The 144,179-nt window shown below is 36.7% G+C and overlaps 1 protein-coding gene across 1 annotated transcript; it reads right to left on the bottom strand.

Annotated features, from left to right (window-relative positions):
• Positions 1-97,685: 97,685 nt before the first annotated feature.
• PPDPFL (pancreatic progenitor cell differentiation and proliferation factor like) lies at positions 97,686-100,875 on the bottom strand. The gene is made up of 5 exons (XM_028518924.2): positions 100,716-100,875; positions 100,297-100,409; positions 99,044-99,109; positions 98,841-98,940; positions 97,686-98,015 (listed from the first exon to the last, which is right to left on the bottom strand). The coding sequence occupies exons 2-5, from the start codon at positions 100,349-100,351 to the stop codon at positions 98,003-98,005; spliced, it is 234 nt and encodes a 77-aa protein (XP_028374725.1). The 5' UTR covers positions 100,352-100,409; positions 100,716-100,875; the 3' UTR covers positions 97,686-98,002.
• Positions 100,876-144,179: the final 43,304 nt, after the last annotated feature.

Here is a 144,179-nt window from a genome sequence, read left to right as displayed (position 1 = left end):
CATTCTGTTCTGATTGAATGTTTCTTTCTTTCTTCTGTTCAAAACTGTTGATTTGAGTCCTGGTTTCTTTTCCATCACTGTTGGTTCCCTGTAGATTTTTTTTTATTTCACAAAATGCAAACTTCATTGCCACCTGGGTCTTTTTTATGCTGTTGAAGTATCCAGGAAGTTCCTCAAGCATCCTGATAACCAGTGTTTTGAACTGTGTATCTGATAAGTTGGCTTCATCACTTAGTTGTATTTTTTCTGGAACTTTGATCTGTTCTTTTATTTGGGCTTTTTTTTTTTTTTTGTCTCAGAGCACCTATTACATAGTAAGGGGCAGAGCCTTAAGTGTTCTCCAGTGTGGGACAACTGGCGTAGCTGTGTTGTGATGTGATATGTGGGGGATGGGTTCGAGAGGGAGCAATGTGGCTTACTTCACTCTGCCAGTCTTCAGTCACTTACCCCACAAACTGGGCCCTTCTGATGTTGATTCTCAGGTGGGTGGGCTTGTGTACATTCTAGGACCCTGTGGGTCTCTCCAATGAACCCTCCTGTGAGGCTTGGATTTTCTCTCACTACTGCCTCAACCCCCACAGGTGTTTTCAGTCAGAGGGTTTGAGGCTTTGAGGCTTTATTTCCTCATGCTGGATACCTAGGTTGTGCAGTATGTCTCATTCCCTAGTTGTTCATTCCAGTTTATCTGCACTCAAATGTGAGACTGCCCAGTCTGCAATCCAGCACCTCCTCAAATCTACCAGCTGCTGCCTTCCCTCATGTCCTCTCTGCCCTGAGTGCCCATCTGCACCCCTCCTACCAGTCCAGATGAATGTTTCTTCTTTAACACCTTGGTTGTTGGACATCTGTACAGTTCAATTTTCTGTCAGTTCTGGTTGTTTTTTGTTTTTAAAATTGTTGTTGTCCTTGTTTTGCTTGTGCAAGGGGGCACAGTGTGTCTACCTATGCCTCCATCTTGGCCAGAAGTCCTCTCGATAATGATTTTTAATATGTACCAAAACCTATAAGAGTGCATGGAATAAAGCAGGTACTAACAATAATAGTTGAATGTATAGAAGAGCATATTAAAGACAGATTCAGAAACTTTTATATTGGTAGTACTTTTGAGAAACCAGAGATCTTGTTTGTAGTCTGATCTTTTGTCCAGATATGTTTCAGGAGCCTGAAAACAAAACATGTGTACATGTAAAACACTTTTCAGTTTTCACATAAAGCAATATTAACAAGAACATTCAATGTCAAGAGCCTAATATTTTTTTAGTTATTGATTTATAGTTTGAGTTTTTCTAAAAAATTAAAAAGTGAAATTAAATCTTTTTTAGATTCCACTAAATATGATAGGACTTTTTCACCTTCTTAGGTGATAAATTATATAACTCTCACTTTGTTATTTTTATCCTTATCTCATGCTGCCAATTTATAGAATTAAATAGACACAAGGTGTGGAATCTACCATATCTATGACCCAATAGACACTCAGTCTTTTTCCAGCTGAGTGTTGTTGAATGAAGAACTTTCACTCTCTTCCCCACAGTTTCATCTTATATGGAGAGTACTCACACCCTGATGACCTCATAGCATTGCCAAGAAGAATTAAGACTGCATCTGACACTGGATGGGGGCTCCAAAACTCAGCAGCTACCATTGGCAATGAAAGAATAAACATTTCTGTACAAGCCTCTGTAGGATAGTTGTCAAGTATAGAAACATAAACATTGTGAAAACCTTGGGTATATGAAATCTATGCCTATATTGTCTATATCTATACACACATGTGAACTGAAGTCTATGTTGCATGATTTAAAATACTGGGGTCAATCCTACCAGAACACTGTAAATGAAAAATCCAGCCAAAGAGAACTTTTCTTAAGGAGTATTAATCAGCTTTTTAGATATGCTAAAGTGACCAAGTAGCCTACCAAGAGATAATAGAAAGACAAAATAGCTACTGATTATCTGAGAAATGAAAGTGAAGTAAAATTATTTGTAAAGTGCTTGTGGATGCTTATTAATTTTCTAAGATGAAAGATATACCTCTGATAGCATGAGATAGACTTTGCAAGGGAACTGCATTAGTTTCTAATGCTGCGTAACAAATTACCACAAACTAAGCACTTTTTAGAAAGCCACATGTATTATCTCCCAGTTCCTGTGGATTAGGAACTGGCACCTTACAGGTTGGCCCTGTGTTCAAGATTTCACAAGGCCAAAATCAAGGTGTCAGGTGACTATGTCTTCATTTACAGGTTCAATGGAAAAGAATTTATTTCTGAGATCCCTCCACTTGTTGCATAATTGATTTCTAAGTGCCTATAGGACTAAGGTCCAATTATCTTGTGAGCTATTGGCCAAGATTTTCCTTAATCTCTTAAAGGCCACTCCACACACCCTGTCATATATCGTGTTTCTGACTTCACCAAGAGCTGAAGAGCTTCTAAGAGTTCACCCAGTTAGGTCAGATCCACTTGGATAATCTCCATTTGGTTAACACAAAGTCAACTGGTTAGGAACATAATCATTAGAGTGATATCCCATCACATACACAGTTCTGTTCACATTCAAGAAGTTATGGTATGGAGACTATACCATGGAATCTTCACAATTCCAGAATTCTGCCTATCACAGCAAGAGAAGAAATAAGGAGAACCTTCATGGAAATATGAAGTTCTAGGCATGAAAAACCCTTCTTTTGTATCTTCATGCATGAATTGAATATCCAGACACACAGGGAAAAGATAAGACATCTGAAAGAATGTAACATCTAAAAGAGAAGAATATGTATACTTTGCTTATTATTTTACATAACTGTTTAAACCACTGTACCATGTCAAAAGGATATTCTCTCTTCCACCACCACATGTGAATTTCTGTAGTCTGAATGTTTGTTTCCCCCCACAAACTCATATGTTGAGATCTTGACTTCCAAAGGTAATAGCATTAAAAAGTGGGACCTTTGGGATGTGCTTAAGTCATGAAGGTAGAAACCTCATTAATGGAACTAGTGTTTTATCAAAGAGGATCCAGAGAGATTTCTAGTCCCCTTCTACTATGTGAGCATACACTAAAAGTCTGTGTCCTAAAAAAGAGCCATCACTCAGCCATGCTTGCACCCTGATCTTGGACTTCCAGCCTTCAGAACTGTTAGGAAATAAGTATGCTGTTTTTAAACTACTCCATCTGTGGTATTTTGTTATAGTTGCACAAATGGATTAAGACAAGGGTTATTTCTGAGTGTTTAATAACCATCAAGAATGATATAAGTTAACTTAATATTTTTTGTTGATATACATCATGGATATGAAAAAAGAAGAAAATTTTACCCTTTGCAATATTATGGTTTTACCTGGATGCATTTTAATAAATAACACTTACTTTGAACTTCATATGAGTGAAGTGAATGCACAATGGAAAGCAAAATATGAAAAACAAAAGATTTTATAAACACCAGAGTGCTCAAATATTATTTTCCTAGCAGCAGCAGGGACTCAGTCACTATAGAAAAGAACATGAATGGCTTTGTAGACCAGGGATTGAAAGCTTGCAAGTTAGACAAGGGGAAAAAAAGAAAGAACTAAGATGACTGAATATGAGAGTTTTGGTGAAATTACGAGACCATAGTGTGGCAAACACTGGCTATATATTCATCTAGAACAGTGATTATTCAACTGGTGTGCCATAATAGTTTTTAAAACATATAGTGCCTAACTATTTATTCAGGAGTACTGACTTCTTTCCCTTAGATTATCAAATGAAAAAAAGAATGACAACAGCCAACACAACAACGACCATTTGGTGTCAATGCTTTATCTTGATCCATTAATATATAGGTCATATAACAGAGTTGTATCTTGTTAATCACATTGCATAATAAATTTGCAGCTTATTGATTAATTCTTGGTAACAGAAATACTTGTATACCAGTATAGGCACCTGATTTTTATAAATCTATTATTATTTTATAAAAATTATTGTTTTTATAAATTAATCAAAATTATACCTGTTTTTTGTCAGATTGCCATAAAATATAATGGATTTTTTTCGTGTGCCACCGAGTTTAATACTTAATTTACATGTGCCCTGATGTTTAAAAAAAAAAAGTTTAAAAAGCACAGAATGAGAACTATCTCTTTTTCCTGGCCATACATTTGAATGACATTTCATTCCCAACCTCCCTTTTCAGATAGATGTACCCATGTGACTGCCACCTGGAAAATGATCATGTGTTAGTGATGTGCAGCAGTTCTTCCAGGATTTTCCTGTAATATTTCATCAATGAATCTTATTTTATCTTCTTTTTTTTGATACCTAGCCTAATTAGGAAAATATGAAAGTAGATGCCATGGGTATTCTTTTTCCTTCTTATATTCCAGACTGAGTCTGGGAGAATTTGGGATCCCTGACACACCAAAAGGGGAAATACAAGGAAAAGTACCCACTCCATATCCCTAACCAGAGGATTAGGAAAGGAGGAGCTCTGCAAGATAGAAAACTTTTAGATCAAAACCATTTGGTGTTCTAGCAACAACAAAGAACTGTGGCCCCACTTTCACTTCTTTCTGCAAAAGTCAAATAGAGAGTCAAGATTTCAAACCTTGCCTCTAGCAAGGCACTCCAAACCTTTTGACAAGGTAGTGTCAAAGAAAGCTAAGTATGGGGCCAAGATGGTGGAGAGGTAGGTGGGAGCAGAGCCCAGTTCTCCCTGTGCTCAATTGGAACACCTAGCCGATCTTCTGAGGAACAGAGTGAACAGCCAATGGAATCCCAGCTTATATGATGTTTGGAGGCCAAAAATTATAGAGGACATTGAAAAACAGATGGTGAAGAGATTGCGCTGGAACAGTTAGGTCCTTGGGTTCTGTGCAGGGACCTTGGCCGCTACAGGCCCTGGCCTAGTGCCTGCCACAGGATACAGGGAGGTGAGTTAGATCACCAACTCCCTCCTCTACCAAAGCATGGAGGGCAGCCCACCACCAGGAGGGACCTAGATGCTGGAAGTCATTGGGGAGAATAGAGATGAAGTGAGAGACACACAGAGGCAGTATACATCTGCTGGTACTGTGAACGCTGGCACCAGATAAATAGGGGTGCCAGTGATACTGGGAGAAGGAAAGAGTCGAGCTGTGTGGCACCCTGACTTGGATAGTCTCCAGGCTGGTTAGAACGTTGGGCTGTGTGGAAAGCCTTGCACTTGTTAAGGACGTCAGGCAGCAGCTTTGTGAGGAACTCTCCAGCAGTGGCTGGCTCTCCCCAAGGGTAATTTAAGCTGAATGAGCTCAGAAATTGAGTGGCTGATCAGAACTGCACACCCAAGCTTGACCCACCCTGCATACCCAGAGACAGAATGGCTGATCTGAGCCTGCCAGCTCAGAGAGAACCTGGGCCTCTGGATACACAGAGGCTGGGCAATTGTGAATATTGTGGCCCAGACCTGGTCCCCATCCTCTCAAAACCATAGGAAGGGAGAAAAGTGAAGCCCAGCCTCCCTCTTCCTGTGGCATCCAGGAAGACCAGCAGAACTCACTCAATGGGTTTAAAGTCATCAGGAAGCTTATTTTTCTTCTTTCCTCTCTATTTTTTTTTCCTTTTTATTCTTCCCTCAAGTGAGACAATGAGACATGGAGTTCTAAAAGGTCCAGAGACAAATCCAAATGGGGAACACAAGGCTAACCACCAAAATTGAGAAACTGAGACAAAAGTCACTTTGTTATCCCATAGAGTTGGCATTTCATTGTTTATGTGTATTATTATTTTTTCATTATTTTTACTATGTTTATTGCTATTTTTTAATTTCTATACCTATGTTTAGTGTTCTTCATTTTATTTCTCTGTTCAATGGCATTGTTTGACTGGTGTCCCTTATTCTCTCTTTACCATATCTTAATTTTTCTTCTTTCACTTCAATCATGTTCCAATAACACACTACTCTTGATCCTGTACTTTCTATTCTGGTTATCCAAATCATATGTTTCTTGTCATATTATTGTTGTTCCAGTACTATTGTAAATATTGTGGTTCCATACAATTGTACATACTACACAGCAACCCTCCCTGATCTTAGCCCACTTCATTTTATTCCTGAGCATTATTATTGTTGTGGTTAATTCTATTCTCTCTCACAATATGCCTACTTTGTATCCTTTACTCTCACTATATCTCATCATCTAACCTTGCACAAACACTCTGTTTTTTGGATTCAACTCAGAATAACAAGAGTCTTAACAAGAGTCTTATCTCTTTCACCTTTTATAAAAAGTGGCTAGTTGGGTGAAATATCACAGTTCACACTATACTTACCCAAAGAATCTCCTATCTCTTCTCTACTTGCTTGTACTTTAAATCCCATAAAATACTTTCCCACTGTCTTAATCCATTTTGCCTACCCCCTGCCACTGATCACATACAAGAATAGGTGGGAGATGTGAATATCAGTATACCTTATGGAGGAGAGAAACCATCAACAAAGAAACCACCAAGAGGTAAAAACCCAAGTATAAAAAGAGAGCCCACACAAACAGCAGAAAGGGCAAACCTAGAATATCCAGACAAGGAGATCAAAGAGACCACACAACTGCACCGCACAGAATTCCTACCATAGAAGTTCACCCTACAAAGACAGCTAGCAAAGCAAAATGTCAGGAAGTGCAGAAACAAACAAAAAGAGTCCACTAAAATGGGGAGACAAACAAAAGAACATGCAATCAAAAGGAATGGAAGAGTCCTCACTAAAAGAGCTAAATGAAATGGAGGTTAGCAAACTATCAGATATAGAATTCAAAATAAGGATTATAAGAATGCTCAAGGAACTCACAGACAACTACAAGGAATTGAATAAGAACTACATCACCATGAAAAAGGAAATAGAAACTATAAACAAAAACCAGGAAGAAATGAACAATAACAACTCAGAAATGAAAACCACATTAGAAGGAATTATAAGCAGGCTGGATGAAGCAGAGGATCAAATCAGAGAGCTGGAGGACAAAGTAAAAAAAAAAAAAAAAAAAAAACCACCTAGAAAGCACAAGAAAAGGAAAAGAGACTCAGAAAGAAAAAAGAGGTGGTAAAGGAAATGCAAGACAACATGAAACATAATAGTATTCATATAATAAGGATACCAGAAGGAGGAGAAGAAGAGTAAAGGAGGATAGAAAAACCTACTTGAAAAAGTAATGATGGAAAATTTCCCCAACTTGATGAGAGAAAAACTCACACACATCCAAAAAACACAGGGTCCCAATCAAGAGGATCCCAAAGAGGCCCACTTCAAGACATGTCATAATTAAAATGGCAAAATTCCAAAGGAGAATCTTAAAGGCAGCAAGGGAGAAAGAGGAAATAACATACAAGGGAGCCCTGATAAGGCTAGCACCTGACTTCTCAATGGAAATGCTTCAAGAAGGGAATGGCAAGAAATATTCCAATAATGAGAACCAGAGGCCTCCAACTAAGACTAGTTTATCTAGCATGGCTCTCAATTAAAATGAAAGGCCAAATAAGGAGTTTCCTGGACAAAAGAAGTCACAAAGAATATACTTGCTCCAAAATAGTTCTGCAGGAGATGCTAAAGGAGTTGCTTTAACAACAAGAAGAAAAACAGTGAAAGAGAGAGGAACACAGGTATGAAAAAATGGTAATGAATAAGTACCTATCAATAATAACCTTAAACATAAATGGATTAAATGCTCCAATCAAAAGACATAGAATAGCTGAATGGATAAGAAAACATGACCCACGAATATGCTGCCTACAAGAGAGCCACCTCATAACAAAAGACCTACACAGACTAAAGGGCTGGAAATGAATATTCCAAGCAAATAGGAAAAAAAAGTTGGAGTACCAGTACTCATATCAGACAAAATAGACTTCAAAAAAAGTCATAAAAAGAGACCCAGCAGGTCACTTCAGAATACTCAAGGGAAGAATCCACCAAGAAGACATAAATATTGTAAATATATATATATATATATGCACCCAAATTAGAAGCACCAAATACATAAAAAAAAATCTTGGAAGACTTCTAGAAGGATACTGACAGCAACACAATTATAGGAGGGGATTTTAACACCCCACTGTCAAAAATGAACAGATCTTCCAAACAAAATATCAACAAAGATATTGTGGCATTGAACAATACCCTACATGACACAGACTTAACTGATATATATAGAGAGAGAGCCATTCATCCCCCAAGAGCAAAATACACGTTCTTTTCAAATGCACATGGAACATTTTCAAAGATAGACCACATGATAGGACACAAAATAAGCCTCAACAAATTCAAGAAAATTGAAATCATATCAAGCATTTTCTCCTACCACAAGTAACTGAAACTAGAAACCAACCTCAAGAAAAAAAAAAAACCCAAAACACTCAAACTCATGGAGATTGAATAGCATGCTATTAAACAATGAATGGATCAAGAATGAGATTAGGGAAGAAATCAAAAAGTTTCTGGAAACAAATGAAAATGAACTCACAACAATCCAAAACTTATGGGACACAGCTAAGGCAGTCCTGAGAGGGAAGTTCATAGTGATACAGGCCTACCTAAAAACATTTCAAACAAACAACCTAACGCTACACCTACAAGAACTCAAGGAACAGCAACAAAGACAATCCAGAGCAAGTAGAAGGAAGAAAATACCCAAGATCAGAGCAGAATTAAATGATATAGAAACTAAAAGCACAATTTTAAGAATCAATGGATCCAGGAGCTGGTTCTTTGAGAAGATAAACAAAATCAACAAGCATTCAAGCAGGCTTATCAAGAGAAAAAGAGAGAGAACCCAAATAAACACAATCAGAAAGGAAAGAGGGAAGATTACAACTGATACCAAAGAAATACAAAGGATTGTAAGAAATTGCTACAAAGAACTATATGCCAAGAAATTTGAAAACCTAGGTGAAATGGACAAATTTCTAGAAAAATATAATGTCCCAGAACTCAATGAAGAAAAAGCAGAAAGCCTGAACAGACCAATAACACCTGACGAAGCTGAAGCAGTAATCAAAAAACTCCCAACACACAAAAGCCTTGGATGGAATGATTGTACATGGGAATTCTACAAAGCATTTAAGGAAGAGCTAACCCCTATACTTCACAGACTATTCAAAAAAATTCAAGAAATTGGAAGACTCCCAAACTCTTTTTATGAAGCCAGCATCATCCTAGTCCCAAAAACAGATAAAGACACAACAAAAAAAGGAAACTTCAGACCAATATTGTTGATGAACATAGATGCTAATTTCCTCAACAAAATAATGTAAACCACATCCAGTAATACATTAAAAAGATTATACACCATGACCAAGTGGGATTCACCCCAGAGATGCAAAGATGGTACAATATTCCCAAATCAATAAACATAATACATAAACAAAACAGAAAATGAAAATCACATAATCATATAAGTAGATGCGGAAAAAGCATTTGATGAGGTATAGTACCCATTTATGATAAAAACACTCAACAAAGTGGGAATAAAGGGAACATTCATCAGCATAATAAAGGCCATATATGAGAGACCTACAGCTAACATCATACTCCATGGGCAAAAACTAAACACGTTTCCACTAAGATCAGGAACAAGACAAGGCTGTCCACTTACACCACTCTTATTCAACATAGCACTGGAAGTCCTAACCACAGCAATTAGACAAGAAAAGGAAATAAAAGGCATCTAAATTAGAAAAGAGGTAACAAAACCATCATTGTTCGCAAATGACATGATAATGTACATAGAAAATCCTACAGACTCCACCAAAAAACTGCTTGACCTAATAAATGAATTTGGCAAAACAGCAGGATACAAAGTCAATATTCAGAAATCAAAGGCATTTTTTGTATACCAAAAATGAAATATCAGAAACAGAAATCGGGGAAAAAAATTTCATTTGATATAGCAACAAGAAAAAATAAAATATCTAGAAATACATCTAACCAAACAGGTAAAAGACCTGTACTCAGAAAACTACACAACACTGAAGAAAGAAATTAAGGAAGACACAAATGAGAATATATATTATGTTCATGGATTGGAAGAATTAACATCATCAAAATGTCCATACTACCCAGAGCGACTTACACATTCAATGCAATACCTATTAAAGTACCAATGGCATATTTCACAGACATAGAACAAACACTTCAAAAATTTATATGAAATCATAAATGACCCCAAATAGCTTCAGCAATTTTGAAGAAGAAAAACAAAGTAGGAGGGATTACAATACCTGATACCAAACTGTATTACAAGGCCACTGTAATCAAAAGAGCCTTGTACTGGCATAAGAACAGACACATGGACCAACAGAAAAGAAGAGAGAGCCCAGAAATAAACCCATATTTATGGTCAACTAACACTTGACAAAGGGGGCAGAAGCATAAAATGGAGCAAAACTAGCCTCTTCAACAAGTGATGTTGGGAGAGCTGGACACCTTCAGGCAAAAAAATGAAACTGGATCACCAACTTACACAATACACAAAAATAAATTCAAGGTGGAAAAAAGGCTTAAATATAAGTCTTGACACCATAAAAATCCCTAGGGAGAACAGGCAGGAAAATCTCAGGTATTCCACACAGCAGTATTTTCACTGATATGTCCCCTAGAGCAAGGGACATAAAGGAAAGAATAAACAAATGGGATCTCATAAAAATAAAAAGCTTCTGCATGGCTAAAGAAAACAGCATTAAAATGAAAGGAGAGGCAACAATATGGGAAAACATATTTGCCAATGATACCTCAAACAAGGGTTTGATCTCCAAATTATATAAAGAACTCACCTGAATCCACTCTAAGAAGGCAAGCAACCCAATGAAAAAATGGGGAAAGGACTTGAACAGACACTTCTCCAAGGAGGGCCTACAGATGGTCCAGAGACATACGAAAAGATGCTCAGTATTGCTAGCCATCAGAGTGGTGCAAATTAAAACTACAATGATATACCACTTCACACCAGTCAGAATGGCCATCATAAACAAATCAACAAACAAGAGTTGGAGAGGTTGTGGAGAAAAGGGAACCCTAGTGCACTGTTGGTGGGATTGCAGACTGGTGAACCATTGTGGAAAACAGTTTGGAATTTCCTCAGAAAACTAAAAATGAAACTGCATTTTGACCCAGCAGTTTGCACAGCTAGGATTATATCCTAAGAGCCTTGAAATGCCAATCCAAAAGAACCTATGCACCACAATGTTCGTAGCAGCACAATTTACAATAGCCAAGTGTTGGAAGAAACCTAGGTGCCTATCAGTAAATGACTAGATCACAAAACTATAATACATTTACCCAATGGAATTCTATGCAGCAGAAAGAAAGAAGGAGCTCCCACCCTTCACTATAGCATGAATGGAACTGGAGAACATTATGCTAAGTGAAATAAGCCAGGTGGTGAATGACAAATACCATATGATCTTACCTTTAACTGGAACCTAATCAACAAAACAAACAAGCACGCAAAATATAACAAAAGGCATTGAATTTAAGAACAAACTGACAGTAACCAGAGGGGAGAGAGAAGGGGATAATGAGGGGGAAATGTTGAAGGGTTTATAGGAACAACTGTAAAGGACACATGGACAAAAACAAGGGGGATGGAAAAAGAAGAGGGAGGAGAGGTGGATTGGGTAGTGTGGAGGGGTTGGGGGAAAAGGCAGAAAACTGTACTTGAACAACAATAAAATTCAAAAGTATTTAATAATAAAAAGAAAATGTAAAAAGAGAGAAAGCTAAGTAGAAGTCAGTGTTTTTATTTCCACTGTGTAATAGTGAGCACACTTCCATTTCCACCAGGATGTCTGTGTTATGGCATGTGGATTCCACCATGTGGATGTTATGGCACTAATGAAACTGTCTTCTTAGTCTTAGTAAGCTGGTATCTTCGGAAGCCAGAATGCCCACTTACACACTTTTGTTCCCTAAGTGTCAGAGGATGATACTTAGGGAGTCTTTCTTATCTTATGACTTTTAAAAAATATTTTATTGACTGTGCTATTACTGTTGTCTTGATTTTCTCCTTTTCCCCACTCCACCTAGCACCTCCTACTCCCTCAGGCAATCCCCCCACCATTGTTCATGTCCATGGGTCATGTGTATAATTTCCTTAGCTACTCCATTTCCTATTCTGTAATTACACCCCCATGGTTATTGTGTAACTACCTATTTGTATTGCTTAATCTCCTCAGCCCTTTTCTTATCACTCTTAATTTTATTTATTTATTTATTTATTTATTTTTCATTACAATTTATCCCTCTTATACCCTCTTCCACTTCCATGTGTATGAGTCCTTTTTCTTTTTTGCTCAGCCTCTTCACCCCTAGTCACCACTCCCACAGAGCTGTCAGCCTGCTTTCTATCTATGAGTCTATCTCCATTTTGCTTGTTAGTTGAGTTTCATCCCACAGAAGTAATAAAGCATTGCTCCCCACTTCTTCTACTGAAATATCAAGAGAACCCAACTACAACATAACATTTAAACAACATCCAGAGTCTCATAATATCCAAAAAGTCCAGTACCAACAAGAAAATTAGTTATCAAAATGTAGCATACCACAAGCCACAGAAATCTCAACTTGAATGAAAAAAGAAAATAAGCATCAACACTCAGATGATAGAGAACTTGAAATTATCTGAGAATAATTTAAATCAGTCATTATGACATATTACACAAAAATTAAGAATATGCTTAAAGTAAATGAGAAAAATTAGGTATCACTAAATAAATGGAAAGTCTTATCAAAGTATTACATAGAAGATATAAAGAAAAAACAAGTGTAAATTTTATAACTAAATAATAAAAAATGCAATTAGGAGAAAAAATAATAAATAGATACAAAATGGAAGAAAAAGAGAAAAGATTTCATGTGAGTTTAGAGGCAGAAAAATATAAACTACTCAATCTGAACAACAAAAATATATGTATTTAAAATAATGAGTAAAAGCGTAGAGACATAGGGGTCTAACAGTGAAGCTGAAAATTATTTTAAAAAGATGGCTAAACTTTCTTAAATTCCCCCTCCCAAGTAAAATTACAGATTTAACTAGCTAAGTAAACTACAAAGAGTGTGAGTATATACTTAAAAAAAATCAAAAAGCAAACAACCAAGCAAAATATAACCAGAGACATTCAAATTAAGAACAAACTGACAGTAACCAGAGGGGAGGTGGGAGAGGATAATGGGGGTAGGGAGAGGGAAGGGCTTTCAGGAACAAAACCTTAGAGGGGTAAGCCAAAGAGGGGTAGGGTGGGAAGTGGGGATGGCTGGGGTGGGAGGAGTGGTAGAGGAAAAATGGAGACTACTGTACTTGAACAACAATAAAAAAAAAGGTTAAAAAATTTTAAAACAATACACCAAGTCACATCAAGTTAAATGGAAAACTGAAGGCTCAGAAAAATCTTCAAATCAATGAAAAAAGTAGCACCTTATTTCAAGAGGAAAACAATAAAAAGAGTAGCATATCTGAAAGCAAGAAAGTGAAAAAGGAAAGACAGGACATTTTTTAAAGGACGAAGAAAACTAACCCAAAACCACAAACCATATATTCAAAATAATATCCTTCAGAAATAAAGTGGAAATCAAAACTTTCTCATATCAAGAAACACCAAAAAATTTTTTCACATATAGACCACCCTAAAAGAATGGGTAGAAAATTCTCTAAACAAAAAGTAAATGATACAAGAAGAATTTTCAAAATATCAATGAAAAAGACTTATAGAAAGAGTAAGCATATAAGCACTACAGTGCACTTTTTTCTTCTTATACTAATGATTAAATGTAACATTGACAGTAACAGAAAAATATTGGAGAAACTTAAATGTCTAGAAAAATGATTAAATACATTATATTCATCCAAAACTATAATATATTATAGAATATATATTAGAGCTATCAAAAATAATGGATAGGTTAAAAAAACCCTGATAATAGTGATTTTCAAGATATATTGCAAAGAATACATTTGAAAAATAATGTTACCAACCAATTCTAACATATTACAAGCATGGCACAGGTTAAATAAAGCACATAAATCTATGGCATTCATTCCAGTAGCTGCTGATTTATAAACCTTGTTCCAGCATTTTCTTAGGCCTAGGTTATGAATATCTGTACTTTAATTACATTTAAGCAAACTGTTTTTAACTTTTTTTTGGCATTTTTGGGACTCTCATTCAGTTTATGTGTTCTCTTTTTCTAGAAAAACACACAACTAAAATTTTGGACATAAAATAAAAATCATACATGGCACCCCCAATGGAATTCAGAATGATCAAGAACTCCAGACACTGAAATATCTAAATTATCTTCCTAAAATTAATAATCCAAATCATCACATAGAGTCTTTTTCTAAAAATAATGATTTTATTAAGCCAGCATCCCTATAGTATCACTTTGAACTTTGTGGCTCATGATGGACAGAATAATGATCCCCAAGATGATCACATTCTAATTCCCAAAAGTTATTAATATATTACCTTCCATGGCAAAAGGGACTTTGTAAATGTGATTAACTTAAGGTCATTAGCATGGGAAATTATTCTGAATTATTGTGTAGGCCCAGTGTAATCACAAAGGTTCTTACAACAGAAAGAATGTGACAGAGGAGTCAGAGAAAGAAATGTGCTTACGAGTAGAGAAGTCAGAGTAATGTTACCACCAAATGTAGATGGCCTACAGAAAAAGAAAAAAAAAATGCAGTTCTGCTCACATCTTGATTTTAATCCTATAAGACTCATTTCAGAGATCTATCCTCCAGAACTTTAAAACATTAAATTTGCCCTGGCTGGCGTAGCTCAGTGGATTGAGCTCAGGCTGCGAACCAAAGTGTCGCAGGTTCGATTCCCAGTCAGGGCACATGCCTGGGTTGCAGGCTACGACCCCCAGCAACCGCACATTGATGTTTCTCTCTCTCTCTCTCTCTCTCTCCCTCCCTTCCCTCTCTAAAAATAAATAAATAAAATCCTTTAAAAATTAAAAAAAAAAAAAACATTAAATTTATGGATTTTCTTTAAGCCATGAAGTTTGTGGTAATTTGTTAAAACATCAATAAAAAAACAATACAAAGCACAAAGGAAAAATGCTTCACATGTCTTACAAAGTATTTAGCAATAAGCCTCATTGACTTGCCTCCCATCCCATCTACTGCCATGTCCCTTTTGATCTCTTCAAACTACTCCAATGTTTTCAGTTACTTCAATATCTTTTTTCTTCTTTGTGCCAGCGATTTCCTCATATTTCTGTATCTACCTAAAATGCCTACCTCATTCACTCTTTTCACCAACTAATTTTTCAACCCTCAATTTAGACACCATATAATTTGTTTAAACATTTTATTCACATACTTCTTTCCCTTTTCATCCTTTGTTATGTCCAGATTCATCCAACATTTATATGTTTGTATTGTCAAAATCCATTAATTTGTACATTATAATTCAAGTTTAGAGAGCCCTTTCAAAGACTTTAAAAGAAGAGATGGATAATATGTAACCTAATTGCTTAATATTAGATAATTATTTAGTTTTATCCTCAATATATAAAACAATATGTGGAGCAAGTTAAATAAGTAAGAAACATGAATAGAGGACTCCTGGGCACAGAAAATGGGGGGATCAACTCTGGGATTGTGGGGTGAGGTGGGGTTGAGTGAGCAATGGAGAAAAAGGTGGGACAATTATAACTGAAAAACAATAAATTAAAAAAATGAAGAAATAAATATATTTTGAATAAATAGATGAATGAGAATGATAATCAAAGGTATTATAAATAAATAACAATGAATAGGCTTACCAATGATTTCAGGGTACAATTATAAAGAAAAACAAGGTGATTGTGACTAATATAGATCAGTGGATTGACTGCGGGCCTGCAAACCAAAGGGTCAGTGGTTTGATTCCCAGTCATGGTACATGCTTGGGTTGTGGGCCAGGTCTTCAGTAGGGGTCACACGAGAAGCAAACACACATTAATGTTTCTGTACCTCTCTTTCTCCCTCCCTTCTCCTCTCTTTAAAAGTAAATAAATAAAATCTTAAGAAAAAGAAAAGAAAAATGTCCCCAGATTAATAAATTGTCATTAAATTCTCCTAGTAAAGTTCTAAATTATATATCACTTACAGTATGCAGTATCTAGTTAATGAATAATTGGGTAAAACAAAACAAATAAAAATTCCTGCAGTATTTCAGGAGCTATTTTGCACATTTAAATATGTTCTGGTTATAAAAAGCAAGTTTACACAATAGAATACTATGCAGCAGAAAGAAAGAACTTCTACCTTTTGCAACAGCATGGATGGGATTGGAGAATATTATGCTTTAATAAATTAAGCCAGTCAGTGAAAGACAAATACCATATGACCTCACTTAAAAGAGGAATCTAACGAACTAAATAAACTAACATGCAAAATAGAGCCAGAAACATGGAAACATGGAGCAGACTGACAGCAACCACAGGAGAAGAAGGAGGGAGAAAATGGTGGGAAAAAGGAGAAGGGACAAGTCAAAGAACATGTACATGACTGACCCATGGACATGAACAACAGCGTGAGGATTGGCTGTGGGAGTAGGGGGTGGGCTGGGTGGAGGAGGGCAAAGGTGGAAAAATTGGGGCAACTGTAATAGAATAACAGTAAGATTTAAAGAATATTTTTAAAAAGCAGGTACAGTTACTCACATAGAAGAAAGTCAGTTGGTTGACAACTGGAAACTTGTCTTACCACTTGAAAAGTTATAGGTTATATAATCACCTTTTCTATATTAAGAAAAAAAGAAATACGTCCTTTTAATAAATTTTTAATTATTAGTATTTCTAACTCTCTAATTATGTGCTGGCCTGTGCCCAGCCTGGGCAAGAGGGACACAGTGATGAATGCCATGGGATTCTACCATAGCCGTGAGGTAACTGCTATAAGAAGATACAGACAAAATGTGCTGCGGTCAGAGGGAACAGAGCAAAAAGTTACCTGGGGATTGGAAGTTTTCTCTTTTTTAAACATATTTTATTGACCATGCTATTACAGTTGTCCCACTTTTTCTTCCCCTTTATTCCCCACAGTCCTACTATACCCACCTCTCTTCAGCATTTCCATGCTTACTTCATGTCCATGGGTTGTACATGTAAGTCTTTGGATTCTCCATTTCCTATACTGTTCTTAAGCTCCTCCTGTCTATTTTGTACCTATCATTTATGCTTCTTATTCCCTGTATCTTTTCCCCCATTTTCCCCACTCAACCTCCCCACTGATAACCCTCTATGTGATCTCTATTTCTGTGATTCTGTTCCTGTTCTAGTTGTTTGCTTAGTCCATTTTACTTTCGCTTTTGTTTTTTTTTTTAGGTTCGGTTGTTGATAGTTGTGAATTTGTTGTCATTTCAGCGTTCATATTTTTGACCTTCTTCTTTTGCTTAGATAAGTCCCTTTAACATTTCATATAATAAGGACTTGGTGATGATGAACTCCTTTAACTTGACCTTGTCTAGGAAGCACTTTATCTGCCTTTCCATTCTAAATGATAGCTTTGCTGGATAGAGTAATATTGAATGTAGGCCCTTGCCTTTCATGACTTTGAATACATCTTTCCAGCCCTTCTTGCCTGCCAGGTTTCTTTTGAAAAATCAGCTGATAGTCTTATGGGAACTCCTTTGTAGGTAACTCCTTTTCTATTGCTGCTTTTTAAAATTTGTTTGTATTTTATAGAAGATTTTACTTATTTATTTTTAGAAAGGGGAAATGAGGGAGGAAGAGAAGGAGAGAAACATCAATGTGTGCTTGCCTCCCATACTCCCTCTACTGGGGACCTGGCCCTCAACCCAGGCACATGTCTTGATTGGGAATCGAACCATCAACTCTTTGATTCACTTGCCAGCACTCAATCCACTGAGCCACACCAGCCAGGGGTTCTCTTGCTACTTTTAAGATTCTGTCCTTATCTTTAATCTTGGGTAAAGTAATTATGATATGCTTTGGTGTGTGCTTCCTTGGGCCCAACTTCTTTGGGACTCTCTGAGCTTCCTGGACTGCCTGGAAGTCTATTTCCTTTGCCATATTAGGGAAGTTCTCCTTCACTATGTTTTCAAATAAGTTTTCAACTTCTTGTTCTTCCTCTTCTCTGACACCCGTATGATTCAGATGATGGACATTGGAAGCTCAAGGTTCCTAAGCCTCTCTTCATTTTTTTGAATTCCTGTATCTTCATTTTGTTCTGGTTGAATGTTTATTTCTTCCTTCTGGTCCAAACTGTTGATTTGAGCCCTGGTTTTCTTCCTCTCACCATTGGTTCCTTGTACCTTTTCCTTTATTTCACTTTGCATAGCTTTTACTTTGTCCTCTATTTTGTGACCCTACTTAACCATTTCTATGAGCATCCTGGTTACCAGTGTTTTGAACTCTGCATCTGATAGGTTGTTGGCTATCTCTTCATTGCTTAGTTGTATTTATTTCTGGAGCTTTGATCTTTTCTTTTATATGGGCCACATTTTTTTGTCTCAGATCACCCATTACTTAGTAAGGGGTGGAGTCTTAGGTATTTGCCAGGTTAGGACAACCCACATAATTGCATTATGGTGCTGTTTGGGGAGGAAAGGTATACCAGACTAAAGTAACATCCAGGACCATAGAATACCAGACCCGGAGGTATCAGGCATATGGGACCCTGCATCCTCCAGACCTTGGTCCAACACCTAGGGCTACAGTGACTCATAGGGCAGCCACCAAAATGCTAGCCTTCCAGCAGTACCAACACCAGTATCAGCAGTTGTAACCCTCTCAAGGACCCCAGCCTTATAGCCAGGTATTAGTGATGCTAAAAGGGATAAAACACCTTGTAACATCAAAGGGGGGAATGTGGCAGGAAAAGAAAACCCCATGAAAAAGTTTCTATGCTCTGTAGCTTCTTTGCTAAGCAGTGCTCTCTGTAACACTTGCAAAATGTCACAGTGCCTTTGTTTTTATATGATGAAGAGCTGACTAGCAGCCGTCACCAAGGTAACAGTTATCTCAAGGCCAGAACACTGACCTTCGCTCGCTCCTGCTTCTGTATGCTTACTTTAGTGGATGACTCACCCCCTCCTCCTTTTTGTCTTGTAACAAGTATTTAAAGGAAACTCCAGCTTGGACTCTTTGCTCAGAGGATTTGGATAGTTAACTCCCCTCTGAGCCCCTGGGTAATAAAGTTTGTGCTTCATCATCTCTCCAGAAGTGAGTGATTTTCCACAACAAGGGCAACCCACATAGCTGCATTATGGTGCTGTTGGGGGAGGGGTTCAAAAGGGAGCAATATTGCTTGCTGGGCCCTTGGTGGCTTTCAGTCATGTCCTCTGCTATCCACAAGCAAATTGGGCCCTTCTGGTGCTGATTCCTAGGAGGGCGGTTTTATGTTAGTTCTAGGACCCTGTGGGTCTCTCCAACAAACTCTCCTGTGAGGCTGGGAGTTTCTCCTGCTGCTGCAACTCCCACAGGTTTTTTCAGTCAGAGGCTTTGAGGCCTTATTTCCCCATGCAGAAACCCTGGGTTGTGCAGTCTATTTCACTCCATAGTTTTTCCTCCAGGTTTATTGGCACGGAAATGTGGGGTAACCTGTCCCACCAGCCACCGCCTTGCCATGAGCTCTCTCCTTCCTGGCTGCCTGTCTCCACCCCTCCTACTGGTCTGGGTGAACTTTTTTTTAATTCCTTGGTTGTTGGACTTCCATACAATTCAATTTTCTGGCAGTTCTAGTTATTTTTTGTTTTTAAGTTCATTGTTGTCCTTCTTTTAATTTTTTGAGGAAGGAAAGTGTATTTACCTATGCCTCCATCTTGGCTGGAAGTCGTGGAAGTTTTTCTTTTTCTTTTCTTTTTCTTTTTTTTTTTTTTTGGTGGAGGCAAGGGTGGTTTTAATAGAGAGGTTCCTATTTGTTATGGATCTTGCAGAAAAAGGAGTTTCATAGACCCAGAAAAGAGCAAAAAGGAATTTCAGGAGTAGGATCAGGTAAAGAATTTCAGCAGTCATCAATAATGAATTATTTTTCTGTAATGTCTCCAAGGCAAATATTTGATAATAATGCTGATCTGTTTTTGCAAAAAGAAACTAAATAATTCTTATCTTTTTTCTTTTTTTTAAGATTTTATTTATTTATTTTTGAACAGAGGGGAAGAGAGTGAGAGCATCATCAATATGTGGTTGCCTCCTGTGTGCCCCCTGCTAGGGACCTGGCCTGCTACCCAGGCATGTGCTACCCAGACTGGGAATTGAACCAGTGACCCTTTGGTTCATAGGCCAGTGCTCAGTCCACTGTATCACACCAGCCAGAGCTCAACTGATTTTTTCAAATAAAATTTCAATGATGATTCTTTGGATGCTTTTCTTTTTTGAAAGGTCAGCTATCAAACTGTTTTTAAATCATACTTAAATTTTCTGCTTCCCTATTGAAAGTTTGTTCTGCCTACTAGATATCCATCTCTGCTCAAGAGAGGCATGATATGCCTGGTAAATAGTGAGGAGACCACTTTGGCAGAAGCAAAGTAGGGGGAGAGAGCAGAACACAGCAATATTTGACATCGGGTGGTTTTATAGAGGACATATTGTGAGGAGGGGTTACCATTTAATGAGGAAGAGATTACAATTGATGAAAAGTTATGTTTTGGGTGGAAGATACTAAATTTGGAATTGAATGTGTTAAAAGGTGACTATCATAATATCCCAAAGGAAAAATAAAAAGAAATCATGAGTTGGACATATGTGTGTGCCATATTTATGGATGAAGTCCAAATTTCCCTCCATCAAACACAAAAACCAAAAACAGAGAATGAAAAATTAAACCCAGAGAAGCCTTGTTATGACTCTTCATTTTAATCACACTTCAAAGAATAGTGATGCAGAAACACAACATAATTGAAGTGGATGACATCCACACTTAAGAAGGTGCACAGTCCAGTGATTTTTTAAAAATAATTTAATTAAGAAAATGAAACAAAGCTATGGGTTCTAACAAAATACTCTTAGTTAAGGCTGTGGTTTGCTGTTCTAGAGGCAGAAGCCAGACCAGATGCACTGGGCAAGAATCTCGTAATTACAAGCAGGAGTTAGTAATTACCTTTTTCTTTTGTGAGGGGGGAAAACAAATAAATAGCCAAGTCAAAGCAGATGCTCACAAAGGGCTTCCGATTGTGAAGGAGAGCACTAATTTGTACCTAAAAATATCAGGAAATTATTATTTTCCTACACTATTGAATATTTTGTAAAATAATTGCTTCCAGTTAGAAGCAATTGTATAGGTTCATTTAAAATTAGAGCAACAGATATTATTAAATTACCTCCAGCAACAGGTGTATATTAAGATTTAGTTGATATGATGAAATCCATGTCCTCAAGGTTACAGTCTATTGTAATTATCTGGTGGGAGCCAGTATATAATTTAAAGTGCTTATTTAATTTAAATTTCTCTTTTTACCCTGCAAACCAGAGGAATTTAGGCCACAGGTTTTAGCCACCAGAAAAACTTTAGGTCTTTTTAATGGGGTGATTTAAAGTGGCATCTAATCTGAGAGCTGAGTGAGATGGAGCCAGTTCTGTGACAACACTGAGGAAGCAGTGATGTGTGGGTCACCGGCCAGCAGTGATCACTGAATGCTGCGGATGGCTCGATGAAACGTGAGAAAAAACATGCACAGAGACAGTGTAGTTTCTGTGGAGAAGTAGGGACGGAATGGCCACCCCCTCTAGTGGGGAGTGAGCTGATTTACCATCCAAACCTGCTTTTATTGGGCTCATTTTGCATAATAATTCAGGTAAAGTACAGTACTCATTACGAAGAAGTAAGGAACCATAGAAAACAAGGAAGTCTGAGGGTCTATTTTGAGTCAGGGTCAAAGAGCTATAAGACTTTGAGGAACAAACTACCTTCCTCCTTGGACCCTTCTCATTCAACTGAGAGCATTCTAAACAATGGAGGTTTCACAGTAATTTACATGTTCTTTCTTAGGCCTGATCACCCTGGGAATCCGCCCTTTTCAGCACAGAGCTATACTACCCTGTCATTGTTTCAGGCTTAGGTGGAGCACGGGAACTAAGGCAGCCAAGAGATAAGGAGATTTTCTCCCAGACCATGAGAACTCAGGCTATGTCAAAGCCAAGGAGCGAGGGTCCATCACCCCCTTTTGCTGCAGCCCCCAAAGTCCTTCTTTTGGGGGGCCTCTCACATGATCGTGCCTGTCTCAGATAGTTCCCCCCTTGTGAAATCTTACCCATCTTTGGTTAACTGACCAAGCTTTGGGGTTCAGTTATGAATGAAGCAGCAGAAGCAGCGTTCCTGCCAGGGAGATAAGCTTTTGTCTCCTTGCTGGCTTACGGTTCCAAGGGCGTTCCCTTAGCCTTAGCCTAGGCGGGGGTTTCAGCTTCTGATACCAGTCAGGGTGGTTCCCAACAAAGCAGCATAATCAAAACCATCTAGCTACCAATAAGGTGGGCCTTTCGGAAGACTAGAAATCAGGTCAGTGTGGCTGATGTGAATGAGAAATAGATGACTAGTAGAAGTCAAGTCAACATACACTGCAGGTCAGAGACGTGGCTAGTGTAGTAAACTGTTTGCAAAAATGGAAAAGGTAATTTCCCTCTCATTACCCAGCCGTCTTTGCGTTGTTCCAGCTGCTCTCACCAAGAGATGGAATCTGTTTCTCACACCTTCAGTCTGGTCTGCCTTTGAATGAAGAATACACAGGATGTGCTGTTGTACCTTCAATGCTAAACTCAAAAAACTTTGCACAATTCTACTCTCCCCCATCAAACAAACTGAGCAGTCATGCCAGGGAAGCAATTTTCAACCTTTTTCATCTCATGGCATGCATATGAGAACTAATTAGTAAAGCTTTGTGGCATACCAAAAAATATATTTTTTGCCAATCTGACAAAAACAATAGGTATCATTTTGATTCATTCACACTGAATGGTTATCGTCCAAGGGAAAAATGGTCAGTGCCTCCAACTAAATAGTTCAAGTATTGCATGTTTTAAAATTTTGTGGCATACCAGTGTGCCCCAGCACACCAGTTGAAAATCACTATGCTAAAGGATAAAAACATCCATCCTTTAACATGCATCCTTAACTGAGGCATTTCGGTTAAGAGTCAGCTCATCCCCAATGGACTTGGAAGTTCCCCACAGATGTAGGAGTGAGCCCAGCCCAGATCATCTGAACTTTGTGTCAAAGCCCAGCCCTACTTTTCAAAAAACAAAACTGTAAACCCATAAATGTGATTTTCAGCTGCTAAATTCTGGAATAATTTGTCGTGGATTTGTTGTGGAACAAAACTAGCTGATTGAGATAGGAAGCTGATTATATTGAACATTGTAGGCCATGCTAAATAGTTTAGATATCTATACACTTACAATGCAAAGACATTGGGATGTTTGAAATTAGTTTTATGTTTTAATAAGAACATTCTAAATTGAGAAAGATTGAGAATGGAAACACGAAACATTATTTAGTAAAAAACTGCAGTGAACAAGTAATAATACTGTTATTTAGAGTGGTACAGTGGAAATAGGGTGAAAGGATAGATTTATGTATATTTTGAAAGTATACCAGTCAGGGCTTAATGAATGATGGTGTATTGTTAATAAGGAAAACTCAAAATCAAGGGTTCTTTCAAAAAATTAATTGTACACTTATAAGTTACTGAGAATAATAATGTATTCTCTGAATAAAAGGAGATACATGTTACCATCTTAAAACTATGATATTCTAGATGTTCCAAAAATTCACAAAAATAACCACAAAATTGTTATGATTATAATGTTTTTAGAGGAAAATTGCACATACTGGTGTAGAAGCTGTTTGATACCAGAGTCCATATAGTTCAACATTGTGCAACAGGGATCATGTTTCAAACTACAGATAAGGTGTCAAAATAAATTTATTTTTTCATTAGTTGTGTCTAGAAATATTTTAGAAAATAAAATAGATAACAATAATAAACATGAGGTTACATAGCTTAGGTTAATAATACTTATACTCTTAGAAATCCATGTTTTCATTTATGTAATGCTAGTTTATTACTCTATTGTTAATTGCAAAGCAAAAATGTGGAAACACTGCTATGCTTCTAAAACTTTAACTATATTCTGCATTGATATGATTTAGGTCAAATGCTTATCAACTTCTTGTGAAAACAATCCTCTAATGTTTGGGAGAACAGAGAGGAATACATTCTAAGTTAAAGAACCCAAAATAAAAACATCCCATTTCATTTGACTTAATAATTAGACCGGCATTTGGTTGTCTAGCCCAGAACTAACTGATGTTAAACAACTTCAATAGTTACTATACAATATTATATTAGCTTCAGGTGTGCAACATAGTGCCAACATTTTTATGCCTTACCACATGGGCACTAAGATGTCTCATAACCATCTCTTACCATACAAAGTTATAACATTACCAGCTGTATTCTTTGTGCTCTGCATTAAATCCCTGTGACTTATTCATTTTATAACTGGAAGTTTGTACCTCTTATTCCTTTCACCTTTTTCATGCATTCCCCCAACCCTTTCTCCTCTGGTGATTACTTTATTGTTTATGTCTGTATGTCTGTTTCTGTTTTGTTTGTTAATTTGTTTTGTGTTCTTTTAGATTCCATATGTAAGTGAAACTATATGGCATTTGTGCATTTGTCTTTCTCTGTATCACTTATTTCACTTAGCATAATACTCTCTAGAGCCATCCATATTGCAAATAGCAAGATTTCATTTTCTTAAATTGCTCATTAATATTTCACACATAATATAGAGTATTGTATATACATATATAACATATATGTATATGTGTGTGAGAATATATTTATGTTTGTGTGTATATAATCACATCTTTATCCATTCATTTATTGATGGATACCTGGATTAAATTTACCCATTTTGAACATATTATCCTTCTTAACTCATTGTATTTTGAGAATTAAGAGAGTTGTAAAAGAAATTGCTAGCTTCTGTATTATAGTACATACAATAAATAGAATAGCATTCCCTTCAAAGATATCTGTGTCCTAACCCCAAGAACCTGTAATTTAACATAGCAAAAAAACCTAGCATTAGTGATTATATTGAGCCTCATGATTGAGAATTTTATTGGATTATAAGGATGAGGCCAATGTAATCACAAAGATCCTTAAAAGTGAAAGGGAAGAGATGAGTTAGACTCACAGAAGTAGATGTCACAACACAACCCAACCCAAAGTTAGATTGATGATTGTCCAAGAGACAAAAAATGTATGCAGCTTCAACAAGCTAGAAAGGCAAGAAAATGAATTTGCTCCTACAACCTCCAGAAAATATTCAACCCTGCTCACACCTTGATTTAGCCCATTAAGACCAGTTTTGGACTTATAGAGAAAACAACTATAAAATAACTTTGCATTATTTTAAGTTCAAAAATTTGTGGTAATTTGTTGCAGCAACAATAGGAAACAAAGACAGCATGATGTTCTGTTTGTTAAATCAAACTAATTTTATTCTAGCTAACAATGTAGTTAGCTGAAATAAATGACAATAACCACAGTACCTAGATAATTTAGATATATGTACATATATATAATTTCTAAAATAAATTTCTTTTATAAATATTGAGTAAGTTAAATGTTCTACATAGATAAATAAAGTTTAAGGTATTAAGAATATATATATTACTTTTCACTCTCATATAGGTAATTTAGTTGGCATATCTTTTATATTCATTCATATTTTCTAAATATTTTAAAATAACTAGGTAAAATTTTATTTTTTATTATCATTTACTCCTTAAAAAAATAGTCCCCAAAGCAATCACCACAATGTTGTTCATGTCCATGAATCCATTTCCTTTTTACTCAATCCTTTTTACCTCTCATCTCTCCCCACACTAGCTGTCATCCTGCTCACCATCTATCAGGACAATTTTGTTGTTAGTTCAGTTTGCTCATTAGAGTCCACATATAAGTGACATCACATGGTATTTACCTTTCTCTGACTGGCTTATTCCCATTATCATCGTGTTCTCCAGGTCCATCCATGCTGTCACAAAGAGTAAAATTTTCTTCTTATGGCCAACTGGTATTCCATTGTATTAATGTCCCATAGTTGTTTAAGCCATTTATCTACTAACGAGCACTTGGACTGCTTCTTATATCTTGGCAATTACATATAATGCTGTGATGAACGTCGGGGTGCTTATATTCTTTGAAATTAGTGTTTTGGGTTTCTTCACATAAATTCCCAGTAGTGGGATAGATGGGTCAAAACGCAGACCCACTTTTAATTTTTGAGGTATCTCCATACTGCTTTCCACAGTGACTGCACCATCTGCATTCCCATCAAAAGTTCAAAGGGGTTCACCTTTCTTCACATCCTCACCAGCACATGTTGTTTGTTGACTTATTTTGATAGCTATTCGGACAGGTGTGAGGTGATATTTCATTCTGATTTTAATTTGAGTGTCTATGATGATTAGTGACATGGAGCATCTTTCCTTATGTTTATTGGCTATCTGTATGTCCTCCTTGGAGAAGTGTCTATTCTGGTCCTTTACCCATTTTTTAAGTGGATTGTTTGTTTTTTTGGTATTCAGTTTTCTAAGTTCTTTATACATCTTGGCTATTAACCCCTTATCAGATGTATCAATGAATATGTTCTCCCTTTCTGTGAGTTGTCTTTCTATTTTGTTGATGTTTTCCTTTGCTGTGCAAAACCTTTTTAGTTTGATGTAGCTGTATTTGTTTCTCTTTCCTTTTTTCCCCTTGCCTGGGAAAATATATCTGATAAAATATTGCTATGGGCTATGTCTGAGATGTACCACCTATGTTTTCCCAGTATTTTGTGGTTTGGGGTCTAATATTTAAGTCTTTAATCTATTTTGAATTTTTTTCTTGTGTGTGATGTAAAAAGATGGTCTAGTTTTATTTTTCTGCATATATTGATCCAATTTTCCAAACACCATTTATTGAATAAACTATCTCTAGCCCAATGTATGTACTTCCTTCCTCTGTTGAGTATTAACTGACTATAGATGTGTGGGTTTATGCCTGAGCTTTCTATTCTGTCCCATTGATCCATGTATCTCTTTTTATGCCAGTACCATGCTGTTTTGATTACTATGGCCTTACAGTATAGTTTGATAATAGGTAGCATGATTCTTCCAACTTTGTTCTTCTTCCTCAGGATTGCTGTTGCAGAACCTTTTGTGGATGCATATAAATTTTTGAAACATTTGTTCTAGTTCAGTGAAATATATCATTCGAATCTTGATAGATTGGAATTGCACTGAATCTATCAATTGCTTTGGATAGCATGGACAATTTAATTATGTTAATTCTTCCTATCCATGAACATGATATGTGCTTCCATTTATTAGTATCTTCTTCAATTTCTTTCTTCAATGTCTTAAAATTTTCTGAGAACAGGTCTTTTAAATCCTTGGTTAGATTTATTTCTAGGTATTTTATTGTATTTGAAGCAATTGTGAATGAGATTGTTTTCTCAATTTCCCTTTCTGTTAGTTTGTTCTTGGCATATAAAATGCAACTGATATCTGGATATTAATTTTGCATCCTGCTACTTTGCTGAATTCATCAATTAGTTCTAGTAGTTTCTTGTTGGAAACTTTGGTTTCTCTATGTATAGTATTATATCATCTGCAAATAAAGACAGTTTTACTTCTTCCTCTCCAACTCTGGTGCCTTTCATTTCTTCTTCTTCTTGTCTGATTGTTGTGGTTTTGACTTCCAGTACTATGTTGAGTAAGAGAGGTGAACCTGGATATCCTTTCCTTTTTCCTGAACTTGAAAGAGACACTTGTAGTTTTTTTTCCCATTGAGTATGATGCTGGCAGTGGTTTTGTCATATATGGTTTTTATTATGTTTAGGTATGTGCCCTTGATTCCCAATCTGTTGAGAGTTTTTATCACAAGTGATGTTGGATTTTATCAAATGCTTTTTCTGCATGTGGTTTTATCCTTCGTTTTGTTTATGTGGTGAATCACATGTATTGATTTGGGAATGTTGTGCCAATCTTGAATTCTCAGAGTACATCACACTTGCTCATGTTGTATTATCTTTTTTGATGCATTGCTATATTTGGTTTGCTAATATTTTGTTAAGGATTTTAGAATTTATGTTCATCAGGGATGTTGACCTATAATTTTCTTTTTTTCTAGTGTCTTTATCTGGTTTTGGATTAGGATAGTGCTGGCCTTGTACAATGAGCTTGGAAGCCTTCCCTCCTCTTGAATTTTTGAAATAGTTTGACAAGGAGAGGTGTTAGTTCTTCCCAAAATGTTTGGTAAAATTCACCTGTGATGCCATCTGATCAAGAGCCTTTGTGGGGAGTTTTTTATTACTGATTCAAAGTCACTAGGGGTAATCTGTCTATTTAGAGTTTCTGATTCCTTCTGATTTAGTTTTGAAAGATTGGATGTTTCTAGGAATTTATCCATTTCATCCAGGTTATACAGTTTGTTGGCAGATAGTTGTTAGTATTTTCTTACAGTCCTTTGTATTTCTTTGGTTCAGTTGTCATTTCTCCTTTTTTAATTCTGATTTTATTTATTTGGGCTCTCCTTCCCTCTCTCTCTTCCCACGCTCCCTCTCTCGCTCTCTTTTGGTGAGTCCTGTTAAAGGTTTGTGAAATTTTTTATCTTTTCAAAGAACAAGCCTTTAGATTCATTAATCTTATTTTTTTCAGACTCTATTTTATTCATTTCTGCTCTGGTGTTTATTATTTCCTTTCTTCTACTCATCTTGGGCTTTGCTGTTCTTTTTCAAGATCCTTTAAGTGTAAATTTAGATTGTTTATTTGAACTCTTTCTTGTTTTTTGAGATAGGCCTATAAATGCTATGTATTTCCCTCGTAGAATTGCTTTCCCTGTTTGCTACAAATTTTGGGTTGTTGTGTTCTCATTTTCATTTGCTTCAAGGTATACTTTTATCTTCCCTGAGCTCATTGTTGACCCATTCATTGTTTAATAACATGCTATTTAACTTTCTTTTCTTTGTGTGCTTTTCAATGTTCTTCTTGCAGTAGATTTCTAGCTTCATAGTATTGTGGTCAGAGAAGATGTTTGATATAATTTCAAACTTCTTAAATTTATCAAGACCTCTTTTGTGTCCTATCATGTGATCTATCTTTGAAAATTTTCTGTGTGTACTTGAAAAGTATGTATACTCTGCTGCTTTAGGGTAAAATGCTCTTGTTACAGAACACAACAAGGGGGGCCTGGGATGATATACTATTATTGAAAGAAGGCCCCGGGTCCGTTATGTCCGCCACCAGAGGAAAGACATCTCTCAATGCCAGAGATTTGTGAAAAGGAAAGGAAACATTTATTTAACGCTATACAAACTTAAAGTAGTGACCTAATGTCTTTACCAAAATCCCAAAGTCCCTTAAAACACCCACAGACACACAGTCCTTCCTTCCTTCCCCCTTTGCCCAGTCCAGAGTACCGTATCTCAGGAAAGGAAAGAGAAGTCCATGGCTTAGGTAGTCCTCTGGTTCTTCCCAGTTAGTACTCCCTCTCGACTGGGAGACCTCCCTGGGTTCCCGGCACCCTCGGCTGAGTCACCGGGATCTCTGCTAAAACCAGGTGGTGGTTCCCCCTTCTAAAGCTGTGGGGGTCCCCACTCTGCCAGGCCACGTGATTCTCTTCTCAGGGCTGCAGGAGTCTACACTCCGTCAAGTCCGCGTGCTTCTCCTTCTCCATGGCTGCCGCGTGGTTCCCCTCCTCAAAGCAGCATGGTTCTCCTCTCTAAAGCAGCCTGATTCTCCTCCTTAATGGCCGCCAAATCTGGGTTTTAAATCCCCGCGGCCAATCTTCCTCTGCAGCCTCATTTCCAACTCCTCCCACACTCAGCTTCACATGCCAGAACTCGTATCCTTCCAGCTTTACTGGGCTGCCATCAGGAGTCTGGGCAGGTGTGGCCCCATGTCCTGGAGCCAATCCTCTCTGAGCTCCCACGCAGGCACTGTAACTCAGGGGACCCGCCCCCGCCAGTTACTTCTGGGTGGGGAGGTTACTTCTGTTCCCCTGTCTTAGAGCTGATCACAGCTACTTAACATATCTATGCAACCAGCCAAAGGCTATAGATATGTTAAACGACCACACCAGAGCTTAGCTGCAAGGCTGTTGCTATGCTAAACAGCTCTCAATGGCCCTGCTTCATTTGTCCCTTCCCCCAACCCACACCCTGGGGTGGGGAATGGAGACATCTTAAAATCTCCTGGACACCTTAAGTTCTGGACCGCATTTCAAATGTCCATTTGGGGTCCCCCCCTCTTGGCTGCACCCTGTAACACTCTGAAGATATAAATTAAATCCATTTTATCTAGTGTGTTGTTTAAGGCCGCTATCTGCTTGTTGTTTTCTGTTTGGAATATCTATCCATTGAAGTCAATGGTGTGTTAAAATCCCTGACTATGACTGTATTTCTGTCAATCTCTCCATTTATGTTCATCAACAGTTGCTTTTCATATTTAGGAGCTCCTATATTGTGTGCATAAATGTTTACTAGAGTTATATCCTCTTTTTGGATTGTTCCTGTTTATCATTATGTAGTGTCCTATTTGTATCTTACTATAAACTTGGTTTTAAATTCTATTTTGTAAGTACTGCTACTCCAACTTTTTTTCCTTTCTATTTACATGAAATATCTTTCTTTATCTTTACCTTTACTTTTAATTTGTGTGTATCTTTCAATCTGTGATGGGTCTCTTGGAGACAACAAATATATGGGTCTTGTTTTCTTACCCATACTGCTACCCTATGTCTTTTGGTTGGAGAATTAAAGCCATTTACATTTAAGGTTATTATTGATAAATACATATTTGGTGCCATTTTATTGTTAGACTATTTTCCTCTGTTTTTTTTTTTATTTCTCTTTTTCTTCTTCTTAAAGCAAGCCCTTTACATTTGTTTCAGTACTGGCTTGCTGTTAACAAACTCCTTTAGCTTTTTCATAGCTGGGAAGCTCCTTATTTCTCCTTCAATTTAAAATGATAGCCTTGCTGGGTAAAGTAGGCTTTGTTGTATGTCCTTTTCTTTCATCACTTTGAAAGATGACAGTCTAATTGGTGTGACCTTGAATATAACTACCTGCTTTTCTCTTATGACTTTTAGGATTCTTTCCTTGTCTGTAAGCCTTACTATTTTAATTATGATATTTCTCATTGTTGGGCTTTCACTTCTTTTCTATTGATCCGTGAGCCTATTTTTCTGCCAATACCATGATGTTTTAATTATCATAGTTCTGTAGTATAATTTGTTGTTGGGTAGTGGGTTACTTCTGGCTTCAACTTTTTTTCTCAGAATTGCTTTGGCTATTTGGAGTTTTTGTATTTCCACATGAATCTGATGTTTTTGTTCTTTTTCTTTAAAACACGACATTGGGGTTTTGATGGGGATTACATTAAATCTGTATATTTCTTTTGGTAATTTGACCATTTTAACTATGTTGATTCTTCCAAACCATGAACACAGAATGACTTTTCATTTCATTGTATCTTTTTCCATCTCTTTTAATAATGCTTTGTGTTCTCAGTGTATTGGTCTTTCTTGTACTTTGTCAAGTTTAATCCCTAGGTGTTTTATTCTTTTTGTTGCAATTGCAAGTGGGATGTTAAAATTTCCTTTATCTGAAATTTTGTTGTTATTGTACAGGAAAACAGTGGATTTTTGTACATTAATTTTGCATAGATTTTGGTGAAGCCTTTGGGATGTTCTATGTACAGAATCATGTCATTGCTGCAAAAAAGTGACACTTTTACTTTTTTCTTCCACTTTGGATGACTAATTTCTTTCTCTTGACTTATTGACCTGACTATGAATTTTAGAACTATGTTGAATAGGAACTGTTACAGTGAACATCCTTCTCATTAGTGATTTTGGAGGAAAGTTTTCAGTTTTTCACAATTGAGTATGATATTGCCTGAGGGTTTGTCATATACGCCCTTTATTATGTTGAGGTACTTTCCTTCTATCCTATTTTATGTAGTGTTTTAACCATAAGTGGATGTTGTATTTTATCAAATGCTTTTTCTGCATTTATTAATAAGATCATGTAATTGTTATCCTTTTGTTTGTTGATGTGGTGTATTACATTGATTTCCATATGTTGAGCCATCCCTGTGCTCGTGGAATGAACCCCACTTGATTGTGATGTTATTTTTTAATGTATTGTTATATTTGATTTGCTGGTATTTTGTTTAGGATTTTTGCATCTACCTTCACCAGAGATATTGGTCTCTAGTTTTCTCTTTTTGTTTTATCCTTGCCAGATTTTGGTATCAGGATTATATTGACTTTATGTTGGGAAGTATTGCTTCTTCTTCAATTTTTGAGAAGAGTTTGAGAAAGACGAGTTTTATATCTTTGTATGGTAGAATTCATGATGAAGCTCTCTGGTCCTGGACTTTTAATTTTGAAAAGGTTTTTGATTATTGTTTCAAGGTCCTGCTGCTGATCTATCTATTTAGATTTTCCAATCCTTCATGATATAGTCAAGGACAGTTTTATATTTTTAGAAACATGTCCATATCTTCAAGGTTATTGAATTTGTTGGCATATAGTTTTTCATAGTATTTTAATATGAGCTTTTGTATATCTGTGATGTGTGTGGAATTTCTCTTTCATTTCTTATTTGTTTATGAAGGATGACCCAAAAACTCTGGAATTACCTTCTGGAGGGCAAGCACCTTGTAATTCAGGGTTCCCCCTCTAGATGAGTGCTCTAGGAACCCATCTGTACCAGTGTACCAGCTAGCAGTGTTGTGAGAATCTGTGTTGAGCTTCAGCAATTTTTTTGAACTCTTTCAAGGCATTTGCCCATTTTATGATGGGCAAGTTATGAGTGCACCTGCCCACAGGGCACTGAGTGTTTAGCAGTTTTGTTTTTTTTTTTTACCAAAAAACGGCATGATCCCCTTGCCCCACCCTCCCTACTAACACTATCTCAACCTGAGCAAAACTTTTGTTCCCCTAGTTGAAAAAAAGTCCTCAAATGTAAATACCATATGATTTCACCTATAATTGGAACCTAATCAACAAAACAAACAAGCAAGCAAAATATAACCAGATACATTGAAATAAAGAACAAACTGACAGTAACCAGAGGGGAGAGGGGAGGAGAATAAGGAGAAAAGAAGGAGAAGGGTTATCAGGGAACATGTACAAAGGACCCATGGACAAAGCCAAAGAGGGAGTAGGATTGAGGGTTGGAAGTGGGGATGGGTAGGGCAGGAGAAAGTGGTGGCAAGTAAAAAAAAAAACATTACTTAGATTCCAATAAAATATTTCTTTGGTGGAAAAAAAAATATATATCTTCTTATTGTATTAGCTAGAAACTCCCATACTAAATAGTGTTTCCAGCTCAATTGAAATTTTGTTCACACTAAAGTGATTATTTTATTTAAAAGATACATTTATCAGATTAAAGATCTTCACTTCTATTTTCAGTTTGCTACTTTTTTCATTGTCATTCAGTTACAGTTGTCCCACATTTTTCCTGTACCTCTCCCCTACCCAGCCCTTCATCAGTTGACCTCCCACCCTACTCCCACAGTAAACCCCCATTCCATTGTCCATGCCCATGGGTCCTCTATAAACATTCCTGGACTTGTCCCTTCCCTTCTTTTCCCCAGTGCCCCTCCTCCTTCCCTCTGGTCACTGTCAATTTGTTCTTTATTTCTATATCTCTGAGTCTATTTTGCTCTTTGTTTGTTTTGTTGATTAGGTTGCATTTATATGTGAGATCATAATACCTATAAAGGTATTTGTCTTTCACTTATCTGGCTTATTTCACTTAGCATAATACTCTCCAGTTCTACCCATTGGTGAAGGGTAGGAGCTCCTTCTTTCTCTCTGCTGTGTAGTATTCCATTGTGTAAATGTACCACAGTTTTGTGATCCACTTATTTGCTGATGGGCACTTAGGCTGGTTCCAGCACTTGGCTATTGTAAATAACCTGCTATGAATATTGGGGTGCATGGGTTCCTTTGAATTGGTGTTTCAGGGTTCTTTGGGTGTAATTCCAGTGGTAGGATCACTGGATCAAAGGGCAATTCCATCTTTATTTTGGGGGGAGGCAGAATTCCATACTGTGTTCCCACAGTGGCTGTACACCAGCCTGCATTCCCACCAACAGTGCACTAGGGTTCCTTTTGCTCCATATCATTGCCAATATGTGTTGTTTATTGATTTGTTAGTGATGGTCATTCTGACCAGTATGAAGTGATACCTCATGGTGGTTTTGATTTGATTCTCACAGTTTGCTAAATACTTTTCTATTACAAATTTTTGTTGAATTTTATGAAATATTTCTACATCCACTAAAATTTTTTATCATTAATTGTTCTTGATTTGTAATAGTTTATTACATTGAATAAATATATCAAATTAACTTTTCGTTCTTTTTCACAATTTACAATTTTTATTTATTTATTTACTTTAAATTTTTATTTTCATTGTTGTTCATGAGCAATTTTCTCTTTTACTCCCAGCCCAGCCCACCCCCCAGCCCTCCCCACCTTCCTCCCATTTTCACCCCCCCAAGTTTTTGTCCATGTGTCCTTTATAGTTGTTCCTATAAACCCTTCCCCTTTTCCCCTGAAATTTCTTCCCCTCTCCCCTCTGGTCACTGTCAGTCTGTTCTCTCTTTCAGTGTCTTTGGTTATATTTTGCTTGTTTGTTTGTTTTGTTCTTTAGGTTCTTGTTAAGGTGAGATCATATGGTATTTGTCTTTCACTGCCTGGCTTATTTCACTTAGCATAATGCTTTCCAGTTCCATCCAGGCTTATGCAAAGGATTTTTATATTTGTAATTCTATTCACATTCAGTTAGGAAGTTTTGCATGTATGTTATTGACAGGTAATCTATATAATGCTCTGTTTTTTAATAGTGACTGTAGTTACTTTGAATTTATTTTACTAGGATAACATAAAATTAGAATTACTTTATATTCTATGTGTAACGAGTCATTGATTATTATGAAATTCCACCTTAATCTCTAGTATTTATTTTTTTAAATATTTTCTTGATTATGCTATTACAGTTGTCCCATTCCCCCCTTCATTCCCCTCCACCCTGCGCACCCTCTCCCACCCACCTTCCCCCCCTTAGTTCATGTCCATGTGTCATAAATTCTTTATCTTCTACCTTTCCCATACTATTCTTGCCCTCCCCCTGTCTATTTCCTACCTACCATCTATGCTACTTATTCTCTGTACCTTTTCCTCCTCTCTCCTCCTCCCACTTCCCTGTTCCTACCCTTCCATGTGATCTCCATTTCTGTGGTTGTGTTCCTGTTCTAGTTGTTTGCTTAGTTTGTTTTTGTTTTAGGTGTGGTGGTTAATAATTGTGAGTTTGCTGTCATTTTACTATACATGTTTTTGATCTCCTTTTTCTTAGATAAGTCCCTTTAACATTTCATAAAATGAGGGCTTGGTGATGATGAACTCCTTTAACTTGACATTATCTGAGAAGCACTTTATCTGCCCTTCCATTCTAAATGAAAGCTTTGCTGGATAGAGCAATCTGGGATGTAGCTCCTTGCCTTTCATGACTTGGAATACTTCTTTCCAGACCCTTCTTGCCTGTAAGGTCTCTTGAGAAATCAGCTGACAGTCTGATGGGAACTCCTTTGTAGGTGACTGTCTCCTTATCTCTTGCTGCTTCTAGGATTCCCTCCTTCATTTTTACCTTGGCTAATGTAATTATGATGTGCCTTGGTGTGTTTCTTCTTGGGTCCAACTTCTTTGGGACTCTCTGAGCTTTCTGGACTTCCTGGAAGTCTATATCCTTTGCCAGAATGGGGAAGTCCTCCTTTATTATTTGTTCAAATATGTTTTCAATCTGTTGCTCTTCCTTTTCTCCTTCTGGTACCCCTATAATTTGGATGTTGAAACATTTAAAGGTGTCCTGGAGGTTCCTAAGCCTCTCCTCGTTTTTTTTGAATTCTTATTTCTTCATTCTTTTCTGGTTGTATGTTGTTTTCTTCCTTCTGGTCCACTCCATTGATGTGAGACCCAGCTTTCTTTCCATCACTATTGTTTCCCTGTGCACTTTTCTTCATTTCACTTATTGTAGCTTTCATTGTTTCATCTAATTTGCAACCAAAATCAACCAATTCTGTGAGCATCCTGATCACCAATGTTTTGAACTATGCATCTGATGGATTGGCTAGCTCTGGGTCACTTAAAAGGATCGGCTCTGAGGCTTTCATTTCTTCTTCTGTTTGAGTCATCTTTTTTTTTTTTTTTGGTCTGGTCATGCCTGTTGTATATGATGGGCAGAGCCTTAGGTGTTCACCAGGGAGGGACAACCCAGTTGCTGGGTTGTGATGCTGTATGTGGGGGCAGTGTCTGAGAGAGGACAATGGCTCTTGCTCGTGGACTTCAGTCCCTTCTGCTGCTTTCCCCAAGCAAACTGGACCTCTCTGGTGCTGATTCCCATGTGGATGGGCTTGTGAACCCCATGGGTCTTTCCAACGACCTCTCCTGTGAGGCATAAGTCAAAATCAAATCTCTTTTCAGCCCTTCAGCCCAAAAGTTTCTTTTAATTCAATATTGATAACTAAGGAATGCCTCCTTCTGGTGCCTGTATAGGTACAATAGCTCAAATGTGTATTTTTCTAGTTGAATGTATTTTTCAGTAGAAAAATCTGGAGTGCTTCCAATATAATGAAGAATATATCAGAAACTCTCAGTTGTGCATCTGCTTGTATTTTTTTCTTATGCTGTCCTCAGAATTGTTTTTGATTTTTCACCTAAGGAAAAAAACAGAAAGGGATACATAAAAGAAAATGTATATACAAAGTTTCAGTTACTTCCAAAAAAATTTCTATTGGTATAATATGGCCACAGTGAGAATATTTGAAGTAAAATATCTTTATCAACTGTTGGGGACCGCCCTGCCTGGTCTCATGAAGCTGTAACCCCCCGTGACTTAGGCTGAGTGAAAGGCCTCCAGACCAGAAGCCACTAAGGAGACAAAACTTATTTCCCTGGCACGAATGCCGCCTGTTCTAATGCCTGGCTCCCTGGCATGATCGGCAGTCAAAGATGGGTAACAATTCTCTAAGAAAGAGAATGAATCTAAGACAGACGCGATCATGTGGGAATGCCCTAAGAGAAGAGACTCAGGAAGCTGTAGAAATGATGGGGTGATCGACATCAACCACTGCCCCCAGGCCTTTGCCATAGCCTGAGTCCTTGAGAAATCAAAGTCTCCCAACTGTCTTTGTCTCCTCTGCCTGACTCAGACCTGTGGAAATAACAGGGATGGTTCAGTCCAGACCAGAAACAGTGGACCCCTGGGGTAATCAGGCCTGAGACATAGAATATGAAAGACCCTGTGAGATATGCTTGCTGGAGGATGCTCTTTAATTAAAATATGAAGGCACAGGGAGGAAATGAAACTAAGTTTTTAAGTCCTGTAGTCTTTTTAAATGGTAAAACCCCCAAAACTCTGGCTTAGGTTCCCAGCAGGAGATCTGCCAGCGCCTTTCAAAGTTAACTACTTGTAATTTGCAAAGGGTATTGGTATTCAAGAATAAAAATCTGCTTGGGAATGGATACGGCGTGCCCTCCAGGAGAGAGGGTGGCCATGGCACTCCCCATGAGAGAGAGTGGGCCTTCTGTCCCCATTCCCCCACAGGACCTGGTTTTCTTTGTGTATGTTTTCCTCATGTGTTGACGAGCATCCATCACCAAGATGGATACTGCTGGATGGTATCCGTTATAATCAACATTATAAAAGTATGTTAGAATTATTAGTACATGCATTGAATGCTTGGGAATCATTCTATTCTTTTAAACATATGTGTATTTAATTATTTGAAAAGTATTTTATCATTTATTGTTATAGTAATTGTGTAACATTCCATTCCAAAACTCACTTGCTCCAAACAGCTATTATATTTTTTCCACACAACTCTGTGTTGGCTGAGTATTGACTGATCTACAATTAGGTTAGGCAGAGTTTCAAACTGCAGGTTGTATACAGGGAGCCACCACCTGTCTCTCACTTACCTTAATCAGTGGGCTACTTGATGCAAGTTCTTCTCAAGCTGTTGGGATGTATAAGCTGAGCCTTTCTTTTTATGATGTCTGCTAATATCTCACAGGAAAAAAAATCAATAGGGATGGGAAATAAATATACTCCCATTTCTTGTAGGAGAAACTATAAATTCACATGGAAAAGGACATGAATACATGGAGTTAAGATTAAAGAATTGTAACAAGAATGCAATTTACCACAGGTCTGTTGTATATGACAGTATGTGATACATAGTTGTATATCATACATAATTTAATAACATATATATTCATAGAAAGATATTTTGGCATCTTTCCCTGCAACTATAATGCATCACACTTTTAGTGTCATTTAAACAAACAGCTGTCTACATAACTCACACATGGTAAGTTCTCTTGCACAAATACCAATGGTCAACCTATTTCACATAAGGTTAGTGAACATGGCTTTCAAAAGATGACTGGCATGTAGTGATTGCTTTGCTCCATGACATTATCTGATTGTGTCTCTTAGACACTTTTTCTGACATCTGTCCAAATCAAGTAACAGAACTGAGATCTTAAATTTTATCAGATTCTAGGATTGTAAAAGAGGAACAATCATCCTCTGAGAATTTGAACACATTCATTTTGCTCCAATAGCTGCTCACCCAATCCTCTATATCAGCTATGTGTGGTTTTGTCTGGATGAATAGTACATACTGTAATAACATATATTACAATTCCATTTTTAGAGAAAAGTGATCACTAGAATATCTATAAATAATTGACAATTCTTTGAATATTCTGTAAGTAATTTAGATATTTTAATGCTAAAGGTATCTATAGTATAATTTTTCTTTGAGCTATATATTAAATATATATCAAATGAGCAAATATGATGAGAGGAAACTATAAAACCATATGTTGTTAAAAATAAATAATTTTCTAATGTTATCCATTAATGACAAAGACTTATTATTTTTAATGCTGAAATGTTCAAAATTATGTCTTTAAAGACAATATGAAACAATCAGTCTAGGGAAAACATGGTTTCCAATAATTGAGGACTGAAAAATACACAAAAATGAATTTGTTAAAAGAGAGATTATAGAAGAGGGAGGCACATTTTAATAGCTGATAAAAGATTAAAAAATTTATTTATTAAATCAGCCATTCATTAAATAAACATTAATTACATACATGTCACCTACACAAAGTGCTGGGTATAAAACATAAGTATAAAACACATTTCTTGACTGTCAAAGACCTTATCACTGTGGATTTTATAAGTATGTGGAAAGAGAACAATGTGTTAAATTTTTAAACATAACCACATATAATATTATAAGGCTTTCACCATATTACTTGGGCCAGGTATGAAAAGGGTAAATTGATAAATAACCCTAAGGTTAATGCTTTATTATAAAAACCAACTATATCAAGTAAGAACCTTTATTGGGTTATGTTCCCCATTGACAAACAAATGCAAAACTGATAAAAAGTGATTATGATTTCTGTACATTTATAGGCCTGAAACCTTGGGAATATTCAGTTTGATTTTATACTGTATAGATATAATGAGTCAGAGACTAATTCCACAATCTGTGCATACTTCATATTATAATACATATTTAGGCATCAGTTAAAAATTGTACTCATTTTTTTATTGTTACCCTAAGAAATCACACATATGTAGCATGTTATAACCTATTTATTACCTCATTATACTCTTGGTCAAAAGTCTAGCTAAGAGTGGCTGGGTTCTCTGGGTTTCACAGGGCTGAAATCAAGTTGTGGATGGGTGCTGCCATTCTCATCAGAGCCCAGAGTCCTCTTCCAAGCTCTCTGGTGTTGGCAGAATTCAGCTTTTGCCTATACGTCCCAAGTGACCCCCTCCATCTTCAAACCAGGTAGAGCCCTTCTTCTGTTTGGGATTTCTCTCCTTCCTTCCTGTGATTTCACTGCACCCATCCAGGCTAATCTCACTACATTCTTGGATTTTAGGGATTGTTGCATAGGCATCTTTGAGGTCTATAGTCTATTTTCTACAAATATATAACATCTTTTCTCAAGAGTAAAAATCTATATGAAGAAAGGTAAATATATCTTTGCAAAGTATTTCAGATATTGGAAGTCTTCAGCTCATTAATATATTTTATTTTCTCTTTTATTTTTTAGAAGAGAAGTCATCCTATGCTATTTGGAAAATGATAAAAACAGAATTTTTGCAGTCCACTTATGGATGATAAAATAATACATTTGGTTTAAGCTTGGTTGCAAATGGTAAGACCATTCCTACAACTCTGGGAGTCACTTCAAAAGAAAATCCCTATTAAAGTACCAATGACATATTTCAGTTATAGAAAAAACATTCCAAAAAATTATGTGGAACCATAAACAACCCCAAATAGCCACAGCAATTTTTAGAAGGAAGAACAAAGTAGGAGGCATCACGATACCTGATATCAAACAGTATTACAAGGCCACTGTAATCAAAACAGCTTTGTACTGGCATAAGAACAGACACATAGACCAATGGAACAGAATTGAGAGCCCAAAAATAAACCCAAGTCTCCATGGTCAATTAATATTTGACAAAGGGGGCAGAAACATAAAATGGAGTTAAAATATCCTCTCCAGCAAACAGTAGTGGGAAATCTGGATGGCTACCTGTAAAAAAATGAAACTTGATAACCAACTTACTCTATACACAAAAATAAATTCAAGGTGGATAAAAGACTTAGATATAAGTCATAACACCATAAAAGTCCTAGAGGAGCACATAGGCAGGAAAATCTCATGTGTTCCACACAGCAATATTTTCACTGATATTTCCCCTAGAGCAAGGGACATAAAGGAAAGAATAAACAAATAAGGCCTCATCAAAATAAAAAGCTTCTCCATGGCTAAGGAAGACAGCATTAAAATGAAGAGAGAACCAACCATATGGGAAAACATATTTGTTAGTGATATCTCAGACAAGGGCTTGATCTCCAAATTATAGAAAGAATTCACATGACTCCACTCAAGGAAGACAAACAACCCAATTAAAAAATGGGCAAAGAACTTGAACAGATACTTCTCCAATGGGGCCTACAGAGGTCCCAGAGACATACTAAAAGATGCTCAGTATCACTAGCCATCACAGAGATGCAAATTAAAACTACAATGAGATACCACCTCATACCGGTTAGAATGGCCATCATAAATAAATCAACAAACAAGTGTTAGAGAGGATATGGAGAAAAGGTTACACTTGTATACTATTGATGAGAATGCAGACTAGTGCAGCTGCTGTGAAAAACAGTATGGAGTTTGCTCAGAAAACTAAAAACAGAACTGCCTTTTGACCCAGCAATTGCATTGCTGGGATTATATCCTCAGAGCCCTGAAACACCAATCCAAAAGAACCTATGCATCCCAATGTTCATAGCAGCACAATTTACAATAGCCAAGTGCTGGAAGCAACCTAGGTACCCATCAGTAAATAAATGGGTCAAAAAACTAAGGTACGTTTACATGATGGAATACTATATAGCAAAAAAAAAAAAGAAGAAGAAGAAGAAGGAGCTCTTACCCTTTGTGACAGCATGGATGGAAATGGATAACATTATGCTAAGTGAAATAAGCCAGGTGGTGAAAGACAAATACCATATGATCTCATGTATAAGTGGAACCTAATCAACAAAACATACAAACATGCAAAATATAACCATGGACATTGAAATTAAGAACAAACTGACAGTAACTAGTTAGGAAGGGATGATGGGGGGAAGAGTAGGAAGGGTTTTCAGGAACATCTATAAAGGACACATGGACCAAACCAAGGGTGGGGTGTGGGATCAGGGGTGGGCGGTGGGGATGGCTGAAATTAGAGGTGTATGGTGGTGGGGAAACAGAGACAACTGTACTTGAACAACAATTGAAAAAAATAAAAGTAAATAAATAAACAAATAAATCTCTTTTCATCCAAAAATAAAAGAAAAAAAAAAGGAAATAGATGTTGATCCAATACTGGGGTTTAGCACATTAAGAAAAGGAAATTTTTTTCTTGAAGGCTGTGGTTTGGGAAATTTAATTAAAATTATAAACCTAAAAATTTTACTATAACTGCTTATATCCCACACTTTGACTTGTTTAACAGGGCAAAGAGTAGGTGGGAGGACTAGACCCAAGGCTCCAGGATGTTTTTGGGAGAAAAGGAGAAGATCTAAATCATTTTAAGGCTGAGTTTTTTAACTAGACTTTGAATAATCAAATGTGACTGCTGAAAACTTGTGGAGCATTCATAGAACATAATAGGGACACCAAAAGGAAATCTAATATGCCATTAAAATAAAAATAATGATAAAAACATGATTATAAGTTTATAATCAGGTAGATTAAGAAGGTATGGAATGTCCCAAGATATTGATGATTTATATCATCCTTAGGAAAAAGGGAAGCAAAAGGAGATTTATACATAGAATATATATATTCTATTCTATATATATACTCTCTATAAATAGAATATGCATATTTATATATATGTATATATATCGAGTCTTAACAGAAAATATACCTTTAGTTCTGAGTTCTGAGTAGTCATGACATGTGTATGTATGTAATAACAGAAGAAAGAGGATGCATAATGGGAGGGAGAGAGAGAGAGAAACAACAGCCAGAATGAGTGGCTTCCTATTAACCTATGTGGGTCAGAAATAAGCTACAGAATGTCACCAATGCCAAGCCACAGAACAACAAATATACTGAGTTTAACTTACTGCTCTTGGGTGTGCTCTTTTGTAAGGATTTCTGGTAAATATTTAGAATTTTAAAAATGTCTCTACTCTCAAAGTTTTAAAACTTAGTATGTTTTTTAACTATTATATTTTCCCTTTAAGTACTGTAACCATGGTCAGTGCAGCATGCTGTAGCTACAACAAGATATGGGGCTTGAGCATTTCCAGAAGTTACTCAAGTGAAGACCTGATTAGCACAGGCTTTGAGTCCAACAGAACATTGTTTTAGCTCTGCTAACTACCAAGGTGACCTCAGGCAAGTTCCACTATGTCTCTGAAGATCAATTTCCAAAAGCTGTGTGAAGATGAAACCAGCAGGATAAAAGAAAGACACCTAGAACATGTGGCCGCTAAATGCATGCCATGTGCCTTCTTTACTTAACATTCTGTTTTGTCCTGGCTGGTGTGGCTCAGTAGATTGAGTGTTGATGTGCGAACCAAAGGGTTGCCAGTTCGATTCCCAGTCAGAGCCCATGCCTGGGTTTCAGGTTAGGTCCCCAGTAGAGGGCATGTGAGAGGCAACCACACATTGAGGTTCCTCTCTCTCTCTCTCCCTCTCCCTCTCCCTCTCCTTCTCTTACTCTCTCTCAAAATAAATAAATGAAATCTTTAAAAAATATTGTTTCATTTTTATAGTCTATACCTGTGCTAAGCAGCCTCTGAGATAGCCCACAGTGGTCCTGCCTCCTGAAATCTGTGCCCTATTGTAGTACCATACACTTGGGTGACTCACTTCTAGGAATACAATTGGGCAGAAGTGTCAGAATGCCACCTACTGGATTAGATCATCAAAAGGCTGTGAGTTTTGCCTTGGAATCCTCTCCACAATTTCTCAGATATCTTACCAAAGGGAAAGCCAACTGTCATGGTGTAAGCAACCTTATACAGAAGCCCAGGTGATAAAGAACTGAGATCCCAGCCAATAGCTGGTAACGATCTGAACCTGCCAGCAACCACACGAATTAACTTGGAAGCAGATTTCTCATTGCTTAGTGAGTCTTGAGAGATTGTAGCACCACTTGACACCTTACCTGCAACTGCATAAGAGGCTTTGAGACAGAAGCATTCCGCTAAACTATGTCCAGAATCTTTACTACACAAATTGTTAAATATAAAAATCTGCTATTTACATCATGCATTGAGGTCACTTATTACATACATAGCAAATAGTGAATACAGAGCCCAACTTGAAAAGACATTGTGTCCCATAAAATATACACTGCAAATGTGATTATATGGAATGATTTTTGCTTATAGAAAATATACACAAATTCTAGTTATCCTGGACAGCCCAGGAAATGGGGTTACTCTCATAAATAGATGATGTGTTTTTACAAAATATTTTTAACATCTCAGAACACCAAAGCCAAAGTGTGCTTCACAGTGCAGATTAAAAGATTGTATCATTTGCAAAGCTATGAGGTCTTTGCAGCCACTCCGCAGCTTCTCTAGACACTGTCATGTGAATTTTTCCACCAACTTCTTTTTAATAAATTCTGGTAGAAATCTTACACATAAATAAATCCAAGGTGCTGATTTTTCTGCAGTTCATTTTTCAAAGAAAACCTGTATTCTGAACCTTTCAAAATATTCTACTTCTTTACTTTGTATTTATACTCATAACAAAAATCCACTATCTTACTGAGATTAAAGAAAAAAATTGCTTAAGTGACCACATGTTTATTGACATAAAACATATTATCAAAGAATTAGCAAACAATGTTTCAATGATTTTACTCCATTTTACATTAAAATTACTATTAGTTGGTATTGAAAGTACTGACAAAGTTGAAAGTGAGATCCAATGAAACTGATCTCCTTGTGTTTACACCTTTGTGTAATCATTTTCACATCCTTGTATGTGGACAGAAACTATGACTTATTTATAACCAATAAAATATAGTAACTATACCAGGCTGTCACTTCCATGACTGCGGTATGTTAGATAAATTTCAGTCTTAGCAAATAGACCTAAAGACCTTGCTGACTTAAGGTTGGAGAATCTCACATGACAAGGAACTGCAGGGGTCCTCTAAGAACTCAGGCTGGTTTCTAGCTGAGTACTGGCAAAAGCTATAACCCTCAGTCATGTAGCTGCAACAAAATGAACTCTATCAACAACTGATGAATCTGGAAGCAGATTCTTCCCTAGTTGAACCTTCAGATGAGAATAAAGCTGGGCAACAACATGGTTGACACTCAAAGGAGGGGCAACAACTAAAGCCATGCCTACCTAGATGTCTGAAAATTGTGAAATTCTAAATATGTGCCATTTTATGTACAGTTTGTGATCATGTTGATATACAACAATAAAAAAACTAATAGATACTAAATAGGAAGACTATAGCAATGGACTCCAAAGATATGTTTTCTTAACCTATGTAATCAATTCTAAACAATTTTTTTCAAAGCCAAGAATAGTTTTAGATATTTCTTAAAAAAATAAAATATACCTATCGACTTGTTTTTTTAATTTCAATCACATAGTGTAAAGAGTTTTTACTCTATAACCAACAATGATGATTATTTTGATTTTAGCAGTTTAATTTATATAGTCATTATTTTCACAATATTCCTCAATTCACATTTTTCACAAATTATTATTATATGCTCAATGGTGTTTTTGAAAGAAAACCAGAATAGGTGTCATGAAACCTGAGTTAGAGTCTATTGTTTGTGAGTTGCAATCCTGTGATGCACACGCATGAAAAATTCCTAAACCTTTCAAAGTTCTACTTCCTAATTCCAACTCTTATTGCCTACAATATTACTAGCAGCTCCTAGTTATTGAATATTTATTCCAGTGGTTTATAATGACAAGAAACAAAAGGAATTGAAATATCCTAAATTAAATTTCAGTAGGTCAAGGGTGGAAGGAAGAAACAAGAAAGCTTAAGCATTTAACAACCACTGGGGAAAACCAACAAAAGACTGTTTACATTTCTCAATGTAGATTGAAACTTTGAATTAACTTATAGGTGGCTACTTTTGTAATTATCTAAAGACAATAGCTAAGTGATCAAACATCAAACACCTCTGCATCTTGCTTATATATGAACTTTTGGGACAATTGCCTACAACCAATCCTAAAGAGAAAATACTTTTTCCTTGTAGATTATGCACTTAACCCAGAACTAGCCCCACTGTAACTTCTCATATCTGCTTTATCTATAGCCAATGTAAATTTTTTCCAAAACAACTTATATCTTTCATTTCCCTATTTGATGTATAAAAAAATCCATCAACTCCAGGACATGTCTTCTCCTTCTAGCCCTTCTGTGGGTGGTTTGGACTTATGTCCCAGGACCAAGTCCTTTTTCTGGCTATGACTTGGCTCAATATGGAGGCACAGGTAGAGATGTGTTGCTTCCTTGCATAAACAAAAGAAGTACAACAACCAATTTAAAAACAAAAACAAACAAAGTCACCAGAATTGCCAGAAAATCAAACCATATAGGGGTCTGACAACCAAGGAGTTAAAGAACAAACATTAATCCAGACCAGTAGGAGTGGTGGAGATGGGCAACTGGGGCAGAGAGGAAGCACAGCAAAGTGACTGCTGATGGAACAGGTGGGTAAGGCAGTGGCTGGCGGACCAAGTGGTTCCATATTCGCACGTGGATAAATTAGAAAGAGCAACTGGGGAGCAAGACAAAATGTGCAACCCACTGTTCAAGCACAGGGAAATAAAGCCTTAAACCCTCTAGCTATCAAAACCTGTGGGGGTACTGGTGGTGGGAGAAACTCCCAGCCTCACAGGAGAGTTTGCCGGAGGTACCCATGGGGCCCTAGAACAAACCCATCTACCCAGGAATCAGTGCCAGAAAGGCCTAATTTGCTTCTGGGTAGCAGGGGAAGTGACTAAAAGCAGGGCAAGAGCTGAGCAAGTGGCCTTGTTCCCTCTCTGACCTCTTCCCCACATATAGTGCCACAATGTAGCAATGTGGGTTTCCCTGCCGTGACAAATACCTCAGGCTCTGCACCTTACTACTTAACAGGTGCACCAAGACAAAAAAAATATGGCCCAAATGAAAGAAGAGATCAAAACTCCAGAAAAAGAAATAAGCAATGAGGAGGTAGGTGGCTAACTTAGCACATGAAGAGTTCAAAACACTGGTAATCAGGATGCTCACAGAAATGACTGAATACAGATGCAAAATAGAGGAAGAAGTGAAGGCTATACAAAGTGAAATAAAGCAAAATATACAGGGAACCAACAGTGAAGGGAAGGAAACCTGTACTCAGATCAACAACTTGGAACAAAAGAAAGAAAGCAATACTCAACTGGAACAGAATGAAGAAACAAGACTTAAAAAAATGAGGAGAAGCTTAGGAACATCTGGGACAACTTTAAACTTTCCAAAATCTGAATCTTAGGGGTGCAAGAAGAAAAAGAGGAAGAGCAACAAACTGAAAACTTATTTGAAAAAATAATGAAGGGAAACCTCCTCAATCTGGTGAAGGAACTACATATGCAATTCTAGGAAAGCCAGAGAGTCCCTAAGAAGTTGGACCAAAGGAAGCACACACCAAGGCACATCATAATTACATTACCCAAGATGAAGGATAAGGAGACAATCGTAAAAACAGCAAGAGAAAAAGAGACAGTTACCTACAAAGGAGTTCCCATAAGACTGTCAGCTGGTTTCTAAAAAGAAAACTTACAGACAAGAAGGGTCTGGAAAGAAGTATTCAAAGTCATGAAAGGCAAGGACCTACACCCAAAATTACTCTATCAGCAAAGCTATCATTTAGAATGAAAGGGCAGATAAAGTGCTTCCCAGATAAGGTCAAGTTAAAGGAGTTCATCATCATCAAACCCTTATTATATGAAATGTTAAAAGGACTTATCTAAGATAAATAAGATAAAAAATATGAACAGTAAAATGACAGCAAACTCACAACCCTCTATAACTGAACCTAAACAAACAAACTAACTAACTAAACAAGTGGAGCAGGAACAGAATCACAGAAATAGAGATCATAAGGAGGGTTATCAGTGGGGAGGGGGATGAGAGAAAATGTACAGGGAATAAGAAGCATAAATGATAGGCACGACATAGACAAGAAGAGGTTAAGAACAGTGTAGGAAATGGAGAAGCCAAAGAACTTATATGTACGACCCATGGACATGAAGTAAAGGTGGAAATGCTGGAGGGAGGAGGATACAGTATGGAGGGACATAAAAGAGACAAAAAAATGGGACAACTCTAATAAAATATACTTAAAAAAGAAAGCTTTGTAGAATGTAAAAGTTTTTTGTTTGACAACAGTGACTCTACAAACATTCTTTTTAATTCTTAAAATAACCTCACAAAGAAGATCCTATTTCCATATTAGAAATGAGAAAACAGACTCTGAGTTACTAAGTTGTCCATCTATTGAATGAAAGTAAAAGTATTTGTGTCCAAGTATCTATGGTTCTAAAACTAGAGACCTCTTCTTTTTATGGTTCTTCTACTCAGTATTTTCATAACAAATATGTGTTAACATAAATAAATATGAAACCTGCCCCTAGTTATTATTCATTAATAATGTAAAAACTATATTTTCTAATGGATCACACAATAGTTATTTGAGGATCTAAGCACAAAAAAGACAAAGTCCCTACAAATGTCATTTGTTAGAAATTATCTCTGTGACAGATTTCTCTTGGTTCACTTTTAAGAAGGATAAAAATGACCAATCTTTTAATGCTTTAAACTTGGTAGGGTGAAATTACAATATACAATATCCTTTTAGATATCTTTTAACTTCAAATATTCTCACAATGATAATTTTATTTTTAAATTCCCACACAAAAAGAATAAAGAAGGAATTAATGAGATAAATCTGTATTTTATTCCAGATTTATTGATTAATTCCAAAAGATCTTAATGTTTCTCATTAATGACTTGAAAAAATAGAACTTCTCCTTAAAATTGTTTCAATCACTTCTATCTATAATATTAAACACATATTATTTAATAACAAAACAACTGAATTCACTTCATATTTTGTAATACAAATATAATATATTGACAGTAAAAGTTAATATTTTCCCAAGATGCCTACTTTTATCTCTGTATTTTTTTCTATTAAAATTTAGAAATTCTGCCATCTACTATAAAAAAATACAGTGAGTGATGTGCTGGAACCAGCTCAAAGTGCCATGAGAAAGCCAATTGTTTGCATCCCTGCTCAACTTCCTTAGTGAGGACTAATATCATTGATGTCCCACAGGGAGCTTGAACTGTTCTTGGTGGAGTGTATTTTCACCATGAAAAATGAGTACATGGTACAATCAAGGTTTTTCCTTTTAAATAAATCATTTTACCAGTCCAGATTACAATCCATGGAAAAAAATAAAATAATACAAGCTGTTTTTCACTTAGAATAAGAGCAAATTTGGAAATTTTAAAGATAAAAATACTAAATTTGATAAATATATAAAATCTATATCAATCAGCCCTGGCTGGCATAGCTCAGTGGATTGAGTGTGATCTGTGAACCAAAGTATCACAGGTTCGATTCCCAGCCAGTGGCATGCCTGGGTTACAGGTCACGGGCCCCAGCAACCACACATTGATGTTTCTTTTTCTCCCTCATTCTCCCTCTCTTCCCTCTCTAAAAATAAATATAAATAAATAAATCTTAAAAAAAAAGAAACATTCAAACCTGCAGAGAATTTTTTTTTAAAAATCTATATCAATCAATCATATTTTAGATAAACAAGGTACATTCTCTAAACCAGTGCAATGAGAAAAACAGAAAAAATTGAGCCTGAGTACTGGACATTTCATAGAGAGAATCACTCATATTTGTTTAATAGATGAGGCTTATATGATAACAAGGCCAAATGTAAGTGAATTTTACTTTTCACAACATTTTTATAACTTATTTTAAGAAGTTAATTATTAGCCTATCAGATTGTTGGTGTTCCATCCATTTTCATAAGTGTAAGAGAAGAAAAGGGGCCAAATCAAGAGGACCATCATATTGACAACTCAGGAAGTCCACTTGAGCTTCCCTGGTGTCCAGAGTTCTTATTGAGGCTTTACTACACAGGCATAACTGATCCAGTTATTGTTTACATCATTGGAATTAATCTTCAGTCCTCCTCTCTCTGAAACCCCACATTCTTTGAGGTTGGGTTGATTTTACTTGTCCCAAAGCTCTTTCTAATCATGCGATTTGTTTTTCTGGCTGGCCCTATTCTGAGTCACCTCTCAGCATAAACTATCAAATATGGCCTTGGAGGTCCCCAGGAATAACAAAGATATTGCTATCACTCAGGAAACTCCAAGGGTTAGATGTTACCTCCTAGAAACTGGGGCAAAGTTCAGATCTTTCTTTGGGTAAGGTTAATTCTTCACTACACAAAGGCCAAGGACTGAATCTATCTTTTAAACATTTTATTTCAAGCACTTAGAATTATATATAGCAGATAATCAGTAGCTCAACCTAAAATTATGTACAGTTGATTTGAATTGAATGAATAAAAGCAGGAAAAAAGGAATTTTTTTATTTCTGTTAAAATAAGTATTTATTAGCACTATACTCCAGCTGGCATCTATTTTCCCATTTCTTGGTGATTTTTTCCCTTTAGCTATAAAAAATAATAGATTCTTCTGCCTTGTATTTAAAAATGCCATCTGTTAATTGGTTTTCACTTCTTTATCTTAATCTTTCTCATTAAGAGAAAGAATATTGAGAATCGTACTTCTCCTGAAGGGCTGGCTTTGGCTTTGCAGGATAGGCTGACACATAATAAAGTCTCTATGATTCTTGTATATGTGTTGTCATAATTTAAGTGGTGGAAATTTCATCCCTGCTGTTCTGTTATAGAACATCAATCTTAAGAGCCCAGAGTGTTGATTAAAATGTCAGAAGTGGGGAAAAAAAGATTCCATTAGAAATTGCACTAAACATATCAATTAAATCCATTTAATCTAGTGTGTCATTTAAGGCCACTGTCTCCTTGTTGATTTTCTGCCTAGGAGATCTATCCACTGAAGTCAATGGGATATTAAAATCCCCAACCACAACTGTACTTCTATCAGTTTCTCCCTTTATGTCCAACAAGGTTTGCTTTACATATTTAGGTGCTCCTATGTTGGGTGCATAAATGTTTACTAGGGTTATATCCTCTTGTTGGATTGTACCCATTATCATTATATGGTATCTTTCTTTGTCTCTTACTATATCCTTGATTTTAAAGTCTATTTTGTCAGATATAAATATTGCTACCCCAGCTTTTTTCCCTTTCCTTTGCATGAAATAGCTTTCTGTATCCCTTTATTTTTAGTCTGAGTGTATCTTTTGGTCTGAGGTGGGTTTCTTAGAGGGAGCATATATATGGGTCTTATTTTCTTATACATTCAGCCACCCTATGGTCTTCTGGTTCAAGCATCTCAGTTATTTACACTTAAGGTAATTATTGATAGGTATGTATTTAGTGCCATTGTATTGTTAGACTATTTTACTCTGTTTGATACCTTCAGAGAATTTCACTCCAAAGCAGAAGAAAATACATACTTTTTGAGTGCACACAGAACATTTTTAAAAATAGACTATACACTAGGACACAAAACAAGCCTCAATAAATTTAAGAAGATTGAAATCTTATCTAAAATCTTTTCTGACCACAATGCTATGAAACTAGAAATCAATCATAAGAAGAAAACTGAAAAAAACACAAAGACAAAAAAGCTAAATAACATGTTATTAAACAATGAGTGGGTCAACAACAAGATCAGGAAAGAAATCAAAGATACCTTGAAACAAATGAAAATGGGGCCACAACAATCTGAAATCTGTGGGACACTGGGAAAGAAATCCTAAGAAAGAAATTCATAGCATTTACAGGCCTTCTCAAAAAACAAACAAATTTAAAAAAAGAAAAAGCTTAAATAAACAATCTAACTTTACACTTAAAGGATCTTGAAAACAAATAGTGAACAAAGCCCAATGTGAGTAGAAGGAAAGAAATAATAAAGGCCAAAAGAGAAATAAATGAAATAGAGTCTAAAAAAATATTCAAAAGGTCAATGAATCCAGAAGATGGTTCTTTGAAAAGATAAACAAAATTAACAAACCTTTAACCAGTCTCTTCAAGAACAAAAGAAAGTGGACCCAAATAAATAAAATCAGAAGTGAAAGAAGAGAAATAACAAATGACACCAAAGAAATAAAAAAAATGTAAGGAAATGATATAAACAAATATATGCCAACAAACTGGACAACCTGAATTAAATGAATAAATTCCTAGAAACATACAATCTTCCAAAATTGAATCAGGAAGAACAGAGAATCTGAACAGACAGATTACCACTAGTGAAACTGAAACATTAATAAAAAAAAAACTCCCAACAAACAAAAACCTTGGACTGGATGACTTCATAGCTGAATTTTACTAAACATTCCAAGAAGAAATAACACCTCACTTCCTCAAACTATTTCAAAAAATTCAAGAGAAGACTCCCTTGCCCATTTTACAATGCCAGCATTATCCTAATTCCAAAACCGGTAAAGACACTACAAAAAAAGAAAATTATAGGCCAATATACCTGATGGATATAGATTTTAAGATCCTTAACAAAATATTAGCAAACCAAATACAGTAACGTTTCAAAAAGATCATACACCATGATCAAATGAATTTATTCCAGAAATGCAAAGTTGATACAACATTTGCAAATCAATAAATGTGACTCACCATACAAACAAAATAAAGGATAAAATAAGATGATTGTATCAATAGACACAGAAAAGGCATTTGATAAAATCCAGCAGCCATTTATGATATAAACTCTCAGCAAAGTGAGAATAGAGGGAACATACCTAAACACAATAAAGGCCATATATGACAAACCCACTGCCAACATCATACTCAATGGGCAAAAACTATAAGCATTCCTCTTATTATTGGGCACAAAACATGTCCACTTTCACTTCTCTTCTTTAACATAGTACTGCAAGTCTTAATCGCAGCAATTAGAGGAAAAGAATAAAAAGGAATTCAAATTGGAAAGGAAGAAGTAAAATTGTTTCTATTGGCAGATGACATGATTCTCTTTGGAGGTATCCAAACTTTTGGTATCTCTGGGCCACACTGGAAGAAGAATTCTCTTGAGCCACACATTAAATACATTGTGACATATAATCACAAAAGAAATTCTCAATGTTTTAGTAAATTTATGATTTTGTTTTGAGTCATATTCACAGTCATCCTGGGCTACATGTGCCTCATGGGCCACAGGTTGGACATCCCTGCATACATAGAGAACCCAAAGATTTCACAAAGAAACTACCAGATCTAATAAATGAATTCAGCAAGGTAGCAGGATACAAAATTAATATCCAGATATCAGTTGCATTTTATATGTCAAAAATGAACTAATAGGGAAATTAAGAAAGCAATCTCATTCATAATTGCTTTAAAATCAATAAAATACCTAGGAATAAACCTAACCAAGGGTGTAAGAGACCTGAACTCAGAAAATTTTAAGACACTGAAGAAAGAAATCGAAAAAGATACTAAGTGGCAACACATACTATGTTCATGGGTAGGAAGAATTAACATCATTGAAATGTCCATACCACCCAAAGCAATTGATAGATTCAATACAGTCACTATCAAGATTCCAATGACATATTTCACTGCACTAAAACAAATATTTCAAAAATTTATATAAAACCATGGAAGGCCCTGCATAGCATCAGCAATCCTGAGAAAGAAGAACAAAGTTACAGGAATTATGCTAACTATTATCAAACTATCCTATAAGGCCATAGTAGTCACAACAGCGTGGTACTGGCATAAAAAGAGACATATAGATGAGTGGAATAGAATAGAGAGATCAGAGATAAAAACCACACATTTATAGTCAATTAATATTCAACATAGGAAGCAAGCATATACAAGGACTAAAGATGGTTTATTCAATCAATGGTGTTCAGAAAAGTGGACTGATCCATGCAGAAAAATGAAACTAGACCACCTTCTTATACCACACACAAGAATAAATTCAAAATGGATTAAAAATTTAACATTAGACCCAAAACCTTAACAATCCAAGAAGAAAACATGGGCAGAAAAATCTTGGATACAGCTTGTAGCAATATTTTATCAAAATATATCTTCCCAGGCAAAAGAAACAAAAGAAAAAAGAAACAAATGGGACTACATCAAACTGAAAAGCTTTTGCACAGCAAAGGAAAACATCAAGAAAATAAAAAGACAGCCCACAGAATGGGAGAACATATTCACTGATATATCTGATAATGGGTTAACATCCAAAATTTATGAAGAACTTACAAGCCTCAACACCAAAACAACCAAACAACCCAATTAGAAAATGCTCAAAGACCTGAATTGACTCATCTCCAAAAGGACATACAGATGGCCAATAGACATATGAAAACATGCTCAACATCATTAATTATCAGATGAATGCAAATTAAAACCACAGTGAGATATCATCTCTCACCTGACAGAATGGTTGTCATCAATAAATCAACAAACAATAAGTGCTAGCGAGGATGTGGAGAGGGGAACTCTTTTGCACTGTTGGTGAGAATGTAGATTGGTTCAGCCACTGTGGAAGGCAATATGGAGATACCTCAAAAAAATTAAAAATGGATCTGTCTTTTGACCCAGCAATCCTACTTCTAGGTGTACATCTGAAAGAACCCAATACATTAATTCAAAAGAACATAAGCACTCCTATGTTCATTGCAGTGTTATTTACAATCTTGGTACCAAGATTACAATCTTGGTAAGATACAGAAACAGCCCAAGTGTCTACTGGATGAGTGGATAAAACAACTATGGGATATTTACACAATGAAATATTACTTGGCTATAAAAAAGAGGGAAGTTTTACCCTTTGTGGCAATATGGATAGATCTGGAGGACATTATACTAAGTGAATTAAGCCAGTCAGGAAAACAAATACCATATGATTTCACTCATATGTGGAATCTAATGAACAAACTGAACTAACAAGTAAAATAATGAGAGACTAATAGAGAGCAGGATGACAGTTAAGGAGTGGGGGAGAATAAGGGGTAGAGGGACTGAGCAAAAAGGAAAAAGTACTCATGGCATGGACAACAGTGTATGATTTCAGGTGTAAAGGTGTATAAGAGGACTAAATGCTAATGGATAAAATACAATAAAATAAGAAAAATGAATAAATAAATTCTACTATGCAAATTAAAAAATGCACTAAAAATTAGAGCCACTAACTACTATTGCTTAGCAGTTCTACTTCTTCTCTTTGGCTCCTATTAGATTGTTAAGTAATGGAGCTTAGTTGAGAAACCTATATCAGTTTATGGAAATAACAACAATAGACAGAAATGTCTAAACCATATTCCCCAGGACTATATAATAAAGATGTAAATAACATAAGCATCTGAAATTACTTTCTGTACCAAATGTGAGAAACACTTTCATAATCATTGCATAGCAATGTATAGTAATTTTCGCTTTAAATCTAATAATCTACTCATGACAAAAGATCATAAGCAAGTGAGTCAGGACAGAAAGAAGTTAGAGAAAACTCCCAACAAGTGGAATAAGGAAGTAGAAACCAATATCACAGGTTGTTAAGCCGGAAGCTCCTCTCATAGAGGTCCACTCCACCCATGATCAAAGGGAAACTGTTTATGGCAGGAAATCCATATGTTGGTGTGTGCCTGCAGAAGTCAACGACAAGAATTAGCTAAAAGCAGATCAATCCAAGGTGAGGAAAAATTTAGCCGCGAACAACCCTAAAGATTATTATATCATCATTATAATGAAAACTGACAAACTTTGTGACACTGAATAGACAATACTAGGAACAAGAAGCCCTCTCCCAACCAGGAGACAGAGACATAATTTGACACCACAAAATTAAAAAACTGGAAACACATAAAATCCCAAGAACTAACTGACCACATGTGCAACATACTCACCCACATCCACTTGTGTGAGTACTTTCACTTCTTTCACAGCAGCACCTCTAGCCTCTTTGCCTCTACCTGAATAAAACTTGCTGTCACTAGCACTCAGACTCTCACTTGGATTCCTTCTTGAAATATTTTCTGCATGAGTCAGGAACTTAGAGGTCCTGGACGACACCTGGAATAGGGCCAGCCCCCATCATAGAACCAGTCCAGTGGTCCAGTGACACAAGGACTGAGAGAAGGGCAATGAGTTAGATATGTCAGTGTCACATTAGGAGCAGAGAGAGTCTCTTATAACCCTGGTCACGCCCTGGCTGGTGTAGCTCAGTGGACTGAGCACGGGCTGGGAACCAAAATGTCCCAGGTTCGATTCCCAGACAGGGTACATTCCTGGGTTGCAGGCCATAACCCCCAGCAACCGCACATTGATGTTTCTCTCTCTCTCTCTCTCCCTCCCTTCCCTCTCTAAAAAAAATAAATGAATAAAATCTTTAAAAAAATTATTAAAAAAAAATAAAAATAACCCTGGTCACCAGTAAGAACTCTGTAAAAATATGATTTCTGGGGTATGTGCCCACTTACTGAACTCCCCTAATTCTCATGTACATTCTGCAGAACGGTGACACACAGTTGGTAGCTCAGCTCAGTCATGCAAAAAGAGGATCCAATCTAGACTAGATAAAGACATGAGAGCAACTGTGGATCAGTCATGTGCTACCCCTGAAAATAGATTGGATCAGAGACAAAGCAGAGATTCAGGAGTCTTGCAGCCTCCAGAAACTGAGGAAAGGGCGGTTAATAATGTGTACAAGCAGCCAATAGCAAAGTCAGAAATAAGACAAGACTATGATTTGTGCTAGCTTTTACCTTATATCAGACATACCAGCAGGGTAAGCAAAATTAAGTTGTAAAAGGGACATGGGGGGCATAGAAAAAAAAAGGGACATAGAGCTAAAGAGCAAACAGAGAAAGAATACCTGTTCTAAGGACCACAAGACATTCCTGAAGCCATGGAGTCATTCAAAGCATCAAGAAAGCAGAAGGAAGAAGATAATGGCATTCTTTATTGTTATTATTCTTTTTTTTAAACAGATAATTTTTTTAAAGATTTTATTTATTTATTTATTTTTAGAGAGGGAAGGGAGGGAGAGAGAGAGAGAGAGAAACATCAATGTGCGGTTGCTGGGGGTTATGGCCTGCAACCCAGGAATGTACCCTGTCTGGGAATCGAACCTGGGACATTTTGGTTCCCAGCCCATGCTCAATCCACTGAGCTACGCCAGCCAGGGCCTTATTATTATTATTCTAATCAAGAAAACAGAATCTATATAAAGCATGAATTATTTTTATCTCAACAATTTTGTCAGATGTTTTCTTCTTTTCCTCCTTATTCTTCTTTCTCTTCTTATTGATAGTAAACACATAATGCCTCTTGAGGAATATATACTTTCTCTATACAGCTGAGTTATAATACCAGTTGAATTTTTTGAAAGAGTATTATATAACTTGAAATATGGAGCAAATATTACTCTTGAAAACATTTTTAAACATCTAAAGTAAATTAGTTGATTGATGAGAGAATTATTTAACTATACCATCACAGTGAGGCTAATACTGAGTAAGAGTCAGAGCCTCATTCAAATCCCAGCTCCATAACAAACAAGCAAGCAAATATAACCAGACATTGAAATTAAGAACAATCTGACAGTAACCAGAGGGGAAGTGGGAGGGGATAATGGGGGGAAAAGAGGGAAGTGTTTTCAGGAATATGTATAAAGAACACATGGACAAAACCAAAGGAGGGTAGGGAATCAAGGGTGGGAAGTAGGAATGGCTGGGGTGGGGGGAGAGATGGAGGGAAAATGGACAATGATACTTGAACAACAACAAAAAAAGTTAAAAATAAAAATCACAGCTCCATCATAATTAGTTGTTAGGGAAGTTACTAGATTTCTCTGGCTCTTGGAACATTAGTGCCTAAATTACTATGTACATGTAACAGGGCATAGCTAGCCCCTTTCAAAGAGGGATTTTTGAATCCCTCAGGGTGTCCAGGAAATATTAGAAATATAGGATGTCCTCACCCCCACAAGTCTGAACTGGGAAAAGGAACACATGGAGCAGGGCCATTGACTTATTTAGCATATCAACAGTTTTGCAAATAACATCTAGAACAGTCATTTAACATACCTATAACTCTTAACTGGTTTATGCATATGTTAAATAGCTGTGGCCATTCTTTGAGCCAGGGGGATGGGAGTGACTTCAACCCATGACTTAACTAGGAGGCAACGTCCCTTGGTTACAACACCTGCGTGGGAGCTTAGAGATGATTGGCTCCATGCCACAGGGCCATGGCTGCCGGGACTTAGTATGGCAGCCCAGAAAGGCTGGAAAAATATGGGAATTCTGGCAGGTGTAGCTGATTGTGGGAGGAGTTGAAGATGGGGATGCAAAAGAAAATTGACACTGGGATTTAAATCCAGACACAACAATCATACGGGTCATAACCACGTGGCTTTGGGTGCTCCCCTTGCCACAGGGCTTAGGAAGCAGGAGAGACCTTGCAAGGAAAGAAAGGGGTGCAAAGACTCTTGCTGGTGGGCCATGAGAAGAGTGCCATGTGGGTTTTGGATTAAGAACTGGAGATCATGGAGGCTACACAGCTGATAGGAACACAGTGCTGAGAACACAGGAGGCCTGCCAGCCAAGCACAGATTACTGGGAAGAACCAGGGGCTACCTGAGCCACACACTTCTATTTCTTTTCCTAAGATATGGTACCCTGGACTGGGCAAAAGGGAGAAGGAAGGACTGTATGCATTTGTGAGTGTTTTAAGGGACTGTGGGATTTTAACAAAGATATTAGGTCATTACTCTAAGTCTGTATAATTTTTGAATGAATAGTTCCTTTCCTTTTCAACAATCTCTAGCATTGAGAGATATAATTCCCTGGCAGTGGGCAAGTTGAACCTAGTACAGGGGGACCCCAGGAAAAGGGGGGGCCCATTTGGTAATAGCATATCCTCCCCCACACATGGATCCATTCTGTAACATACATAAAGCTCCCAGGTTTATTTTTGACACATAGGATATAGATCCTAGTAAGCAGAAGATATTATTATAAATATTTTTAAATAACTAATATATGACAAAGAGAAATACCTAAAAAATGTTAAGCTGTATATACTTAGGAAAGAGTCTATTTCAATATTCATTTTAAAAATGCTATTTACTCCCTAAAAATGACTTTTTCCTAATTTCTTTTCCTTTTTAAATTTAAATTTAAATTTTTTATTCTTCAAGTACAGTTGTCTTCATTTTCTCCACACCAAGACCCCTACCCCACACATCCCCACCTCCCACTCTGGATCCTACCCCTCTATGGCTTTGTCCATGTGTCCTTTATACATGTTCCTTGATGACCCTTCCAATTTTCTCTTGCATAATTTCCCTCTCCTCTCCCATCTGGTTACTATCAGTTTGTTCTTTATTTCAATGTTTCTGCTTATATTTTGTTTGCTTGTTTGTTTTGTTGATTAGGTTTCACTTATACGTGAGATCATATGGTATTTGTCTTTTACCACCTGGCTTATTTCACAGCGTAATGCTCTCCAGATCCATCCAGATCCATCCAGATCCATCCATGCTGTTGGGAAGGGTAGGAGCTCCTTATTCCTGTCTGCCACATAGTATTCCATTGTGTAAATGTACCATAGTTTTTTGATCCATTCATTTACTGATGGCACTTAGGTTGCTTCCAGCATTTGGCTATTGTAAATAATGCTGCTATGAACATAGGGGTATATGAGTTCCTTTGAAATGATGATTCAGGATTCTTAGGGTATAATCCCAGCAGTGGAATTGCCAGGTCAAAAGGCAGTTCCATCTTTAGTTTTTTAAGGAAATTCCATACTGTTTTCTACAGTGGCTGCACCTGTCTGCATTCCCACCAACAGTGTATTAGGGTTCCCTTTTCTCCACATCATTGCCAGCACTTGTGTTTTTTGATTTGCTAATGATGGCTATTCTGACCAGTGTGAGGTATCTCACTGCAGTTTTTAATTTGCATCTCTCTGATGGCTAGTGATGCTGAGCTTCCCTTCACATGTCTCTGGGCTCTTTGTATGTCCTCCTTGGAGAAGTGTAGTCCAGGTCCTTTGCCCATTTTTTAATTGGGTTGTTTGTCTTCCTGGAGTGGAGTTGTGTGAGTTCTTTACATATTTTGGAGAAAAAGACCCTTGTCTGAGGTATCATTTGCATCATTTTATTTTATACACATTAATAAGTAAAGTGAAAACCCCACCAAAATATTAAGGTACAAAAATACCAGAATATATACTCTGACCCATTAGGTATGCTATGAGGACTAGATGGTTACAGTGAAAAGATGGAAGGGCTTTGAAGAAATAAAATTTCATTTTATAACATTTCTACTTTTTATGAAAAATTGCCAGCTTTGTTTCTTTTTTGTTTGTTTGTTTTTTAGATTCCATATATGAGTGAAATCATAAGGTATTTGTTGTTCTGTAGCTGATTTTACTTAGCATAATACACGCTAAGTTCATCTATATATTCACAATTGGCAAGATTTCATTCCTGTTTATGGTTGAGTTATATTCCATTGTATACGTGCACCACTTCTTTATCCATTTATCAATGGAAACTTAGGTTGCTTCCATATATTGGCTATTGTAAATAAAACTACAATGAACATAGTGTTGCATATATCTTTTTCAAGTACTTTTAAAAAATATTTTGGATAAATACACAGAAGTAGAATTGTTGGGTCATATGGTAGTTCTGTTTTTAATTTTTTAAGGAACTTCATACTATTTTCCCTAGGTATTGCACCAATTTACAATCCCACTAGCAGTGTCTCTTTTCTTCACATCTTCTCCAACACTTATAGTTTGTTAATTTAATGATGATAGCCATTCTGACAGGAATGAGATATTATCTCATTGTGATTTTAATTTGCATTTTTCCTGATGATTAGTAATGTTGAGAACCTTTTCTTATGTCTTTTATCTATCTGTATGTTGTCTCTGGAGAATTATCTATTCAAGTCTTGCCCATTTTTTAAATTGGATTGTTTGGGGTTTGGGGGAGTGTTAAGTTGTATGATTTTCTTATATAGTTTGGATTTAAATTTCAATAACAACGATGTTCTTATTATTTCCAATATAACTGGGCTACTGCAAGCCCACAGTTAACATAGTTAAATGCAATCCAATCCATTTCAAGGAAATAGATACAAAATTGTAATAAATAAATACTAGTTTTAGGGGTTTAAAATAAAAGGAAAAAATTATAATATTTTACAATTTACACTTTTTTAAACTTTGTGAACAATTCATTCTCTTGATGTAATGATATAATTATTACATTTGTAGAGCAAAAAAAAATACTGGTAGTCACTACACTGAACAACTACAATGTATGTAATTAAATCAAAGCACCTTTACTTTTGTCTCTAACTGTTCATATAAATATATATCTGAAACTCATTGTTCCCTTTTCCCTTCATGAAATTTAAAGTAAGTTACATTAATTCTCATTTCTTAAAGGTAATAAAAGTGTCTCCAGGCAGTAATAAATATATTTTGCCAAAGGTAATAACAACTTTAAACTTCATTCAAAGTCACAGCTCTGTGTTATATCCTGTTGACCACAGTCCCTAAAATACAAGAGAGGTGTGGTTAATGAAGAAATCAATCACACTTCTTTTTCATGCTGTATTCTTAATGAGTTGGTACCATAGTCTTTGGGACTGGCTGAAATTAAAAATGGACTGATTCTCTTTCATAGATTTTTCAGAGCATACCATTTCTGCCACAGCCATCATTAGGATTCTCTTGTGTGCACTTCTCTAGATTGAGGTGGATGCCCTCTTCTCTAGCTGGTCACTCCTATTATGTTCTGTCAGAAACAGCCCTAAGCACACACACATTTTGTTGCTTGATCACATGAAAATCAAATGTGTATACTAAAGGATTCTGTTCCATACACAAATTTAGAAATCCAGCAACCCCTGTGGAACACCATCTACAATATCTGACATTCAAGACTGTGAATGAGGTAAGACAATCATTTTATAATATTCTATAAGCCAGTCTTAAAATAGAATGTATAATTTTTGCCCACCTTCCAGTGAATAAAACTTAGTCAAAAAGTCTCACATGTTTGCAATGCATTCAAGGAAATGTAGTCTTTTTCTTTGAATGTAAATAAAATAAGTTTGGCAAACAGATATTACTGGGTTCCTTCTTTATTCCCTATGACCCTGTGGCCCCCCACATGTTTGGTGGACCACTTGGACAGAATCTGAGATAACCCATCCATCACTCATGTGCATGTACCCTCAGTGGGTCATACTGATCTACAGAAACTTCTCACGGATTCTTTATGAAAACAGAATAACAGATCCTAAGATAGTCACCTCTTCTATCTATACTATCAAGAGGACTTATTGATATTTTTTTCAGGGATAAGTTAGAAGTTTGTTCATGAAATCCACCCTACAAAAGCTTTTAAAGTAGATCAACTACAACCCCTGTTCCTAGTCCTCAGGTGCAACTATGAGGTCCCCCACTCTTTCTCCCTGTGCATTTGAAGCCACAGAAGACCCACACCCCTTTCTTCTTGAGACTCTTTTGTAGTGAAAAGTACAAATGTAATTTTATTTCCTTAATTTTGTGTGGTGATGTCAAACATCTCTTTAAAATGAGGGTGTTTATCATCTTGAAACATTAGCCAAACCTGAGGCTAAAAAGTAGTAAAGTGGCATAAGAACATTTTCTTATGTTTTATAAGGGTAACAAATTTCACAAGTAGCCTTTAATTTGGGACAACAGATCATAGGCTTAGAACATTTTAAAATTTTCTGTGAGTAAAATACTTACCCTTAGATCAAAATAGGCAAAAACATTAACATTTATATTTTTAATTCAGAGAAAAATTTATAACTTTTTATGTTCATATTTTATAATTTTCTGACATAAGGTGCTCATGAATGACCCAATACTGGTTCAAGGCTGAGACTAATGGTATTTTAAAAAATAAAATATAATAAAATAAAATCTGTGAGTTGTTTGAGAGAAAAGATTTTTATATTTTAAAATGTCTTTTCAATATAATTCAGAATAAGAACCCATTTGAAATTAATGAAATTTCATTGAGTAACTAATCTGGAAGATAATAGCAAATTTAGCAACCATATTAGCTGAGTTAAAACATTGGCTAGTGTCACGCTTGATGATGAGCTCACATTCCTCTTTCTGTCCTAACCTCCACCAAAAATTCATCCGACCTAATTTCAGTTATATCTGGTCTTGATCATGAAGTTTGTACAGAGCACATACACAATGATTACTCTCCCCATAATAGGATGGTCTTTTCTTTCCAACCAGACATTATTTGGACCTAGATACTGTACTTAACTACTACCCTATGAAAAATATTAAACTCAAAATGCTTTTACCATCCCATGTATATTACCATATATATTTTCAATATATATTTTCAATATATATTTTCAATACATATTTACCATACATATTACCATATATATTTCACTTTTATGAGAGAAAATATATACGCTCATAAATCTCAGGCAAGTAACAAATCACTTTCCAAAAATGATACCTACCCAAACCTGCTGGATAGTAGAGAAGATCACAGATGATTCTACTACAACCACTGAGTATGTTTACTATAGGTTTTTTGCAAATTTTTTTAATCAGATCTAAAAATTGACTTTTATTTCCCAGACTAGTATAACAGCCACTTGATGGCTATTAACTTAATTAAAAAGGCCTGTCAGATTTTATCAAAAGTCTCTTCTATATTTATTAATATGATTTTTATAATAATCTATATTAATATGGTAAATTTCATTAATTAAAATTTAACTTTTCCACCAACTTCTCATTTTTAAATAAACACTATTGATTTTAATGTAATATCCTTTTTACATATTGCTATATAGGATTTAGTATTTTTTTAATATGTTCCCGAGAGGTTTTTTTCTTTTCTAATATCTTTTGAAATCAAAATTATGCTGATATCATAAAAATATCTTGGAATTTCCCGATTCAAGGGGAGGTTTTTTTTAATATTTTATTTATTTATTTTCAGAGAGGGAAGGGAGGGAGAAAGGGAGAGAGAGAGAAATATCAATGTGCAGTTGCTGGGGGCCATGGCCTGCAACCCAGGCATGTGCCCTGACTGGGAATCGAACCTGTGACACTGGTTCGCAGCCCGAGCTCAATCCACTGAGCTATGCCAGCCAGGGCTTCAAGGAGAGTTTTTATAACTGAAATGCTATTCTTTTTTACATTAAAAAAAAATTAGTCAGCGAGAACATCTGGTCCTGAATTACTATTTAAAAGCTTGTCTTTTTTAATTGTAAATTCAATTTCTTATTTGCTATAAGAGAATTCAGTTATTTATTTCTTGTTTTGTCTGGTATAAGTTTTAATTTTAAATTATTTTATCACATACAAATCATCAAATTTATTGATGTGAAATTGTTCATAATATTCTTTCTTTATGTCCTTCATGACTTTAGGATCTGTAGTGATGCTTATATTTTATTCCTGATAATGGTAATACCCGATTTTGCTCTTTTTTCTTATTCAGTCTTGGTAGATGTTTATCAATGTTATGTATTATTTCCCAAAACAAACATTTAGTTTCGTGGATTTTCTCTATTAAGTGTTTGTTTTAGATTTCTTTATGCTCTCATTTCTACAATTTCTTTCTTCTTGTTTTCTTTGGATTTTGTTTACTTTTTTTCTTGTTTCTTAACATGTACTTTGGGTCATTAATCTTCAACTTCTTTTTCTTTTAAATATATGCATTTAAAGCTATGAATTTATTCTAATTCTTGCTGTAACCATATCTGACATGTCTTAATATGTCCTTTTATTTCAGTTCAAAAGTTTTCTAATTTTTATTAAGATTATTTTTTGATCAACAATTTATTTAGAATTGTCCTTAATTTTCAAACTTTGGAATTTTTTGTTTATTTTCCTTTGTTGACTTCTTGTTTAATGGCACCCTGGTCAAATAACAGGTCAAATATTCCATTCTAGTTATGAATGGAATAATTTTAAATTTTTTCATACCTGTTGTGTGGCTGAGGTAAATCTTCTAATTTCACTTGAAATAAATGTGAATGCTTCTGCACTTCTATTTTGAATAACTATGCACATACCAAAAAGTCAAGTCAGACAATCGTGTTACTCCTAAAGCCTTACAGATATTTTTCTCAGCTTGTTACATCAGTTATGAGAAAAAACTATATTAAAAAATCTTCAAATGTATTCTTCCATTTCTTCTTTTGTTTGCAAAAGATATATTATTAAATACATAGATACTTAAAAGGATTATGTCTTTAAATTCAGGTGATTCCTTTTATCATTATGAATCACACTTCTATATTTCTAGCAATATTTTTAAATTTTAATTGTTATACATAAATTATGTTTTACTTGCTATTATTTTAGCCATACTGGATTTCCTTTGCTTGGTTTTTGCATAATATATATTTTTCTATCTTTTTATATTCAACCAATTTCTACCTTTATATTAAAGTGTGTTCCTTTGTAATTAGCATATAGTTAGCTCTCCCTTTCTTAATCCTGTGCCAAGGTTTTGACTCTGAATCACAATGTCTTCTCCAATTATATGTAATGTAATTATTGCTTTGTATACCACATATCCTTATTCATTTTCCCTTTGGGAAAGTCAGTAATCACTGACTACTTTCTGATCATTTTTGAGCCAATCACTACAGAGACTGTGTCGTTCAGTATCCTGAGCTGGCTGCTGTTGTGTTTGTGGTTTTGGATACTGGGCTGGTTGCTGCATAGGTATGGATTCAAGTTTGATTGTTATAGGTGGTGTAACCATTATTTGTAAATTCAATGTCTTGATAGTTGTCCTGTTTTTCTGGGGGGTTTTGTTTGTTTGTTTTTTACCTAATTTACCGGCTTCTAAATATATCTAGTACTTTAATTACATGCCAAACATAAGAACTCTCAAGATCCCAGGTAGTATGCCTCCCCTACTTTCCTATGATAAATAGATAGGGTGAGGGGTTCAGCTACACACTCCAATCAAAAATTGATTTAAGACAGGTTTTAGTTCCAGTGTACATAAGACAGAGGTTACCTGTGTTTTGCCCCTGCTCTTAAAGCAGAGTCTTTTGCAATTTTGATTAAAACCCTGGTGCTCCTCAACTCTGAAAGACTGGGAGTGTAACTGGAAAAGACACCGGCATTCGGGCTGCCTGTCACTACCAAATCCAATAAGCAATGACAGTGATGAATCTTGTAAAGGCACTTTATTCAGATGGTCAGCGATCCGAGAAGATGGTGGGTTCACACCCTAACAAACCATCTTGCTCTTTCTTTCCCAGCCAGATCTTTTATAAGGGGGTTGGGGAGGGCAAACAAGGTGTCAGCGAATGCCTTTGAAATTCAACAGTTGCCTCCAAGGGGGAAGGGTAGTCACTTGCTTCTTCCTGGTACAGATGTCTCCAGACAAGGTAATCTCCAGCCAGTGCCCCAGGAGGTCAACTGCTGAATCTCAGGTGCCAGGATGGGCCTTATCTGTAGTTACTGAAACAAAAACTTAACATACACATTACTTGCTAGATTTATGACTATTTACCTTAAGCTAAATTTTCCCAAGTCTTAAGCCCCTATCAGGAGAACCAGCCCTGGCTTCAGATTCTCCAGCCCAATTCTCCAGCCTCCCATAATATGAAGTTTACAATCTGAAAATGATCTTGAAGAGATTAAAATTATATCTGAGTACATGATTGGATATCAGGATATTTCAGTCTGCCATTTAGATGTTATCAGCATAGCTCCCTGGACTCCTGTGTAGTCCCAGTGTAACCGGTAAAGGCACTGGTGTTCAGGCTGCCTGTCACTACAAAATCCAATAAGCAATGACAGTGATTGAATCTTTTACAGGCACTTTATTCAGATGGCTGGTGATCCGAGAAGATGGCAGATTCATACCCTAACAAACCATCTTCCCTTCTTTTTCCTGGCCAAATCTTTTATAAGGGGGTGGGGGAGGATAAACAAGGTGTGGTGAGGGCTTTGAAATTCAGGGAGGATTAGGTAAGCGAAGCTGCAGCATTCCTGTTCTCTGCAGTTAGCTGTTCCTAAGGTGGGGGGTGGTCACACAAAAGACCCAGATGCCTCCAACTTGTCCCCAGGTGGTAATCTCTAGTCAGTGCCCCAGGAGGTCAGTTGCTTTTCCCAGGAGGCAGGATGGGTCTTATTTGTAGTTTCTGAAACAAAAGCTTAACATACACATTACTTGCTAGACTTACAGCTTTTTACCTTAAGCTAAAATTTTCCAAGTCTGAGTCCCCTATCACCAGCAAGTATTTCATGGAAGACTGGCCATATTATTGAATCCCTGTAAGTTTTTAATTTGTTAACATTTATCCCTCATGACTAAAATCATTTTATTGGTTTTCTTTATCCAATCAGAATTTTTCTGTCTTGTCCTCACCAAGAAGACAGAGCAAAATAGGTAGGTATCACAAAATACTGTTACAGAACACAACAAGGGGGGCCTGGGATGATATACTATTATTGAAAGAAGGCCCCGGGTCCGTTATGTCCGCCACCAGAGGAAAGACGTCTCTCAATGCCAGAGATTCGTGAAAAGGAAAGGAAATGTTTATTTAATGCTATACTAACTTAAAGTAGTGATCTAATGTCTTTATCAAAAAAATCCTAAAGTCCCTCAAAACACCCACAAACAGACACAGTCCTTCCTTCCTTCCCCCTTTGCCCAGTCCAGAGTACCGTATCTCAGGAAAGGAAATAGAAGTCCATGGCTTAGGCAGTCCTCTGGTTCTTCCCAGTTAGTACTCCATCTTGACTGGGAGACCTCCCTGGGTTCCCGGCACCCTCAGCTGAGTCGCCAGGATCTCTGCTAAAACCAGGTGGTGGTTCCCCCTTCTAAAGCTGTGGGGGTCCCCACTCTGCCAGGCCACGTGGTTCCCTCGCTCAGGGCTGCAGGAGTCTCCACTCCGTCAAGTCCACGTGCTTCTTCCTAAAGCAGCATGGGTCTCCTCCTCAGGGCTGTGCATGGCTCCCCTCTCTAAAGCAGCATGGTTCTCCTCCAATGGCTGCACATGGCTCTCCTCCTCTGGGCTGTGCATGGCTCTTCTCCTCAATGGCCGCCAAATCTGGGTTTTAAATCCCCACGGCCAATCTTCCTCTGCAGCCTCATTTCCGACTCCTCCCACACTCGGCTTCACATGCCAGAACTCGTATCCTTCCAGCTTTACTGGGCTGCCATCATGAGTCTGGGCAGGTGTGGCCCCATGTCCTGGAGCCAATCCTCTCTGAGCTTCCACGCAGGCGCTGTAGCTCAGGGGACCCACCCCCCCCCATTTACATCTGGGTGGGGAAGTTACTTCTAGGTGGGGAAGTTACTTCCATTCCCCTGGCTTAGAGCTGATCACGGCTACTTAACATATCTATGCAACCAGTCAAAGGTTATATATATGCCAAACGACCATGCCAGAGCTTAGCTGCAAGGCTGTTGCTATGCTAAGCAGCTCTCAATGGCCCTGCTCCATTTGTCCCTTCCCCCAACCCACACCCTGGGCAGGGAGAATAGAGACATCTTAAAATCTCCTGGGCACCTTAAGTTCTGGACCCCATTTCAAATACTCATTTGGGGTCCCCCCTCTTGGCTGCACCCTGTAACAATACCACATTGCCTCTCAAATTTTAGTTTACTAGTTTTTTTTCTTTTGACTGGTCATATCATTACAATATGGTTTATGCATTTTATTCACTTATTCTATTTATTGTATCAAGAGAATTAGTCTGCTGTGACATATGTCTGACACAGAGGGATTAATATAAATATTTTTAAAATGTCTCTTTAAAAATGTGTTTATTGATTTTAGAGAGAGAGGAAAGGGGAGTGAGAGAGAAAAAGTTAGAAACATCATTTGGTTGCCTCCCATATGCATATGACTGGGTATTGAACCCACAACCTAGGTATGTCTCCTGATCAGGAATTGAACCCCCAGGTTTTTGGTGTACAGGACAACTCTTTAAGTAACTGAGCCACACTGGTCTGGTTAAACATGTCTTTATACTCATAAGTATAATTCTAATTTAATATCACAGGATTTTTCCTCATCTTCGCTCATCTTCACTGTATTTCTATTTTCCTATCTATCATAAGACCTGACTCCCAACACTATTACATTTAATCATTGCCCAATGATACACAAAATCACTATATTAATACCACTAAAAATCATTCTACCAATTAGGTTTTTTGGTTTAACCTCCAGTTTAATTTGTATTTTGTCTGTGACTGTTACAGAACAAGAAGGGGGGGCCTGGGATGATATACTACTACCCAAAAGGAACCCCCAGGTTCATTATGTCCGCCGCCAGAGGAAAGACATCTCCTAATGCCAGAGATTCACAAAAAGGAGAGGAAATGTTTATTTAATGCTGTACAGACTTAAAGTAGTGACCTAATGTCTTCATCAAAATCCCAAAGTCCAGAGTTTCCAGCCAAGATGGAGGCATAAGTGGATGCACTGTACCTCCACGCACAACCAACATTAGAACAACAACAATTTAGAGGCAGAATAACACCCAGAACTGACAGAGAATTTATCTGAATGGAAGTCAGACAGCCAAGAAGTTGAAGTAGACCCATTCATCCAGACTGGTAGGTGGGGCACGCAAGATCGCAGCAGGTGGACCCTGACTATGAAAGCAGCAGCTGGCAGACCCAGTGAGGCAGTGATTGTGGACTAGGGCAGAACGAGCAACCCAGGATCCCAGAGAAGGGACTGAGGTCCCAGGAGAACGAACTACTGCCATTGTTCCCTCCCGTGCCCAGCCCCTCCCCCGCCCCCCCACATACAACATCACAATCTAGTGACTGGGGTGCCCAGCCCTGGTGAACACCTAAGGCTCCGCCCCTCACCATAACAGGAGTGACCAGACCAAAAAAAAAAAAAAAGAGAGAGAGAGAGACATGTCTCAAACAGAAGAACAGATCAATGCCCCAGGACTCATCATTTTAAGCGACCAAGAGATAGCCAATCTATCAGATTCACAGTTCAAAACACTGGTGATCAGGAAGCTCACAGAATTGGTTGATTTGGGGTGTAAATTAGATGAAAAAATGCAGCTTACCATAAAAGAGATGAAGGAAGATGCACGGAGAACCAATAGTGATGGGAAGGAAACTGGGACTCAAAACAATAGGGTGGACCAGAAGGAAGAAAAAAACAACCAAACAGGAAAGAATGGAGAAATAAGAATTCAAAAAAACGAGGAGAAGCTTAGGAACCTCCAGGACATCTTTGAAAGTACCAACATCCGAATTATAGGGGTACCAGAAGGGGAAGAGGAAAAGCAACAGATTGAACATGTATTTGAAAAAATAATAAAGGAAAACTTCCCCATTCTGGCAAAAGAAATAGACTTCCAGGAAGTCCAGAAAGCTCAGAGTGCCAAAGAAGTTGGACCCAAGAAGAAACACACCAAGGCACATCATGAGTACATTAGCCAAGGTAAAAATGAAGGAGAGAATCCTAGAAGCAGCAAGAGATAAGGGGACAGTTACCTACAAAGGAGTTCCCATCAGACTGTCAGCTGATTTCTCAAAAGAGACCTTACAGGCAAGAAGGGGCTGGAAAGAAGTATTCCAAGTCATGAAAGACAAGGACCTATATCCCAGATTACTCTATCCAGAAAAGCTTTCATTTAGAATGGAAGGGCAGATAAAGTGCTTCTCAGATAAGGTCAAGTTAAAGGAGTTCATCATCACCAAGCCCTTATTTTATGAAATGTTAAAGGGACTTATCTAAGAAAAGAAGATAAAAAAAATCATGTATAGTAAAAGGACAGCAAACTCACAATTATTAACAACCACACCTAAAGCAAAACCAAAAGAAACTAGAACAGGAACAGAACCACAGAAATGGAGATCATATGGAGGGTTAGCAATAGGGGAGTGGGAGGAGGAAAGAGGGGGAAAAGGTACAGAGAATAAGTAGCATAGATTATAGGTTGAAAATAGATAGGGGGAGGGTACTGGTAGGCCTCCCTCTGTTCCTGGCACCATCAGCTGTGTTGCCAGGATCTGTGCTAAAGCTGGGTGGTGGTTCCCCCTTCTAAAGCTGCTGGTGGTCCCCACTTTGGCAAAGCTGCAAGGTTCTCTCTTCTGTTGCCACAGACATGTGGTCCTCTCTGCACAATGGCTGTGGGAGTCCCCACTCAGCCAAAGCCACTGTGGTTCTCCCTCCTCAATGGCTGCAAGGAGAGGGGTCACCACTCTGCCAAAGCCGAGTGGCGGGTCTCTGCTAAAGCCGCGTGGTGATTCTCTCTCTCAGGGCTGCAGGGAGTCCCCACTCTGCTAAAGACCGAGGATTTCTCTCCCCAGCAATGGCTGCCATGTCTGGGTTTAAATACCCATGCCAATCTTCCTCTGCAGCCCCATTTCTGACTCCTCCCACCATCAGCTACACTTGCTAGCCCTCTCATATCCTTCCAGCTTTACTGGGCTGCTCTTGTGAGTCTGGGTAGGTCTGGCCGCATGTCATGGAGCTAATCATCTCCAAGCTTCCACGCAGGCTCTGTAACTCGGGGGACCTGCCCCCCAGTTACGTCTTGGCGGGCAAGTTGCTTCCCATTCCTCTGGCTCAGAGCATGGCCACAGCTATTTAATATATCTATGTAACCAGTTAAAGGTTATAGATATGTTAAATGACCATGCCAGACGTTAGCTGCAAAGCTGTTGTTATGCAAAACAGTTCTCAATGGCCCTGATCCATTTGTCCCTTCCCCTAACCCACACCTGTCGGGGGGTGCAGTGAGGACATCCTAATATTTCCTGGATACCTTGAGTTCTGGAGCCCATTCCAAATCCCTGTTTGGGGCCTCCCTTTAGCTGCACCCTGTTACATGACTACATATTCAAAATTTTATGGATAATATGGACAATTTCTTAGTTTTAGACTAAAATTTCTCCTTGTTGAATAACAACAAGGAGAGAAGTGCTGGTGGATTTGGGGCATCATCATTAATTGTAGCACTATCATAAGCAAAATCTGTCTCTGGTCACCACAGTCAGAGGGAAATTCAAACAACAGTAGAGAGGATTTAAGCAGATACTTTCATTGTTATTTTACTATACAGGAGAAAGTAGCATATGTAAAAGTTATTATGTTAAAGACCTAATTACTGATACATACTAAATAAAATTAATATTACTTTTATGGTGTTCTCCATTATAATTATTCTTTCACCTCTGTACAGTGTAGTTTCCTCAGAAGTTAACTAAATAATTATTTTTATCAATAACACATGTAGCACCCAAGTGGGCTATCAGGACATCTTTCAGTATTCTTCATTCATATTCGACAGCAAGTAAACAAGGAAAGCAGCCCTGCTCTGAGAAAACATCACAACCAGGTCTCAGGTCCCTTCAGGATAAGGGTCTGTGTCACCCAACCAGCTAATCTATCTCAACTAGCAGAAATGCTAGCTGAAAACTAAGTGAATGTAGAATAGTTAGAGTAGAGGCAGATGATGAGCTTCATCAAGACAAGGAGCTGTAGTGGTAGTGTAGCTCATGTTATTGATATTCATCTTAGGGAAAAGCTGCCCTCCAAGAGGAAAATGGTTCTATATGGCAAATCTGAACAGCACAAGGATGACTGTAGTGTGTGTTGCCTTTAAGACTTCTTCCAGGAGTATTGGCTGCTGATGGCTCACAGCTGACTCCTTGTTAAAGAAGTACTCTTGGTCCAAGGGCAGTGCCTTAACTCTTTCCAGAGGCGGACAAAATCCAGTTTGTGTAAGTACAAAGACTGATCCCGTTGTCTCTATTAAAAGCAATTCTTAGAAGCCACCCCAGTTCCAGAGTTCCTCCTCAGATCCATGGGGTGCTCAATTGCCACTATGTCACAGTGTAACTTGATCCTCTGCCCCCTTAAGCTTCCAATTTTTTTCTTACAGGTTTCTCACAATGCTCTTCATTATACCTCCTGCCTGAAAACCTTTGCCTCAGAATGTTTTCCAGGGAATTGACTTCAGGCATCAAATTAACAGATAAAAATTCTTTTTATTTGGTAGTAGAGGTCCTGCCTAGGAAGCTCTGCTTTGAGGAAATCAAGGAAGACTTTCTGATATAACTGTGTGAAAAAGATGTGTAGGAATTTCTAAACCAAACTTGGGAGAGACTGCATCTCAGGCTTAGCAAAAGGCTCTAACACTATTAGGAAATTGTGAAAGGAGTAGTGTGAGAGAAACACTGGAGTAGATGGACACAGAAGTGGTTGAGACTTGAAAAGTTGGAGTCAAAATGCATAGTATCCCTCTTCACACCAAGAAACAGCCATATCACACTGAGAGCTCAATGCACTGAGATTTAACTGAAAGATCTAACACTGCATTAATATCCTCCTTAAGCTATATTCTACCTGGACAAAAAGAACCAGTGTTTTTTCTAGTGCTATGGAACACAGTGGTGGCTTATACTGAGGGTCCTTTGGGCCCAGGGAGATGCCATGGCCTGAGTCATAATTCCTCTTGCAACACCTTAAATTTATTTCACTGAAACTTTAGGGAAAAGCACTTGAAAAATGAACCTTACATATAGGTCAAACATAAGTATCAGCCAGGGATGTGACAGAAGGATGTGATTTGGAATTGCAGAAACCTTGGAAGAGGCTGGAGTAAACTAATGGTTTAACTAGGTAGGTTATTCATTCTTGAGGGCCATGAGGGCTGAGAAATATACAATTTCTTATTTCTTGGACCTTGCAGACCCAGGGGAGATATATATATATATATATAATTACATTATATATATAATTACATTATATATATATAATTACATTATATATATATATAATTACATTATATATATATAATTACATTATATATATAATTACATTATATATAATGTAATTTGAGAAAAAATACAGAAATATAGAAAAAAATTAAAGAATATTGCCTACATTAGTTGAATTACTGAGATTTTCATAAGCCCCTCGTGTACTCTACTGAGTGCTATTTCTCTCTTTGTTTACTTTTTGAACTAAAGTGGTGGTTATAAGAGTAACAAAAATAATTTTAAAAAAAACTGAAGGAGATTAAAAAGAAAATCATGAGAACTGGCTTTTGTTTTTCATAAAATTTATCCTAAATACTGATGCCACAGAAAAGATGGCAAGTCTTGCTCTTGGCAGGACTAAGAAACCACTGTTCCAGCCCTTACCTCAGCAGTGGTAACTGGGGCTGGAACTCAGGCTTTCCTTGTCACAGACATTCAGAGAGCACAGCCAGAGCTCTCATACTGCTAAGTCCCATCAACCAGATGATCTTCAACTAGTAAATTGAAGGTCTCACTAACTCCCAGTAATAATGCTCCTTTTATGCTAAGAGATCTGATTCTTTGTTTTTTATTTTTCATTGTTCATGTTTCTTTTTTAAATTTGTTGGGATGATATTGGTCACTAAGATTATACAGTTTATAGGTATACATTTCTAAGATATACTACCTGTTTTTTGCATCATGTGCCCAGTACCTAAAGTCAGTCATCGTCTGCCACCATATATTTGACCCCCTTTACACTGTACTACTTCTCATCCTCCTTCCCTCTGGTAACGTTGACGGGAGAGACCTGGTTCTTCTTCCTGACACATGTAAAGAATTACATATCAGCAAATCTAGTAGTATGTAATCAGTTTATTAGTGGCTCGTTTCCATGGAAGAGAACAGGACTGGGTAGAGTAGGGGGTGAAAGGCAAAGTTTCAGGGCAAAGCAGGGTGAGAAAAGCAAGAGAGGCTGGAGACCAGGGTGGCAAGCCCCTAGGCAGCCTGAGGCCAGGTGGCCAGAGGCCCTGTGGCCCGAGAGCCAAAATCCCCCAAGAGAGTGAGAACGAGTCCTTTGCTCTCAGGACTTATATAGTTGGTGGGATAGGAGGGAAAAAGTTACATATTGATTAATGGGTAAATATGGCACCAGCTTTCCTGTGGGAATGTGACTATCTAAACTTAGGGATGTGTGGGGGTCTTTCAGCCCCAAATCCTTATCTTGCTCCAGACTCCCCTTGGTCATCCTTTTATAAAACAGATATGTGTCAGGAGGAAGTTAACTACAATTGGGGCAGTTGTAGTTAACTTTCCTTCTTTCTTGCTAACATAGTGTTTCTTGTAATGTTGGAACACCTGGCAATATTATCATACCAGGCTTAGGACTGCTGAGTTAACACGTGAGACTTGTCTCCTTCCTCCTTCCTGCCTCTGTTTACTATTTATTCTACCTAATTGATAAAAAGTGTTTCTTGGCAACCAGGGTGCTAAATACTAGCTAGTGATAATGCAGTCTCAGAGTTCTTCCTATGCTGTCTCCTGCTTCAGTAACACTCATACTGTTACCTGAGTCTGTGAGTTTTCATTTTTCTTGTTCATTCATTTGTTGATTTCAATTTTATATCCCACACATATGATTTAATTTGTTTCTAATAACTTAACTTTGTTTACTACAGATGCAGAGGTGATGATCCAGGGCTTAAACTTCAAAGGATGGGTTATTTAAAAAAAATTATTGTGAGGGAAAGGCAAATGGAAGATCATGTCATGTTATCTAACACAATTTCTTTCTATACAGCTTTTCTGATTTATAATTATAATGTTAAATAAAACTGGACTTTTTTAAAGGTTTTTTATTTATTTATTTTTAGAGAAGAAAGGGAGGGAGATAGAGAGAGAAACAGCAATGTGCAGTTGCTGGGGGTCATGGCCTACAACCCAGGCATGTACCCTGACTGGGAATTGAACCTGCCACACTTTGGTTCACAGCCCACACTCAATCCACTGAGGAACGCCAGCCAGGGAAAAATTGGACTTTTAAAGCCTACTCACTTATGCTCTCTTTTTTTACAGACTAGGGATATTTTATTTATTAGGCAAATAATAATACAGTATGCTTCCAGATCCATGGGAAATGCCAACCAGAGCTTTGTTTTGGCTCTGCCGTTGTGCTCTGCTAAAAGGGTTATTATAGCTCAGAAAAATAAGTTCTTTAAATGATTAGCAAATCTTTGTCTTAAACACGCTGGAATTTAAATAGTCAAGAGAAAAAAACTAATTTTACTTTAATGCATATCAAATAAATAATGTCAAACATTATAAACCCAAGTCTCAAAATAATTCAAGTATTTCAATGAAATAATACCCCAAAAGTTTTGATGATAATGTCAACAATGAAACTACCAGGAATGTTTTATTTATTTACAAGTATCATTACAAAAAGAAGCCTAAAGTTTTCCATACATATGTTAGGTACTTAACATTTATTTTCATGTATTCTTTGATTTTTTTGGTTGTATAATATGAATGAAGACACAGGAAATGATACATGAATATTTTTCAGTGTGTTGCCAATAGGAAAAACACAGTATTCTCTGCTCTGCCCATGTCAGATTCTTACACACACAGAGAAACACACTTATGCACACATAGTCATATCAGGAAAAGGTCAGAAATTTTCCAGAATAATACTTGACTTTTCATTTGTCAAAAGTGAAGACAAAAAGAGTAATTGAATTTCCCATTGCCACAAATATATTGGGTTGGTCAAAAAGTCCTTGTAGTTTTTTTCTATAAAAGGCACATTTTTCATTTGTGCTAATAACTATTGATTTGGATATTTTGAGTATGTTGGCTTTCTCCCACATGGCATAACATTGATTGTTCTCAATGTCTCAATTTGATCAACTATCAACTTCAACTTGTCTACCCAACTGTGGAACACTGTCCAGCAAGAAATCTCTAGCATGAAGTTTTGCAAAACACTTTTGACACGTTCAATCAATCACAGCACATCTCTACACACTACACAAATATTTTTTTGTATTTCAGTTATGTTTTACTTTTGTTGAAATAATAAAGCATAATATGCCCAAAAATGTTGCTTATGTTCTTTTACCATCAACATCAAAATGGATATACAAAAATTCACCAATTTGGTTTTTTCAAATACACTCTGATATGATGGCTGTCACAACAGAGTCTAACAAAATTGTTTTGAATGAAGTTAAGACAACTAAGCACTACTAAAGCCATCATCCTGAAAAATACCAAATGAACTTTCTGGCCAACCCCATTCTTAGTAGGATAGCCCCAATAGAAGGCTCAGCCCTTCAAAGAGTACCTGAGTTGGCTCTACATAATAACAGTATGAAGTCTATGCTATTGAGTTAAATCAAGCATGATTTTTAAATAATTCATTTAAAATAATGCTAGTAATGGTAATAATTAAACTACTATTCTAGCATTATTGCAAGAAGGGTACCAAGCATCAAGGAAGCTTCCTTATGCCTGAGGATGTTGCTTGTCACTGCCTCTGGAGAAAAGAAAGTGGATATAACTGAAAAGCAAATCCTTTGTTTATAAAATGGTCAAATGAGAAAGAATAAATATGAAATTCAGTAAATAAAAGTCATTTTGGAATTTATGGTACAATTTTTCCCCAGTAATCTGCAGACAGTTTTACTCCATAATAGTAAATTTCAAAGTTCTTGCCAGTCCTGGCTGGGTGGCTTAGTTAGTTGGTTAGAGTATCATCCCATACACCAAAAGGTTGTGGGTTTGAACCCTGATCTCAGGGTCCATGTGAAATGTAACCAATGGATGTTTTTCTTGCATCAATGTTTCTGTATCTCTCCCCATTTTTCCCCCTTCCTCTCTCCGGTAAGGATAAAAAATAAAGGTGCCTTACTGACTCATCCTGTATTTTATTTTTACAGGCATTTTATAATGTGTGTGGATTTTTTTAAACCATCTGGTGACACTAAGAATAACAAAAAGTGCATACTGTATTTAAACCCTTCAAATCCTGGCTTGCCTAAAGGTCCTTTAAATTTTGCTTGAAACCTGAATAGTTTCTTTTTCAGTTCATCTCTTTTCTCTCTAACTTACTATAAGCATTTAGAGGAAAACAGGTGATATGTTTACAACATACTGCTTACATATTCTACCACTGATTTTCTTAGGTCTGTTTTCTGCTTTCTACATTATTATAGGTGAAAGTATTGTCAAACTTGCCAACACTACATAGCAAGGGAAAATTTTCCTTCTTACAAAAAAAAATGTTTTTTCTTGTTTTCTTTTAGCCATTAAAGACTGCCTTCTCCAGGTTATTTAGGCTTATGCTAATAGTTTTCCAAGACTGTCGGGTTCTGCACAACCCTAATCCCAAAGCAAATGCCATATGTTTTAGGTTTTTGTTACAGAAGCCTCATTATTTCAGGTACTAAGTTATTTTGTTAATATTTATCACTTTTTACAAATCACCCCTCAAAATTGAGTGGCTTTGAACATCATTTTATAATTATGTATCATGTTTGTGGAGGTTGACTGGGCTTAGTGAGGCAGTTCTCCATCAGGGTTCTCACACAGCTAAGGATGGAGACATCTCAGAGGTGTCCTTAACTTATGTTAGACAGAGGTCAATGCCTACCTTTTGGGGCCTGTTGGCAGGAGCCCTTCCATGTGGTTTCTACATGTGATCAGGGCTTACTCGCAGCATGGTTGCTTAGTAACAAGACTTGTCATGCCCAAAGGCAGAAAGTAGAAATTGTCAGCTTTTTCAACCTTAGTCCTACAAACAGATAGTGATATTCTTCTGTAATCTAATGTTCAAGAAGACACAGAGCCTAGATTCAAGGAAGGGAACATAGACTTCATCTGTTGATGATAGGACTATTAATAAATTTTGTTCCCCATGTTTTAAAACGACCTGATAGTTTAAATCACAGAAAGTTAACAGAATCACAGTATCCACTAAGACATTTAAATGCACTAATTGCTTTGAACACAGAGAATTCCATCTAGAACAAAAGTCAAGAGAATTTTCAACTTTCCTTTCTATTTAAGAATAACTTGTAATGTAGCTCATTATTTTTCAGTATCAAAGCAGTTATGAAATTGCTTAACTGCTGCCCTCCTTACCCCATCACACACACACACACACACATACACACACCTTTTTAATTATTGTAATTAAGTTTATTAGACTAAGTCGTAGCTATTAAAATTGAACCAAGAGCCATATTTTTACTAAGGATTTCACCATAAATATAAATGGGGAACTTTTCATAACATTAAAAGTAATATTGCTAATTGATTATATATGACCATTAAATTCCAAATACCAAAAAATGATAAGACATTTTAGTAAATTGTCTAATTACAAAGTTAATATATAAAAATATAAGTTTTTCTTTATAAAATTGATAACTGACTAAAAATTATAATGGAAGAAAATATCTCATGTGTAGTACCTATATATAATAAAACCCTGCATAAACTTTAACTAGCAATATAGAGTTCTTAAAAATTAGTAAACTTTAAAATTTATTATGACCATAAGTGAAATTTTTGTAAATGGAATGATATGTCTTATTTTCAAAGGCAAAGACCTAATATTGTAAAGGTGTCATGATTATCCCAATTAATTTATAAAATACAATCAACTTCAACAGGATTTTTGTCAGAGAGAAAGCTGTAAAATAACATGAAGTTTTTTTTATAAAAAGATGAGAATTGAGAGTAAAAGAGAATGAACTTGGTGCTAACACATAAATGCAAAGTAATAAACTTAATGATAGTGGCCTTAATGATAATGCACTAGGACTAGGCCCATAAGTAATGTAACTTCATTGAAAATCTGAAAATTAACCCACATATATGTAGGGATTTGTTATATAGTGAACATATACTATGGTTTATTTAATAAACTAGAATATTTATATTAACATGAAATAAAATTGCTATACCTTCCAAATAAATTGGAGAAAAATCACTAGACTTTATATTTTTTTTGTAAGAGGAGACTATTCCTAATTCCTTTTTTGCACCAAAATATATTCCAAATTTATCAAAGATTTAAATGTAATAATTTGAAACCTTAAAAATAATAAAATATAAGTCCTAGCTGGTATTGCTCAGTGGATTGAGCCCTGGATGGAGAACCAAAGGATTGCCAGTTCAATTCCCAGTATAGGGCACAGCCTGAGTTCTGGACCAGGTCCCCAGTAGGGGGCATGCAAGATGCAACCACACATTGATGTTTCTCTCCCTCTCTCCTTTCCTATGTCTAAAAATAAATAAATAAAATTTAATTAAAAATAAAAATAATAAAATATAGGCAATGTTTTCTTGAGCATTTCTAATATTGAAGAGTTGCCCATTAAAACATAATCTGAAAATTACAACAATGAGGACATTCATGTTGACCACCTCAATGTTAACATTCTGCCTACTATAAACTATCTAGACAAAATAAAACACTGAAGAAAAATCTGTTTACAAAACACGGTGTTTTGATTCCCTTAATAACAAAAAACCTGTTATAAATTATTAAAACACACTAAAGTGCTATTTTAAATGGTCCCATATAATAGTACACATGTTCTCACCTCTTTTTACCATTAAAGAAGTGTAAAATAAAGCAATGGCCAAGTATGACAAACCTTTGTATTTCCATTTAGCAATATATAATTCTGTAATGTATTCACAGGCTTTTAAAGGAGGTGGTAATTCTCTTTTTGAAATAGTCTACTATATATTTACATAGACAATTAATCAAACATATTATTCATAAGAAGTGGGATATTTTGCCTGCTTTCTTAAGCCATATTGATTGTAAAGCTTCTGGTATGACTTGAAAATATATCCTGCTAGAATATATTGGCATCAATAGGTCTTTTTAAAAAGCAAAATAAGCATGTTTTTATGCTTATTATTTCATATTAATCACCAAAAAGATTCTGCAAAGAACTCATGATGAGATAAAATGCATTAGGACTACATGGACTTCCAGTTTCATATACTGCTTAATTGCTGCAAAATTCAATGACTGTAAGTCTCTCAGTTGCTCTAAGAGGTTTTCAGAGGGAGTAAAGTATATAAGTGGAAATGAATGTCATGAGTTTCAAATACACAATACCATTTAACTGACTGGTTTGTTATGTGAAAATAGTTTGTTAATTTGAGGTCAGATAACCTTGATATCAACCATGGTTGGTATTAGTAGGGTGACTATTTAACTATACTTGCTTGATAGACTCAATTTGGACATTGAGGTAACTATCTTCACATCCACTAGGATGACTATGATCAAAAAGATAAACAATAACAAGTGTTGAATATAAAAGATTGAAATCTGCCCTGGCTGGTGTAGCTCAGTGGATTGAGCCTGGGCTGTGAACCATAGTGTCGCAGGTTCGATTCCCAGTCAGGGTACATGCCTAGGTTGCAGGCCATGACCCGCAGCAACTGCACATTGATGTTTCTCTCTCTCTCTCTATCTCCCTCCCTTCCCTCTCTAAAATAAATAAATAAATAAAATCTTTAAAAACAAAACAAAAAACAAACAAACAAAAAAGAAATCCACATAAATTTCTAATGGAAATATAAAATGATTCAGTACTTTGGAAAACAGTTAGCTTTTCAAAAGCTAAACATAAAGTTACCATATGACCCAGCAATTCTATTACTAGGTATATAAGCAAGAGAAATAAAACCATGTTTACATAAAACTTGTACATAATAGCGTTATTCACATTAACAAAAAAGTAGAAACAACCCAAATATGATTTAACTCATTAACTTATTCTTTCATATGATGAAAGAATGAACAAATTGTGGTATGTCCGTAAGTAGAATAATATTCAGCTATAAAGAGGACAAAAGTACTAATACATCTAACAATATCGGTGAACCTTTAAAACATAAATAAAAGAAGCTAATCACAAAAATGTTCATATATTATATGATTCCACTCACATGAAATATATAAAATAAGCAAATCCAGACAAGCAGAAATCTAATTTCCAGGGTCTTTTATTTTCCTAAGCTCTTTTTTGTTTGTTGGTTTTATGAGTTGCTTTGACTATTTTCTCTTTTTTTAATTTACTTTTATTTATTTTTTATTGTTGTTCAAGTACAGTTGTCTCTATTCACCCCTCTACTCAATTTCTAGGGTCTTGAAGTAGGTAGTAAGAAAGGATGAATGCTGATGAGTTTTGGAGGGGGCATAATGGAATTAGAATTAGTAGCAATGGTTATACAACTCTGTGAATATACTAAGTGAATTATACAATTAAAAAGAGATTTTATGGTAAATAAGTTATATATGAATTTCAAAACTGTATTATGAAAATATAACAAAAAGTAGACCTCAAATATAAAATAAGCATGTTCAAGGAAAGAACTAGAACTGGAGGAGAATTCCAAGATGGAGGCATAGGTGGTTGCACTGTACCTCCTTGTGCAACTAAAACTAAGGACAACAAAAATTTACAAACAAAAAATAACCAGAACAGAGAGAAATGAACTGAACAGAAGTCTGAATACCATACATCCAGTCCAGTAAGGAGGGGTGGAATCGGAGGCCTACAGAGAGGGATCAAGGGGTACCCGCAGGAAAAATTGGTAGCTGGCAGATGCTCATGCACAGGGTGCAGACTGCAGTTGGTGGACCCTAGAAGCACAGGGGCAGCTGAAAGACTGGTGGCAGACCCTGGGTGCAGGAGGCAACGAGCAGACCCAGTGAGGCGTGCAAGGCAGCTGGCTGTCCACAGCCACACATTCCCACGGAGACAAACTAAGCGAAAACGGGCAGCACAACACAGACCGAGCAACCCAGGGACCCAGCCCCAGGAAACAAATCCTGAAGGCACTGATTGAAAACACCTGTGGAAGTTGTTTTCAATCAACTTGGAAACTTGAGGAAGTTGAGGCCAGGAGATTCTCTCAGCCTCATAGAAGGCTCCTTGGAGAAACCCACAGAGTCCAAGAGAGTGCACAAGCCCACCTGCCCAGGAGCCAGCACCAGAGGGGACCAATTTGCTTGTGGGAAGCAGCAAGGGGGACTAGAGCCCTGGTGAGAGCAGAGTGGGTGCCATTGTTCCCTCTCGGACCCATCACAACCCAGCGACTGAGGTGCCCCACCATGGTGAACACCTAAGGCTCTGCCCCTCATATGTAACAGGCATGACCAGACCAAAGGAAAAATATAAAATATAATTTAAAAGATGGCTCAAACAGAGTTAAAAGCCTCAGAGCCAATTTTTTTTAAGTGACCAAGAAATAGCCAACCTATCAGATGCACAGTTCAAAGCACTGGTGATCAGGATGCTCACAGAATTAGTGGACTTTAGACATAAATTAGATGAACAAATGCAGACTACAATAAGTGAAATGAAGAAAAATGCACACAAAACCAATAGTGATGGAAAGAAAACTAGGTTTCAAATCAATGGGAGGGACCAGGAGGAAAGGAACAACCAAACAGAAAAGAATGAAGAAACAAGAATTCAAAAAAATGAGGAGAGGCTTAGGGACCTCCAGGACACCTTTAAATGTTCCGATATCTGAATTATAGGGGTACCAGAAGGGGAAGAGGAAACAGAACAAGTGGGAAAGTTATTTAAACAAATAATAAAAAGAACTTTCCTAATATGGCAAGGGAAATAGACTTCCAGGAAGTCAAGGAAGCTTAGAGAGTCCCAAAGAGGTTGGACCCAAGGAGGAACACACCAAGGCACATTATAATTACATTACCCAAGATAAAAATGAAGGAGAGAATTATAGAAGCAGCAAGAGATAAGGGGACAGTTACCTACAAAGGAGTTCCCATCAGAATGCCAGCTGATTTCTCAAAAGAGATCTTGCAGGCAAGAAGGGGCTGAAAAGAAGTATTCCAAGTCATGAAAGGCAAGAACCTACATCCAAGAATACTCTATCCAGCAAAGCTTTCATTTAGAATGGCAGGGCAGATAAAGAGCTTCTCACATAAGGCCAAGTTAAAGGAGTCCATCATCACCAAGCCCTTATTATATGAAATGTTAAAGGGACTTATCTAAGAAAAAGAAGAAAAAGATAAAAAATATGAACAGTAAAAAAAGATATCAAACTCACAATTGGTAACAACCATACCTAAAACAAAAGCAAACTAAGCAAACAAAGAGAACAGGAGTGGAACCACAGAAATGGAGATCACATGGAGGGTTAGCAACAGGGAAGTGGGAGGAGGAGAGAGGGGGGAAAGATATAGAGAATAAGTAGCATAGACAATAGGTAGAAAATAGACAGGGGGTGGGCAGGAATGGTGTGGGAAATATACAAGTGAAAGAACTTATGACACATGACATGAACTAAAGGGGGGGAATTTGGTTGGAAGGGGGTGGGAGGGGGGAGGGGAGTGAAGGGGGAAAATGGGGCAACTGTAATAGCATAATCAATAAAATATATTTTAAAAAAAGAAAAAACTAGAACTGGAAACAAAAAAATATTTAATTGTATCATTAAATAAAAATGTCAATATATAAAGAATTCCTTGAATTTTATATTTAAAAGAACAACCATATGTGTAGGATACAAAACAGGCAACAATAAACTATAGCCTCATGAATTTACATAAAAATAATAATTTGAACATCTATATAAAATATTATACTTCCTATAGAAAAATAAGAAAAAAGCCAGACTCATGTACACATGTATTATTTCAAGGGAAGATTATTTTAGATTAATGCATATGTAGTCCTCCAGGAAGGAAAGAATGGTCCACAAGAATTCCATACTTAGCCAAACAATAGTGCAAGTTCAATGTGAAAATTAAAAACAAACACCAGAAAAACATACCAAATACCCACACATATGAGTGCCCAGGGAACATCTTATAAGTTGTTCTTTAACTATTAGAGAGTGAACCTCAGCCAACCAATTAGTGAACTAAATATTACAATAAAATTTCAGCATTTAGTATTAAACACATAAATAATTTCACTAAGGTATAAAATAAACATGGTAGTTATGATTATGAAAAAAGGTAAACTGCTTAACTCTGACACTAGAAATAATATAAAATTTCTAAAATTAAAAGGGATAAAAGATAAAAGTTTCTATATGTTTCTTTTTTCTTTTTTTTATACTCTTTATTGTACATTTTCCATTACCATTTAGTCTCCTCATACTCCTTCCCCCCACCAATCACCTCATGGTTGTCTCTGAGTTGTTTTTCCTTTTTGCTCAATGTCTTCAAACCCTAATGTCCCCCACCCCCAGCCCCACTAGCTGTTATCTTTTCTCCATCTATGAGTCAGTCTCTGTTTTCCTTGTTAGTTCAGTTTGTTCATTAGATTCCACATATGAGTGAAATCATATAGTATTTGTCTTTCTCTGACTGGCTTATTTCACTTAGGATCATGTTCTCTAGGTCCATCCATACTGTCACAAACAGTAAAATTTTCTTTTTTGCAGCCAAGTAGAATTCCATTGTATAAATTCCCATAGTTGTTTTATCCACTCATCTACTGATAGACTCTTGGGCTGTTTCCATATCTTAGCAATTGTAAATAATGTTGTAAAGACCATATGGGAGCTTATGTTTTTTCAAATTATCATTTTGAGTTCCTTTGATATATTCCCAGTAGTGGGATTTCTGGGTCAAAAGGCAGATCCATTTTTAATATTTTGAAGTATCTCCGTACTGTTTTCCACAGTGGCTACACCAATCTCCATTCCCACCAAGAGTGCAAAAGGGTTCTCCTTTCTCCACATCCTCACCAGCACTGTTGTTTGTTGATTTATTGATAACAGCATTGTGACAGTTGTGAGATGGTATCTCATTTTGGTTTTTATTTGCATTTCTCTGATAGTGATGTTGAGCACCTTTTCATATTTCTAATGGCTATCTGTATATCCTCTTTGGAGAAGTCTCTATTCAGGTCCTTTGTCTATTTTTAATGAGGTTGTTTACATTTTTGACATTTAATTGTGTAAGTAATTTATAAATTTTGGATATTAACCCATTATCAGATGTATCCATAAATATGTTTTCCCATTCTGTGGGTTGTCTTTCTATTTTGTTGACAATTTCCTTTGCTGTGCAAAAACTTTTCAGTTTGAAAAAGACCCATTTGTTTCTTTTTCCTTTTGATTCCCTTGCCTGAGAAGATGTATCCAATAAAAATCTTCTATGAGCAAAGTCCAAGGTTTTACTGCCTAAGTTTTCATTCTAGGAATTTTACGGTTTGGGGAATAACAATTAAGTCTTTAACCATTTTGAAATTATTTTTATATGGTGTAAAAAATGGTCTAGTTTCATTTTTCTATGTGTATCATTCCAATTTTCCCACTGCTTATTAAATATCCTTATCCCATTGTATGTGCTTGCTTCCTCTCCCAAATATTAATTGACTATAAAGGTGTGGGTTTACTTATGAGCTTTCTATTCTGTTCCATTGATCTATGTCAGGGGTATCAAACTCATTTTCACCAGGGGCCACATCAGCCTCACAGTTGCCTTCAAAAGACTGAAATAATTTTAGGGCTGTTTAAAACTACTCCTTAACTGTTAAGGAGTTGAAATTACATTTGGCCCTTTGAAAGCAACTGCAAGACTGATATGGGTCCTGGTGAAAATGAGTTTGACATCCCTGATTTATGTGCCTGTTTTTATGCCAGTACCAGTCTGTTTTGATTACTATGGCTTTATAGTATAATTTGATGTTAGGTAGCTTGATTCCTCCTATTTTTTTTTTTTTCAGAATCACTGTTACTATGTGGGGCCCTTTTTGCTTGCATGTAAATTTTTGAAATATTTGTTCTAGTTCTGTGAAATATGTCATTGGAATCTTGACTGGAATTGTGTTGAATATACTTTTTGTTTTAGGTAGTAGGGACATTTTAATGATGTGAATTCATCCTATCATGGACATGGTATGTGCTTCCACTTATTTGTATCTTTTTCAATTTCTTTAATGTCTTATAATTTTCCAAGTACAGGTTCTTTACATCCTTGGTTAGATTTATTCCTAGGTATTTTATTTTATTTTATTGAAACAATTGTGAATGGGATTGTTTTCATAATTTTCCAGTCTTTTAGTTTGTTATTGGTATATAAAAAATGCCACTTATTTCTATATATTAATTTTGTATCCTCCTACTTTGCTGAATTCACTTATCAGTTCTAGTAGTTTCTTGGTGGAATCTTTGGGGTTCTATATGGACAGTATTACATCATCTTCAAATAAAGATAGTTTTTTTTTCTTCCTTTCCAATTTTCATTGGTTTGACAGGTGAAAGCGGATATCCCTGTCTTATTCCTATTTTAAGGAGAATGCTTGTAGTTTTTGTCCAATGAGTATGATCTTGTCAGTGGGTTTGTCATATATGATTATTATTATGTTTAGCTATGTTACCTCTATTCCCACTTTGCTGAGAATTTTTATCAGGAATGGGTGCTGGGTATAATCAAAAGCTTTTTCTGCATTGTTGACATAATCATCTGGTTTTTACCCTTCGTTTTGTTCATGTGGTGAATCACATTTATTGATTTGTGAATGTTGTACCATCTTTGCATTCCCAAAATAAACTCCACTTGATCATGGTGTATGACCTTTCTGATTCATTGCTATATTCAATTTGCTAATATTTTGTTGAGGATTTCAGCATCTATGGGCATCAGTGATATCGGCCTATAAGTTTCTTTCTTTGTAGGTCTTTATCTGGTTTTGGAATTAGGATAATGCAGGCCTCATAATAGGAGATTGGGAGCCTTCCCTCTTCTTGAATTTTATGAAATGTATTGAGAAGGGGAGTTTTTAGTTCTTATCGGAATGTTTGATAAAATTCACCTGTGAAGCAGTCTGGTCCAAGACTTTTGTTTGTGGGATTTTTTGGGGGGGGTTACTGCTTCAACTTTACTAGGTGTAATCTGTCTATTCAGATTCTCTGATTTAATTTTGGAAGATTGTATGCTTCTAGGAACTTATCCATTTCATCCACGTTGTCCAGTTTGTTGGCATAAAATTGTTCATAATATTTTCTCACAATCCTTTGTATTCCTTTGGTGTCAGTTATTATTTCTCCTCTTTCACTCTGATTTTATTTATTTGGGTCCTTTCTCTTTTTTTCTTGATCAATCTGGTTAAATATTTGCCAATCTTGTTTTTCTTTTCAAAGAACCAGCTCCTGAATTCATTGATCTTTTGTATCATCATGTTTTTACTCTATTTCATTGATTTCTGCTCTAATCTTAATTATTTTCTTTCTTTTATTAATATTGGACTTTGTTCCTTCCTTCTACTAATATTGGGCTTTGTTCCTTTTAATTTTCCTTTAAATGTGAAGTTAGATTGTTTATTTGAGCTTATGCTTGTTTTTTGAGATAGGCCTGTAATGCTATGAATTTCATTCATATGATCGCTTTCCCCACGTCCCGCAGATTTTGAATTGTTCTCATCTAACTTTCATATGTTTCAAGGGATATTTTGATTTCTTCCTTGATCTTGTTGTTGACCCATTCATTGTTTAATAGCATCTCATTTAGCTTCCATGCCTTTGCAATGTTCTCCTTGTGATTGATATCTAGTTTCATAGTGTTGCTGTTAGAGAAGGTGCTTAATATGATTTCAATCTTCTCAAATTTATTGAGACTTCTTTTGTGTCCTGGCATGTAGTCTATTCTAGAAAATGTTTCATGTGCACTTGAAGAGTATGTATATTCCACTGCTTTGGGATGAAATACTCTGAAGATATAAACTAAATCCATTTGATTTAGTGTGCCATTTAAGGCTGCTGTCTCCTTGTTGATTTTCTGCTTGGAAGATCTATCCATTGAAGTCAGTGGGTGTTAAAATCCCTAACTATGACTATACTTCTGTCAATCTCTCCTTTTATGTCCATCAAGAGTTACTTTACATATTTAGGTGCCCCTATGTTGGGTGTGTAAATGTTTACAAGGGTTATATCTTCTTTTTGGATTGTTACTTTTATCATTATGTAGTGTCCTTCTTTGTCTCTTACTATAGACTTGGTTTTAGTCTATTTTGTCAGATATAAGTACTGCTACCCCAGCTTTTTTTCTTTTCCATTTCAATGAAATATCTTTTTTCATCCCTTTACTTTTAATCTGTGTGTATCTTTTGATCTGAGATGGACCTCTTGGATACAGTATATAGATGATCTTGTTTTCTCATCCATTAAGCTACCTGACGACTTTTAGTTGGAGCATTTAAGCCACTTACATTTAAGGTGATTATTGATAGATATATATGTAGTGTCATTTTATTGTTAGACTGTTTTCCTCTGGGTTTTTTTTTCCTTTTTTTTCCTTCTTCTTAAAGCAAGCCCTTTAACATTTGTTGCTATATTGGTTTGGTATAAACAAACTCCTTTAGCTTTTTCTTGTTGGAAATCTCCTTATTTAATGATATCTTTGCCAGATGAAGTAGCCTTGATTGTAGGTCCTTTGCTTTCATCACCTTGAGTGTTTCACACCACTCCCTTCTGGCCTGAAGTGTTTCTGATGAGCAATCAGATAGCAGTTTAATTGGTGCTCCCTTATAGGTAACCACCTGCTTTTCTCTTAAGACTGTTGGGATTCTCTCCTTATCTTTTACTCTTGTCATTTTAACTATGATGTGTCTCGGTGTACACCTCTTTGAGTCCAACTTTTATGGAATTTTCTGAGCTTCCTGGACTTGTGCTACTTTTCCCTTCACCAGATAAGGGAAGTTTTTGGTTATTATTTCTTCAAATATCTTCTCAATCCCTTGCTCACTCTCTACTCCTTCTGGTATTCCCTTGATGTAGATGCTGTTACGCTTCCTGTTGTCAAAGATGTTTCTTAAGCTCTCCTCATTTTTTAAAATTCTTTTTTTCTTTTTGCTGCTCTGCCTGATTGCTTTTTTCTACCTTGTACTCCAAAACACTGATTCAGTCCTCTGCTTCTTCTGACCTAGTATTTATTCCTTCCAGTGTATTATTTATCTCAGGTATTGCATTCTTTATTTCTGACTGATCCTTTTTTATGGTTTCTATGTCTTTTTTCATGCTGTTGAGTATCCTTATAATAATTACTCTAAGCTCTCTCTCTCTCTCTGATAAATTGCTTAATTCCATTTCATCTAGTTCTTCTGGAAATTCTCTTGTTCTTTCATTTGGGGTCTATTTCTTTGTCTTCTCATTTTGTCTGTTCCTTTGAATTCCCCAACTTAGATATTAAACTAATCAACCTTTAAAATGATAAGTCATTTAACTAATCTGTGGTCAGCAGTCAGGCTTAAGTACCACAAGGTGGGTCAGACTAATTTCTGCAATGAGGCTATTGATTCCCCTCAGGCTGATACCATTCAGAGAGGAGTTCTCTGACTGAGAAAGAAAGCTCCTGCAGTTTGGGGAATGACTCAGAATTTGGATCCTGGTGGCTGTTCCCACAGTTCTCTCCCCAGAGCCACCAATCCCAGACTCTCCTCAAGTATTTCTAGTACACTCCACCCTCCCTTGCTGGCACCCAAGAAAAGGGGCTTCAAATGAAATTTTGAGCATTCACCATTTAAGACACCCTCTGCATCTCCACCTCTCTCTCTCCCTGGCAGACAGAACCCCAGCTGCTTTTCACAGCTGGATGTTATCTGGGTTCCTTTCTGGCTGTGGTGCTGTAGGCTAGGGAGTCCAGCTTGGGATTTAGACTCCACACTTCTCTGGGGGAATCACCATCCACTGAAATATCCCTCCAGCACTTCAGCTGCCACCCGTAAGAGCCCAGCCAGCACTCCTGTGCCTTCTCCTCACTCCCTACCAGTCACATTGTGCAGAAGTGTTTTCTTCTGTATGTCCATGGTTGTAAAGCTTCTCTCCAGGTAGGATTCAGTTGATTATTCAAGATGATTCCTCTGTAATTTAGTTGTAATTCCAGATTGGTCCTGGGAGGAAGTTAGTGTAGCTTTCACTTACTTCTCAACCATCTTGGATCTCCACATCTCTTTTTTAAATATTTTTAAAAGAGCTGGTTTACAGAGATATAATTAAAATCTGTTATGCTACATGTTATCAATATAGGTATATTAAAAGTTATAAAGATAAACCCAAATATATATATATATATATATATATTTGTGTATATATACACATACACACAAATATATAAATATATTCATTCAATCTGGTGGTGAAAATAGAAAACATTCTACAAAGACCTATAATTCTTTTTCTGAAATTCTTAAATCCTAAAAGTTCTGAAGTCAGTAAATATTTAAGTAATAATTCAATTAAAAACCTGATCTGAATGGGAGGCTATTTATAGTCTCTCTTTTTCTGCACTGTGTGAATGATCACATTTTGCTACAGTAATATTAATGTGCTTAATTATATGTTAGTATGTAATAAATACATAGTCTAAGCACTTTGTTATCTTTCCAAAACTCTAAAAATTTGAAATTCTGAACATGTGGCTCCTTGGGTTTTGACTTAGGAAAGCTCTTCTTAATTCTATCATTGTACAGAATAGAAAACAAATAAATATTAGATAAAGATGTGTAAAGATATCTTTAAAGTTGTGATTACCTTAGGTAGCCATTAGGGCAAGTAGTAACACTTAGGAAATGTACTTTAAAATCTATAAAACAAAAGTCAGAAAACCATACAAGAAAATAAATAAGCCAGACATATCTATTATATATAAGCATAAATAAACTCATATACTAAAAGCAACTAAATAATTGAAATTTAAAGTAGTATCTAATTTTAAGTTGCATAAACAATGTCTAATAAACAAAAAAGGCAAAAAGTTTACACAAAAACATTCCAAAGAAAAACAGAGGAATCTTCACCTTAATAAGGTGACTGAATTCATGATTATAAATATGCAAATAAATATCTGATACAAAGAAAGTTCCTTTATAATTATAACTTTTGTAATTCACAGTGCAGATCTAACAGTAATTATTATCTATGTGAGAATAGCATAATATCAACATTATAAAAGTGACAACAATGGGGAATACAAGGGAAAACAGAAAATATCAGTTGTAGGAAACAATTTCATCTCTCTCAATTTGTGACAGATAAAATTGATTAAAAATAAAAGAGATTATAGAAAACCAAAAATAACTGATAACTGAATAACTCTAATTAATATACGTATAGTAAGAATATGCAAAAATGACCCCCATGGCCTACACCACTGTACAATAACACCCTTGAGTGTGAGTGGCACATGAAACCTGTTTCTAAGAATAAAATAGGACAAAAGTAATGAGACCACTCCTCTGATTATGTTATTTTATATGGCATAGATGAGGTATTTTGGCAGTATAAATAAGGTCTATAATCTATTGACTTCAAGTCAATCAAAAGAGAGATTCCCTTAGGTAGGACTCGCCTAATCATGCAAGCTTCTTTAAAGAAGATTTAGAAGTCAGAGAATAAGACATTAGAGAGATACTCTACCTCTGGCAATACAGCACTAGCCAAGAATGCTGTAAATTTTACTTAAGATTGACTTCTGAAGCCAACAAAAGCCCATTGGAGAAATGGCCTGGTACCTTTTTTGGTTGTGTGGTTCATGGCAGTCTTTCCAGGGAAGGAGCGAAGGTTGCTTTCTTGAAAGATGGCGTGGAGGAACCTTAAGGCATGATGAGAATCTCAAGGACTTGAGAAACACAGGTACTGCAGGCAAAATTGTATGGCAGTTGTGGTGCATGGCTTCCATGCTCTGAGGGGCTATCTAAGTGTCAATCTGAAAGTTCATTATGGAAGTTCTAGCAAAGCACAACTGAAAAAAACTTATGTGTTCAGTGCTTCTCTTATTGTTTTTATGCAAACTCTGTGGCAAATTTAAAAACTGGCAGTCTTTTTTGAAGTTAAGAGGATGATCTTAGGGAGAGGGACCAGGTTTTAAAGATATTCATAATGCTCAATCATGATCATCAGACTCTAGTACAGCTAACTTTCTTCAAAGTTTATTTTCACTTGAGAGCTGAACTGGTTTAACTTAATGATATCAAATTGTCAGTGCTTAGTATATTTCAACAAAGGACTTGCAACTGAATATCTTCTCAGAAGACGGTCTTGTAGACTCAGAAAAGGTGTAGGCCCTACTAAGGAAGCCCACCTGCATCAATGTTTCCTGGGACTCAATGGTTTGGCTTGATTAAATGGTTGAGTTGGTGAAGTACAGGGAAGTCTATCAACTCACATTAAAACTGCTTTCTTTTCTGTCTTAACAGTTTGAACAGAAAGTTTCCAGAAGTGTTAAAGGGAAGAATCTCAGGATATTCCCATAAGCCTAAATTTAAGTTGAGTAAAGTCAGTGCTAAGTCTTCAGACAGGTGTGACATGCCTTGTACACCTTCTTCCAAGGAAGCCAAGTTTTTCTTAATCCTGGACACTGTAGAATTAGTTCCCACTTTGTTATAGTTGCTATTGTTTTGTCTGTGCCTTTTAACCCTCATGCCAAATTTTCACCTCCAGAACAAGACAAGGATGACAACTCATCCAGTAATGCCATCCTTTGGACAACACACATGCCCCTGCTTTCCAGGGACAGCCAACTAATATGGACTTTGAAAGATCATTCTCTCTCATGTGAAGGCTCCCCTCTACTACAGACCCCCTTTGTTAGGGACCTCAGGACCAGGGGATAGGTAGAACTCGGTGCTTTAGTCAGCAGAAAGTAATTACAGAAGAAGGAGAATTTCATCCATCTTACCTTGTAAGATTATTTATAAGTGAACAGAGTGCTAAAGGGGGGAATTGTAGTGGGGAAAACCCCCCAGAAATGGGGAGGGTATAGAGGCACTAAAGATGGCACCTGCATGCATCACCCCAGCAACCAGGACAACATGTGCATAACACACACAAAAAGGCGTGCAATGTTGGCACTAAAACCAAGATGATTGAATGAGAGGCACATAGCCTCCCATCTGCTTCTGCCTCATGGGGATTCCACGCAAAGACTTTAAAAGGAGAGTGTATGGGAATGCTATTCTCTCATATTCTCTCATCCTTCTGGACTGACTGGGACTGGAGTTCCTGGGCCCCAGACCTTGGGGACTGGATGGCTTAAAAGCATTTCCTGAGGTGGGGGTGGAGGCGGTGCTCTCTGGGGCACTCAGGGAGGGCCTGGAGTGCAGCATGCTCCAGTAAGATGGAGGGGGAGGAGGCAAGGGTGGTGGGCTCAGGGAGGCACAGGTTGGCAAAGCCCCCACACCCCTTCCCAAGTTGGAAAGCCCGGGTGGCTGCCTCCTGCTTATGGCCCATGCTAGTACTGGCCAGATGGCTATGTCCCCAGTTCATCCAGGGAGGGCCAGGCACCACGCACCTGGAAACACTGGCCTGACTGGAAACACTGTAGGTACTAGAGCAAGGCTAATAAAAATGTAGTGGTGGGTGAGGAGAGGAAATTAGAGCCAGCAGGTCCTGAGAGGTTGCAACCCCAGCAACAAACCTCATGCTCCTCCTTCCCGTTAGTGAAGTCATGGGAAACCACTGCAGTGGCCACCTACCAGCAACCTGCTCCTTCCTTTAGTAGTAGGGGTGGGCATCAAGTAATCTATAGTATATCTATATCTATATCTATATCTATATCATCCATATCTACATCTATCTGTCTATATCATCTATCATCTATAACTATATGTAAAAATTCCATTTTCCTTTCCATCAGATTCTATCTCTAGAGGTATTGCCTGTGGGTAGCAGGCAGTGGGTCCCCATTGGTTGTTTGGTTACAATAACAGAAGATAAACAGATATGTGAAATCCACATAAGAAGAAAATGAACAAAGTAACATGATCAATTTACTCTGTGGGGTTTATCTCTCTTCACTTTTCATGGTGAAATTTAGCTTGAAATTTAAATATGGATAGCACCTTAAATATGCTTTTGAAGATTGCACAAATATTTTCAAAGGTGGATTATTTGAAAGTAAAATGTTTGTCACTCTTCCTTGCAAAGGAAATTCAAAACCTAACTTTTGTAGTGAGCTGACATACAAATCATAGTTCCAGTAACCATTCATTCACTGATTTGAAAACCTCTGCTAGAGATGTAAAAAGGATGAAATATCTATGAAATTCACATTCCAGTAGGCAGATTGCTTGATTCAACTTCAGTTAAACAATTACTATAGTACAAAATGTAATATTTTTTGAAGGAAGCAAATACATTTTAATATGTCTAATTTAAAATGAAGCAAAACTTTTATATCCCATCTATTTAGATGAAGCTATAACAAAAATGCAAGCCATTTTCTTAATAAATGAAATGCATATTTGTTTGGAATAAATTTAGTTAAAATGTACTTAAACTTTAAATAAAAGTTGTTTGAAGGATCATATTAGAAACACATCACGCTTTTTTCATTCCCTCAACCTTTGGAAAATCAAATAATTGTACTTTAAGAGGAGAAAATTTTCAGACACCGAAACTGAACCACATTCTTTCTGTGAACTATTGAGGAAAAAGCATTACTGTGTAGCACTCTCCTTTTCTTATTCCTTGATACTCAATAGTTCTAAAAAGGCAATTTTTGAAAAGAAACTAGAAAAAATTCTTTAAAATAATAGAAATGTATTTATCCATTTGGTGTGAAAGGTAGGAGGAAAATAATAAGGTAAAACTTATTTTTTTTCAAAAAAATGTTTTAAGCACTAGAAACACTCATCAGGCTGTGCCCCATATGACTCAAGACATTCCTAACATGACTAGTGACTTTACATTCATGTTGCTATGCAGTGTGATTTGGAACAATTCATAGATCACCCTGAAGAACTTTAGAAGAAAGTATGTAGCCCCAAACCTCACCATTTCTCCCCTGGGTTTAGGTGGAAACAAACCAAACACTATAGACAATTTGATCTCCAAGTGGAAAATGCCAAATTCTTCCAAAGCGGCTGTCACTTTACCACAGTGTAACAGGAGACTGGACAGACTTGTGTAAAGCATGGTAAATTGCACTGGTTATTTTTTTTTTCTGCCTACTTTTCCCTAAATTGGCTGCCCCCCCCCTTTCAGAATTCAGTTCCCATGTCATCTTCTCAATGAGTCCTTTCCTAACTACATCAGTTACAGCAGCCTTCCCTTAACCTCTGTCCTATCTCAACCACTCTTCAACAAAATACCTTGTTTTGTTTACTTTACAGTATTTATCACTATTTGAAAAATATTTTCTTTATTAATTTAGTATTTACTCTTCTTTACTGAAATGTAACACTTCTTAAGAGAGGGGTCAGTTCGTGCTCAAGAACTGTTGTCCTTCATTTGACAAATACTTGTTGATGTGTCTGTATCTGGGTAAAAACTGGTGATGGAGCAAATGTGATCCTTTCCCTTGTGTATTTTATAGTGCAATGGGGAAAACAAGTAGCTAGCCAAACATAAAATTATAATTATGATAAGTGTTAGGAAGGGGAGAAACATGGGCTATAAGAACCTATAATGAAAAATCTAAATTAGTTAATTATATTGGAAATTTTTATGAGGATTAACTGGAATTTACCTAGAAATCATTTTGTTCTCTTTATTTATTTTTATCATCTTAATTCTGTAGAATCTCTGGGATAGCATACTTTCAATTTTTAAATCATTTTCTAAAAATTCACATTAACATATTTCAGGAAGATTCCTTATATTATCATCAATTGATATAATTATTCTCATAAATCTAAATATGCTTAATAACTATATATGGTCATGATAATATATTTGATTTAAAAAGACTTTGTAAAAGCCAACTACTTTAAACAATAACTTTTAGCAACAGTAACACTATTCTAAACTAATGTAAAAGCAACAATTTTGACACTTTTGTGAAATTTATCAAATAACCTAAACAATCTGTTCCCACATACACCAAGCTGTTAAGTAAAAAGGAACTTGTTGATAATCTGAAAGTAAAAACAAATCATCCCAAAATTTACCATTTTGTTTTACCATATTTTTCTCTCACTCTAGGAAAAATCAGTCTTCAATTTATGTAATTTAATTTTAGACTAAAGTCAAGTGAAATATATAATCTAAAACTTTAACTGACCTCTAACATATATAAAAATTATAAAATTCAAGCAACCATAAAGGGTAATAATATGTAAACAATGATATGCTACTGGGCTAACATGATATTTGAGTCACCTTCATTGATTGCAAAGTGAAAGAAGGTCACAAAATTGAAGCAATGCATTTCCCATTTAGAACAGGTAATAATAAATGGTCAGTAGTGTACATTGCTGGGAATAGTCTTGATATTATATCATAGTTATGTGGTTGGATAAGAAGACAGCTGGATAATAAACAATCATGTGTGCTAAGTCTAGAGGATATTTAATGTAGCATCAGCCACAAAACACCATAGTGTTTATGTGCCTCTGGGGAGTACATCATCCCTAATTTCTTAACATTTATCATCTTACACTAAAAAATATTTGCAAGCAGTATATAGAAACTTTTATACTGAAACTCATTAAATATTCTCTATCCAATATTGAGGAAAGTAGGAAATGCTGAAACTAATGTAGGATTTATTCACATTCAGAAAATTTATTCCAGTGCTCTTTTTAAATACATTTTATTATTTTCTAATTATACACAAAAACTGATAGTATTAGAAAATTTGAGAAGATACAGAAAAATATAAAGGAGAAAATGCAAACCACCCATAATTTTATCTCCAAAAATAGCCACTGTTCATATTTTGTTAATGTCTTTCAATATTAGGCATATATATCTTTTTAACACAACTTATATCATACCATGTATAGATTATCCTACTTTTTTTCACTTGACATTGTACCATTAATTTTCTGTGTTGTGAAATATTGTTAAAATTATAAATTTCATAATCTACACAATAGCCAGTTGGTTAAATGTGCAGTAATGTAATTAACAGGTAATGCACTTATGGGTATGTTTGCTATTTCCAATGTTCATTATTTAAAAAAAATTTTTTGTACCTCTTCTACATGTTTGAATCCAATGACCTCTAAACCATTGTTTCATGTTAATGCTTTGGTTTTAAGGTATAATGCAATAAATCATTCAACAAACATAAAGAGAGTCTAATGAATTTTTTGAAAATTAAAAAATTATTTTTCTTTGTTTTGAAAATATAACATGGATAATAAAAAGTCTACTACATTTGAATACTCATTACTTTACAAGGACACATGTTTCTAAAACCATGCTTTTCTAATATTTTCCATGAAGCTGATGACACTTATAGTAATGATTTTAATAGTGAAGAAAATGCCTGAATTTTAAAGGCGGCTGCTGAGATCTCAGGCAGGTTTTTTGTCTTTTTACAATGGAGAAGAGTCATCTGGAACAGCCTGCATGCTGGAGGGTATTATTCACATGTGTGGCACCTCAGCAGGTAGAGTCACTTTGTCACAATCAACAATTGGTGCTGTATAAAATAGACAGTTGTTACAATCATGTTCACTGAATTGCAATACAAACATTATTAACTAAGAAATGCTTATCTGAAAGTCAGGCTGTCTAGAGTATAGGCAAAGCAGAAAATAAGTAAAACACCTAGATAATTCAGATCAATATACTTGATAAAAAGTAAAAAATACATCTTTTCAAAAACTTGTCTGTCTTTGGTTTTAAAAAGCATCGATATTTAATTGATTCCATTTTAAATTTATTATATTGGAAAATTAATCAAAACCTTGTTTTTACATTAGAGCCTAGAAACTCCATAATTATTCATTTTTTAAATTTTATTTTTGTTCAAATACATTTTTCTGTCTTTTCCCCCACCCCAGCCATCATTATTCACTTTTTAATTCTATTTAATGACTGGTCATCAGTGTTAGTATCAGCTATTATCTAAAAAACAAAAGCACTTTAAAAAAGTAACAGTGGGGCTAATTCAGGTTATTAGGGACAGCAACTATATAATTGTTTCTTGAAGTAATTTTAAAAAACACATTTTAGACCTTGCCTCTGATCCCCAATCTATCTCCCCTAAACAACAGTAAAGATCAGCACATGATTTTTCCATCACTCTCCAGTGGAATAAGACAAAGTGCTTCTGATCTGACTGATGTTTAACTGGAGTGGGGAGCACCGCTTTCTCCCTCTCCAGCCCATTGATATGCTTTATATCAAAGTCTTCACCATCCTCAGGAAACAACACTTTTATCTTCATTGGTTAATAATTACTACATGCAAACTTCCATTCACTAAGTAAGAAATATCCCTCACTCAAGAGGCTAAAACTTACCCACTAGCAGACAAATCTTTTCTTATTACATTTGGAAGTACAGGTTCAGAATAAAAGAAGGATTTATACCACCAGTTGGGTTCTGCCACTTCAGGTAACCCTATCAAACAAAATCTATATTACTTCCTTATAGAACACATTTGAGAGATTTAAAAGCAAAGAAAGACAATGAAGGTGATACTGATAAGAAATAGACTAAATACCTTGCAGGGATTTGTCTTCATCTGTGAAATTAACAGAGTCAGAGCTAACTGAAGAAATACTGGCCTCTACAAAAGAAACAAAAATAAATAAATAAATACATAACAAACAAACACATACATATGTTTATCTCTAAACTTTCAAGTAGTATGGCTTGAAATTATTTACTTCTAGCTCATACACTTATGAATTAAAAATTAAATAATAAATTAATTTAAATGCCTCCTGGAATAATAAGACATATTTCAATTTTTTACTAATATATTATATTCCTTTCCATGACAGACATTCCCTATCTTCTCCCTCCATGGATATAGATATAAAATTTAAAATGTTATAAATGTTGTCAAATTTAAAATGTTAGGAAGTAAATAATAAATATTATTTTATTGCATTAGAGATATTACATGTATATATTTAAATAGCATACAAAAGCTATCAAATTTAGAAATAAAAAAATATTTTTAAAAATATAAAGTTTACTTGTGTTATCATACTTGTATTTGAAATCTATAAACCTTTTAAAAGATCAGTATATAAAAATAACTTATGTGGGGATGTAATAACACTAAGTAAACAAGCATAGTTTAACCTTGTTATAAAAAATATTAATAGATGTTTCCAACACAGACTTGGAAGCATCTAAAAATAAGAGGGTTTTCTTTACATATTTCTGGTATATTTTCAATAAATGATAATTTGGTTTTAATATAATTATTTTATTTAATGAAATTTCCAAATTTTCTTTAAGAAGCTACAGTTTTCTGTTGAGTTATAAATACTCATAAATGCATAAAAATAAAACTGGCAGGATAGATGCTAACCTATTATCCATAGCAGCAAAGTGGAAATTAGAAAATCCCTGAAGCATAGTCATGCCATGCCTTCTTTTCTCAGAAATACATAGTATTTTATTTTTATAAAAGTATTCATTTTTAAGGTATCCTATTAAATACAATGTATTGAAATTAAATATAATTGTGAAATATGAACTGATTTTCACTTATTTATAAGTATTAATGGTTTCATAGATACAATATAACATAATTAAAATGAAGAAATGAGACTCCTTGATAATACTAATTTGGAGAGGACTCTGATGAATTTTATTCCTATTTCTCTCACTATTGAGAGCAGTTGTCAGTCTTCTAACTTCAGTTCTGACTAGGACACGATATGAAGGTTACTAATATCCTACAGACATCACCTCAGATCATATTCTCCATGAGTAACCACTGGCAACAATATGACTTACTTCGATAATACTGATTTTTGGCCAGAAGGCAACCAATGGAAGGTACTGATGCCATCGCTTTCCCCGTAAACAAGCACCAGAAAGACTGTGAAGAGCAGTCTGAGAAACAGTGTCTGGGAAAGAGAGGTTAATATTAATAATAGGGAGTTTCCTTTTTGTTTTTCTATATTAATATTTATTGAAAAGCAATATAATATCATCTAATATAGATCTGATAGAAAGAAATGAAAAGTTTACACTAAATTATAATCAAGTATACTGTAATAAACAAAAATGCAATCAATGAGTGTATTTATTTGAAAAAAATCAAGGAAAAGAGTGTGTATTCAACTACAAACAATGCCCACAATTTATTTCATCTGAAACAAACCTAAAGGTCAGAGAAAAAAAATTAACACAACCATGATATAGTCACTTACCTATTTCTTCTCTTTAATTGTTCTTCTAAAATAAAGGTGATTCTAAAATTTCCTCAAAAGACACATAATTTGACACAATCAATTTGTAGTGGTTGAGGATAAACTGTTTTGCCCCAATAGGCCAGGAGACTGCATGTCGACATTGAGTGTGGTCTGGGGCCCCTGAGCACACCTTATATTTAGAAAGCTGAAACCTGAGCTGGAGTGAAGAGAGGTACAATGGGCACATAGCCAGTCAGTGGCAGCAGGGAGAAGCTCTCTGCCTTTCTGCTCTTGGTCATGTCAATGTGCCAAGTGGAGCTGCTTGAAGAGTTGGGCTTGGCCCACATGTTGTTTTGCACTTGCCCTCTGCAAGGTCACAGTTATGACTGCTGCTTTCTGCAGAGGAGGCAATAGCCACACATCCTCTCACCACTGGATATAATCATACAGTCTGGGATACAACACTATGTTGGGTTCCATATGGGACACAACAGACAGGCTGCAGTGCAGGCCAGCTGGGAGGATTGGGCATACCCACAAATACACTGATGCAAGACAGAGTCACAGGGTCATAGAGCACAATGGAGAACATAAAACACTGAAATCTTCATGAGAAGAGACATATTCTGTAGAACTTGATGGACAATGTGCTAGAAATTCCAGTGAGAATAATATAAGACATGGAAATCATGCATATGGGGAAATTTATGTGACTTTATCACATTATATCAATATTATATATTGATACAAAAGCTAAATTTATATTCCAATTTTAGTAATATTCCTTACATAAATGATTCTGCCACTTCATAGACTTAGTTTACCTGTACATCAAATGTGATTCCTTTTTACATTGAGGGAATTCTCAACTGCTCTTTCAACTTATTTGGTGGCTATTGGTTCAATCAGCTTAAATCAATTTTGGTAATGTAGCATTATTAAAAAATTACTCATGTCAGCTAGGTTTAAATGTATTCAAAGCATTTATTTTAGTGTGCCATTGTGACTGTCTTTAAACATCTACTCCACCTAATTATGGCTCCTTTATGTTGTTAGCATTATTTATTTTTGCCTTTTCTTTATTTCTTGATTATTTTTGCAAGCAGTTTTTCTGTTAAATTAGTTCAAGAACTATTTGGTCCTTTTTTTTGTTTCTTGGTTGTATATTTCATGATTTTCTGTCTTTATTTTATTTTTCTTCCTGGTACTTTCTTGAGGAATATTCTTATTTATTTCAGAATATTTTGAAACTATCATTTCATTGATGATTTATACATTAATTGTACTGTATCATCAAGAGAGAATGTGTAATTTTAATTCATTCTTTGAAATAGTTTTTTAAAATGGTTGCTGGTACCCTCAGACCAGGGAAAAGTCCCAAGGCTAAAAATCTACCTCTGTGAGAAAGAGACTAGACACTATAGTCTGGTAAGTAATACAGTTTATTAAGAAAAACTTACAAGTCATGTCTTAGGTGGCTGCAAGATGAAATAGATCCCCATACAGCTTGGCAGGTGCCAAAGAATTAGTAAAGGGTCATGGGTGGAGGCGGAGGGAATAGTCATGGGTACTAGTACATGAATGTCATCAGATATGAAAATTACATACTTGACCAAATTAAGACAATAACCTACTCCAGGAACCAGAACATACCAGGAGGCAAGAGAGTGGTGGTGATTTACATCCGAATGATCATCATTCTTATCAGAGAGCCTGGAAAGGGGGTTTGCAGAAAGCAAACTCCGTTCTGGCCCAGGTCCAGCTTCCAGGACACAGAGCAGTTCTGTCCTCTCAATGGCTTTCTATACATTTGAGAATAATAAATATTCTTTATTTATTGCATATAATCATTACATGGGTCCATTAGATTGTGTCACTTAATTCTGTCAAACAAATAGTCTATCCACTTACCAATGTTACTGCTTGACCCACCAGTTTCTACACCATGCAGTGTGATTGCAACATCTAATTCTATCAATCTTTAATATTTGAAGCTATGTGCATAAAATAATGACTATAATATATTCTCCATAGGTCTTTGCTTTTATCTTCTTTTATCAGCACCAGTACTTTATTTTTGCTCTGGATTCTAATAGATTAATATTAATTTTGCTGCACCAGCTTTTTTAATAAGTGCTCACAAGTTATTTCATTTTGCATGCCTTTGTTTTCAACTGACTATATTTCATTTTAGAAACCACTTATAAGCACCCTTTAGCTGTATTATTTCCCTAATTTTACACAAAACACATATTTTTTAAAAAATATGGGTTTAATGCATTAACATTTGCTGAAATTAATCATATATTTGAACCTTTTTCTCCCATCTTATTCTGTGATTTCAATATAACCACATTTCTTTACTTCTTGTGTAGACCTTTCTCCTTCCTTCTAGGAAAAATATATTGTAGTTTTCTTTTGTTTATTTATTTTTATTATTCAAATGGATATTCTTATTTTTACCATAGATACTCAACCGTGTTTTTATTTTTATTTTATTTTTTTAATTTTTTTAAAGATTTTATTTATTTTTATTTATTTTTAGAGAGGGAAGGGAGGGAGGGGGAGAGAGAGAGAGAGAGAGAGAGAGAGAGAGAAACATCAATGTGCGGTTGCTGGGGGTTATGGCCTGCAACCCAGGAATGTACCCTGGCTGGGAATCGAACCTGGGACACTTTGGTTCCCAGCCCGCGCTCAATCCACTGAGCTACGCCAGCCACAGCTATTTTTTTAATTTTAATTATATTTTCCATTACCATCTAGTTCCCTTATACTCCCCTTCTCCTGCAATCACCACACTGTCCATGTCCATAAGCACTTTTTCCTTCTTGATCAATCCCTCCACCCCTAACCTCTGCCACTCCCTAGCTGTCATCTTGCTCTCTATGAGTCTGCTTCTATTTGGCTTCTTTGTTCTGTTTTGGTATTTTTTATTAGATTCCACACATGTGTGAAACCATATGTTATCTCTCTTTCTCTGACTGGCTTTTCTCTTAGCATAATGATCTCCAGGTCCACCCATACTGTGGCAAAGGGTAAAATTTTCTTCTTTTTATGCCTGAGTAGTATTCCATTGTGTAAATGTACCATAGCTGTTTTATTCATTCATCTACCGATGAACAATCGGGCTGCTTCCATATCTTGCAATTGTAAATAATGTTGCAATAAACCAAGTTTTTAAAAAGGGCCTTCTGCAGTTATGCTGAATTTATCTCAGTGTAGAATTTACTTTATTAATTCTGTACTGTATTAAGAATGCATATTTAAGCTAAGAGTTTATTTTCTGTTTTGTTTTGAAAAATTCTGTTCTTTTTCCTCCAAATGTTGCTATTATAATGTATTAATCAGATCTTTTCACAATACTTGATCATAAACACACATGTGCACACACACCAGTAACGGGAATGAAACAGTAAGCATATATTTCTTTTTTTTTCTTTCTTTTTAATTTTAATCATTGTTCCAGTACAGGTTAATCCCTTTTACACCCACTCCACCCCACCCACACAACCCTCCACACTTCCCTCCCATTACAACCCTCCCCCTAGTTTTTGTCCATGTGTCCTTTAAATTTGTTCCTGTAAACCCTACCCATTCTCCCCTGAAATTCCCTCTTCTCTCCCCTCTGGTCACTGTAGGTCTGTCCTCTATTTCAGTGTCTTTGGTTATATTTTTCTTGTTTCTTTGTTTTGTTCTTAGGTTCCTGTTAAAGGTAAGATCATATGGTATTTGTCTTTCACTGCCTGGCGTATTTCGCTTAGCATAATGCTTTCCAGTTCCATCCAAGCTGTTGCAAAGGGTAGGAGCTCCTTCTTTCTTTCTGCTGCATAGAATTCCATTGTGTAAATGTAACATAGTTTTCTGATCCATTCATTTACTGATGGGCATCTTGGTTGCTTCCAGCATCTAGCTATTGCAAATTGTGCTGCTATGAACATTGGGATGCATAGGTTCTTTTGGATTGGTGTTTCAGTATTCTTAGGATATAGGCCCAGCAGTGGAATGGGAGGGTCAAAAGGCAGATCCATTTTTAGTTTTCTGAGGAAGTTTCATACTATTTTCCACAATGGTTGTACCAGTCTATAGTCGCACCAACAGTGCACTAGGGTCCCCTTTTCTCCACAACCTCTCCAACACTTGTTGTTTGTTGCTTTGTTTATGATGGCCATTCTGACTGGTGTGAAGTGGTATCTCATTGTGGTTTTAATATGCATCTCTCTGATAGCTAGCGATATTGAACATCTTTTCATGTGTCTTTGGATCTTCTGTATGTCCTCCTTGGAGAAGTGTCTTTTCAAGCCCTTTCCCCATTTTTTAATTAGGTTGCTTGTCTTCTTAGATTGTAGTTGTGTAAGTTCTTTATATATTTTGGAGATTAAACCCTTGTCTGAGGTATCATTGGCAAATATGTTTTCCCATACAGTTGGTTCTCTTTTTATTTTGATACTGTTTTCTTTAGCTGTGCAAAAGCTTTTAATTTTGATGAGGTCCCATTTGTTTATTCTTTCCTTTATGTCCCTTGCTCTAGGAGACATGTCAGTAAAAAAGTTTATGCATGAAATATCTGAGATTTTCCTGGGTACGTTCTCTTCTAGGACTTTAATGGTGTCACAGTTTATATTTAACGCTTTTTTCCACCTTGAATTTATTTTTGTATAAGGTGTAAGTTGGTGCTCGAGTTTCATTTTTTTTTTGCAAGTAGCTGTCCAGTTCTCCCAACACCATTTGTTGAAGAGGAGATTTTTATTCCATTTTATGTTGCTGCTTTCTTTGTCAAATATTAATTGACTGTAGAGACTTGGGTTTATTTCTGGGCTCTCTGTTCTGTTCCATTGGTCCATGTGCCTGTTTTTATGCCAGTACCAGGCTGTTTTGAATACAGTGGCCTTGTAGTATAGTTTAGTGTCAGGTATTGTGATCCCTCCTACTTTACTCTTCTTTCTCAAAATTGCAGCAGCTATTCAGGGTTGTTTATGATTCCATATATGTTTTTGAAGTGTTTGTTCTATGTCTGTGAAATAAGCCATTGGTACTTTAATAGGAATTGCATTGAATGCGTAAATTGCTTTGGGTAGTATGGACATTTTGATGATATTAATTCTTCCAATCCATGAACATGGTATATGTTTGCATTTGTTTGTGTCTTCCTTGGTTTCTTTCCTCAGTGTTATGTAGTTTTCTAAATACAGGTCTTTTACCTCTTTGGTTAGGTTTATTCCTAGATATTTTATTTTCCTTTTTGCTATTTCAAATGGGATTTTTTTTTCTTGATTTTTGCTTCTGCTGTTTCATTGTTGGTGTATAGAAATGCCTTTGATTTCTGGATATTGACTTTGTATCCTGCTATTTTACCAAATTCATTTATTAGGTCAAACAGTTTTTTGGTGGAGTCTATAGGATTTTCTATGCACACTATTATGTCATCTGCAAACAGTGACAGTTTTGTTTCCTCCTTTCCAATTTGGATGCCTTTTATTTCTTTTTCTTGTCTGATCACTGAGGTGATCAATATATTATATAGAAATACTATATTAAATAGAAATGGTGAAAGTGGACAGCCTTGTCTTGTTCCTGATCTTAGTGGAAAAGACTTTAATTTTGCCCATTGAGTATGATGTTGGCTGTAGGTCTCTCATATATGGCCTTTATTATGTTGGGGAATGTCCCCTCTATTCCCACTTTGCTGAGTGTTTTTATCAGAAATGGGTGCTGTACCTTATCATATGTTTTTTCTGCATCTATTGATATGATCATGTGGATTTGTCTTTGCTTTTGTTTATGTGATTTATTACATTTACTGATTTGCAAATATTATACCATCCTTGCATCCCTGGAATGAATCCCACTTGGTCATGGTGTATGATCTTTTTAATGTACTGTTGGATGTGGTTTGCCAGTATTTTTTTGAGGATTTTAGCGTCAGTGTTCATCAGCAATATTAGCCTGAAGTTTTCTTTCTTTGTTGTGTCTTTATCTGGTTTTGGGATTAGGATAATGTTGGCCTTATAAAAAGAGTTTGGGAGTCTTCCACCTTTTTGGATTTTCTGGAATAGTCTGTGAAGGATGGGGGCTAGGTCTTCCTTAAATGCTTTGTAGAATTCTTCTGTGAAACCATCTGGCCCAGGGCTTTTGTGTGTTGGGAGTTTTTTGATTACTGTTTCAATTTCTTTTGTTGTTATTGGTCTGTTCAGGCTTTCTGCTTCTTTTTCATTGAGTTTTGGAAGATTATGTCTTTCTAGAAATTTGTCCATTTCAACTAGGTTTTCAAATTTCTTGGCATACAGTTCTTCATAGTAATTTCTTACAATCCTTTGTATTTCTGTGGTATCTGTTGTAATCTCTCCTCTTTCATTTCTGATTGTGTGTATTTGGGTCTTCTCTCTTTTTTTCTTGATGAGTCTGCTTAAAGGCTTGTCAATTTTGTTTCTCTTTTCAAAGAACCAGCTCTTGGATTCATTGATCCTTAGAATTGTGCTTTTAGTCTCTATGTCATTTAATTCTGCTCTGATCTTGGTTATTTCCTTCCTTCTGTGTGCCCTGGGCTGTCTGTGTTGTTGGTACTGGAGTTCTTGTTAGGTAGTTTGTTTGGAATGTTTCTAACTTTTTTAGGTGGGCATGTATCACTATGAACTTCCCTCTCAGGACTGCCTTGGCTGTGTCCCATTAGTTTTGGGTTGTTGTGAGTTCGTTTTTATTTGTTTCCAGAAACCTTTTGATTTCTTCCCTAATATCATTCTTGACCTGTTCATTGTTTAATAGCATGCTATTTAATATGCATGATTTTGAGTGTTTTGGGTTTTTTTTCCTTGGGGTTGGTTTCTAGCTTCAGTCCCTTGTGATCTGAGAAAATCCTTGGTATGATTTCAATTTTCTTGAAATTCTTGAGGCTTGTTTTGTGTCCTATAATGTGGTCTATCTTTGAAAATGTTCCATGTACATTTGAAAAGAATGTGTATGCAGCTTCTTTGGGATGGAGGGCTCTATATACATTAGTTAAGCCCATTTCATCTAGGGTATTGTTCAATGCCACAATATCTTTGTTGATATTTTGTTTGGAAGATCTGTCCATTTCTGACAGTAGGGTGTTAAAATCCCCTACTATAATTGTGTTGCTGTCAATATCCTTATTAAAGTCCTCTAAGATTTTCTTTATGTATTTGGGTGTTCCTATGTTGGGTGCATATATATTTGCAATGTTTATGTCTTCTTGGTGGATTCTTCACTTGAATATTATGAAGTGACCTTCTGGGTCTCTCTTTATGACCCTTTTTTTGGAAGTCTATTTTGTCTGATATGAGTATTGCTACCCCAGCTTTTTTTCCTGTCCATTTGCTTGGAAAATTTGTTTCCAGCCCTTCACTTTTAGTCTGTGTAGATCTTTTGTCCTGAGGTGGGTCTCTTGTAGGCAACATATGTGTGGGCCATGCTTTCTTATCCATTCAGCTATTCTGTGTCTTTTGATTGGAGCATTTAATCCATTTATGTTTAAGGTTATTACTAATAGGTACTTATTCATTGCCATTTTCATACCTGTGTTCCTCTCTCTCTCTCTCTGTCTTTTCCTTCTTTTCCTTAAAGTAGGCTTCTTAGCATCTCTTGCAGAGCTGGTTTGGTCGAGGTGTATTCTTTCAGACTTCTTTTGTCCGGAAAGCTTCTTATTTGACCTTCTATCTTGATTGACAGCCTTGCTGGGTAAAGTAGCCTTGGTTGCAGACCTCTGGTTCTCATTACTTGGAGTATTTCTTGCCATTCTCTTCTGGCTTGGAGTGTTTCCATTGAGAAGTCAGCTTCTAACCTTATTGGGGTTCCCTTGTATGTTACTTCCTGTTTCACCCCTTCTTCTTTTAAGATTCTCTCTTTGTCTTGGTATTTTGCCATTTTAATTATGATGTATCTTGATGTGACCCTCTTTGGGTTCCTCTTGATTGGGACTCTCTGTGTTTCCTGGGTTTGTGTGACTTTTTCTCTCATCCAATTAGGGAAGTTTTCCATCATTACTTTTTCAAATAGGTTTTCTATCCCTTGCTCTTCTTCTTCTCCTTCTGGTATCCCTATTATACAGATATTATTACATTTCATATTGTCTTGCATTTCTCTTAATCCCTCTTCATTCTTTCTGGGCCTCTTTTCCTTTTATTGCTCTTTCTGGGTATTCTTTTCTACTTTGTCCTCTAGCTCACTGATCCGATCTTCTGCTTCATCAATCCTGCTTTTCATTCCTTCTACTGTGTTCTTCAGTTCAGAAATTGTATTCTTCATTTCCTCTTGGCACTTGTTGAGAGTTTCTATTTCCTTTTTCATGTTGATATAGTTTGCAGTGAGCTCATTGTAGCTTCCCTGTAGTTTCTGTTAGCTCATTGTGAGCTCATTGAGCTTCCTGATAACCATTGCTTTTAACTCAATATCTGATAGTTGAGTTGTCTCTATTTCATTTAGCATTCTTTCTGAGGCTTCCTCCTTTCCTTTCATTTGGGGATTGTTTCTTTGTCTTCCCATTGTTTGTGAGACTCTTCTTGTTAGCCTCAGCTTCTTAAATTGATCTGTTCTGGCTTCCTGGGTTTGTGGTGTGAACTTCTGTGGTAGAATACCAGTGAGTTTCAGTGGTGCAGTTTCCTTGATCTCCTGAGCTCACTGGTGTTGGGCTGTCATTTAAGTTGGCTCTGTGTTTGTCTTTGGGTTTTTATTGTTGTTGGGTCTTTCTTTGGTGGTGCCTTTCCACCCACTGGGTACCTGAGGGTCACTCTGTCCACCACCTCTTGTATTTTGTTGTGCTGGTGAGGGCAGATTTTGTTGAAGCTGGTTCTTCTGTGTGTAAAAGGTTTTGAGGATTCTCTACTGGTCTTGTTCAGTTGTTTCTACTGGGTACTGTCTCTACTGTTTAGTTGTATTTCCAGATAGGTCCTGGATTGAGGTTTATGTGGTTACCACTCCCTCCTTCACCTTCTTCTGTTGTTATTCGTTAGTGGTTCCTTTGTTGTTGGGTTTCCTCTTCCAGGGGTATCCTGGTGTTCACCACCTCCACCTATTCTTTTTTGTCATCAGTTGGAGGGGGAAGGCAAAATGGTTTAAGACAGCAACAGAGTATTCTATGATATTTACAGTAGCAGCAAGTGGAGAAGAGGTAGGAGATTCTTTGACTATGTATAGTGTTGACTGTGATCTTCCACCCAGCTAGCTGATTTTTAGAAAGGATGGAAAGAAGATAAGACTCTTGTTGGAGAAGGAAGGATTTTGAGTTGGATCTAGAAAGCAGGGAGGTTGTGGGAGGTCAGATTCTGAGGTGAGGTGAGAGTAAAGGATAGTAAATAGGTGTAGTGTGTGAGAGAATAGAGTTAACCACTACAATAGTAGAGTTCAGGAAACTTTGAAATGGGCTAAGATCTGGGAGGGGTGTTGTGAAGTAATTACAATTGCATGGAACAGCAATTATTTACAATAATATTAGGGCAACAATCATATGACAGAATCTATGAGATCTAGGTAACAAGAATAGGGAGTACAGAACCTCGAGTAATGTGCTAATGGGACACAGGTGAGTTAAAGGACAGTAGATTAGCAATACACTATGGAAAGAGATATCAGGGGAAAGCTGTCAGGTCATACAATATAACAAGCCTAGCAAAACAGACTATACAAAAAGAAGAGGGATACAAAAATACTATTAAAAAAGATGTAAGAATACAGGAAAAATAATAATACAAATATGCAATAACTTGCAGGTTGTCTGTAATAGCAGAGTGAAATTTGTCTCACTGTCCCAGCTGTTGTGATGCCCCTTCTTTGGGTTCAACTTTGGTCTTTTCACAGATCCAGGGTTTTGTCTCACTTGTAGGTATTTAGAAAAAATTTTAAAAAATAAAAATAGAAAAGGCAGACGAAGGAACAAAGAGATAAAATTGGAAGAAAGGAAGGAGGAAGGAATAGAACAAGAAATCAGAAAGAGAGGAAAAACAAATCAAAAGAGAATAAAAACAATAAAAATTTAAAAATTAAGAATTGTTTAAAAAATAGAATCAAATTAAAAAGTCTCTTGGCTTCAAAGTGGCCAAACCAGTTTTTCTGCTCTTGCTGGCTGTGGCAGGCTGAGGGGTGATTGGTATGGCTTTTCTTCCTTTGTCAGTGGTGTTGGCACTGGTTCCCGCACTGCCTGGGAAGCTAACATGGCTCCTCTGCCTTTCCTCCTGGGTGTGGGAATCAGGCCTTTCCCCAAGGTTACTGCTGTGGACTGGGGTGCAGGGATGCTCTCCCTGCACGCGCGAGCCCTTCTCTGGGTGGCAGGGAAGCTGGAGTAATTGATCACTTTAGGAGAATTCCCCAAACAGTGTTTGTCTATTCACTCCTTCCTCTAGAGAAATTCGTCCTGTTCAAGCCTGCCACTCCACACAGTGGCCTGGCTTCTCCCGCAGCCAAACTCTGCAGCCAGACCAGTGACTGTGGGGATCAGAGCCTGCTGCGTGACCCAGGCCCTCCGTCCTCCACAGCCTCCAAGGGTGCTCACAGCCCTTGTTTGTTTGCTAGCACCTGGATTCCTCCCAGTGCTGCTCAGACCTTGTTTGGCTGGGGAGGGAGCAGTTGTCCCAGCTCTCTCCCAAGGACTCTGTGGCAAACCCAGCAACAGGCACTGGGCCTGGGGCTGCAACCCCCCCGGACCACATGCTGGTCCCTGGGACCCTACTTTGTTGCAGCATTCTTCTTAGGGTCCAGTTTTTCAGTTCTGCCACAATCCTTGGTCCCTTATTTTCACATATGCTGAAGTATATTGGTTGCTTGCTTTTCTACTCCATCGTTTGGTCAGGATTTTCTCCGCTGAGCAGAGGGAAGCCGAATCTGCTCTTTCCTACTCCAACGCCATCTTAGCCCACAATCACATATATTTCGTATATCAGTTGATACAAACAGTAAATGTGCTTACACATTTGCAGATTATCTGAAGAGGCTCTTCCAGGGCAGGTCTATAGATTGGTTAAGATTTAGCTGATCTAGATATGGCTCCAGGCCATGAATTTGGTTTTGGTCAGTTTCATGTGCCTCTGATTACTCAGAGAACAGCCAGCTGCCAAGTACATGTTTTTTACCTATGGCTTGATGGAAACTCACAGAGAAGTTATTGAAAATACTTGACTTTTATGTCTAGCCTGGGAAGTGTCACAGCTCCCTGTATTCCAATTGCCAAACATATAATATACCTAGAGCCAACATTAATGAAGTAGGCGCATATACTACTACTATAAATGGTTTTAAGCATGAGGGGTATATTTGCTGCACAATAATTTAATCTACACCATGCCCATCATTCCTCCTGTTCCATATTTCTTGATCTCCTATTAATGAGATATCAGTGTCTTCCTCTATAGGTTTCATGTTTCAAGCACAAATGTATTTATAGATTTAAATATTTTATACAAATAGTCTTTAATTTATCAAGTATCCACTTAATTTTAAATGATCAGTTTACTACTTCTCTGCTGAAGTATTTTTAATTGAAATTTTATCCTGTTGATATTTTCTAAAATTTCATTGACATCATTTTTATAGTATTTATAAGTAGTTTTTTTACTACATCTTTCCAATTTACCTCTTACTGAGTTTTCATGCCTTTGCCCTCCGCCCCCCCCCCAGTATTCCTTCATTTGCTTCTTTGACTGTCTTTAACAATGTCATTATGAAATCTTGATTAGATGCCTTCATAAAATTATCTTAATCTCATGTACTTTCTAATACTATTGTTTATCTGCTGGTTGTTTTTCTTACCATTAGAATTTCTTAATAAATTTTGGAATGTGGGTTTGCAGGTTCATTTTAAATGGGTGATAACTTCTATTGCTCTCTGCCTGTCTCACCCCACATCACTCCCATCTACTACTACACCATTGCCCTCTTTCCTAGTGGTATCCTGGTTGCACTCACCTGAATCCAGGGGTTTTTTTTTTAATGCTTTCTATTATAAGAGTACTTACATTTAATTGAGTTATTTGTTTCTATCACACATTAGAATGTGAATTCTCAAAGGCAGAGTGTATCCTATTCATTTTTGCCTTAGATATATTCAGCATGAAACCTGATACACATAATTGTACATGTTCTAAAATTTTGATAAAATCAATGTGTTCCTCCTGTGTATGTAATGATGATTCCATCCTTGGATAATAATTGAAATGTCAGGCTCAAATTTCCATGTTATAACTATGATCTAGTGAGATAAAAATTTTACCTGTTTTTTTTTTCTGATTCATGGTTTGTTTTTCAACATCTGTTAAAATTAGTTACAACCACGTTTTCATAGTCTTTTGTCCTAGAATTAAGTTATGCTAACATTTTTCTTTGATAATAATGAGAAGAGAGTGACTGCCCAGCTGTGATGATACACTTCAAACCAACATGGAAGATAAAGTTATCATTCACATGTCTGTTCAGACAAGTTGCAAGGTGTTCCTAAATGAAATCTCCTATAGAAAAGAGAAAGATAGATTTAAGGAGTAAGCACTAATTAAAGTCAACTACAACCTTTCTGATGGGTGATCTCTTTAGCACATGTAAGATACTGTTACTCTTTCTAATTTTATCAACATTAAATGACATAGTAAATAGATATCAGATTGCTGTTTTGTAGAGCATGGAAATTCATGGCAAGAAAAATGGTTAAGCTTCTAGGTCATTTGTCATGGCTCTGTGCTGTCACAGGCAACTGGCCACTTGAGCAGTGTAAGTAGGTCAATATCTGACTCTTCTGGAAATATTAAACTGTCTATATCTAATTTCAACCTGCACTTATAAATACAAGATGTCAGGGATTTTAAATACATAGTAATAACCAGACCAATAAATATGCCATATTAAACATAGAATAGTCACCTGTGATAGCTAATTTTGCAAATGAACATGCATACTAGGTACTTTTGAAATGTATGGCAGTATGCATTAAAACACTTTTTTAAAATAATTGTTGTAGGGAAAATTACCAACAATTAGTCACTGAACATCTCTAGGCCTCTACATGTAATATATAAAGTGGGAATATTAATATCTTGCATTATTTGAGATTCAATTAAGTCCCAAAATAATTCAATTGTGTGTTTAAATTTTATATTTCTCTGGGTCACATTTAGTTTATTAGTCAATTACCATGGTTGTACACAACAGAAACCAATTCCATCTGGAAACAGAGAAACAATTTGTTAAGAGTGGACAGACAATTCATAAAATCAATAGGAAACATAGAGAGCTTGATCTGAGAAACAAAATCATCCAATGAGATCCTGAGAACTTAAGTGGAGTTATCTGGTTGATGAATCATTGGAGTGGTGATTGGGAGGAGGTGCAGCCAAATGGAATGTCCCATGGCACAAGAAACTCAGATTGCCTAAACCTCACCTTCCAAGACCTGGGCTGCTGTTTTTTTCTAGAAAATTCTTCTAAAGTCCTCTAAAAAGTAGGCAGCCATCTGGTCTGCCTTCTAAAATACTGTCTGTTCTCCACTGAGAAAGTTGTATTGCGCTTTAAGAAGAGAAAACCATAAGAATGTAGTACTACAGTATATTCACCAGAAAACCTTGACTGTAAGTGTATAATGGGAGCCTGGGGTTTGGAGTGCCTTCTTATACTGATCCCTGGTTCACAGACTTTCCCAATAAATTCTACTTTTCAACTGATACTATGAAATATTGTACACACTGTCCTGAGAGTTACTGCACTTCTGGGGAGCTCCCCAGAAGAACCAGACTTAGAACATGACAGGAACATAATACACTCAAGCAGAAAAACACCTACCCAGGTGACACCCAGGCAGAAGTTGATGAATACCCTGCTGTCAGCTATCATCAACCCTCCAATCCAAAGCACCCACTGGAACTGATCTTACTGTCTAAACCTTGATCAGCTTATCTGTCTGTGTAGTTAGAGGATATGTCCTCATGGTAAAAATTACTAATAGTCCTTCCAGGTCTATTCTTTCCTTTTCTTTTTACTATTCAATGACCATAGCCCATTCACCTAGAGGCTACATTTCTCAGCCTTCCTTCTAGTTAAAGATTGGTGAGAGACAATGATATGTGATAAGTATGTGGCTCATCTTCAAGGTCATGTCCTTAAAGACCAATCCACTTGCCTGGACTTTCTGTGGTAAGTGGTCACAGCACATGGTGTGGAAAGCTGTTCTTACATAAGAATGAAATAAAACTCTCTTTTTAGACATTGTATTCTAGTTTTGTGATTAAGCCTAGCCTGCACTCTTACCATAAAAAATCACTCTGACATCTATAGTGAGAGGTACAGGTTGCTGGACTCACAAATAGATCCTTAGATCCTCGACTGCTAGGAGCAGAAGCTGATGTCACCATCATGGTCTAGCATCCTTATTTCTAACATGCTTTATTGAACAATTTTAGCCATTTTCTTCAACTTGCATGGGTCTCACTCCCATCAGGTGCCTTACTCACATTGTTTACCTTATTTACAAGTCTTTCTCTTCAGTTCGCTTTCTTGATCCCTTTGAAGCAAAGAACTAAGCTCAATGACTTCTCATGTATGTATTACTATTGGATGAAATAATGAGTCAGTAGCCAACTGCAAATAATCAAACATTATAAAAAATTGACCCCAGATTTTATCTTCTATCCTCTGACCCACATCCTCCCTGGCCAGTCTCCAAATGTTAATCACAATATAAAACATTGTTTGATCATCTAGTAATAATCACTGGTCTTGATTCTTGAGGTTTTACCCAGAGGTCACCTCCACATCATCTGGAAAGTGATCATGCAGGTGAGTAACCACTGTGGCATCCAAATCTATGGGAACAGTAACAAGATTCCTCCTCCTCAATGTTAATTTATAGACTAAGGAAAAGACAGTTTCCTTCTCTGTGCAAAGACCATTTCTCAATAGGCCCCCTTTTCAGGAATCTCTCAGTTGCCATTTTTAAAAATTATTGTTAATGTTTTCTTTTTTGGCAAAGCATATAAATCAGCATACTAACTGCAGAACTTCCCATGGCTCTGGTACCCTACATTCTCTAGGACCAGCAGGGCAGAGTCTGGAGAGCTCGTGAGGAATCCCACAACAATTATTTAATCAAATACATTTTCTTTCTTAATTGCTGAGGTATTTAGGTAAGCAAATGCACTGAAAATAATAAATATACTACAGCCAAAATGATTTCAGTGTAATTTTCTCTTGGTCTTATGATTTTAAACATAGATAAAATCAAACACAGTGTTTCTGACTTGTGAATTTTGTGTCTACCAAGTTAGACACTTACTTTTCATAATAATTGTTAAAACAACCATTTGGAGACCTGTGAAAAAGTTTGGAAACATGAATGCATTTTTTCTTTTATATCTTTTGTAATATCTGTAAAAGCAAAGAAAAATTCATAGAATTCTTTTTTTAAAATTTCAGGTTGCTTCTAAAGTTCAAGTCAAACTCCTATACATCATTTTTCTTTCCCTTAATCTAATCAGTCAATTTTCTCACATACCCACAGTCTAAATATGAAAAGGTTGTTTACTTTGATATGCCTCAAAATCCTAATCTAAAATACATAATGCATCTGATCATCTGATCTCAGGTGTCTTTTGCTCTTTGTTCTCTGGAAAACAAATATTTTGCCTACAATTGTTAGGTTTCTCTGAGAGGAAAAAAAGTAACACAAAGAAAGCAAGTGAGGGAAGCAGAATTTGAGAAAAGATGAACTATAATAAATTTGCCTCAGTCGATTATATAAAGAGCTTGGAAAACAAAATGACTCTTCTGAGTAGTCCCAAATTAGGCAAGGGATCAGGAGTTTACCACTTAAATTAACTAGTCATCAAATGTGGGCTGCCCCTGAGGGGATAAAACAATGGAAGGGTAAGCTCCCTTCTGCTGTACTGATAGATTTCTGAGACATCAGCTACAACCTTCTAAGAGTGAACAGCAGTTATAGCTGGGAGATGAGCAACTTTGTCCTAAGGGGAATCTTGACAGCACAGTCAGGTTACCACAGCTCACCCCTTGCAATTACTAAAATCAAATGCTGTGAATAGTAAGTTCGTCTTGTTTGGGAAAATCCTTGTGGAAACTCAGGTGAGTTTATTTTCCTGGAAAAACTGAAAAAGGTCTATAGGTTGAAGTATAACTCCTGCCACTTGAACTGGATTTGTGTCACATCAGATAGCCATCTTCTCCATCCTTTACTGTGCATCTTATATTTTCCTTACTGTTGGCCATCTCTGCTGCTGTTCCAAGTGTTTTGCCAGGAGGACTTACCTAAATGTCTGTCTTGATTTTTTTGAGCAACTGGTCATTACGTCCTTCTTAAACTTAGGGTGTTTGTGTGGAGAAGGCATACTCCCAGAAAGGCCTATTTTTTAAAAATTATTTATTTATTTTTAGAGAAAAGGCAAAGAGGGAGAGAGGAAGAAAAGCATTGATGTGTGTGAGACACAGTCATCAGTTGCCTCTCGCATACCTCTAACTGGGGACCTGGCCTGCAGTCCAAGCTTGTGCCCTGAATGGAAATCAAACCCGCGACCTTTTCAGTTTGCAGAATGATGCCCAACCCACTGAGCCAAAGTCATCAGGCAAAAGGCCTATTTTTATGACTGCACCTTGGTTGGATCCAGGGAACTGAGCTCCTGAAATGTCCTGCTTCATCAGAGTATTTTACGTACCAGTGTCCTTGAGCCATGCTGTTCTAGTTGTCAGGAAGTTTTATTCCAACAGTGTGACTGACAGTGACATGGAGTTTCATAATGAGGTAAGCCATGCTGGTGCCATATGCCTACATGACTGACCCTTAGAAACCCTGGGCTCGAAGGCTGTGGTATACTTCCATGATTGAACACTTCACATGTAGTAGACCATCTTGCGTGGCGTGGGCCCAGCCCCCAGTGGCCAACATTTACTGCAAAATAACTTCCTAAAATCCATGCTAAACCTTCCAAGGATGAGTGTAACCGGTTCAACTACTTTTGCTTTTTCATTTGCAAATATCCATCTTCTGTGTTGTGATTAGTGGCATTGGCTCCTTTGTTTTCTGTAAAAGGTAACCACCTAAAGTGAACCTGTGCATAGTAAATGAGGGCTATCATGTAATGGGTGGAGAAACCCAATAAAGGCCTGTTATGGTGGAGGCCGAGGCTTTTGCTCCCCTTGAGAGAAAAGCCACACTGTCCCTTTTCCTCCACCAGACTCCGTAGTCCATGTGAATGTCTCATTTCATCCATAATGACTCAGACACTGCGGGCCAGTGTCTGCATCAGCCATACATGTCACACTAGGGAAATTAAGTGTGTCTCAAGTGACACTACTGAGAAGGAACACCTGGATGTTTTCTCCTAACTTTCTCCAGACTTATCTCCAAAAAGGAGAACTTTTGGAAGTCTACCATCATCCATAGAATCCAGCTGGTGTTTATAGGGGGCAGGAAGTTAAAAGAAATAGGGATCTGATGGCTAGTATCACTCATCAGACTCATTCTTTGAATCTTTAGAAGTAACACTAATATCAACCATTCCTCCCAAAATGCAATTTGTAAAACTTCACCATTTTAGCCACAGTATGCAAAAGAACAGTTGGAGGCTTTCACCTAGCCTTTCTCACCACAGTCATTTTAATGAGTCTGGTGGTTCTACCATCCAAGGAAATGACCACAAGGCCCAGTGTACAAAACAAGCATGAGTAACCCATGCAACAGGACTCTGTTAATGACCTGTGCCCAATACATCACATTACAACAAGCATGTCATGATGAGTTTCTAATCCTTAGGAATCAATTTCAACATAGTCCCTCTGTTTGAAAGTCCCTGAAATGTTTATGTATTTCCATTTCACAGTGTATCAATCCCCCTTAGGTCCCACTGAGGAAGAATTAGGAGAATTATTATCTGATACACTTTCCATGGTGTTATAGGATTCTAACTCATGGGAACCCAGTGCTCCTTAAAACAATGAGTTTCAGATATGAAAACTGTCTCCTCTATCTTGGCCCTAGGAACACCATGTCCTATAGGTCATTTCATTGTAGGTAAGGTTCCCTTTGCTATTTCTCTTGCCTTACAACCCATTATAATAAGTGCACTCACCAGGCCTGTCCTCCTTTTGTTGACCTTATTATCCCCATAGCATTACATGTCAACTCTCTAACAGTACATCTTACTCTTCTAAACTATAGAATTCCTCACCAAACACCTCAGTGAAGTTAGTGCTCCTTTCTCCAATGTGTTCCTTCTCATTTGGGAAAACAGAGCAGCTCCTGAGAAACACAGTCAGCTGTGTTTTCTGGCCTTATGTAGGATATTTACTCTATCTGCTCTTATTTACCCATTTCTTGGTTTTTTGAGGTTTTTATTTTCCTTTCTTTCTTTCTTTTTTTTTTTTTTTGATGCATACTTCATTCACCTTCCACAACAATTCTGGAATTTATATTTCACTTTGTATAGGTCATTGTTTCTTCACAAAAAAATCCTGACAATATATTAGTGTTATATGGTGATAGGGGGTTAGATCTTATATCATGGGAAAACCATCCTTATCAATATACTTTTCCTCTGCCAACTTTAAGACTGGCACTCTTTGACCAGGACCATAAAGATCCACTTGTATTAATCCATGTACTTGTATTAACCCAGGTAAATCCTGAAACTCCTTTAGAGTATAGTCCCTTTGCATTTCAGCAGGCCCAGCAGGTCTTGGCTAATTAATGTAACTGATCTGAGTTATTTATCTGACGGCCAGAATAGGTGGCAAGGAGAAGTTCTGAGGGGGCATGTGGTGTCTTGTAAACCAGAGTCCTAAGCATCACGTATAATTAAGGGAGGAGCTGTGACTTTTACAACGATAAGTTGGCCATTTCTGTAGACACAGAAGGTTCGGCTGTCGCGCGCGTGCGTGTGTGTGTGTGTGTGCGCGCACGCGTGCCTTGACTCAGATGTCCCTATTTCAAATCTAAGTGTCTAGTTTCTTCCCAACCATGTCCCTAGCTTTGGAGAAGCAGAGTTTCCAGGGTTGAGAATTAAACTTCTTTGAGCTCTGATCATTTTAGCAGCAGAAAATAGTAGATCTATTAATTGCTATGTCCTCCAAGCTTCTCAAACACCTGAGATGTTGCACCTGATCCATGTTGCAAATGCTATGCATTTTTTCCATCATTGCCCTGTCCCAATTTACCATTAATAAATGTTTTAATAGTTTCCCTGTATACTAGTTTGCTAAGCTGCCATAACAAAATGCCACAGACTGGCTGGCTTAAACAATAGAAATTAAATTCTCACAATTCTGGAGACTAGAAGCCTAAGATCAAGGAGTAGACATAGTTTGTTCCTTCCAATGCCTCTCTTTGTGACTTTGAGATCATCTTTATGTTTCTGTCTTCACATGGTCTTCCTTTTTCTGCACCAGTAACCTTCTCTCTTGTAAGAACCTTCAGTTTGTACTGGATTAGGGTCACAGCCTAAGAACAACATTTAATGTTAGTTACCACTGCACAGACCTTATCTCCAAATACTGTCACATTCTGAGATACTGAGGGTTAGGATTTCCATATGTGAACTTCAAGGGAACACACTTTATTTCAAACAGCCTGCTGGGCATGTCAGACACTGTTGACACTTTATGTACCACCAATGACAGGGTCCACATTGTCAGCCAGCCAAAGGGTTATCAAGCTCCAAAATCTTAGCCCACTGTCATACTATCCTTGGCTGAGATCCCTGGGAAGCAGACTCTGAGATGCACTTGAGGAGGCTTATGGGGCATCTCAGAAAGAAGTTTTGAACATCACCTGTTCAAAACCTCTTTCTCTTCGTCAGCTTCATTATAATATCATTCATATAATTTACCAAATAAAAGTAAGACTTCAAATACAAATTGTGTGCAAAAGATAAAATTTTAATGTTGGACATGAATTATCTGTTTAATTTAATATCCAGAATGTTATCAATTTTGATTTATCTTTACCTATAAATGTAAGCTTTGCTATTGCTAGAATATAATATACATTTTCTTTTTTATATTTATATAAAATTTCACGAAGTGAAATCTTCTTTTGCTGATCCTTCAAATAAACTTACACAAAACAATTTCTTAGTCAGAGTATAACCAGAAATGCAATGAGCTTTAAGGGAAGAAAAAAAAGATACATTTTTAATAGCTTAATGGTAATTATCACAGAGCCCAAATCAACTCAAATTGTTAAAAGCATTAAACTGTACATTATTTATATAAAATAAAATTTTAAAATCTAAGACTTATACATAAACAGAAAAAATAGTTTTAATATTAGTGTTTATTTTATTATACTCTTCACTGTTTATGCCCAATTGAGTATATATTTTTTAACTATGTTGTCATCTCACTTCTTATCTGCTTTTTTCTCTTATGGAAATAAACACTACTGAACTTTCAGATAAGGCATTAACTTTTATCAAATTATTCAAAGCTCAAAATATATTTTGAACTTGAGCCCAGGAAGGACAATATACCTTAATAAGTTTCATCACAAGAAAGGAGAGGAGAAAAATTACTTTGGGCAGAATCTTCCCAAGCTGTTGCTAGAAACCAAAGAAAATTCACTTGTATTAGAAATCCATTATAACACACTATAAAATAATTTTATATAATCAAGATCAGTAGCTTAAGGTAATTTGTGAATAGTTAACTCTAGAAAGGCACAAACAATTAATGTTGGATCATAGAGAACTTTTCTAAAATATTATGTCTGTGTGTGCTCAAACACATGTACTCAATTATAAAACATGCAAGGAGATATAGAATTTTAGGTGCCTGTACAATAAATGTTTGTAACATGACAGTTTTACTTGCAACCTAGAGAAAATATTGGCAAAACATTTGCTGAAAACAGAATTACCTCAATATATGGCAAAAATTTTCATTTATGCAACTATAACATTGGACTCAAAGATAAAATTTGTCATTCTTTGATGAATCCACACTCATTTAAAATTATTGGTAAATTGTGAACAAATATTTTGAAGTTTTACAATTTGTTGACAAAACTTTATATCCCTCACTAACTCATCCTTATTACTACCATGCTATGCTATCCTTATCTCTACTTTATTTAGGGCCCAAGAGATTTGTGTTTTGCTTTCTGTTCTATTCTACTCTACTCTCCCAACCCCCAGCAACATGGAACACCTGGACCCGGGACCTGGAAGCAAGATAATAATAACATTGGAAGGCAACTGTAAGCGTCATAGTGAGACAGGAAATAGAGCCCATCATGCATGCACTTTCAATCAAGTGAGACAAACACTCCTCTCATGGAACATGGCGATTCTAATGGAGCCACAGCAGTAGTTGTTCAGTCAACATCACCATTCTGACTGTGCAATGTAATATTTCAAGCATAGTGGCAAGACAAAAGAAATATCCTGGCCCTGACTGGCATAGCTCAGTGGATTGAGTGTGGGCTGTGAACCAAAGCATCGCAGGTTCGATTACCAGTCAGGACACATGCTTGGGTTGCAGGCCATGGCCCCCAGCAACTGCACATTGTTGTTTTTCTCTCTCTCTCTCTCTCTCTCTCTCTCTTTCTTTCTCCCTTCCCTCTCTAAAAATAAATAAATAAAATCTTTTAAAAAAAGAAATATCCTGACATTAGGTTAATAGATGGAGATAACTTCATACGCAGACATCCCTGAAAAAGGCTGTTAGAAAAGAATCTGTAAGTAGGTGGAAGTAGCATTAAGAAAGCTGAGGAGAAGCAGTGAGAGATTTTCATCATGGAGCTGATAGGGCAAATTTTCTAGGGTAAGAAGATTTCTAAAGTTAAGATTTCTTTAAGGCTCTTCATTACATATATAAATCCATTGTCTTTCTCTGGCCTCTTCTGTTATGATGAAACAACAAAACCTTTCTAAGTGAGGTAATTTTTTAGATATCTCATTGTGAGCAATATGCTAAGTATAAAACACTAAGCTAACAGGAATAAAATGCTTCAATCTTTGCATATTAGTATTCTGAATGCATTTAAGCCATAATTAAAACACATCTTTTCATCAATTTACATTTAATATGCTCAGTAATATTGATGAAATACCTTAAGCAAACAGATCTTTTCCTTTTTGGTTTCCAAGATAACATATGCATCAATTCAGCATCTCACTTGGGATTTTTTCACTGTCTTCATCTCTCACATATTCCAAATGAGGACGTCAAGCCACAAAAGAATATCTGAACACAGAATTTGAATAATACATCATAGAATTACACATTGTAATATATTATGCATGATATACCATTTAATAATAAATTGTCAGTCTTTTTAGTAAGACTGTTTATTTCACAGAATTGAAAGAATGTATTGAAGAATTGAAAGAATTGAAGAATAATCCAGATTTCCAAATTGAAAATTAAACATCAGAGCTTCCAGGTTTTACATTAGTTTGAGTTAATCATGCAAAGTAAAACAAATTTCCTTGTATTTATTTTCCACAATGCAGAAATTTCACAAAAGTATTGGTAAAGAAGACTATTGAAATTTAAAAGCCAGTCCATTTAGGTCTGGTTTTTGTCTAAAGGTACTAGGGTAAGCAGAACAGTGTGTATGTCCCTGATGTCTTTACTTTTTATTTTTGTAATTGGGGTATTAAAATTTAAATGTTCTTCAAGTGTTATATATAGGAATCTTTTAAGTTCTCATGTGCATTTAAAAAACATGACACATTATTTCACTTGTTACCAATTTAACCCAATTAGTGTTCTCTTTTTACTTTTAAATTATTCTCTCTTTGTACATTACACATCTGTGAAAGATCATGAACCATTTGCAGCCTCTTTAGGCAGATCCCTAGGAGGATATGTCTACTTGAGTTGGGTTACTGAGGTATATAATTTTATTAGAAGATGTGAAGGACTTCTTTCAGTAAATTTTATTAAAACTAATTTTCCAAACAGAGCAAGTGGCCTAGGTTACAGAAACATTTTTGAAAACAGGACATCAAAAATTATTGTGATCATTGAAAAACCAGACTGTAAGGAGACTGCTTCAAGACAAAAGGGACCCAGGGATCAGCACGGGGACCAGGGGGGTTGTAGTCCCCAGACTCGGTGCTCCCAGGTCTGCCTCAGGGCTCCCGGGAGAGGGGAGTTGCTGCTCCCTCCCTGGAATACAGGGGTTGAGCAACACCAGGGGAGACCTTGTTGCTTGAAGGCACAGAGAGGTCAGTTGGACTGGGGAAACAATCACCCAGGGACGGTGAATACCCACCCAGAGCCCTGGGAGAAGTGAGTGCCTCCAGCCAGCACGACCAGGGGCGGCCTGGAAGAGCGCCCACACCTCTAGCCTGGTGGGAGTGTGGATCAGTGGAAAACAAAGAAATCGAAACCCCGATCCAGGAAAGGGCGCAGGTGTTCTCAGGTTTCTGGAGCCTGCAGTGCTGAACTGTGGAAGAGCGAGCCACATCTGGAATCCTGACTCTCCCAGCTGTGAACCTAGAAGGGACGCGGCACTTAGTGCATTCTTAGAGCCTAAAACTCAAAACTTTGGTGGATGGGTGCATCCTTTTATGATCCCCAGAGATGACACAGTGAATCCCAAAACGTCGAGGGTGCTTCCTGAGATATAGAGCTTGCCGTGGTGTAATTTGGGGTAAAGGCAAGACCCAGGAGCTTGCATCCTGAAACTGAAAAGTCAGAGGAGCCCTGAAGGGGCCCCGGAGCCCAGGAGACCACAGCAGTGAGGTCCGGAGAGCGAGCATGCTCAGGAGCACCCAGGGTCCTGTAGGGGAAAGTCAGATTGGCCCTGGGGATAGTACATGAGAGACTTACTGAGATTTGGCTGGGAAGAGTGATAAGCATTTCAAATGTCCCTCAGCCAGCTGAAGCCAGCAAGATCAGAAAAACTGGTCTGGCCAGTTAGAAACCAACAACAGGTTTTTTTGTTTTATTTTGTTTTGTTTTCTTGTTTTGTTTTGTTTCGTTTTTGTGGCTGATGTTGGTTCATTGATTTTATCTTGTGTTTTAAGTGACATTTTATTTTTCAATTCTTATTACTTTTATATATCTCTTTTTTTTCTTTTTTTTAAACATTGTTCATATAGTTTTCTCCTTTTTACTCCCAATCCCGTGCCCCCTCCCAACCTCCCCACTTCCCTCCCATTACCACCCTCCCCTTAGCTTATGACCATGTGTCCTTTAAGTTTGTTCCTATAAACCCTTCCCACTGTCCCCTTAAATTCCCTCTTCTCTCCCCTCCTGTCACCATCAGCCTGTCCTCTATTTCAGTGTCTTTGGTTATATTTTGCTTGTTTCTTTGTTTTGTTATTTAGGTTCCTGTTAAAGGTGACACCATATGGTATTTGTCTTTCAATGACTGGCTTGTTTCGCTAAGCATAATGTTTTCCAGCTCCATCCATGCTGTTGCAAAGGGTAGGAGCTCCTTCTTTCTTTCTGCTGCATAGAATTCCATTGTGTAAATGTACCATAGTTTTCTGATCCATTCATTTACTGATGGGCATCTTGGTTGCTTCCAGCATCTAGCTATTGTAAATTGTGCTGCTATGAACATTGGGGTGCAAAGGTTCTTTTGAATTGGTGTTTTATATTCTTAGGATAGAGTCCCAGCAGTGGAATTGCTGGGTCAAAGCATATCCATTTTTATTTTCCTGAGGAAGTTCCATACTGCTTTCCATAGTGGATGTACCAGTCTGCAGACCCACCAGCAGTGCACTAGGGTCCCCTTTTCTCCACAACCTCTCCAACACTTGTTGTTTGTTGCTTTGTTTATGATGGCCATCTGTCTGGTGTGAAGTGGTATCTCATTGTGGTTTTAATTTGCATCTCTCTGATAGCTAGCAATATTGAACATCGTTTCATGTGTCTTTGGATTTTCTGTATGTCCTCCTTGGAGAAGTGTCTGTTCAAGTCCTTCGCCCACTTTTTAATTGGATTCCTTGTCTTCTTAGAGTGCAGTCGTGTAAGTTCTTTATATATTTTGGAGATTAAACCCTTGTCTGAGGTATCATTGGCAAATATGTTTTCCCATACAGTTGGTTCTCTTTTAATTTTGATACTGTTTTCTTTAGCTGTGCAGAAGCTTTTAATTTTGATGAGGTCCCATTTGTTTATTCTTTCCTTTATGTCCCTTGCTCTAGGAGACATATCAGTAAAAAAGTTTCTATGCGAAATATCTGAGATTTTCCTACCTATGTTCTCCTCTAGGACCTTAATGGTGTGATGTTTTATATTTATGTCTTTTATCCACCTTGAATTTATTTTTGTATATGGTGTAAGTTGGTGCTCAAGTTTCATTTTTTTGCACGTGGCTGTCCAGTTCTCCCAACAACATTTGTTGAAGAGGCCATTATTCCATTTAATGATGCTACCTCCTTTGTCAAATATTAATTGACCATAGAGACTTGGGGTTATTTCTGGGCTCTCTGTTCTGTTCCATTGGTCCATGTGCCTGTTTTTATGCCAGTACCAGACTGTTTTGATTACACTGGCCTTGTAGTATAGTTTAGTGTCGGGTATTGTGATCCCTCCTACTTTACTCTTCTTTCTCAAAATTGCAGCAGCTATTCGGAGTCGTTTATAATTCCATATAAATTTTTGAAGTGTTTGTTCTATGTCTGTGAAATAAGCCATTGGTATTTTAATAGGCATTGCATTGAATGTGTAAATTGCTTTGGGTAGTATGGACATTTTGATGATATTAATTCTTCCAATCCATGAACACGGTATATGTTTCCATTTGTTTATGTCTTCATTGATTTCTTTCTTCAGTGTTTTGTAGTTTTCTGAATACAGGGCCTTTACCTCTTTGGTTAGGTTTATTCCTAGATATTTTATTTTCCTTTTTGCTATTTCAAATGGGATTTTTTTTCTTGATCTCTGTTTCTTCTGTTTCATTGTTGGTGTACAGAAATGCCTTTGATTTCTGGATATTGACTTTGTATCCCGCTGTTTTGCCAAATTCATTGATTAGGTCAAGCAGTTTTTTGGTGGAGTCTATAGGATTTTCTATGTATACTATCATGTCATCTGCAAACAGTGACAATTTTGTTTCCTCCTTTCCGATTTGAATGCCTTTTATTTCTTTTTCTTGTCTGATTGCTGTGGCTAAAACTACCAGTACTATATTGAATAGAAGTGGTGAAAGTGGACAGCCTTGTCTTGTTCCTGATCTTAGTGGAAAAGATTTTAAATTTTTGGCCATTGAGTATGATGTTGGCTGAAGGTCTCTCATATATGGCCTTTATTATGTTGAGGAATGCTGCCTCTATTCCCATTTTGCCGAGTGCTTTTATCATGAATGGGTGCTGTACCTTATCAAATGCTTTTTCTGCATCTATTGATATGATCATGTGGATTTGTCTTTGCTTTTGTTTATGTGATGTATTACATTTACTGACTTGTGAATATTATACCATCCTTCCATCCCTGGAATGAATCCCACTTGGTCATGGTGTATGATCTTTTTAATGTATTGTTGGATGTGGTTTGCCAGTATTTTGTTGAAGATTTTAGCATCAATGTTCATCAGTGATATTGGCCTGAAGTTTTCTTTCTTTGTTGTGTCTTTATCTGGTTTTGGAATTAGGATGATGTTGGCCTCATAAAAAGGGTTTGGGACACTCCCATCTTTTTGGATTTTTTGGAATAGTCTGTGAAGGATAAGGGTTAGTTCTTCCTTAAACGCTTTGTAGAATTCTCCTGTGAAACCATCTGGCCCAGGGCTTTTGTGTGTTGGGAGTTTTTTGATTACTGCTTCAATTTCTTTTGTTGTTATTGGTCTGTTCAGGCTTTCTGCTTCTTTTTCATTGAGTTTTGGAAGATTATATTTTTCTAGAAATTTGTCCATTTCATCTAGGTTTTCAAATTTCTTGGCATACACTTCTTTGTAGTAATTTCTTACAATCCTTTGTATTTCTGTGGTATCTGTTGTAATCTCTCCTCTTTCATTTCTGATTGTGTTTATTTGGGTCTTCTCTCTTTTTTTCTTGATGAGTCTGCTTAAAGGCTTGTCGATTTTGTTTATCTTTTCATAGAACAAGTTCTTGGATTCATTGATCTTTAGAATTGTGCCTTTAGTGTCCATGTCATTTAATTCTGCTCTAATCTTGGTTATTACCTTCCTTCTGCTTGCTCTGGGCTGCCTCTGTTGTTGTTCCTCGAGTTCTTGTAGACGTAGGGTTAGGTTGTTTGTTTGAAATGTTTCTAACCTTTTTAGGTAGGCCTGTATCACTATGAACTTCCCTCTCAGGACTGCCTTGCCTGTGTCCCATAAGTTTTGGGTTGTTGTGAGTTCGTTTTTATTTGTTTCCAGAAAACTTTTGATTTCTTCCTTAATGTCATTCTTGACCCATTCATGGTTTAATAGCTTGCTATTTAATCTCCATGATTTTGAGTATTTTTGTTTCTTTTTCCTTTGGGTTGGTTTCTAGCTTCAGTCCCTTGTGGTCTGAGAAAACGCTTGGTATGATTTCAATTTTTTTGCAGTTGTCGAGGCTTGTTTTGTGTCCTATCATGTGGTCTATCTTTGAGAATGTTCCGTGTACATTTGAAAAGAATGTATATTTAGCTTCTTTTGAATGGAGGGCTCTGTATATATCAGTAAAGTCCATTTCATCAAGGGTATTTTCAATGCCACAATATCTTTGTTGATATTTTGTTTAGATGATCTGTCCATTTTTTATAGTGGGGTGTTAAAATCTCCCACTATAATTGTGTTGCTGTCCATTTCTTTCTTGAAGTCCTCTAAGACTTTATGTATTTCGCCGCTCCTATGTTGGGTGCATATATATTTACAATATTTATGTCTTCTTGGTGGATTCTTCCCTTGATTATTATGAAATGACCTTCTGGGTCTCTCTTTATGGCCCTTTTCTGGAAGTCTATTTTGTCTGATATGAGTATTGCTACCCCGGCTTTTTGTTCCTGTCCATTACTTTGGAAGATTTGTTTCCAGCCGTTCACTTTCATCCTGTGTAGGTCTTTTATCCTGAGGTGGGTCTCTTGTAGGTAGCAGATATGTGGGTCATTTTTTCTTATCCAATCAGCTATTCTATGTCTTTTGATTGGAGCATTTAATCCATTTACGTTTAAGGTTATTATCGATAGGCACTTATTCATTGTCTTTTATGTACGTGTGTTTCTCTCTCTCTGTCTTTCTCTCCCTTCCCTCCCCTCCTTAAAGCAGTCCTTTTAGAATCTCTTGCAGAGCTGGTTTGGTCGAGGTGTATTCTTTTAGACTTCTTTTGTCTGGGAAGCTTCTTATTTGGCCTTCTATCTTGATCGAGAGCCTTGCTGGATATAGTAGCCTTGGTTGCAGCCCTCTGGTTCTCATTACCTGGAGTATTTCTTGCCATTCTCTTCTGGCTTGAAGTGTTTCCATTGAGAAGTCAGCTGTTAGCCTTATTGGGGCTCCCTTGTATGTTACTTCCTTTTTCTCCCTTGCTGCCTTTAATATTCTCTCTTTGTCTTGAAATTTTGTCATTTTAATTATGATGTGACTTGGGGTGGGTCTCTTTGGGTTCCTCTTGATTGGGACTCTCTGTGTTTCCTGGATTTGTGTGACTTTTTCTCTCATCAAATTAGGGAAGTTCTCCTTCATTACTTTTTTCAACTAGGTTATCGATCCCTTGCTTTTCTTCTTCTCCTTCTGGTATCCCTAGTATACGGATATTATTACGTTTCAAATGCATTGTCTTGCATTTCTCTGAATCCCTCTTCATTCTTTCTGAGCCTCTTTTCCTTTTCTTGCTCTTTCTGGATGCTGTTTTCTACTTTGTCCTCCAGCTCGCTAATCCGATCTTCTGCTTCATGGATCCTGCTTTTCATTCCTTCTACTGTGTTCTTCAGTTCAGAAATTGTATTATTCATTTCCTCTTGACCTGTGTTCAGAGTTTCTATTTCCTTTTTCATGTTTATATAGTTTGCAGTGAGATTGATGTAGTTTCCCTCTAATTTCTGAAAGCTCATTGTGAGTTCATTGAACTTCCTGATAATCATTGTTTTGAACTCACTATCTGATAGTTGAGTTGCCTCTATTTCATTTAGCATATTTCCTGAGGCTTCCTCCTTTCCCTTCAATTGGGGGTCATTTCTTTGTTTTCTCATTGTTCGTGGGTTTCTTCTTTTTTCTTCTTGTTTTTTAATTTTATCTGTTCTGACTCCCTGTAATTATGGTGTGAACTTCTGTGGTAGAATACTTGTGAGATTCAGTGGTGCAATCTCCTTCATGTATCCTAGTGCTCACAACTTTCCCCTATTCTTTTTTGTGATCAGTTGGAGGAGTAATGCAAAATGGTTTAAAACAGCAAGACAGTATACTATGATATTTACTGTAGCAGCCAGTAGAGAAGAGATGGGTTATCCTTTGGCTCCTTATAGCGTTAACCGTGATCCTCCACCTCACTATCCACGTTTTAGAAAGGATGGAAAGAAGGTAAGACTCTTATTGGGGATGAGAGGATTGTTAGCTAGATCTAGAAAGCTGTGAGGCTGTGGGAGGTCAGATTCTAAGGTAGAATTGGACTAAAGATTAGTATATAGGAGTCGTGAGTAAAAGAATAGAGACAACCCCCACAATAGTATAGTTCAGAAATTTGCAAAGTGGGCTGAGATCAGGTAGGGGTATTGAGAAGCAATTACAAAAGTATAGACTAGGTCTTACTAGTAGTAATAGTAAAGTGACAGTCCTGTGGCAGAATCGATGAGGTCTAGATAACAAGAATAAAGAGTATAGAACCTTGAGAGGTGTATTAAGGGAACACAGATAAAGGATAGTAACTTATCAACACCTTGTGACTGAGATACCAGGGGGAACCTATCAACTGACAGTATAACCAGCCAAGCAAAGAAAATTATACAGAAAGAAAAAGAATACCAAAATATTATTAAAATAAAGAATGTCGGAAGAGTGAGGAAAAGATAATACAAATTTACAGTAAACTGCAAGATTAAAAAAAAGGAAAGAAAAGCAGAAGATGTAGTGCAGGAGAGATAAATTTGGAGTGGAAAGAATAATATTAGGATGAATGGGGGAGAGACATAAGGGATTGTGAGATAAAAATAATAAGAATTGAAAAATAAAATGTCACATAAAACACAAGATAAAATCAATCAACCAACAACAGCCAGAGAAACCAAACAAAACCAAACAAAACCAAAAACAAAAACCAAAAACAAAAAACAAAAAAACAAAACAAAACAAACAAAATAAACAAAAAAGGGAAAAAACAAACAAAACAAACAAAAAAAAACCTGTTGTTGGTTTCTAACTGGGCAGACCAGTTTTTCTGATCTTGCTGGCTTCAGGTGGCTGAGGGACCATTGAAATTCTTCTCTCTCTCCTAGCCAGACCTCAGCTGGTGTTTCAGGTAGCCTGGGCGCTCCCGAACACACTGGCTCTTTGGATCTCACTCCCACGTTCTTCCAGACTCCGGGGTCCTGCAGGTTTCCAGCACTATGCTCTCAGGAGGCACCCGAGGCATTTTGGGATTCACTGCGCACTCCCTGGGGATCGTAAAAGGGCGCGCCCCTCCCCCAAACTTTTGAGATTCGGGGTCTAGGATCACCCTAAGCATCTCACCACGACCTTTCCAAGATCAAAGCGTGCCAGAGTCAGCCGTCCTGACGGTGCGTGCACCCAGCCCGAGCCAGGCCGTTTCCAGCTCCGTTCCTCGCCGAACCGCACTCCGACCAGGTGTTGGCGTCTTTCCCGGCTCCCCTGGTCGGGCTGGCTGGAAATCTCTGGGCCACCACCACTGTAGGAACGCACCAATTGCCTCGTCCCTCCCGGGATCGCAGCGGGCAAATCAGGCCTCCCTATGGGGCGCGAGCCGAGCACCGCTGGGCTCTGTACCCTCCACCGCCCTGCACTTCCACCAGGCTAGGGGCGCAGGCACCCTTTCAGGCTCCACCTGGTCTTGTTGGCTAGAGTCCCTTACTCCTCCCAGGTCTCTGGGTGGGCAATCTTAGTCCCTGGGTGATCTTTTCCCAGTCCAACTGGCCAAACTCTTCCTTTTAGCAACACGTTGTCCCCTAGAGTTGCTCACCTCCCGTATTCGGGGGAAGAAGCAGCGACTTCCCTCTCCCGGGCGCCCTGGGGCGAGACCCAGAGCACCAGGCGGGCCTGGGGTCTGCACACCCCTAGACCCCGCGCTGATCCCTGGGCCCCTTTTGTCCTGTAGCCAGCTCCTTACCGTCTGGTTTTCCGGCGAGTGCAATAATTTTTGATGTCCTGCTTTCAAAACTGATTTGGTAACCTGGCCCACTTGCTCTGTTTCTCCACCGATGTGTGAGTTTCCCCCCTCTTCACAGAAGCTGAGAAAAACGCTGCCTAGAGTAAAGCCGCCATCTTCCCTCACCTATTTTTATATATCTCAATCCCTTATGTCTCTCCTCCATTCATCCTAGTATCATTCCTTCAACTCCAAATTTATCTCTCCTGCATTCCATCTTCTGCTTTTTTTCCTTTTTTTTTTTTTTGATCTTGCAAGTTACTGTAAATTTGTATTATCTTTTTCTCACTTTTCCAACATTTTTTTATTTTAATAGTATTTTGGTATTTTTTTTCTTTCTCTATAATCTTCTTTGCTTGGCTGGTTATATTCTCATTTGATAGGGTCCCCCTGGTATCTCAGTCACAGTGTGTTGATAATTTACTATCCTTCATCTGTGTTCCATTAATACACCTCTCAAAGTCCTATACTCCTTATTCTTATCTAGATCTCATCGATTCTGCCACAAGACTGTTGCTTTACTATTACTGTTAATAAGACCTAGTTCATACAATTGTAAATACTACTCAACACCCCTACCTGATCTCAGCCCATTGTGCAATTTCCTGAACTATACTATTGTGGGGATTGTCTCTATTCTTTCACACACTACCCCTATTTACTAATCTTTATTCCAACCCTACATTAGAATCTGACCTCCCACAGCCTCACAGCTTTCTAGACCCAACTAACAATCCTTTTACCCCCAATAAGAGTCTCACCTTCTTTCCATCCTTTCTAAAACATGGATAGTGGGGTGGAAGATCACAGTTAACACTATAAGGAGCCAAAGGATAACCCATCTCTTCTCTACTGGCTGCTAATGTAAATATCATAGTATACTGTCTTGCTGTCTTAAACCATTTTGCCATACTCCTCCAACTGATCACAAAAAAAGAGTAGGGGGAAGTTGTGAACACCAGGATACACTAAGGAGACTGCACCACTGAATCTCACAAGTATTCTACCACAGAAGTTCACACCATAATTATAGGGAACCAGAACAGATCAATTTCAGAAACAGAGGCTAACAAGAAGAAACCCACGAACAATGAGAAAACAAAGAAACAACCCCCAATTGAAGGGAAAGGAGGATTCCTCAGGAAAATTGCTAAATGAAATAGAGGCAACTCAACTATCAGATATTGAGTTAAAAGCAATGGTTATCAGGAAGTTCAATGAACTCACAATGAGCTATCAGAAACTAGAGGGAAGCTACAACAATCTCACTGCAAACTATATAAAAATGAAAAAGGAAATACAAACTTTCAACAAGAGCCAAGAGGAATTGAAGAACGCCATTTCTGAACTGAGGAACACAGTAGAAGGAATGAAAAGCAGGTCTGATGAAGTAGAAGATCAGATTAGCAAGCTAGGGGACAAAGTAAAAAACAACACCCAGAAAGACCAAGAAAAGGAAAAGAGGCTCAGAAAGAATGAAGAGGGATTAAGAGGAATGCGAGACAATATGAAACGTAATAATATCCAAATAATAGGGATACCAGAAGGAGAAGAAGAAGAGCAAGGCATAGAAAACCTATCTGAAAAAGTAATGAAGGAAAAATTCCCTAATTTGATGAGAGAAAAAGTCACACAAATCCAGGAAACACAGAGAATCCCAATCAAGAGGAACCCAAAGAGACCCACCTCAAGACACATCATAATTAAAATGGAAAAATTTCAAGACAAAGAGAGAATCTTAAAGGCTGCAAGGGAGAAACAGGACATAACATACAAGGGAGCCCCAATAAGGCTAACAGCTGACCTCTCAATGGAAACACTCCAAGCTACAAGAGAATGGCAAGAAATACTCCAAGTAATGAGAACCAGAGGTCTGCAACCATGACTACTTTACCCAGCAAAGGCTCTCAATCAATATAGAAGGCCAAATAAGAAGCTTCCCAGACAAAAGAAGTCTAAAAGAATACACCTACACCAAACCAGTGCTGCAAGAGATTCTAAAGGGGCTGCTTTAAGGAAAGAAAGGAAAAGAGAGAGAGAGGAACACTCGTATATAAAAGACAATGAATAAGTACCTATCAATAATAACCTTAAACATAAATGCATTAAATATTCCAATCAAAAGACATAGAATAGCTGAATGGATAAGAAAACATGACCCACATATATGCTGCCTACAAGAGACCCACCTCAGGATAAAAGACCTACACAGGCTTAAAGTGAAGGACTGAAAACAAATTTTCCAAGCAAAGGTACAGGGAAAAAAAGCCTGGGTAGCAATACTCATATCAGACAAAATAGACTTCCAAAAAAGTTCCATAAAGAGAGACCCAGAAGGTCACTTCATAATACTCAGGGGAAGAATCCATCAAGAAGACATATATATTGTAAATATATATGCACCCAACATAAGAGCACCCAAATATATAAAGAAAATCTTAGAGGACTTCAAGAAAGATATGGATGGCAAAACAATTATAGTAGGAGATTTTAACACCCTACTGTCAGAAATGAACAGATCTTCCAGACAAAATATCAACAAAGATATCTTGGCATTGAACCTTACAATGATGATACGAACCTTACTGATATATACAGAACCCTCCATCCAAAGAAGCTAAATAAACATTCTTTTCAAATGTACATGGAACAGTTTCAAAGATAGACCACACTATAGGACACAAAACAAGCCTCAAGAATTTCAAGAAAATTGAAATCATACCAAGCATTTTGTCAGACCACAAGAAACTGAAGCTACAAACCAACCCCAAGGAAAAAATTCAAAACACTCAAAATCATGCATATTAAATAGCATGCTATTAAACAATGAATGGGTCAAGTATGATATTAGGGAAGAAATCAAAAGATTTCTGGAAACAAATAAAAACAAACCCACAACAACCCAAAACTTATGGGACACAGCCAAGGCAGTCTTGAGAGGGAAGTTCATAGTGATACATGCCCACCTAAAAAAGTTAGAAACATTCCAAACAAACTACCTAACAAGAACTCCAGTAACAACAACACAGACAGCCCAGGGCACGCAGAAGGAAGGAAATAACCAAGATTAGAGCTGAATTAAATGACATAGAGACTAAAAGCACAATTCTAAGGATCAATGAATCCAAGAGCTGGTTCTTTGAAAAGAGAAACAAAATTGACAAGCCTTTAAGCAGACTCATCAAGAAAAAAGAGAGAAGACCCAAATAAACACAATCAGAAATTAAAGAGGAGAGATTACAACAGATACCACAGAAATACAAAGGATTGTAAGAAATTACTACGAAGAACTATATGCCAAGAAATTTGAAAACCTAGTTGAAATGGACAAATTTCTAGAAAGACATAATCTTCCAAAATTCAATGAAAAAGAAGCAGAAAGCCTGAACAAACCAATAACAACAAAAAAAATTGAAGCAGTTATCATAAAACTCCCAACACACAAAAGCCCTGGGCCAGATGGTTTCACAGGAGAATTCTACAAAGCATTTAAGGAAGAGCTAACCCCTACCCTTCACAGACTATTCCAAAAAATCCAAAAAGATGGAAGACTCCCAAACTCTTTTTATGAGGTCAACATCATCCTAATTCCAAAACCAGATAAAGACACAACAAAGAAAGAAAACTTCAGGCCAATATCACTGATGAACATTGACGCTAATATCCTCAACAAAATACTGGCAAACCACATCCAACAATACATTAAAAAGATCATATACCATGACCAAGTGGGATTCATTCCAGGGATGCAAGGATGGTACAATATTCGCAAATCAGTAAATGTAATACATCACATAAACAAAAGCAAAGACAAAACCACATGATCATATCAATAGATGCAGAAAAAGCATATGATAAGGTACAGCACCCATTTCTGATAAAAACACTCAGCAAAGTGGGAATAGAGGCAGCATTCCTCAACATAATAAAGGCCATATATGAGAAACCTACAGCCAACATCATTCTCAATGGGCAAAAATTAAAATCTTTTCCACTAAGATCAGGAATAAGACATGAATGTCCACTTTCACCACTTCTATTCAATATAGTACTGGAAGTTTTAGCCACAGCGATCAGACAGGAAAAAGAAATAAAAGGCATCCAAATTGGAAAAGAGGAAACAAAACTGTCACTGTTTGCAGATGACATGATAGTGTACATAGAAAATCCTATAGACTCCACCAAAAAACTGCTTGACATAATAAATGAATTTGGCAAAACAGCGGGATACAAAGTTAATATCCACTAATCAAAGGCATTTCTGTACACCAACAATGAAACAGCAGAAGCAGAAATCAAGAAAAAAAATCCCATTTGAAATAGCAAAAAAAAAAAAAAAAAAAAAAAAATCTAGGAATAAACCTAACCAAAGAGGTAAAAGACCTGTATTCAGAAAACTGCATAACACTCAGGAAAGAAATCAAGGAAGACACAAACAAATGCAAACATATACCATGTTCATGGATTGGAAGAATTAATATCATCAAAATGTCCATACTACCCAAAGCAATTTACGCATTCAATGCAATTCCTATTAAAGTACCAATGGCTTATTTCACAGACATAGAACAAACACTTCAAAAACTTATATGGAATCATAAACAACCCTGAATAGCTGCTGCAATTTTGAGAAAGAAGAGTAAAGTAGGAGGGATCACAATACCTGACACTAAACTATACTACAAGGCCACTGTAATCAAAGCAGCCTGGTAGTGGCATAAAAACAGGCACATAGACCAATGGAACAGAGAGCCCCGAAATAAACCCAAGTCTTTATGGTCAATTAATATTTGACAAAGGAGGCAACAACATAAAATGGAATAAAAATAGCCTCTTCAACAAATGGTGTTGGGAGAACTGGACAGCCACGTGGAAAAAAAATGAAACGTGAGCACCAACTACACCATATACAAAAAATAAATTCAATGTGGATAAAAAGACTTAAATATAAAACGTGACACCATTAAAGTCCTAGAGAAGAATTTAGGTAGGAAAATCTCAGATATTTCACGAAGAAACTTTTTTACTGACTTGTCTCCTAGAGCAAGGGACATAAAGGAAAGAATAAACAAATGGGACCTCATCAAAATTAAAAGCTTCTGCACAGCTAAAGAAAACAGTATCAAAATTAAAAGAGAACCAACTGTATGGGAAAACATATTTGCCAATGATACCTCAGACAAGGGTTTAATCTCCAAAATATATAAGGAACTTATACAACTATACTCTAAGAAGACAAACAACCCAATTAAAAAATGGGGAAAGGACTTGAAAAGACACTTCTCCAAGGAGGACATACAGAAGATCCAAAGACACATGAAAAGATGTTCAACACCGCTAGCTATCAGAGAGATGCAAATTAAAACCACAATGAGATACCACTTCACACCAGACAGAATGGCCATCATAAACAAAGCAACAAACAACAAGTGTTGGAGAGGTTGTGGAAAAAAGGGGACCCTAGTGCACTGTTGTTGTGACTACAGACTGGTACAACCATTGTGGAAAATAGTATGGAACTTCCTCAGAAAACTAAAAATGGATCTGCCTTTTGACCCAGCAATTCCACTGATGGGACTCTATCCTAAGAATATAAAACACCAATCCAAAGGAACCTATGCATCCCAATGTTCATAGCAGGACAATTTACAGTAGCTAGATGCTGGAAGCAACCAAGATGCCCATCAGTAAATGAATGGATCAAAATACTATGGTACATTTACACAATGGAATTCTATGCAGCAGAAAGAAAGAAGGAGCTCCTACCCTTTGCAACAGCTTGGATGGAGCTGGAGAACATTATGCTAAGCAAAACAAGCCAGGCAGTGAAAGACAAATACCATATGATCTCACCTTTAACAGGAACCTAAACAACAAAACAAAGAAACAAGCAAAATATAACCAAAGACACTGAAATAGAGGACAGGCTGACAGTGACCACAGGGGAGAGAAGAGGGAATTTCAGGGGGGAATGGGTAGGGTTTACAGGAACAATTTTAAATGACACATGGAAAAAACTAGGGGGAGGGTGGTAATGGGAGCAAGTTGGGAGGGTTGGGAGGGTGGGCTGGATTGGGAGTAAAAGGGAGAAAACTGTACTTGAACAATGATTAAAATAAAATTTATAAAAAACAACTAATTTTCCTTGATTATTAAAATACAGCTTGCCTTTGTAGCAGCTTTTCTGGAGAATGTAGACCTTTTGTGAAGCATCCTACACTATGATATTTTTTTATTTCAGATTTTATTTAGAATTACTAACAGAATTAGTAGTGCTTATACTATCAACACATTTAGTGACTGAAAGTTCCCTGATGTTACTTTATAAAATATAATCTTTAAAGTATTTAGAGTGAGTAGAACAGGATCCACTCCTTCATAGCAAACGGAAATACTCTAAGTTTGCTTTAATTTTTAGTTGAATTAAATTTTCTATACAAGACATCAAATGTTTATTATATTTCAGTGAATATTTATAAAAGCTTATTGTCCAAAATTCAATTTAAGCCTTCATTCAAACTCATAAAATGTAAGTAATTCATCAAAAATTGAGGTCATAAAATGAAACACTATAATCCTTCCTATAGCCACATAAAGAATGTCCATGAATTAAAATCATATATGTATTAGTAAACATTAGTTTCTTTTCCCTTCAGAACATATGTTATAAATGCTTACTTAGGATCAACAGTATTTTAACTGTTGATCAATACCACCTATCATTTTAGAGAGCAGTATTAGCTTCTAAATAACTCACATATATGTTAAAATCCTTCAAAAATGTTGAGGGGAAAAATACAAAGTTCTGATATCAGTTTTAGAGGTAATAATTACCAAATACTGAAACAACATTGAAAAACCATGTTTATGGTCTAAAAATCAGGGATCTATTCATCCTCAGCTGACAGGCTAAGTAAGATGATAACAAATTCTCCAACAAGTAGTCAATGTAATATTTATAGAGTGGCTGCCATGTGTCAGGCACTACACTGCTATTTTTATTTCTAAGGACCATGTGGACTCTAATGAAGAATACCAAAGTTTTACTGAGTGTCATATCCCTATCTACAATAAAATAGAAAGGTAAGGGTTGAAATCAGAAGTGCATTTTCAAATGTTATCATCATAAGGATTAGATTTTTTCTGTATGTTGTTCCACAGGAATGGTGAGAGCCAATATTCCATCTATCTGTAAATTCTCAGTATCATTGAATAGTTGGGTTGCTTACACAGGAATAATAGTAAGCTTCAATCAATTCATTCATTCAAAGAGGGTTTTTGAATGTATACCATATACCAAGGCCTATTATCATTCTGATACATAAGGCTAACAAGACAAAGTCCCTTATCTAGCAGGCACTAGTGAGAAAATAGATTAACAATATCATTTCCAGTAGGGAAATTTGTTACATATAAAATAAAGATAATTAAGCAGAATGAGTGTTGGGGCAGGGAAGCTAAATTAGGTATGATCATAAAAACAGCTTCCCTGAGACAGCGTCCATTTGAGGAAAACCTGAATGAGGAATCAAACTTATTACATTATATCAGCATGAGAAAAATTCCAAACAAGACCAGAAAGTGTGAATGGTCTGAGGTAGGGTAAAGCTTGGAAATACAAGAATAAACCCCTGGCTGGTGTAGCTCAGTGGATTGAGCGCAGGCTGGGAATCAAAGTGTCCCAGGTTCGATTCCCAGCCAGGGTACATTCCTGGGTTGCAGGCCATAACCCCCAGTAAGCGCACATTGATGTTTCTCTCTCTCTTTCTCTCTCTCTCTCCCTCCCCCCGCCTCCTTTCCCTCCCTAAAAATAAATAAATAAAATCTTTAAAAAAAAAAAAGAAGAAACCTTTGTAGATTCAACCAGGTAAGTGAGATGAAGAGAGGGAAGGGACTGATAGGAAATATATTCAGAGAGGTGAGTGGAGACAACCTCATATGTGCACTTGTAGGACTTGAAAACATTGACGGTGCTTTATTATGAACATGATAAGGACCTATTTATCAACATTTCACTTATAGAATAGCTATTTATACATTCAATAGAAGCATGACACATCTGATTTTCATGTTTAAAAAATCTTTCTAGCTGTTCTATGGAATAAAGACTAAAGTTAGCAAGGTAAAAGCAAGTAGTTAAGTTAGGATGTAATTGCAAATCCCTTACAACACAGATGGCAAACACAAGGCCCATGGGCCAAAGTCGGCCCTCCACTTTGTTTTATCTGGCCCGGCACCTTGTTCCTACCAGGTGGAAGCGCCAAGCTCTCACTTAACTGTTAAGGAGTAGTTACATTTATACAGCCCTAAAATTACATTTGGCCCTTTGAAGGCAATCACGAGGCTGATGTGGCCCCCGGAGAAAATGAGTTTGACACCCCTGCCTTAGAGTGTTAGTAGGAGCTTGGAAAATAATGATAGTGACAGAGATCAAATTTCATATTTTAAATGTAGAACTGATTAAATATTCTTATTAATATAGGGAGGAAATGATTTTAAGAAATAAGAGTTGTCCTGGCTAGTGTGGCTCAGTTGTTTGGAGCATCATATGGTAACTGAAAGGTTGCACCTGGCTGGCATAACTCAGTGGATTGAGAGTGGGCTGCGAACCAAAGTGTTGCAGGTTTGATTCCCAGCCAAGTCACATACCTGGGTTGCAGGCCATGGCCCCCAGCAACTGCACATTGATGTTTCTCTCTCTCTCTCTTTCTCCCTCCCTTCCTTCCCTAAAAATAAATAAATAAACCTTTAAAAAAAGATTGCAGGTGCAATCCTCAGCCCAGATGCATACAGGAGACAGTCAATCAATGCTTCTCTATCACACTGATGTTTTTCTCTCTCCCTTCCTTTCTCCTTTCCTCTGTCTTTCCTCTCTCAGATGAAGATTAAAAGAAAAAAGGAACAACTGCAAGTTTTCCATCTCAGTAACTGCTGATACCATTGACTGATATGGATTAGATTGACAACAAATTGACTTTGATGTCTTGTGTGTTAGAGGGTAGAGATCAAAGGTTCTAGTTTAGAAAAATTCAAAAAGCCTGTTAGACATTTAAATGGAGATAAACACAGTTACCTGCATCTTAGAAGAGAGTCCAGAGATTCAGGTGAAGGTGACAATTCTGGGTGTGTAAGTGAAATCAAGGTTTGGCTGCCTGCCACCACAAAAGCCAAACTCATGAGACAGGTGCTGGTGAAAAGAAAAGTGATTTATTCAGGTGCCAGGAATCTGAGAAAATGGCAAGCCCATGTCTCAAAGAGCATCTAAGTATCTCACTGCAAGCAGGAGTTTTTATAAGGAGGAAGAGGGAAAGCAGAACAAAGACACTAGGGGAAGGGGCTGTGGGCATGCAGTCAGTGTTTTTGCTGGTCCCATTATGGATCTTTAATGTCAGCATCCTGGAACTGGTCAGTGCCAGCAGAATTCCTGCAGTTGGATGATCTACATCAACCAAAGTCATGGTCAAGGCCATGTTATGTACAAGTAGGAACTAGAACTACTAATACCAGCAACATACTTATAAGAAAATTGTCAGTATATGAGTACTTTATTTTATTTTATTGTTGTTCTATTATTCTTTTTTATCAGCTTGTTAGTGCATTTTATTCTATTTGTATCTCATGGTTAATCATATAAGTATAAAGTTTTTATTCCCTGTTACAGGTATTACTAATGTTATATGGCACTTAAACCCAAGAGCATGCATGAGATTACCTAGTGATATGGTGTGCAGAGATATGTAAATAAAATGGAAGACTAATCCCAAAGCATGCTAAGAAATCAAACAGAAGATCAAGAGCCAGCATAAGAAGTGGAGTTTGAGCAAATAGTTTTAGCACAAGAAAATTTTACAAATGCGTTGTTTGTGGAGCAAAGAAAGATAAAGGTGGCAATAAGGAGGGTCTATCCATTACTTCAAAACAGAAACCATTAATTTGCAAAATGGAAGCCACTGAGGACTTTCAGAGGAGATCTAGGTGCAGCATGCTGTGGGCTTTCAACAACTGAAATCAGAAAATAGCAATGGGGAGGAACAGGAAGGAAAATGTGTGAATGCTAATTAACAAAATGAAGTCTATAGAACTCAAAAACCAATTGACCATAGAGCAAAGGATGACTCACAGAATGAGACAACAGTGCCATTCCTGAAAGAAAAAACACAAAGAAATAATTTCATTTTAGGAAAATTCACTGAATTCTGTTTTAGGTGTTTGAAGCACATATGGAATTATAAAAAATGAAAAAAAATAAATTAACAGGGCTCCAGCCAGTGTTAAAAAGATAAACACACACACACACGCACACACACAGATTTAGGTAACACTAACATTTACAGAGTTTATTGGACAAAATAATCCTGCTCCAGAAAGTTACAGAGAGGAAAACTAAGATAATTAATTGGCATATATGTGTCACATGCTTCTTGAATGATGATGCATTGCCTTAGTTTTTCCCAAACTTCTTCAATCTAGCCCCAAATGTTTACATGGAAAACAGGAAGACTGATGTGTATAGTTCCTTCCATGTGGTAAAAAAGAGAGGAAATGGAGGAGTTCTAAAAGGGTGTATATATGTATATTCCAGCCATTGTTAATATAATGAGAACAGTTTGCGCAACATTGATGCAACCTGGCAGCCAAGGAGACTGGACTGGAATGCACATGTATGACAATGATGGCTTCACTATAGTAGTCAGCTGAGGGAGTAGACGCCACTGAGTGAGCATGTGTACTGTGTGACTGATGCATTCAAAATGACTGAACAAGAAGAGCAATGAATCTATATCAAATTTTGGGTTAGCCTTGAACAGTCTTCTGCAGAAACTATTTGGATGATTCAGAACACCACATCTATAGGCAACTGGTAATTGACAGCTTCATTACAACAACGTGTCTGCTCATGCATCATGTCTTGTGCAGAATTTTTGGCAAAACACCAAATCACCCAGGTGACTCAGCCCCCCTTTCTGCCTAGATTTGGAGCCCTGCAACTTCTGGCTTTTCCCAAAACTAAAATCACCTCTGAAAGGGAAGAGATTTCATACCATCAATAAGATGCAGGAAAATATGATGGGGCAGCTGATGGTGACTGGGGGAACTGTGTGAGGTCCCAAGATACCTACTTTGAAGGGGACTGAGGTGTCATTGCCCTATGTACAATGTCTCTTGTATCTTGTATCTTCTTCAATAAATGTCTCTATTTTCATATTACATGTCTGAATACCTTATGGACAGACTATGTATATATGTATGTATATATATATATATATATATATATACACACACACACACATAGTATATATGAAATACATCTAAAATTATTTTATATAATTTTAATGTTTATTTTATAATAAACATTAATTTTAAACAATGTACTTTTATATATTCTGGATTTTCTTCAGTGATTAAATTTGAATCAATTAAATTTTCTTCAGTGATTATATTATATGATGATATAATATTTATGACTGTACAATTTTAGGGTCTGAAATATTATGTCCCTTTGGAACACATTTTTTAAATTATTTTCTTATTGTAGTTGAAATTCAACATTATATTAGTTTCAGGAGTATAGTATGGAGGTTAGACATTTATATAACTTATAAGTCCTCCCATTGTCTCATGCCCACCTGCAATCATACATAGTTTTTACAGTATTATTCACTATATTCCCTATGCCATACTTTACATTCCCAAGGCTATTTTGTTACTACCAATTTGTGCTTCTTAATCCCTTCACTTTTTTCATGTATACCCTTAACCCCCTCACTTCTGGCAACTATCAGTTTTTTCTCTGTACCTGTGAGTTTGTTTCTGTTTTGTTTGTTTTTTGTTGTCATTGTTTTTTTTTAAGATTCCCCATATAACTAAAATCAGATGGTATTTGTCTTTGTCTGACTTAGTTCATTTAGCATAAAACCATCTAGGTCCATCTATATTGTTTCAAATGGTAAGATGTTATTCCTTTTTATGGCAGAGTAACATTTTGTTGTATATATGTACCCTATCTTCTTTAGTCATTAATCAGTGGGCACTTGTGTTGCTTCCATATCTTGGATATTGTAAATAGTGCTGCAATGAACATAGGGATGTGCATATCTTTTCAAATTAGTGTTTTGGATTTCTTCAGCTAAATACCCAAAAGTGGGATTGTTGGGTCATGCAGGAAGAGTGACCTTAAATGGTACATTAGACCAGATAGATTAAAGACTCTACTTTCAGGGATCATTTCTATAGTTCATTACTAGACCACATGGATTTGATTGGTATTTTTAGAGCATTTTACTCCCAAGCAGCA

Source organism: Phyllostomus discolor, chromosome 7 (assembly GCF_004126475.2).
Source record: "Phyllostomus discolor isolate MPI-MPIP mPhyDis1 chromosome 7, mPhyDis1.pri.v3, whole genome shotgun sequence".
In the NCBI taxonomy this organism is placed as follows: Eukaryota; Metazoa; Chordata; class Mammalia; order Chiroptera; family Phyllostomidae; genus Phyllostomus; species Phyllostomus discolor.
Note: the sequence above shows the minus strand (reverse complement) of the source record. Positions and strands in the feature narration are given on the sequence as shown.

Bases quoted from the DNA above. Each gene is read 5' to 3' on its own strand.
- PPDPFL (XM_028518924.2), bottom strand. From the start codon at position 100,351: ATGGCATCAGTACCTTCCATTGGTTGCCTTCTGGCCAAAAATCAGTAT. The intron at 99,110-100,296 runs GTAAGTCATATT...TTTCTTTTGTAG, and splicing joins CAAAAATCAGTATTATCGAA to AGGCCAGTATTTCTTCAGTT. The intron at 98,941-99,043 runs GTATTTAGTCTA...TTTGTTTGATAG, and splicing joins TGAAGACAAATCCCTGCAAG to GGTTACCTGAAGTGGCAGAA.